This window comes from Solea senegalensis, linkage group LG3 (genome assembly GCF_019176455.1).
Source record: "Solea senegalensis isolate Sse05_10M linkage group LG3, IFAPA_SoseM_1, whole genome shotgun sequence".
NCBI classification, from domain to species: domain Eukaryota; kingdom Metazoa; phylum Chordata; class Actinopteri; order Pleuronectiformes; family Soleidae; genus Solea; species Solea senegalensis.
Window position 1 is genome coordinate 5,460,346 of NC_058023.1, and position 143,253 is coordinate 5,603,598.

The window sequence follows — 143,253 nt, forward strand, 5'->3', positions numbered from 1 at the left end:
TCTCGGGAGGACAAAATGTTTTCACCAACAGAGGAACTCGCTGAAGTGAGTCACTTTTTATTGTTTCTGTTTCTTATTGCGATGGAAAATGTGTGTGTGTGTGTGTGTGTGAAGTGGATTGTGTAACGCCGTGGAAGCTTTTTTACCCAACGTTCTTTCACATGTTTTCAATAAAACTGTGAGTAGCAGGAAAGGGGAGAATGTCTCAGTTTCCAGAAAACTGAACATCATAACTCAGAGATGTGGATATTCAGGAAATGATGGGAACTGTGGGTATTTAAAACAGATGTGGACAACTGGTTTAAATTGAATTAACTAAAAAACCCAACATGTAATAGGATAATAAGCACTTACAGCGCATTAAGATGAGTCATGGTGGATTTACATAATCTGGATAATCTTGAATGGTGCAATTTGTTAATATTTCGTGTGAAATTACTGGAAATAAAATTAAAATATCCCCCAACACAGTCAGTGATTTATTTTGAAGTGCCACAAGGGGGAGCCCTAAATTTACACCCTGAAAATGGTTGGCAAACTTCAGTTAAGTTAATTCAAACTAAATTTACAGAGTCAAACAGAGACAACTTAGTTTGAATGAACTTAATTCATTCAGGTTTAAGATTGTCTGTTTTCATTCCAGGGCCTTGTGAGTTACAATGATCATATTTAAAGGTAGAGTGTGTCAAATTACATCTTACAGCTCAGTATCCCTCACGTAATTTCAATAAAAATGTACATATCTTATCTGCAGAGGAAAAAACTGTGTTTTGGAGACATTTTAAGAGTTTAAAGGCAGATGTTAACAAAACTATGGCAACAATATTGCAATGTGTGAGTGAGTTTACGTGTAAGTGTGTGTGTGTGTGTGTGTTAACAGGAGAACATTTGTGTGTCAGAAACATTGGTTTTCCACTGCAGCCATCAATAACATCATTGACACTGAGGCGACAGCACTTTTACGTCGCTGCCACAGCATCATGGAAGTGAAACCACAGTGTGACCTCGACCTCTGACCTCTGAGCAAACAAACACTCACTCTCATTTATAGACACATAAAAACATCTGTAGCCCAAAACAGAAAATGCTAAACTACAAATAAATCAACCTTTTTAGCGAGTCAAACAATTGTTGGTAAAAACAAACAAAATGGTAAAAACTATCATGAAAATAGCGGGTTTTAGAGTCAGCGGAGAGGCACTAATAAAAAGAAAACATAGACAGTGTTCCAAAATGAGTGTGTGCGCTATAAAAGTACAGTTAATCAGTGTAAAATGCAATAAAAGTGATGCAGCATTTGTACGTAATTATAATAAAAACTTAATGGGGCTCATTTGACCAAATCTTTGTGTTAAAAATGACTAATGAATGACTAAATGAATAATATAAAGTAACTGCTCAAAAAATAAATAAAGGTATGAAGGTAAAACTGATGCTTGTTAAACATTAATAAATCGTACATAATTAATGTGGGTTGAATGTGTTTTTCTCTTTTTCTACAAATGTTTACTGATAATATAAGCTGTGTAATTCTTTGACAATGAAATAATGTAAAACCTCCACCAACTCTTTGAGGACAAGACTTTTTTAAACGCATATATATATATATATACATGTATATATATATTACATGTGCAGATTTAGTGTTAATAAAAAATGCATTTCTTACCTTGTGGTTGGTTGTTTTTGTAGAAGGTCTGTGATGTTTGATGTTTGAGCTTCACTCTCTCTTTTCTGCTGCTGTTAAAGTCTGAAAGAGTGAATGAAAGTGTTGCCTTATTATAGTGTGAGGAGTCCCGCCCCCTCCTACTCACACACACACACACAATTACAGACAGTGATGTCATCTGACACTGTCTGGGCAAACTTCCTTTTTCACAAAACACACACACACTCTCTTCTCTCTCTCACTCTGTCTCTTTTATCCAAAGCATGACACAGCACATGGAAAGTCACTTAACTGTTTTCCTGTCTCCACACACACACACATCTCTGTGGCATGTGTCCTCAGAGGACAGGGAGCCGTCTCCCTGTGGGTTCATTTATCATCTGTGTGATAAATGAAGCAGGTTGTCAGGAGTTTGCCTGCTGCTGCGCCGTCATCCCCCGGTCCGTGTTTCCCCACAGGAGGAAACATCGACCAGTCAAGATACGTCTCTCCTTTTGTTGATTTAACGATGTCGAACCTCCTTGTTGTGAAGTCACAGTGACAAAATAAATAAACACTCGATAGTGTCAGTGAAATCACGGGTGACAGGAATCCTGTTTTCCAGTCACTTTTCGTGACCACACTTGACAAGAATGCCACATTCCACTTAATTAAACAAAACTTTGGATGAAGGATTTCCTTGTATAGATTCACCAGGTCTGTGGCGAGGTGTATAATCACACTAGACAGTGTAGCGATAAGAAAGAGAGAGAGAGAGAGGAAACAGGACTCACACTTAATAATTGTTGTGTTTTGTACACAACTTAAATTGTTTATTACATCTCAAAATTGACCTTTTTTTCTATTAAGTGCTAATGTGAGACTTTTTTGAAATGTTTCTAAAAATGTACAGTAAAAAAACTGTATGGATTTGTTGTATGATAGTAGTTATAGATGTCCTGAACACAACTTAATTAGTCCTGTCCAGAATTTATGGAAAATTTTGCTTCGACTGCATCTCAAAATTTATATTTTTTTCTAATAGAAAGTGTTAATGTGGGGCTTTTAGTTTGAAATTTCTCTAAAACTGTGCAGTACAAATGTATGATTTACAGTATGCTAGTAGCCATAGATGCATAGAAACTAATTAGTCCTGTCCAGAACTTATGCAAAGTTTTTTATTACATCTCAAAGTTGAGAATTTTTTCAGTTTAAAAAGTGATAATGGGAGACTTTAAATTTGAAATTTCTGAATGCCTGTTACAGTATGACAGTAGTCATAGATGTCCTGAACACAACCTAGTCATTACTGAAAATTTTGTTTTTATTTAATCTCAAATTAAAACATTTTAAAAGCACCAAGGTGTGAAATTGAAATTTCTCTAAAACGGTATAGTAAACATTTACAGTATGGTAGCAGTGATAGATGTCGTGAACACAACTTTTTTTAGTCTTGTCCAGAATGTATAGAGAACTCTCAGACAGAGCTACAGTGCTCTCTGGGTTTTATTTTGAAAACCAGATTATTGAAACCCTCATTACATACTGTGCTTTTAAATTCACACTACTGTGTTAGTTAAACACAAAATTAGGTCATCACAGAGGGATTAAAATTCTCAATTTGACAGTGTAAACAAAGAGCGCCATCAGCTGTTAAAACACCTGTTTCTTATGAAACAAATATTTGAATCAATTTGTGTAACTGAACTGAACATCTAAAAAGAATAGGTCATATTCATAAATGTGAGCTCACAGTTCTCTTATTTGAAAACAAACACAACATGGCAGCTGTTATTGTAGTTATTAATAACTGTGTGTTTTACGACTGTTTCTGTCACTTTGGATTATATTTCAAAGCTACATTTTATTTGGATTAAACCTCCTCCGTCCTCACATGTCTCAGTATTCGTCTGCCCTCAGCACCATCTCCAGATATTAGTTTTTGCCTTTTGTTTCACTGAAAACCCAAAACGATCAAACACACCACAGAACTACAAAGAATTCCTGTGGCTTTGTCCACGCAGCCTTTATCCAGATAGATCTGGAAAAAAATTCTCCTCTGCGTCTACCAGATGCTCGGTGAGTCGCAGGATAAGGAATGTTATGCTGCGAGACACGACCAAATTTGGCGTCTGCATGTGTCACTGCTGAAAACGCGGAGTGACTGTATCAAAGGCCGGTGAATCTTAACAGTGTCAGAGTAAAGCTGATGACCTGCTGCCCTGGCGGTGAAAGTGATAAGGGTGAAAACGCACAGATGAAACTATTGATTGTGTAAAAGTGGACAATATGAGCCGGAGGTGTTGATTCACTTGTGAAGTGTTTGCGTGATGGTTAGATGGAGGTTTGAATGGAAAGTGAATGAGGTCACCGTGTGGAGATTCACCGCTGTGTCCACAGCAAATGGACGAGCGACGATTATAGCGGAGGTTTTTTTACACTTTGAACAGCTAATGACGCTCTTTATTTACATTGTCAAGGTTTCGCCTTCTTACTCTTACTCTTCTTACTTCTGTGGTGAACCAGACTGTGAACTAACTCCCGATAATCACTTTAAATCTGTATATATTAATATGTATATACATTCCAAGTATATCATTTTGAAAATTCTGTGAAAATTTGACACCATTTTTTGTTATAAATATAGAAGCCATGTTCTATCTGTCAGTCTACTTGTCTTTCTAGCTAGATATATAAGCTAGCTAAAATCTATCTATCTATCACAAAATCTAACATTGTACGATCACATTTTTATCAAAAACAAACAGAAATTAACAATTTGTCTGATGAATCGTGACAAATTAGCCAAAGGGAAATATTCATTTAAATTCACAGTATGTCATTTCTGTGTTTCTTACGTTTTGTGCTGTATCTTCCCAATTTATGCATATACTTTACAATGTTTTCTTGTCATATGCTGACTTATTTCAATCCGCACTTGTCTGACTGGGCGTTTTCATGCCTGCTTTATCGTGGAAATGAAACTGTGACCAAAAGAGTCCTTTCTGTTCTGTTGACGAAGACAAAATGAAGGCAAGACACGTGGGCTGTACAAGAAAAACAAAACTTAAACGCTTACTTAAATGAAAACAAGATGAAAAATTCACCTGTTGTTCAATTAAAACGAAACTAGGCCGCAAACTGCAACAGTGTTTAAGCAGCAGACGCTCTGTCACTGTCTTCATGTCTGTTTACGGGCCAATTAACACCGTCTGTCACGCGCGCTGCACTTTCATGCTTTGTCTCCACAAAAATCTAACACTCTCAGTTTGTGTTTTACAGTCTCTGTTTGAGTGATGTTGCATTTTAACAGCGTTATTAAATCGCATTAAAACAGCTACTTAACAGTCAAGACACTTCATTCCTCACTAATAACCTGACTTAATGTGACAGAGCGTAATGACACGGCCACACCAGCGATGAGTCCATGAGCTCATCGGATACTTGTTCCCTGGAACTTGTGTTTCACTGTTTTTATTTTCAATGTCGTGTTTGTTTGGACAATGCTGCCAAAAATATACACATGTATCTTGCCCCCCAAATCCCTGAGGATTTGGTACATTCCATATATGGCGGCTAAAGGAAAAGTTGGCTTGTACCACCCACTCAGTTCTCTGAGTAGGCTTGAGAAACATGGGACAAGTGTTGCCAAGACAACACATAATATTATTCACATTAAAAGTACAGTCAACTAACGTAAACAAAATGTTTGCTTTTGGAAATCTTATCTTTCACTCCTATGACAACCTGTCAAAAGGAAGAGTCATGAGCGTGACATCCGACACAATTTAAAAAACGTAAAAATCCTTTAGCGATAGCACTGCTGAAGGCCGGCGATCGTGAGCCAAATCACAACCCAGTCCAGTGACCGTGTCAGACAGAGGAAGTACTGAACTAGTCTTTTTAATTAACTGATTGTAATGATACAGTACTCCAAAAAAATAACTTATACAGTAAAACGTACAATAAACGGCACTTCTGTAGTATTTGTTTCACAGTGAATCAGACGTACACATGTCACTGTTGTTGGTGTGAGCAAAATACCACATAGAGTGTTATCGAGTTGATGTCACTCCCAGTTCAGACTAAGTTATTGACCTTCATAAACTGGCTTTAATAATTCATATTCACACGGTATAAATACTTAAATCCACCTTTTCTACAAGTGTTAAACCATAATACAACTAAAATGAATGAAATATGGCTAAAATGTTAAAAATACAACACTATATCAAGTGGTTTCTTAAGCCTTCAATTTGAGACATTAAAATGGTTGGTTCACCTCATTATGGTATGTAATTGGTGATTGTGCTGACCATACCTGCCATTTTCATCACTCAGCCGGAAACCAGGGTCATCTTTCAGGATGATGGATCTACAGGATCCTGAGAGGGACCAAAAAAGGTTTATTAATTAATAGTTAACTCAATTAACAAAGTACTTAATAAGCACAAAAAATTGGTAACTGCCTTAAATTCAAAGTTCAGATAAAATTAGGAAAACCTAAAATCAGAATCAAATCTCAAATACTTCTAAATATAGAGTGTATGTGGAATAAAATGAGCAACAGTGTAAAAGGAGACACGTAAATATTATGACAACAATAAAATCCCACTGAAACTGACTAATCTTTCCTATAATATCCAAGATAACCTTTGTCAGTATCTGCTACAGGGGTCAGGAAGTGTGACTCCATCCACCCGTTGATTCACTTCCTGTTTTCAAACCCTTGTTTGACGAGACCTGACATGGTGTCTTTCGGTTTGTTGTTCATCATTACACACAAGCATCTGCAGATGCCATGGAGACACGAACACGAGATACGTTTCATTAGCGCCTCGCAAAGACTCACTAAAAAATGACAACATTCATTCATTTTGATACGATACAAAATGTTACAATATGATACCATTTACCATTAGGGGTGGATACAGTGAAATATCGTGATAATTTGCATGGTAATATTATATTGTATTTGGGTTTTTTTTTAACTAATCTTACAAATAAACATTAAACATTTTGTGGATTAGCATTGATGTTTCAGGCCACTAGATGGTGCCAAGAGCTCACTCAGACATGAGTTCGCAAATACTCTATTGTATCTTGACTTAAATATTGTGATAATATCGCATCGTGGCGTCTGTATACTATACAATACACTGTAAAAAAATGCCTTGTTTAATGTAGACCTTCATAATCAACAAATTAGCGTAAGCCAAATGAATCACTGCTTATCTTTAAAGGAACATTTCATAAAAGTCTAAAGAATTAAATGATGACTGTGTCACAAAATCATATTTCACAACAGGAATCATTTGAAATCTACTTAATGCGTTTACTTTGGCACAGATACTGACACACAAAAAAAACAAACTGAGTCCAAATTAAATATGGTAAATATAAAATGAAGACTGTCTGGAACACTGGTGTTGTAGTGTAACAAAGTGCAAATACTTTGTGACTGTACTTAAGTACAAAATTCACATATGTGTACTTTACTTTTGTATTTCTAGCAAATTTTTCTTTTACTCCACTAAATTTCCTCTAACTATCTTTGTTACTCTTTACTGCCAAATAAAATCAGAAGAAGAAGAGTTGGTAATGGTCTGTATTTGTATTTATATAGAGCTTTCCTAGTCTTGACGAGCTGCTTTACACTACAGTTTTCACCCGTTCACACCTCTTTCATACCCATTCACACGCTGCAACATGGGATATAGTGTCTTACTCAAGGACACATAGACCAGCAGAGGCAGGATATGACTTCAACTTCTACCAAAGTCATTTTCTGGTAACATACTCTGACTTTTACTCAGTATCCCTTTATGGTACTTTACACTCACGCGGCAAATAAAAAAGTTTTTTCGAACACCAATTTCTCATTTCGTAATGTCTTAAGTGCTTGAATCATTTGAACTTGATAAATAAAGTGACACTAGTAAGCGATTTGTGAAGCTCAGTGACTCCTGTGAGTCTTGCCTTCGTGTATCACTGCTGGTTCCACTTGAGACTGATTTTTCACTACAACTGCTTCCAAATGAACAGATACACCCTGAGTTTAAAAAAAAAAAACGCCTGATTATTAACATCACAGTGATTATATTGTTACATAATCTTTGTTCCACTCCTCTGAGCAGAATCATGCTGAAACAGTTTAGTGTGTGTGTGTATGTGTGTGTACATAATAGAACATGATGAGGACAAGCAGTGGAAAAGTCTTTAGCCTCGTGGTTACCAGTGTGTGGTGAGTGTGAGTAAGTGGGTGAGGTTATGGTGAACCAGACCAAAAGTACAGACAAAAGTGCAGTCAAGTCAAGAACACACTTGTTTTAATCAAATCAAGCCTCAACTTAAACTGTTACATAACCTCACCAGTCAAACACACACACACACATACACACGCTGTACCTGCTCTCCAGATAGAATCTGTATTTGAGCACGTATCTGGAATTTGGCAGAAATTAAGCCTGGATCCACCCTGTGTTTTCTTCACGGAAATGAGTTGAGGAGAATCTGCTTTGTTGTTGTTCTTTATCGTATCAGCTTTTTATCTACACGGTATCAGCGTTTTTGGGAAGCCCAGAGTGATAAAGTCTCAAAAGGGTTGAGATTGTTGCTGTTAATTATAGCATAACAACAATAACAATAATGACCGTAATACGACTGCTAAAGATAATAACAGTAGCCTTGAAACTGGATCTAGATACTGGAGTCTGTAAGATGAGGACAGGATATGAGGATATATATTTTATGTGTTTTTGTTATGATGTTCAAAATAAATATTCATAAATTTATAATATATTAACGTTCTAAGCTAGGATGGCAATAAAGGCTAATTATTTTTCATTATTAAGACACTACAGTGCAGTTATATTTAGTTAAACAGAGTGAAGACCAAAATGAATGACAAGCAAACGTGACCTGTGTGTGGGTATTGGCCAAAACAACAAACAAAATAATAAATAATAACTTTATAATTTTCCTTCCAGTCAGTACGTCCTCATAATGTTCTCTAGTGCACATGTGTGGACTGTGCCTGCATGTGCGCATTCCTCAGGTTGTGGAGGATATTTATACAGTACGTGTGTGTGCCTGTCTGCTGTTTATGTGTAATAACTCTGCAGCAGTCCTCGTCATTTCTGAAGCACGATCAAGATTTACTGTTACTGCAAACTCACACATGCGTGTCCGCGTTAATGCCCAACGGTGGACAGGCCTGAGTCTCAGGTCTTGACTGCAGCGCAAATCGGATTTGTAACCATATCCAGATTGTACCTAGCTATTGTCTTCCACTGTGTCATTTATTTAAAGCGGCTCCAGTTAACTTATGTCTCTCGGGAGCTACGTCGTTGTTGTTGTTGTTCGAGTGATGCAGAAGACATTTTGAAATCCTATCTGAGTGACCGAGATGTTCAGATTGAAACAGATCTGTAAAAATCCATCCAGAATCGCATTCAAAACCACCTCCAGGTGACAGACAGAAGTTAACTGGAGTTAACAATTTCTATCGTCCATTTTGTTTATTTTGCTAAGACTTTTGCTTTTCCAGGGTGTGGCCAGTAACTATAAAAATCCACAAGGACACTAGACTAGACTAGACTGCTGCCATACTAAAGAAGATCAGATCAGATTCTGATTGGATAAGCTTACAAATCCAAAAATTGGGCTGCAGTCTAAACAAGGCCTTAGTGCTGGAGGTAGCTAGCAGACAGTGTTGCCAACTTATTTATCAGTATTCAGGCCCCTCTAGCAACTCTTTTTCAAAAAAGCAACAAATCTAGTGACTTGTTCTGGTGTTATTAGAGACTCTGACGTGAAAACATGTAACATTTTACTTTTTTTTTTAACTTTTTGACTCAAAAAACAACTGGTGCTGTGTTGTTTGCTCCCCCATTCAGAAACACTCATGTGACATTAAAAAAACAAAACAAGAATCAACAAAGAAAAGTTTATTTGTAGTTCTAAACATATATAGGGTGTTTATTACTTACTTTTTTGTTTCTCCCATGACATTATTCCTCATTTAGCATCTTTTAGCATGGCCAGTTGCTAATTTCCTTACTGAGGAGTTGGCAACACTGTTAGCAAGGGTTAGCAATGGTGTGGCCATTTTTGGGCCACTTTATCTGACAAAAAAACAATCATGATTTGATTTGCTAGCACCTGTGGTGGAATAATTGCATCTATTTTGTTTCTTAGCCATGAAACTAAGCAATGCTAACATATTTGTGAGGCTGTGTTACAGCACAGCTGTGCTTTGAGATAAATGCTAACGTGTACGTGCTAACAGTGTTGTGCTAAAGGTATTTTTCCACATTATTTGTAGTGACTTACGCAACTCCACCCTGCCCCCACTCACCTGCAGATACGTCTGCTGAGTCACTGTCTCCTTTCACCTCCCATGAGTCAGCACTTTGAGAAATCTTCATCTCCCTGAAACGTTGATAATTATTTTATGAATCCTGTCGGGGACACGCCAGTCTGTGTCTGGACAAGAAGACAAAACAGATTCAGGAAAACAAAGTGAAGTCTGGTGTAGGACTCACATCAGGACAAACACAAAGCTGTAGTACGTAACTCACTGAGGGAGTGTTTGTGTGTATACAGCAGCAGTGCAGGGGCGGGCGGAGACAAAACACACCATTAATCAAACTGTGGAGCAGCAGATTTCACATCTGAAACTTTTCGCGGACGCTTCTTTTGGGTTTTCAGTCACTTCACAGTGTTGCTCAAAGCATTTCCTGTATGCAGTGTGGGAATGTTGCCGGGGCAACACAAGATGTAAACACAGCTATATGTATATGTAAAATAGTGACATAACAAAATAGTAAAATGGTAAAAACTACATAGAAGAAAGAGTCATGTGAACTAATTTGACAGTAGTTTGAATATAAAAATTTGTTCACACAAAAATTATGTACTACAGTCAAATAGTAACAGTTTATCAACTTTACATGTGAGGCTTTTATTTTACCAAACATCCACAGCCAAAGCATTACACACACACAGACACACACACACAGTGATTCACTTCTTCACTGTACTATGACAAACATGCCCCTTTAACCTCAATCACCTTTCCTCTGCTGCTGCCGTTTCCCATCAGCCCCTGAAAAATGAAGGCTCTGTCAAGAGCTTGACCTTGAGCACAGCTGGAGATCTCTTCTGGTAACGTGCAAGCCTTAAAATAGTAATAAGGGTGGAGAGAGAGAGAATGAGAGAAAGACGGGGTTTATTTCAAATAAGAGGTGCACAGATCCTGTTTATCTATGCTCCTGGTTGTAGGGTATGTGTTAACACAGCACTGGCCATAACCCACCAACCTTTGTTCAGATGTGCAGAGTGTCGTGGAAAATCTGTGTAGGCTGAAGTTCAGAAAGAACCATTTGTTTTGTTTTTTTAAAAAGGTCTTAGTCATTTTCCCCCATGTAGCACTTAACTGAGGAGCAACCCTCTGTGGGTGGGTTTCCATCAAGTCCTAAATGAAAACGCTAGAGCTTTTACTTAAATGGACATATTGTTCCTGTGAAGCCATGGAAGAAGGATGGAAGTAGCAATTAGCCACCAGGGGGCGACGGGAAATGAGTCCACTTCACATTATTATATCAGCACAGGCAGTTCTTCAGTAGAACATGATGTCCATTTTAATAATTATGTTCCCATTTGGAGGGAAAATGGACGAGTGGACTCCAGTGTGATTGACACCTGGTATCGTCCAACAAGTGCCTGCCCTAACTGCCCAGCCTGGTTCCTGGAGGAAAAAAACGATTTAACATTTCTGCCAGCCATGATACCGCATCAGTACATGTAAAAAAAACATTGTTTTATAAGTGTTTTTTAAAACATTTGAAAAATCTTATGCAAGAGATGGATGAAACCACCATCCAAGGCCAAATGATGTCCTCACCCTGGTGTATTTATAAAGATCTTGCTGTGTTATGAGGACTTGGCTGTGACACAGTGTGTATTTACTGATTTAGCTTTGTCTCACTTTTTTGTTTGACTGGAAACTGAAGGTTACCACTTTGTAATCCGCTCACTCCCCGCACCAAACCCCATAGAGAAAATCAATGATTTAACATCACAGCACACAGGAGTTGTTAATCCACCGCTGTCTCCATCAGCACCTTCAAATGTGCTATATTGTAACTAGCGTGTTTGAAATCTTTAATTCTGATTCACATAAGCGACACAAACTTACCATACGAGGCAGCAGAAGGTCGGAAGCTGCTGTGTGTCTGTGAGCTACAATTGTTGATTTTATCAGCGGACTTTGGTGTAATGGAAAAAAAAGATAATCTAATGGTGAGATGAAGCCTCAAACATATCACCTCAAATATCTTAGACATAAAAAAGGTCTATATTTTATTTGGTGAGCCGATCGTTAAGTGCCTAAAAATCAATTTCTGTCTGTTTCTCATACAACTACACATAGAAAAAACCCCTGAACTCTCTCTTTAACGTAGCTCATTTATTTCCCCATGATGTCATGAAGAAAAACATATGTTCTGAATTGAGTATGTATGTTGGGTTTCTGACTCATGCTGGCGTTTTTTTTCTGGCTCTGTTTCACGCCCGTTCAGGGTCTCTGCGCTATAAATAGAAAGTGGACATTTCCAAACAGTGAGTGTTCCATCAGTCCAGAAACCTCGTGTGGTTAGAGCCGAGGAAGCTGATGTGGGCCTGGGGTTTGGGATGATTAGTAACAGGAAGTAACTCATGGAAAATGAAAGTTACACACGGCAGGAAAAAATGTGATCGTGAGTGTGTTTTCTATTTTGACATCAATTAGAAATGTCCTATAGATGACATATTGCAACACTGTAGGGTCACTGGGGTGACTACGGCACGCGAAAGCATTTGCATCTCAGTCACCAGCGCTGACGATAACGGTACAGAGGTAACCTAATAGAATGTGTGGTTCTCTGCTGCTCGAGCTCTTCATTTACAGCTTAACATTCTTTTGTAACTTCACATATGTGCCAACATGATGAGATTGTGTATAAACATTGCGATCTGCGGTGGGAGTTTCCAAGTATTCCCTAGTCAGAGTTTTTCGATTTAACTGGAACACAGCATAATTAACACATACACAAATGGAAACTCAACAGTACACCGTGTACCACGGACTTACTGTGGAACAATAGAGACAAAAATGCAACACTACACAAAAAGTAGGAGAGTCAGACATTCCATGTTGGAAATTCTGACTTGGAAGAGGCAATTCCAGTTGACATTTCCGCCTAGCAATTCAGAAATTACGGCTTCCGACAACTGGGATGCACCACAAACGCCTGTCATCACCGATGAGCTAACACACTTAGCATTGGCCTTTTTTCCTAATGACCAATCAGATTCAGCCTTTTAGTGTCTGGATTTGCTTGGGGTTTTTTTTATACTACAGCTTCAACTAATGACGGTTTTATCCACTAATTGTTTGGTTGTTTGGGCCATAAACTGTCAGAAAACAGAGTGTTTTTTTTCCAACCAACCAAATATCCTCAGTTTTGCTGGTTTATATATTGTAGAAGAAAGAAATGAGAAAATATTCTTATTTAGGCACTTTCTCTAGTTTCAGTGCTCTAAAACGCTGGGAGTCGAATGGACCACAGGACAATCTGCAGCAGAATTTATGTAATTTATAGACAAAAAGGAGGAACTGTTATAAAACAGAATCTGTACAAAGTTCAACCATCATAACAAAAGACCACGATGTCGGTCTCTAAAGCGGCAGATGTAGAGAGTAATGAGAACACGCCCAGCGGCGTACAGGTTTGCCCACCCTGCCGATCACAGGCAGTTTGTGGGCGTAGGCACGGGGTGGGATGGCCGGTAAGGGCGGAGTCGGGGCAAAGGTGGTCTGGAATGGGCGTCGGCCTTGGCAACGGCGGCCCATTTGGCGACCGCCGATGAGGAAGGTGAACGCCGTCGGTCCGGTCTGAGGAGCGGTGAAGCGAGGTTTGGGGAAGACGTCGCGGGACAGACCTGCCGAGCGCTGGCCGGCACGGGACGAGGAGGATCTGGAGCGCTGGACCGAGGAGGAGGTGGAGGAGCGAGTCAGCGACCTGAGGAGAGAGAAGACGAGAAGACGGGGTCAACCAGGAGAAACGTGTACGAAACCTGGAATGATGATGTTCTCAAACAGTTTTGTTTTGACCACAAACCAAAATTATTCAGTTTAAGAAGTTGAAAAAGCAATTATTTCAGCTGAAACCTCCTCCCTGAGCGAGGTTCGTTTTACCTCGCTGATCCAGTAACCGCCAGACTGGGCGGCGCCGGATCAGTGCGTGGACTCCCATCATGCCTGGGGCTGATGTTGAGGTTGGCCGTCAGCTGAGGCATCTTTCGGGTGGTGTCAGAGTTGGAAGACGAGCCGGGGGGCTCCTTCCTGGAGTGACTGAGCTGGGACGGCGTGCAGGGGGAGTAGCCGCCGAGCCCCGGTCCTGTGCTGAACCGGACGGCCAGGCTGTCTCCAAAGAACGAGTAGAGCTCCTTGTACATGGCGGGGAGGGGGACGGGCGTCCACTCCTCCCAGGGACAGCCCGCCCCGCCCGCCTGCAGGTGGCTGGCGATTCCGAGCGTGGCCTCCGACAGAGGCTCTGGAGGGGGGCTGAGTCCAGGAGAACTCACTCTGTAACCCATAGCACCCACCACAGAGCCTGGGTGAGCGCTGGAGGCGCCCTCTGCAGGCTGGGACAGGGACAACGCCTTCATCTTCAGCAGGCGCTCCACTGCCACCTACAGGACAGACAGGAGAAACAAATGAGGATCGGAGTTTTAGTGATTTCAGTTTCTTAAATGTGTATTTAAATGTGTAAAAAAAGGATTTTACAGATCAAACTATTGTCCTAAAATTGCGGTTTGAGGCTGGGGATAGACATGACCCTTGTGATACAGAGTTATTTTGAATTATCCTTCATTTAATTTAAACAACAAGGGCAATGGTCACATTTGAGAGACTGTATGAGCTGCATCACGTTAACTGGCCTCTGCTGCCGCCCACTGGCCCTATTTTGCACTGCACCTTAGGTGATATTAACATCTTAACACAAAGTCAGAGCAATTTATGGACATTTAACCATTACTGTGACCCATTCTTCTGTGAGTATATGAGTAAGAGCCTGTCAGTGAATGGGAGCTTTCAGACGTGCCGATCATTTGCTTCCTTTAATTATTGAGAAGATTTTAGATTCAGCACGCTTCTTGATATTTTTACTGGATGAACGGATTATTTTCCTTTTCTCCACTTATGTCTCAAGACGACCGTCATACAATTGACCGTCTGAGCCACACAGCCCCATTTTAGGCCCATAAAAGTTTGCAAAACTTGGACTTAAAAAGTAATAGAGCAGCACTGTGATTGGTCAAAGTCTCCTGACGCAGAGTATGGAGAGGTCCAGTTCGGATCACTTGATTTACTTTACAATAAAAGGTTATTGTGGAATTATTGATCAACAACGGCATGAATACGCTGCCTACTACAGCTTTAAAACCTGCTTTGAAGACTTATAGTTCCCCAGAGAGTTTCTTTAGTGCCACTTCGAGTGAAAATCAATAAAAAATACAATCGTTTTTCAACTGACCAGAATGGCTCCGTAGACCTTGTGTCCGTCAGCTTTGACCTGAGCGTTGGAGACAGAATAATCGTCCAGCACGGCCTGGAGGTTCGCCCAGTAGGCAGGAAGGTGTGGGAAGAGAACTCTCTCTACAGCCTGCCGATAAAAAACACACAGATTACTTATATTGTATTGAGGAAATCAGATTTTTTTGGCCTGATTTATACAAAAGAAATGGGACAGAAAAAAAGTGCTGCTTGATAGTTTCCTCTCATGTCGTCCAACTGTTTATTCTAAATTCAATATTACCTAGAACATTGGGCGTAAAGCTTACGTACAAGCTGTAATAACATGCTCGAAAATAGACCATTAACCCAAAGAGTGACCAAAGAAATCCACTGCAGCAGAAACACCAGAGTCAGGGCGAGTGTGACTGAAGCTGTAGACGTACTTTCCATCCCAAAGCATGAAGCCCCACCACGGCTCCATAGTGGGAGCAGAGTGGTCTCACTGGATCAGACAGAACCTTCTGCAGCGACAGCAGGATCTGATGGTAGAGTCCGCTCACCAGGTCACCGTGAGTCCTGCAGGGGGGGAAAATACACGTTAGTCACCAGGAGCAGACGTGGGAGTAGAAAATGCATCTGTCTGTGACGTTCTCACCAGAAGATGTGGCTGAGGAGCAGCGCGGCGTAGTCTCTGAGGGTCCAGTGGTCGTTGAGCGGGTTGATGGACGCGGCGAGCGGCTCCAGGATGCAGTACATGACGCTGGACACCAGGCTGCGGACGTACGAGCCCAGGTACAGGTAGGGGTTCTGCACCAGGCTCTTCACCATGTGGAGGAGCCGGTTCAGCTGCTCCAAGTCATGACTCACTGACTTCACCTGGACAGAAACACACACGGGAGAAACAGAGAAAAACGTAGATGATGGTAGTGATTTAGATTAAAAGGTTCAAGGAAGTTTGCTTTTACTACTACTGTTACAGCTGCTGCTTCTACTACTACTACTGCTGCTGCTACTGCTGCAACTCTACCACTACTACTGCTGCTGTTACTGCTGCTAATCCTTCACCACCTGCTGCTGCTGCTACTCTACTACTACCGTTACAGCTGCTGCTGCTCTACTGTTACTGCTGCTGTTTACTGCTGCTACTTTGCTGCTGCTGCCTTCTACTACTGTTACTGCTGCCTTCTCCCACTGCTGCAACCGCTACTACGGTAACTGCTGCTGCTGCTGTTACTGCTGCTAATCCTACTGCTGTTACAGCTGCTGCTACTTCTACCGCTGCTCTTCCACTACTACCGCTGCCACTCTACTACTGCTGCTGCTGCTCTACTACTACTGTTACTGCTGCTGCTTCTCCTACTGCTGCAACTGCTACTACGGTTACTGCTGCTGCTGCTGTTACTGCTGCTAATCCTTCCACTACTGTTGCTGCTGCTACTTCTACTACTACTGTTACAGCTGCTGCTACTTCTACTACTGTTACTGCTACTCCACCACTACTACTGCTTCTTCTACTACTACTGCTGCTGCTTCTAATACTGCTACTGCTGCTCTACTGCTACTGTTACTGCTGCTACTCATTCCACTACCACTACTACTGCTGCTACTTCTACTACCACTACTACTGTTACAGCTGCTGCTACTTCTACTACTGTTACTGCTGCTACTCCTTCCACTACTACTGCTGCTGCTTCTTCTACTACTACTGCTGCTACTTCTACTACTACTGTTGCTGCTACTCCTTCCACTACCACTACTGCTACTACTACTACTACTACTACTACTACTGTTACAGCTGCTGCTACTTCTACTACTGTTACTGCTGCTACTCCTTCCACTACCACTACTACTGCTGCTACAACTACTGCGGCTGTTGCTGCTGCTACTACTGCTGCTACTACTACTGCTGCTGCTACTATCACTACTATTGCTACAACTGCAACTACTAGGAGCAGGTGTGAAGAACGCAGATTAATCAACACGACTGATAATAACGGCACAGGGTCAAGTACCAGGCATCATCAGTAGAGGCATTTGATGGTAAAGAGGGAACCAGTGCATGTGGAGTACGTACCCCACTGATGACATAAACAAAGTACGGCAGTAAGGCGGCGATCTTGGAGTTGGACTGAAGGTCCAGCAGAGCCACCTGAAACAAAACATGCAAGAGAAACATGTTAAAGAAAAGATCACATTGTTAAGTTGTAAGTCAGTGTGTGTTCAGCAGCAGTTTACCTTCATGAGGTGAGGATCTTCACCCAGGATGGCGCGTGTGATCTGCTGGTAGTACTTTAAGAGGTCGTCTGACAGAGACTGCACCGCAGTGGGAACTGAGAGACAGTAAGGTCAAAACGGTCAGAGGAATTGATTTATGGAATGAATAAAGCATTAGTAGGGGGACCATCTGTTAACATAAAATTGTCAAATTCTTTAAGCTGAGAGAGCATTAAAATAAATTTTATCCAGTTTTTTCAAAGAATAGAGACTCACCAGTTCCCTGAGGCTCCAGGTTGCCCTTCCCATCCAGGTACGACACATTCACTGACATGAAAAGAGAAGAAAATGGGAGAAATTATCTTTAAGACATATACACCATGGATTTTCAGCAGCATATATTATTGTATTGGTTTGTAGTTAGTCCAGCTGGGTGGGTTCTTACCTCGTACCATGGTCTCAGCGCAGCCTTTGGGAATGTTAGTAGCAAGCGCCAACTCTACTAGGTTGACGTCGCGATCCTCGACAAAGAAAAGTTCTCCTTCTTTCACTGAACGGAAAGGCAGAGCGTCCTGGGCTCCGTAGCCACAAACGGCCTGGTCAACACAAACACACAGTATTTATAAAATTAACTTTAAGGCAAAGACACCGACAGCACAGACACAAATCAGATTTTAGGAAACATCACGGTGATTTTTAGAGCTTCAGACGCTGACCTCCACGTTGCTCCAGTGCAGGGCTCTGTTGAAGTCCTCCACTGTCAGCTTCCTCCTCTTGGCATGTCTCATGAACTGTGAACTGCTCTGTGTGACACAAAGACAACAGGCCGTCAACTATGTAGTAGGTCAACATTATAGACCACGTAAAGCAACTAAAGCTGGAGTAAAGAATTATGGAGTGAAGGCTTCTTTCCAACTTCTTTTCAGGATTTGTTTAATCCCCGTCTTCATTTTCTGCACCAGAAAGTTTCCTCGGCAATATTCCTGGTTCTAGTTTTACACTCAATGAAGCAGCACTGACCTGTGTCGCCTCCCTCAGGCGATAGCACACGTCCTCGGCGAGTAGAGCGGCCACATCGTCACCCAGCTCCACGCCTGAACTCTCTGCCATGAATTTAACAGACTCTCTGGAAATCTCGGCAAAACGGCGCTCTTCACGGTCCGCCATGTTCACAGCGAGCACTTACACACTGGCGGCGTGTAATAAAAAATTACGCATGTTAACATTCACATTAATCCTCAAAAACCCAGTCATTTCACATTTTCTTGATCTAGAAAAACACACTTTGTATATATGACACCTATACCACTCGGAGAATGATACTCCATATCAGAATTGTTTAAATAATGACTAAAATGGAATGTATTGAACATCAGAAAAAGAAAAAAATTTAATTGGAAGACATGTAAACTCTACATATGATGTAAATGCTTCACTAAAAATGGAAAACATGTTGATAAAAAAATGGTGTCTGCCACCACTGTCATGTGACCATTTGAAACGGCTGGTTATGACTCAAATGCAAATGCAGCAGCACAAAAGTTGCACAACAATTCAGTTGTTTGAAAGGGTTTGAAGACAATGGTAGACTCAAGTATTCTGGGATTGTCCAGTGATTAGATCATTATGGACAGAGACTCATAAAGTAGTAAAAAGCATGTTTGACTCCGAGTTGCCTCTTCTGTTGATGATCTGTTGAATACACGTTTGGTATTTTGATATTTGCTTGTAAAAAAACATTTATATTTAATAATATGTATGTTATGGAGGGGATTACATTTTCTCCCCACCACAAGAAAACAGTATTTATCAAGTTATAGACAAATATGTAGCCTCTGTGGCCAGGTTTTGTAGAGGCGTCAAACAAATGATAATGTCATGCCTTGTCCTACTGCTTTTTTATTGATTTCAAAAAATACGTGATGATATTATCGGCAGACACTAAGGTTTATGATATCGGTATCGCGTTACTCTTTTTTTCTAAGCAGTATCAACCATTCCTACACCATTTAACTGCTATTCTCAAGTTTCAGCAAAGATATCATCAAAACCGAATCGTATAAGTTAATCACCTCCATGCCGAATTTACCCCAACACTCAACGTGTTCACTGAACACATCAACTTCTAGTGTGCACATAATATTTTAGCGATAGAAAACCGATAAATCTTCAATTACATTTTCCCATAGACATCTGGGGACGTTGGGTCACCTCCAAGCATGCCAATTAAATTAAATATGGGCTCTTACTGTGAGTGAAATACACATTTAACACAATAATTAATCATAATTAACTTAACTGTTCGATGTAGTGTGTATGTATATAGCGTCATTGTTTATAATGAAGATAAAGTAGGAGCTAACTCGCTAGCTACAGCCTACAAACGAGAATCAAAGCCAACAACGCTGTCTACAACCCTCAGAGATGACGCAATTTAATATATGGTATATTTTCCTATTATCCGTTGTTTTTTACCTTGTCAAAGTGAACGGCTGGCGGTTGAATCTCACTCAAGTCAAAGGGAAAGTTTCCATGAGCGTCGCTGCTCTCGACACCAGGTGCACCACAACAGTGTCACGCTAGCAAACGAGACACTCGCTAAACAGGCAAAGCTAATTTAGCGTAATTTTTAAAAACGTGTATCCATTACGAAAGTAAGCCAGTAACGCGTATCTGCAGAACACTGAAACCGTGATTCAAAAAAGTGAAATTTGATTGATTAAACCCAGTCAAGAGCTGTGTGATCATCCTGCTACAGCTCCCACTTTGTGTTATCACACCAGTTCGTCGGTACATTACTGCCACCTGCTGGGCTGGAGTGTAAAGCACTAGATCGGTATAGCAAAAACAGCAATAAAGATCCCTTTCTAGTTCAGTGAAGCATTTACAATGTATGTTTTTATGAAGCTTCCAAAAACTCAGGTAAACTTTAATTATGTAGTGCATTTTATTCAGAAAACCCTAAAACCATGACACATTTATAGTAACTTCATTTGTATCCAAACCAGTTTTTGAAAGATACAGCTGATTTCTCTTCAAGTACACAAACTAAAGCAAATCACTACATTAAAAGCAAATGGTAAAGCTATTAATACTAATCATCTCAAACACCAACTGAAAAAGAAATAATCAGGATTAGTTCCCTATATAATCCATAGCTGACCCCCCCATATTTGAAAGTGCTTTCCTGCCTCATTTAAGTTTATATTACAGGTTATATGATCAAGACACCACTATATTTCATGCAGACCATTTTAATTTCCCTCTGTTGTTTGTCAAAAGTCCAACTCAAGTATGAAGTTTGGTAACAGGAATGACCAAGTACTAGAAAAGGATATTAAATAAAATGTTAACGTTCCAATTAAAATACTGAAATTGAGGAAAAGGGAAAACAGAACAAAGCACAATTAGATTAAAATAGTTTTATTCACACAGCTGAGGTCAGACATTTGATTTAATAGGTTCATTTATAAAGTATGTACAATAGTTAAAAAAATATTACTCATAGTTGAACCTGTTGACCAGGAGGTCCAGAACTATTCCATACAACAGAACAGTTCAAGGCCTGCTTGACCTGATAAACATACACTCCAGTCGACTGCTATTTTAAAAACTGCGGAGGGTTAAAAAAATTCAAGTAAGAAGAAAAAAAATTTAAAGTCTGGTGTTCAGTGCTTGATGTTCCATCTATAACATCCTCCAGTTAGACGGCCCTGTTGTCCCAGATCTCCTGGGCCTTGCTGGTCTCCAGCTGCTGCAGGTGAAGGGCCAGAGGCAGCAGCAGGTCACTCAGGTGCTGGCTGGAGAAGGTGAAGGCGTTGTGGGCAGTAGCTTCTGCGGGCGGTGTGGTGAGGGGAGGCGTTGATGGTGGAGAGGAGGAGGTTGAAGAGGTAGAGCCTAAAATGGATGAAGGAGAAGGTAAACCTGAACTGCCCAGAGATTGCGGAGTGTAAAGGGAGCCTCCCAGACCTAGGTCTGAGGTCTTCATCTTGCTGGGGAGGCCATGCTGGAAGCGGCAGCGTGTGCCGTACAGGCAGAAGCCGAAGGCACTGAAGGTGCGGCACAGAGCTCCACGAGGCTTCCACTCCTTGGTGTGTGGTTGGAGTTGAGGGGTTACAGGTGAGGCGGTCTTCTCAACAACGTCAGGAGACTTTGCGCCGCTGCTGCCGTCATCGTCACCTTCACTACCTTCAATGTGCAGGAAGTTGCAACGAGTGCCAAAGGGACAAACACCAAATGAGCGGAAGGTGCGGCAAGGAACGTTCCTGCGGCGGCGGAGGGTGGGCCGCTGCTCGGTGGCGTTGTGCACAAACAGACAGCGGCTGCCATAGTAGCAGTAGCCGGTAGAGTGGTAGCTGCGACACAGCTCGGTCTTGTACTTGGGGTGGCGGAAGGGAACGTGGAGCTCTTGAAGGCCGTGGGCAAACTGGCAGCGCTCGGCATACTTGCAGAAGCCGGTAGACGAATAGCTGGTGCAGAGCTCGGTCTTGTAGCGGGTGGAGCAGACCCAGGGGATGAGGGGAGGCGAGGAGCACTCTACCAGGGGAAGCAGGGCCTTGGCTAGGGAGAGGCCTGCTCCATCAGTCTCTCCATCGAGTTCCTCGCTGGACAGCAGGTTGTCCACCAGCTCCTCGTCATGGCAGGAAGGCAGGAACAGGTCATCACTGTTGGTCTGGAAGAAGAGTTCGTGTTTCAGTTTGAGCTGAAAGTGCACCAATAAAACCCTTAAAGATGGATGTTCTCAGACTTCTCTCCATGCTAAGCTCAATGGGTGTTCCTTTATATACACAGTCAAATTCAACGTTCCATGGTCCATATTCGGGCTGTAGAAGTAAAAGGTCCACTATGAAAATAAATGGAATATCTGGCTTATGGACAAAAAAAAACATTTTGTGGATGAAAACCTAACAGTTAATGAAATACTGATGGATAGTTAAATTATGCATGTCAAGTATGACCGAGTTTTACGTTGTTTCAGGTTTGAGACACTGGAAATTACTAACTCTGGGATAATGTTGGAAAGACAGTCAGGCGTGTGACCTTCCACAGTCAATAACTCACAATTAAAAAAGTAGTCAAACCAAAGACACCGCACAGGAACCAGAAAACTCTAACCATTCGTAATATTTTTTACTACCAAAAAAAAAAAATCATGCGGTTCATCAACATTTAAAGTGAAGGGGGGAAACGAGGCAAAAATAATTACAATCTGACATGATTTAAGGGTAGGGTCCAATTTTGGGCCACGTCATGTCCCTTTCCACCAGGAACCCAAAAATGCCTCAAACTGACTATTACTAAACAGTTTTAAAGCGTTTCTAGACGACTCACCTCAAACATGGCTGCAAACTGATGAGGAGTAGCTGATGAAAAGTGGCTGGCGGTGGTTCCTGACGTGAGAACAGGCTTCAAGACCGGTCCAAAGCACAGAGAGGAGTCGCTCACTTTCAGTCTTAAACCCGGTGTTCAGAGTACTGGAGAAACGCCACGGACCCGAACACTGCTGCTGTGCTCTGGAATCACAAGCGAAGGAGACTTTTATCCGCGTTTCAGTTTCAAAACTCCACAGCTTTTAAAGAGGATCAGGTGCGCGCGAGCTTTACGTCACACGGGGAGGGGGGGCGTGTCCATAATCACGCCCAGGTGCGGCAAACGAGCTAATAACACAACGGGATTTTTGATTTGTGGTTTTTGTAGTTTTATTCTAATAATGTTCTCCACAAAGAATATTTGTTAATTTAATGTTAATGTGTAATCTGCTGTTTTATGTTTGTATTTTTTATTGCTCCAGTTAGTATGATACTTATATATGTACGTGCGTTTCAGTTGTAGTTGGGAGATTAGTGGTAGTTCAGTGGTAAGGCGAGTTGTCTTTCAAATCGAAGGTTCCTGGCTCTGCTGGTCTATGTGTCCTTTGAGCAAGACACTTAACCCCATGTTGAAGTGTGTAAATGGGTGAAAATTGTAATGTAAAGCAGCTCATCAAGACTAGAAAAGGTAATATAGATCATTACCAACTTTTCTTCTGATTTTATTTGGTAGTAATTATGTAACAAAGATAGTTAAAGGAAATGCAGTAGAGTAAAAGTTGCTAGAAATATAAATAACAAAGTAAAGTACACATACATGAATTTTGTACTTAAGTACAGTAATGAAGTCTTTGGACTTGTAGGCCTACTACTAAAATGGCTGCCACTCACATAATTTCCACTACATTTACTGTTTATCGCATTTATGTGTTATTTGTATCACACATGAAATCAGTGGTTCACATCACACTATTCAATTTGTGAATCTGTGAACATGTTGCATACAGGTATTACTGAACAGTGGCTGGGTTATGTTTGTCCATGGTTTTCTAGACACCCAGTCATCTCAGAGATAAACTCCCAGTTCCGACTAAACAGAGGCATTACCACTGCATAATTTTACAAGTCTAGTGTGTAGGAATTTGCCGATTGTAATTAACGAGAGACTCCTCTGCTCATTCCCGTGTTTCCCAGTTGTCACAGAACTACGGTGGCCTTCTTACTCCAGAAGACATGTCATCAAAACATGGAATGCACCAATGCTGTCGTAGAAACATGGTGGCTGAAAATGGTGCAAAGTTACTAACACATACACACTGGACCTGTGGATTAAAAAAAAACGACTAAAACATCTGGATCACCCCCTTGTATCTGTCGCGGTATAAACAAAAATGCACAAGACTAATGGAGCTCAAACTACAAAGTTTATCATAAATGTATGATTTCTGTCGTTCCACACAGCTCTCGTTCAAGAGTTCATGGTTCAGGTAAACAAGTCAGATGACCAGTCCATAAAATGGGTGTTTTTAAGAGGTTAGTTTTGCTGCTATATGTACTGTATCTTTGGGTCCACATTAGGCTACCTGGTTGTTTTTTTTAATGGCAGTGAAACATTGTAAATTTGCAGTCTGGTTAACACACAATAGTCAAGAAGCCGTTATCTGACCACAAAGAAAAAAAAAACTTTATTTCTTTTCTTATCAAGATACATTAAAGGATACAGAGACATTGGAATAAAAAACACTTGAGAAAAAACTTTCAATTGTAGCATGTTTGTCTCTCCATACAAAAATCACAAACCCCCCGTCCCTTTTCAACACTGTCCCTAGTTCAAATGACACCCACCCTCCCCACCCAACCCCACCCTATGAAGGAGAGCAATGTTTCACATGTACAGTAGCCTATTAGAGCCATCTCCACAATAATGGAGAAGAATTACACATTTTTGATGTAAAAAAAAGTTTCCAATTACGCCACTTTTCTTTACACAGATTAGTATTTGCTACAAAGTCAACACTTCAGTTTCATTTCTTTTCTTTCTTTTCTTTTTTCATTTGAGGAAATATTACAAAGCCCACATTGGGACCAGACTTGCTTATAAAACCAGTGTAACCTGACACAGCTGTAGGGGCCGAGGGACACAAAGGAATTATAATTATCCAATTAAGAACTTACTTTTTAGTCCTTTCATAATAATACAGACATAATGGGGGGGGGACCAAAATAAACAATGCAAAAAGTCGAGACAGCCAGATTCCGTTTGTGTCGTCGCGATCAAAACCCAATCCCAATCTGACACATACATGACCTCTGCCCCACATCATCAAACATCTACAGAAATTGATTTAGGCCATCTCAGATGATTAAGGAATTTATTATGCTATTTTAAAAAATTATGGTTTTTGAGGTGTGGTTGTATGAGGTTGACAACAACAGGGACAAAATGCTAATCTACACCAGCTCGAGTCTACAATATCCGAAGAACCCGTTTGACCATGTAATCTCACTGTAAACATAAGTTTGTGTCACTTTTTAAACCGCTCACTGCCCTGCACCAAACTCCATGGAGAAAACTCTCACAGCACACAGGAGTGGTTGCTCCACCGGTCACCTCCATCGCTAAATTCACACGTGATATTTTGTGACTGCAGTGTTTGAAGTCCTTTGTGAAGATGTATCCAAGTGGCAAAAAACTTACCAAATGAACAGCAGCAGACCAGCGCTGCCTATGTCTCTGCAAGCTAAAAACGATGATTTTCTCTATGAGCTTTGGTGCAAGAAAAGGGAGAAGCTTGCAAACTTAATTTTCCAGTCAGATAAGTCTGTCAAATAGTGAAATAAAGTGGTGAACACATTCTTATGACATGTTAGGAGAGTCCCTGTTTGCAGCCATGTTTCAGAGAGATTGAGTGTCTATGCATCAGGCTCGTTAAAGTGGGTGCCAACTGTGTCAGAACCTCATATAACCACACTGAAAATATTAACCATCTCTTTACTTTTTTATGCATTTTGGCCCTCATTGTCTTTTGTACACTTACATATTGCTACTTTTTCCTTTCTTCTTTTTTTAAAAACACAATCGTCAAGTGACCAGTAACACAATTGCGACAGTTTCATTCAAACCAACCGAGCGGTGCACTTTTCAGAAACGCTCCAGGTTAGCAGTGACCACTCACAGTGGACATCGACCTTGTTTCCACACGCTATATGGCTTTACTCAGCAGATTCATACACAGTACCTTAAAGCCACACGCGTTCTCTCAACATGGCAAGTCACACAGTAACTCAAATCCACACTGACCACAATCGTTTGAATGTCATTTAACACAATAAGATCCTCCCTGCAGACTGTGTGATTAATCCAAGTTTGGGTGAGATGAACAGAGCAGGAATCACAGACTATTCTTGTCTACAGAAGCCTTGAACAGGAGGAGGTCACGCAGCTTCACTGCATCGTTATTGATCAATTATTCAATAAAAAAGAAAAACCTTTCAAAAAATAATGTAAAAGAGAACAATCTGAGAGATAGAACAACCTCCTCTGGGCTCTCGACATACTTGGAAAAAAAAAAAAAAAGAAATCTGTCCTGTCACAGGAGGTTCTCACCAATCACAGGACAATTCAGAGAGAGATTGGCGCCTCAATAATTGGCTGTTTTCTACTACAACTACTCTGCGTACAAGTTCTTTCAGAGGAAAGATTGCTGCTCCAGCAGCGGCAACAACTCTCCAATCTCAAAGAAACCTACAAAAATAACTGATTCTAAATGAGAGTTGGACAATAAATGCAACTATTGACTTTCACACAGAGAGAAATCGCCACAACACTGAAGCTGCGGCTGAAGAGCAGAACTGAACCTGCTCCTAAGAGCAGGCTTGTGTTTTTTGCTCCTGACTAGGGCTGTCACTTTTTAATCCAAAAATTCTAAAAAACAAAAAAACATTTGAGTTCAAAATATACAGCCTAGAAGTGCATACACCACCTTAAGTCGTTACTGCAGGGTCCAGAAGAGGGCGCCACGAGTACAGCTTGGGATAAGATCCATTTCCAACGCCCTCTTTGCTCATAAGACGATGATTATCTGTTTTTTTTTTACTGCAAAAAAAAAACCTACTTCTACTGAGCAGACCAGTTAGCTTAGCTGTTAGCTCCACGTGAGTGAGGCGTCACAGGCGAGCCGCTCAATAATGACAATAAATAATGACAATGACGACGTTTGTTTACCTTCAAAGGAACAGTGTGTCACGTAATAAAAGATTGAACTTGATTTTTGGAAGAAAAAAAAAAGTGACAGCCCTAATCTGAGCGTTAGGAGTTACACTCCGAAGCATGGCTCCGTCTCAACCTCGACAGTGAAAATGGCCGACAGCCCGTCAGGATTAAAATCTACAACTCAACAAATCAACAGCCTTGCCCCCACACTCTCCCTCCTCACATACTTACGGACACCCACCCCCCCCTCCCCCTTTAACGATGCACATATTTACACAAACATAGCGACACGGAGGGAAAAAACAGTGTGCTTCATCACCATTGTTTCAGAATGAGAAAATGTTTTGATTTTTAAATTACATTTTAAAATTTACTACAAAGCCCAACGTGAGTTTCAAAAATAAGTGCTACTGTGTGTGGAGTGTGTGTGTGTGTGTGTGTGTGTGTGTGTGTGTGTGAAAAACAACTTTGGGAATTAACAAAGGACTAAAGAAAAATGACACTGAGAAGAACGAGAGTTAAAACTACTGGTATGGCGCACTGTGCTGCCTGTCGCTGACAGCCTGAGCACAGACCCTCCCCAAACTCCCCCCCCCACCCACCCCTCTGTCCTTTTAAAAGACTCCCCTGACGTTCTTCGTCCTCCTCTTCAGTCCTCCAGGACGATGGGTTCACTGGTGCTGGAGGGGAGCAGGGGCATGGCCAGGGAGCGAGGGGGAGGCGGCAGCTTGATCCGGACCAGGAGGTGAGGTTTCCTCGCTGCCCTACGCATCTCCGACTGGGTCAGGTGTTTCCTCAGAGCCCTGGGTGAAAATAAAACCCAAATCAGATCGACAGACCTAAGCAAAGCTCGCGGTTGCACGACAATCACATTCCGATTGCGGGACAGTCGGCCTCTTGAGATGATAAAATGTACCTGGTGTCCTTAGTAGCCACAAACACCACAGGGTTTGGAGCTTCGCCCTGGCTGACCTTCTGCCGCTTAATGACCGACTGGGAGGTGGTCCTCATTCCTGAACTGTACGGCCTCCCATTGGCTGGGAAAGGCATCCCTGAAGCCTGTGAACCAATGAAACGCCGCGACAATTAGTCACTCATGTTTCATTTCAGAAAACTAACTCACAAAAGATCGTCCAGGGCCGTTTTTAACGTCAAATGGAGTGTGATGCAGCCTCAAGAATCAAAGACTTGAGGCTTTTTTTTGTTTTGATATGACATCAGCTGTACACTGACATCATAATGATGGTAATGGTAATGAAATAACCAGGTTTACAATGTAAACACACATTGTAACACATGGAAAAGATGGCTGTGGCACAGAGTGGTTCTTCTAAAAGTTCCAGAGGTCCACTTTGCCGATGCTAGGATCAATTTTGACGTTGTCGTCTTGAGACCTCAACATCAGCTAAGTTGCAGTGCAAATGAAAGCCAGTGGGTGGCAGCAGAGGTCAAGTCCATAGCCTGAGCTGTTTAAGGTTAATAAAGCAACTGTTTTAGTAAATTCTGTGGAGGATATATATGTATATTCATTATTCAAAACAAGAATGATAGTATTATGACTTTAATATCCAGCCTCATCTTGCAGGCTCCTCCAAATGTATTAGCCCAATTCACTGTGTTCCAGAGAACGTTTGGAACAGGAATATGGACAAAATGGCTGAAAAACACCCATTTAAATATTAATACCACGCTTCAACTCAGTTGATTGACAAACAAATCTTTTTGACTAATATTTACGTATTGAGTTACATGCGATAAATTATTTTTAATTTGTCGAATTCTAGCCATTTTTCTAGCGATAGTGTCAGAAACCACTGACCCAGGGTTCCCACACCAAATTCAAGGACTTTCCAGGACCAATTTCTTCAAAATTCAGCTTAAGATGGGAGGGTAAGAGCCACTTCGCCCATGGCGTCCACTTTTATTGATTTGCAGCGCGCTCTGCATCTGGACAAATGATTGACGACTCACCATTTTTCTTTGGTGAGACAACATTTCCCAGACATCACATCATTTGCTCTCTCTTGCTTAATGTTACTCGCTCATTTTTTAATTTTATTTAACCTTTATTTATACAGGTTATCCCACGAGAGACCTGTCGAGGACAATCATCGTTCTGTACAGAATCTCACGTCAACGGCAGGGGGACACCTGCTAGTACTTACGACTCGACGATTGTTCTGCGTAGGCCTAGTCTACGTACATCAAGCACCGCAGGGCATGAAAGACTAGGTGGCGTCGTAACAAACAAGGGAGACATTTACCTCAATATCAACTTCTTTCCTGCACAAAATTCACTTTCAATTCAAAAACAGGCCTTGAAATTTCCTTTTCAAATTATACCCGTGGGAACCCTGTTGACCATTACCCACTGACCAGACTGTCTCACATTGTTTCAGCCCCCACATCCACCCCTTAACTGAAACACAGCTCTTATATGAAAAGCTGTAAATCCCGGTGTGTATAATGTTTAGGAGTGTGAGTGTGTGTATAAAAATGGAATACTGACGCTGTCAAACCCTCTCTTTCCCAGAAGGCTTTGTCCCACTCGAGGCTGACTGGCCTGGTTCCTGTTGATGGGGGTCGGGGGTCCTCTGGAGGCCTTCAGTTTCAGAGGAGCGGACACGGCTACACAGACACAACATCGACACTCGTCAGAGCAGATGAAACCAGGTTAAATAACAAGATGGCTGTAGAATCGAGCAGTGCGTTCTTACCTAAATCCTTCACTATGTTGGCCAGTGACTGTCGTGGCACCACTTTGCTCTTTGCGGGAGTTTTCGGGGCTTTTGGAAGCCTGATCATACCTAAACACACACAAACACCAATGTTTATTACCTTAACCTGTTAATAATACACTTAATCCAACATCTGATACTGTTAAGCACAAATTCCACACAAACTAAATATTCTACATGTGTGTAAATACTTAAATAAAGTAAAATATGCTTATTAGTTGAGATTTGGACCACTGTATCAAATGAAAATTGACAATGAAATGGCCAATCTCCTGCCTTTTAATGCTAGGAATCAGTTTTCTAACAATTATTATAAAATAGAGTTAAGTACAAGACCTTCATCAGGCCTGATCGTCTGTTTGCTGTTTTGAGACCTGTCTCTAGAAATAGACATGCAAAGCATTCATGAAACGGCTGAATGAAGCTGCTGCTACTACCTCGTATCGCTTCAAATCGTGAAAAAGACTCTCACAGGATTCAATGTTTAATCTGCATTTTACTAGTAATTTACTTCTCCAGTTGAAATTATGTGGCTGGAGCTTTTACAAAATGAGAACATGGACGTCTATGAAATGCTGTTTTACTTCATCGTTATGGTTATATGAGTGTGTCAGACAGACTTTATCTTATATTTACAATGTAAACGTTTTTTAAAGCCTCAAGGTTTTTGTCTACTTACATGTGGGGTCGATTGGAAATAACCAAGTTCTCAAAATGAAAGAAATTATTGGATTATCTTGTCTTTTATAAAACGTACATTTGTGGGTGGGATTTATCTTATTCTAATTTGTTATTGAAAACTTCGAGTCCCATGTTGGAGAGATGGACACGCCTAATTCTGAAACATTGACTGTTCCTGGTCAGTTTTATTAACGCGTGTGTTCTTACACTCAGCCTTGACGGCGTTGGCGTTGATGGACGCGTAGGGCCGTCGCGCAGCGCGGCGTGGCTGCAGGATGTCCTCGCAGACCCGCCGGGCGACACGTGTCAGCTTGGTGGTCCGCAGGATGAACGTCTGGCGGTTCTTGGCCAGCAGCTTCGCTCGGCCCTCATTGCGGGTGAACGGCGACAGGCCCTGCACCTCCTGGCGCGTCATGTGACCACGGGGGCCGGACTCCTGGACAAGAGGAGAAGGAAGGAGTAGTTTATTTCTACACTGAAATTCCCAATACAAAACACATATTAAACAGATTAAAACTCTTTATATGAAAGGAGACTTACAGAGCCACTCCTAGCGGCGCCCTCTAGCTGTGTGGGGGTCTTCAGGCCTCCATACTTTTTCCAGTAGATCCAGCAGGAGGCGCACAGTCTGCACTGCATGTTGGGAGGACCCCAGGCATACCACTGAGGAGACTGGGCCGCTGTATTAGGCACAGGACAATTTTTGTTAGTGGGTGTTTCTGCAGGTGAACATTAAAGAAACAACTAGTTTTAGACTAAAAACAATTATTATTTTCACCTACTGCCCAAATTATAGCATTTTGGAGGCTTGAAAATGTGTGCAACTTGCTGCAAATAACGATTATTTTCATAATCGATGAATGATATTTAGAAATTCTAGAGATTTCTTTGTCATATGAAGCAAATAAAATATAAAATGTTCATATTTAAGCTGAAAAATCTGAGAACTTTAATAGTTGCAGCCCTGAACACAACACGTACAGTTGGTTTTCTATGTATGTTGCTGCTTTAGAGCCATCATGTGACCAAATGGCCAAGTGGAAGGGAACTGGGTGAATTAGTGGTGCGTGCACATATAAAACTAATTCTAAGATTTTGGCAACTGCCGCTGAAATGAATTTGAACTCAACGTTATTGTTTTCATCCACACGACTCAAGAATCATGTGAAACAGTGCTGAGAGTCGACACATTAATTTACTGGTTAATTAGCGGCGACTCGTGTCACACGTCTTTGCTCCTGCCTCTGTTGTACAACATGTACTTACTGTGGCAGCTCTCGCAGCTGAGTCCTTTCTGAAAGCCCGCTGCTCCGTTCATACCGGGCTTGCTGCCCGGCACCATGATCTGATTAGGGTTTGGTTTGGTGCTGGTTAAAAAAGGAGGGGAGGAGAGGGAGGGAGGGAGTTTTATTTTTGACAACAATTCTAACTCAAAGCAGGTGCTCACAGTAGCAGTTGCCAGTGATACTCACTAGGTGGGGATGTACACCTGCTTCAGCTTACTGTCTGCCTCGGCTGCTTTTAGTCGTTTCTGGGGATTCAAAAGAGCAACGTTACAGTCGGACTATAAATCAAACCAAGCTCTGTGGACATTTGTGTTGTGTTAGGGTCCCACCTGTTGGATGTAGCGGTCTGTAGTTTTCCACATGTAGTAGAACTGGACCACACTGGCTAGAGACTTCCAGGGCAACTGAGGAAGAAGAGATTCCTCAGTAAATTGACGCTGACACAAAACTGGGGAGCAGTACAAACAACTGTGCACATGAATGGAAAAAACATGAGTGGAAGAGGTGTTTTAACCAATATGGTGGTGGGGGGGGTGTTGTGCTCCTGTCACATCTGTCTTTACTATGCAAACAGACCCTGGGAGCTGCTGACACGACTGAAGTTGTTATGAATTCATTAACACAATTCAACAAAGACGAGTGATAACCCTCACAGTTTCCCCTAACAGCAGCTTTACCGCTCAATGCATGTGTGTGTGTGTGTGTGTGTTTTCATACACAAAATGGGAGAACTGATTCAGGAGCTTCTTCTGGACGACGAGAGGTTCAAAGACCTTAGAACCTCTCATCATTTCTTTGGCCGAAAGTATTAAAAGATGGAGCCTCTGTTGTGAAACCATCAATACTTGCTGCATTTGCTTGCATACATAGTTTGTGCTTCTAAGCAGTGATTGCTGAGAGGTGGGTGAACTTACGAAGTCCTGGCGAATGTCGTTGAAGTCTTTGCCGTATTTCTCCAGAGCCTCCTCGAACAGCATGGCCTCTGAGGCGCTCCACTCCTCCATCTCGTCACGGCAGAGCACGGGGCCTCCCTGGGGGACGAGGTTGGACATGGCTTTGGCCAGGTCGTAGCTGTTCTTCTGCAACGTGTCCATGGCATGGAACTGACGGCAGAGACAAAAGGTGCAGGGCAGCGTTATGGGATTGTTACTATTGAAAACAACAATTTAAACATTGATGAAACCCTTTGGTGGGCAAATGAACACAATAATGTGATTATGGTCTCACCAGTGTGATGTCTCTGGAGGCTGCGGCCGCGCTCATGTGGAGGCTCGGCTGGCGGATGGAGCTGCTGCAGTCCAGGGCCCGAGCAAACGTCCCGACAGCTCTGAAGAAAAAAAATGGGTGATGTGGATGAAACAGCAGCTCATGGAAACAGATGTTCAGGCACTAAAATTTGCATTGTGAGTCAGTTGGTGCCGAGTTCTGTTTTAGAGCTCCTGCTTTGTCTTTAAAAAAATAAAATAAAATAACATAATTTTCTTATAGTCATCTAAATCCTAGGACTCTTTATCTGCAAGTCCTGCAGGTATTTCACAATAAAAGACTTGCTGAGAAAAAAAAAGGAACAAATGTTGATGTATTTTCTCCAGACAACATGCCCTGCTGATGTGCTGATGGGGGAGTCAGACATTGTCATGGCAACAGGATCTGGAGAGGATGGTGTAACTGGTTGACAGATGGCAGCAGAGCATTACCTTGCCACCACCAGGAACTGGTCAATCTGAGGGTCTTTGAGCTGGTTGTTAGGGTCCCACACTTTGGTCTCCAGCTTCTCCTGGACCCGAGTATCTGATTCAACTGAGACAGGAGAGAAACTGCTGTCAGAACGGAGGCTCAGGAAGGTCAGCTGTTCAGATGGGTGGAAGTCGTGACTGACTCATAAACATGTTTGTTCAGTGCTCACCCTCAGCGAGCTTGTCAGGAATCTCTGCCTGGTACTTTGAGCCCACACGGATCTCGCCCTGGTCTGCCAGCAGAGTCTTCTGGACAGGGTCGAACACCAGCGAGTAGAAGAAACAGTCCTGCACACAATAAACAACATCACGTTACAGCCGCTTCACAAAAGGGTTCGTGTCACCACATTAATTCAAGTGTCCTTTTTCCTTTTTATGCTGCGACACAATGAGTAGGGAGAAGAGGACGCTGTGAGTGGCAGATGGTGTCGTACCTCCTTGTCCAGGTAGCCGGCCAAAACGTCTGTTTCATTGAGGAGGGTGACGTTACATTTTCCCCTGTGGAGAGAGTGAGGAGTGTTCACAGACCAGGAGGCACAAAAACAAGGTCTGGTAATTGAAGGTAAAGGTAATTGATGCAAAACAGTGTTTTGCCCTTAATTATATTAACTGTCACATCCTGCAATAGTCTGATTTGTCCTGCCACATTTTCACAATCCGCCCAACAATGTTTTTGTACTGCCGAAAATATCTTTTGACACTCTAATAGCCATCGTGATACTCAGGCCGCTTGTATTTATTTTAATTTCATGGCTGTGAGTGCTTCTGCTCCTTTTTCACCAAGATAACTTTCACTTTTCAATATCTGGCAGTTATTCAACCGTTTAGGAATTACGGTATTGAGAAGATGATGTCACAAACGTGTGATGCGCTGGTGAATCTTGTCTGTGATTGGACAGTCTGACAACTGGTTTGCTGTGTTGAAGAACCCTGTACAATGTTTTTCAACACTGTTAGGATGGGATGGCCTTACTAGCTGCAGTTTAATTTTAAATAGGCACAGCAGGGGTCAGCAGAGGTAGACCGATTCATTTCTGACATTTGCCTTTTTTTTTTTTAAATCAGCATTGTCCGATTATCATTTTCTAATCCAAATAATTACAGTCAAATTATGCATATTTGTTCTTAAAATTTTTGCTAAGCCATTAAAACATTAATTTTTACCCTTCAAAAAATGCCTTTTTTTTTCTTTTTTCATGTTTGGAGTATTGGGAGTTGTTCACTGACTGGTTACTGAGGATTGAGGACTTACCGTATGTGAGTCGCGGGTAGAGATTCAAACTGTCGAGACAGGAAAAGCTCTCTGTGTTTGAGCTGGTGCTTCTGTTGTTCACCCAGGACGGGCTGCTTGGACTCCTCTTCAAACTCTCCTACAAACACAAACAGGACAGCATGACATTATTATACACATACAGTACATAAACACACTGATAAGCCGGAAATGAAGTTTTATGTACACACACACGGTTGCGGTTTGTGTCATACATGGGTGTCAGGTTAACCCCTTTATTTGCTTGTTTGGCAACTTTCAGCTACAGAACATGAAGCAACTGTATAGTTCATGTACAGTTTTATGAGATCATCACCATCCAGAGAACAGCAGAATAACACCGTTCATGTTACACAGTGTCCTAATGTTCTGAGGAAGTGTGTTTGACAAGTCAGTGCTGTGTTTGATTACATAATGCTGCAAAAGTTAAAGTGTTCATTAGCCAATGGTAAGAAAATCCTTAGAAAGACCATAACAACATGTAGGTAACAATAGAATCATAGCAACAAGAGCTGTGTTTTTATTAACCACAGAGCTCCAGCTTGTTTAGAAATCAGGTCTGGCTTTTCAAATGTAAAATTCAGGGGAGTTTTAGTTCGCATAACATTTTTCATTTTTTCAGTATCTGTTTATCGGACTGATACAGATACCAAGTGTCATCGGCTCATCCCAGAAAGAAAAAGCTGCACAGACTAATAACAAAGATAAAATAAAGAGATATTCTTTTCTAGCCTTCCCTTTTAGAATTAATATTTTCTTAACACAACTACTGCATTTTGTATGTTTACATGACATTGGTAAAAATAACTGTTAGCTTAGTCCAACTAAAACTGGACTTTTAAAATACATGTTAGCCTGACTGAAATTGTGCTACATCAAATTTCTCAAAATCCAACAGCAGACCCAGGTTTTGTGACTGGGTCACAACTCAAGATTACCTGGGTGCTCTGCACACGGAACACAGTTCCCACCCCCCGACTTAAACCCTTACATAAAAGAAGACAACAGCGACCAAAACATGGCAAAATTCAGGCTGGTAAATTTTTTGGACTGACGACAAAACCAATTTTATGCTCTTTGACCTTAAAGAGTTGGATGTTTTTAAGTTAATGCACGGTGCTTGACATGCCAACAACTAGCTGCAAGCTAAACTTGAACTCACTTTATACTAAAAAGCTGAAAGGGAGTGTGGTGCCTCCTGGAGTAGCGGAGGTGGGCACTCTCCTGTCAATTCCTACTCATGCTCATATACTGGGAAGAGGACAGTAGTCCAATTAAGTAGACAGACAGACAGACAGACACTTTACTAATCCCAAAGGATATTCAAGTTATCCAGTAGTTTATCAAAGAATACACACTCATATCACCCACATACGTACAGCTGATACACAACCCACATTACACCCTCATATGACAAAGACAATTACCCACATATAAATATCTAATTTTAAATTAAGGCAAGGGTAAGGGTGTGCAATGGGCTTAATGTAGCTCGTTTATTTAGGTAATGTTAAGGAAAGTAAAAAAGGGTAAAAAGTGGTAGTGCAAAACAGTTGTATGTAAGACGGTAAGACGAGCTACAACCATAGCTCGACTTTACTGTGCATGGAAACAGACATTTCCTCCGTGTAATTATCTCATACAGCTTTAATCCAAGTATGGCTCAATTCTTTGTTCAGTCTAGTTATTTTATTAATCCTCTGCCACCATTTACAACAGTTTGAAGGTCATGCATTGATTGGTTCAAAGGGAGCAGTGGACTTGTGCGCTACCGACTGCGTACTTGAAATTTCCCATGCACCAAGATACAAAAGGCACCAAGAATTATTAATGGACTTGAGTGACACAAAGGGACCGTCTCACATTATCCAACCCATGAAGAAATGCGAAATAAATAATAAGAATAAATTAAATAAGATACATCCATCTATGTGTGTGTGTGTATGTTTATGTGTTTGGCCATAAGACTGCATTCCTAATTTCAGGCGGGTGAGTAATTTGTTGAAAGCTGGAGGGGGAGGGACTATCACTCCATCTGCGCGGACTCCACCCCTGCACTCAGCCACAGGAAACCCTGTCAGTGAGGGCACGGGGAGGGAGGGGGGAAGACAGAGGGAGCGAGAGATAGCAAGCAAGAGGGACGGTACCTTTAGCCACACCCCTTTTCTGTTAACCTCTCAACTCCCCTCCCTCCCTCCTCCTCCTCCTCCTCCTGTCCGGTTAGTCCCTGCCAGACAAAGTAGGAAACCCTGTGTACCAAACCTGAGGCGCCCATCCCCACCAACATGTATCCCCAACTCCACACACACACACACACACACACAGAAACCACATACACACAGAGGGAGCGACACACACAGTTAAAACGCACACAGCATTAACTGTACCACACACAAACACACACACACACACACACACACACACACACACACGCACACACGCACACTTTATTTGCTCTGACAAAGACGCAATGCAAGTCAGTATTAACCCGTTGTGTGCTGTGGCCCTCGGGGACAGATCAAGGGCCTTTTGTTCTGCACAAAGAATTGATGTGTGAGTGCAGACGCAGGAGGAAGAGGAGGGGAGCAGAGACGAAGAAGAAAAAAGAAGAAGAGGCAGATAAAGTGAGGTTTAACACAAGTGAGCAGCACAAGCAGGGAGAAGGCACTTCTTCACCTCCTCACTGCTACAAGATCGTAACGATCACAGCCAGATCTGAAGGCGATCACATGGAACATGACTGCCATTTAGGCCACGTCCACGTTTTTATTTTAAAAAACGCATAAATTCTGCCTCAGATTCATCTGCTGTCCACACTTTCCCGCCGTTTTTGAGTCACAGCAACCTGTTCTAATTTGGAAACGCTCAGTATGTTTGACCAAAACCAAAGTTTTTAAGCATGTGAACATGTTGGTCGAACTGAAGTATAGTATATTCACAGAAGTAGTAGTAGTTCACAGAAGTATAAGACAACAGTGACAAAAACATGGTGTATTTTTAGGACTGATGAGACCGATTTTATGCTCGCCAGCTTCAAAAATGTAATATTTTAAGTTCAAAGTTGGTAGGAGGTCAACCGACATCACAACAGTCACAAAAGCCAAGTCAAATTAAATATGACTGTTTAATGATAACAAATATTAACCAGTAATCAGTTATTCAGCAACAGTAAAAATATAATTTTAGATTAATTATTGTCTAGACCTATGTGACACATCTTATTCTACAAACTGAAGAGAACATCTTTCTTTCTCACAGATCTGCACAGATATCGCACAGTGATCTTTTTTAAATATTTTAAAATGAGAATAATGATGTAAAACTACCATTCCCACAATCACAATTCCTGTCAAACATAATCACAATTAGATATTTATTCAAAATCGTTCTGCCCTAAATTACATGCAGTATTTCTTTTAATAAAATGGGTCCATAAACTACATGTTTAATACACAAAAAGTCAAGATGACACAAAAAAAAATCAAAGATGAAAAAAAAAAAAGTTACAAATATTCGGCCAATTAATTGTCTGATAATTGCCGAAGGCCGTATTGCGATTTTGATGAAATTTCGAGTAATTGTTCAGTCCTAATTTACCTCTAACACTAACAAACTGAAAGCGGGTCTATTGCCACCTAGCAATGCAGAGGCAGACACACGTCATTCAGTAAATCCAGAACCCACATCTGCTTGTGTGGGACATGGCATGACATGGACAGTGGTCCAACTCAATGGAAATGTACTGAATGATGCCATTATCACCATTCACTTCCTGATTAGTTCACACCAGCTACAACACTCGACTGTCAAAGGGTTAAGACTAAGTTTTAGTTTCGCTTTTACGCAGTCATCGCTCTAATAAAAAGACACCACTGCTCGCTCTGATCTTCCTCCACTGTTGTTTCTCGTTAGTCATATTTTCTAAAACCGAGCAAACAACTGTCGAGGTGAGAAGTAGCTTCCTGTTTACGCCTGCACATGCAATTCTCACATGATTAGGCGTGTTATTATAGATCTTACTTCTGATCCAGAGTTGAAAGGCTTGTCTGTGCTATGGATGTAGCTTTAAACCAGGCTTACGTCAACTAATCATATTTTTTTTGTGGGATAAAAAGGGTTAATGAATATAAATAAAGTCTGTCTTAAGTTAGCATGAAAATGTATCCCTGCAGACTAGCCCGGTCCATCTTAGCATCAGCTCATGTTACAGTGAATTATCCCAGCAGGTCCAACACAGTCTGCAACTGGAATAGATACGACAGGGATTCAATCCCGGGTCAAATGACTCTACAGGAGACTCTTTTTTTTTTTAACCGCTCCAGCTCTAATTGGCAGTGATGGAAACATGACACCACAGAGAACACGCTAATCTAAATATTATCATTATTTATTCTGGCAGTCTAGACGCTGACGCTGCACCTTTACCGGTGCGACACAGTAGTTTTTTCTGTGGAGTGTTGGATTTCTCTCTCGAGAGGAAAGAAAAACAGAAAAACAGAAACTCCTCTGTTGGTTATGGGTCTCCCTCTTTCTCACTATTTTACAGGGGATGATAAAACCTGCTGATTTTGGTGTATAAGAGGTATTGTGAATAGAGCTGCAACCATTATTCGTTTATGTATCGATTACTAAATAAATCTTTTAAGTTGTCTGATTTTTCAGCTTCTTAAATGTAGATATTGTCAGGTTTCTTTGCTCCAAAAAGCAAAGAAATCGTCCAAACTGAATCCTTTTGGTTTGCGCCAAGACATTTGAGAGCGTCATCATTTCCAGGTTCGGGAAACACGGATCAACATTTTCAGACATTTTCCGGACCAAATACTGGAATAAACAAGAAAATAAATGACAGATTATGAAGACACATCTGTAGAATTACTGTGTGGTGGAAATAAACTAATCTGTGCAAATGGAAAATAGCGGTGTTTGTAAAATTAATCAATATTTTAATCATTATTAATTGGACATTTCTTGAATACAGCTGTTGAAGTACATTCTATATGTGATTGTTATTTTAATTATTGCCCAGCCATATGTTGCAAAATACTGTTAATGTCCACATACGAAATCAAAAAGGGTGGATCTGATATCGGATGGATTCAATACAATCCAAAAATCCTATATATCGCATGGTGAAATGGCACAATTGTGTTGTTAAGAGCTTTTTAACTTTAAATAGACTGTACCAGACTGATATTGGTATCAGTAAATACTCCAGCGGTTTAGTTGGAGAGTCTTTTCTTGAAAAATGGACAAAAAGAAAATGATAAAACTGTAACCACTTTCTCCTGTGGCTAAAAAACTCCTCTACTGACCAAGGAAAAGTAATTGATTACCTTTTTTCAGCAGGTTTACCCATGTCTTTCAAAGAATAAACCCAATACTACCCACCAACGTTGGTGTAAAAGAGGCATTAGGCTCCTGCAGGCCTTAATTGGCTAATCTTAAAGAAGCTATGCTCAATTAAAAGACTAAGCAACTCTGAAATTCAAATTTAGACAAATGGATCTTCAGTCGGTGGACACACTAAAAGAAGGGGAGAGACTCTAAAGAAGCAGCTTTGTAAAAGAGAAGAATAGAAGATACATCAAGGCTGCGGATAGAGGCAAAGATATCATGATGAAACCACCATCACGTTATTAAGTCTGATCTCCAACGTGGAGAAAAGCAGCATGAAACCAAAAAGAACAAAAACATCCATTTTAATACAGAGATGCATTGAATTCACCTGAAAAATACCTGCTGTTTTTCCCAAATTAAAGAGCTGATGATTCATTCATGAAAAATACATTCATATTATGTTTTTTCAGAATTAAATACAGTACCTAAAAGTGTATTTAACTTAACGGGACACATCTGCTTCCATTAAATCAACGCCTAAGTATCATTTGTTTATTCATTTATTATTAATTCAGTAAAACAGAACAGACACATTTTTTCTTTTTTTTAAATTTATTTAATTATTTCAGAAAAGCTAAGCCAAAATGGTGTGCGTGTTGAAAATTACTTTAAATAATTAAAAACAAGCTCTAAATTGTGAATATTTTCTGGTTTCTTTGCTCCATAGAACAAAGAAATCGTTAAAACTGAATAATTTTGGTTTTTAGACAAAACACGACATTTGAGAACATTGTCATTTCTGAGATTTGGGGAACATCGATCAACATTTACTAGTCCATTAATCAAGAAAATAGTAGTTAGCCCTCTTATGACCATCATGATAATCAGGTCGTCTGGATTTATTTTGATTTTATGGCTGTAGCATTGTCACAAAAATCTTCAAAAACTGAGTGCTTCTGCCTTTATTTTCCAAGACTCCAAGATTACCTTAGGGGGCCCTATAGAGCCCTGGCACAACACAGTGGTCTGAGCATCATGCCAGTATCTCATTTTCACCACACCCGATCTCCATGCCAAGTTCCCAGAATTTTCATGCATGTTAACCCCCTCAAAAAAGCCACGGATATAATAATAATCTGAAGGAAAACAATAGGCACCAGGTGTGGATTTATTTTGATTTTACAGCTGTAGAATTGTCATAAAATGTTCAATGAGTGAGTGCTTCTGCCTCGATAACGTTCACTTCCAATATATGGCAGTTATTCAACCGTTTAGGAATTACTGTACTGAGAAGCTGACGTCACTGGTGAATCTCATCTATGATTGGACGTTGGTCGTTCTGTGGAAGTGCAGAGTTCTACCGTAATGACACATATACGGACACAAAGCTCTATTTCTCTGCTTTCCTGTATTCGTTTTTTTCTCCCGGGAGAATTTTCTAGATATCGCAAACAGTCTAGGAGTTATGGTAATGAGAAGTACACATGCCAAATGCTGTTGGCGACAGACAGGATGGTAACAGAAGGGTTAATAGTAATTCTCAGGTGTTCTCTAACATCACTGTTATTTGTCCGCAGCAGAAAAAATGGGTGAATTTAACTAATAAATTCACTGATGTAGAATGCAAACTGTTAATGCTTGTGACCGTGATGTTTCGCCACCACCCGACACTTGCTGATGCTTCAGTGGTGGCAGACAGCAGCCCCCACCTCCTCCTCCAGTACCCTGATGAAATACTGCCAGATTATTATTTTGTTTGAAAATAAAGATTTATTCCAGGCCGCTGCGTGGAGTTTGTGCAGGTTGAGAAGGCCGTTAGCCACTAACACTAACCCGTATGAAGTCATTACCCTTACTGATGCTGCTTATTTTTAGCATAGTCAATTACTCTAAATGTACATTTCGACTTCATCGACGGGGGGAAATAAGTCGTTAGGAACATCCCTGTTGTGTATGTGTGTGTGTGCAGATGTCTTTGTCTGAAGCACTGCAGCCCAGGGGGAGGGAGGGAGGGAGGGAGGTTGGGGGGTTTGGTTATGGTGCTGGGGTGTGTGGGTAATAATGAGTGAGTGTGATCAGGCTTCAGTAGTCTGCATGCCATTAGCACCACCCCACTACCTCCACCCTCCCACCTCCTTGGCTCAGACACAAGACACAGTCTGGGCTAGAGAAGGACAGGAACCACATACTGAGGCGTTAGGAGACAATATCACCAATTAAAATGGTTAGAAATAACCAGAATATTAATTTAGTCAGCGCTTATTCTTATCATTATCGCTACTGTAATTACTATTTGGGCTGTGGGTGAAACAGGAAGGTGAGTTTTGAGCACCCCTAGTCTACATGGGTATGCGTGTGTCTGGGTAAAACACAATGTGTAAAATCTACTGAAACGGGTATTGGTAACGTTGCATTTTGCAGATCAATGTACCTTTACCCAAAAGATGTTTAGTTTGTTAATAATGAAGCGCAAACAAATTCATGATGACCAGTAAATAATCCATAAATTTTTTTGTGAAATTCGGTGCAACTTAGTTTTAGCTTGCTCCATCCGCGATTCACCTAAGGGGGTGCTATAGAGCCCTGGCTCTATAGCATCATGTCAATATCGCATTTTTGCCACACCTGACCTCCATGCCAAGTTTCCAGAGTTTTCATGCATGTTAACCGCCTCAAAAACCACCGGATAATAATAATGTGAAGGAAAACAAGGTTTCCCGCACTGTGTGCCAGGTATGGATTATTTTCTATTTTATGGCCGCAGAACTGAATTTTCAAAGAGTGAGTGCTGCTGCCCTTATTTAAAAGTTCACTGGCAGTTATTCAACCATTTAGGAATTATGGTACTGAGAAGCTGACGTCACAATCGCGTGACACGCTGGTGAATCTTGTCTGTGATTGGAAGTAATGTCAGTAACAATTTCTCTGCTTTCCGGTCCCCATCCATTCATCTTCTACTGCTTTATCCTCCACATGAGGGTCACGGGGTGTGCCGTGCCAATCTCAAAGGTGACGTCAAACCGTGTACAGATCGCCAGTCCATAGTTTTTGAATTTTCTACATATCAATAACGCTCTATGAGTTACGGTAATGAGAAATTCGCACACCAAATCCTGTTGGTGACGAGATGGTAACAGAAGGGTTAAACGTGTATGACAATGTTCCTAGAAACAAGGCTTTGTTAACGGAAAACTTTTTTAGGAACAACAAGGAAAAATATCCTATGGGGAAAGTTCTTTTCCCATGTGGTCTGCCTGGACTCCGCCGTAAGAGTCCAGACAGAGGATATGTGTGTGGATTCCGGAGTTAAAAACGACCATCTTGAAATAACCCTGAAGCAGACCTTGGTACAATTCCATCATAAAAGCCGTGGAGGTACTCTGGGGCTTTTATGTGAAACACAATGAGGAACAGGTTCATAAAAGGCAGCGAGCCATGTCATACGTGCTCCAACACAGGAGAAAACAAGTGCAGGGGAGATGACGGGAGGCTTGGAAACTGTGGTCGCTACTCACTTGCATTGCTGTCAGCCAGAGTGTTGAGGTTGCCAGAAATGTCTCTCCTCCTGAACAGACACACCACCTTTGCCTCCACATTCCCGTTGGCTGTCTGTAAAGGGAGAGTCAGCGGTTAGAATACAGCAACATAATGAAGCGCTGGTTTAACCACCTGAGATTCGCGCTGCCAAAAGTCTGAGAAATTGCAGCTACTTCTCATTTCTCTGTCTGGTAATGGTTTATTCAGAGGCATTAAAGAGTTTCCAAGTGTGTTTCACTATCATTTACATTCTCACACAATCTCACTTTAGCTTCAATCAGTTCTGAGCCCGCCCATGTTCATTAATCCCTTAAAATACAACATATTTACATACATTTTCTGCTCATATCCACACCAACCACTCACCGAGTTGCAGAATGTTGCATTTTAATACCACAATTTTTCTACATTTAGCCAACATACACATACAGATGTGGTGAGTCCAATAAAACTAACCTTTAAACTGCCAGACATGCAAATGTTGCATAAATCAGTTGCACTTGCTTCTGTTTGGTCAAGGTTCATTTGACCGAACCATCATGGGTGTACAGAAACAGAAGATCATGCTACTTTAATTTAATAAAACATTTTTAATGTTTGATTATAGGGCTGTAACGATTATTCGATTACTAAATTGATCATCAATAATTTTGATAATCGATTCATCAGTTTAAGTGTTTTTTTTCCACTAACAATAATTAAAAGACGTTTGCCGATTTCTCGGCTTCTTAAACGTGGATATTTTCTGGTTCATTTGCTCCATATCACAAACAAATCATTAAAACTGCATCATCTTGGTTTGTGGACTAAACAAGACATGTGAGAACATCATCATTTCCAGGTTTGGGAAACATTTATCAACATATTCTGACATTTTCTGGACCAAAAACTGGATTACTCGATTAAATAAGCGACAGATCTGTCTCTCCATTTATTATCACTCAGCATGGTGATGATGATGATACAGTCCTCCTGGTGCACGAGCCGTTCCACGTAAGAGTGTTACATAAAGGAGCTTAATCCTTTGACTGGGAAACAAGCCTGTGTCATATGCTACTGTTGTTATGTAAGTGGATGCAGCGCTCCATCAACTTGTGTCAGGAAAGACAGGAACCACATTTAGCTCATGCTAACATACATTTTTAGTGTGAACATTGTGGTTGCAAATTGGGCAGAAAATGACATAAAGAAGATGACAACCAACCTTGTTGAGCTCTTCTATTCTGCGGATCAGGTAAGGGTTGCTGGAGGAGTTCTCGAAGTACACGTAGTCTGGAAAACAGAAGAGTAAATTAGGATTTAACACATGTCAATGTGCCCAACAATCTTTAAATACACATGTGCTCCTGACAGACACCCTCATGTTTTTGCAGCTGTGTACATGTTCTGAGGGTGCAATGGCAAAAGTGAGAAGATTTTTGGCTAACCTGATGGACAGGGGTCCATTTACACTGACACACAACTCTCTTATTGGACGCCTGCCCGCACAACAATGAGTAGCTGCTGGGAGAGCCGTCAGACACTGTTACTTGAGCTCCAGGAAAGCTCTCTGTCCAAACACAATTAATTTAAGTGATATTATCCACTGATGTGATGTGTGAGGTATGGTCGGAGGTTGTGAACCAAAGGGGTATCAGTGCCATTGCTCTATTTGCAATACTATGTTATAACATACCTCCCCGTAACTGACACGTTTCTTTTTTTAATTATTGCTGAACAATAAACTGCCAATTTTTCATTTCATGGAGTGTCTAAAGTCAATTATTTAACGTGCACCTGAAACAATACAAGGAAAAGCAGCAGTCGACCAATTATTGGCCTGATAAATCAAAGATTGGTCAACACCTAGGAAAAAATAGAATAAAATTGGTACTAAAGATAGCATTTGTATGCCTCCTGATGTTTTTAGCCAATTAATTGGCTCCACTAGAGGACATCTTACAACCAATCCATACTGGTAGACACTAGTTACGATTAGGGGTGGGAATCACAGGTACAGTACATGGTCCACGATACCAAGAATATCGCGATGCAACCATTCTGTGATGGTCAATATATTGCACAGCAATTGTATAGCGATACATCACAATAAGAGTCTTTTTCTCTATTTATTCACAACAGAGAATTGTGAAAACATGCTTCAAACTCTTGTTAAACATCAGGGATGGGAATCAGTATCAGTCAGTATCGGTTTGATACTGGTCAAAATCACTGGATCGGCTATCGAACAGACAAAAATGTAAAATCCGATATAATCCAAAAACTCCTATTTCATGCTTCACTAGGCACAGACTGTAGAAATGTCAAATTAAAAATCTGCAAAAGCATTTTTAGCGTAGTCGTTTATTTTTTCTTTTTGGGAAAGCAATATTTGTCACACAACTGGAGAATTATGTCTTTGAAATGATTTAATATTTCATAAATGGTCTAAAATGACTGCATCTGGCTAATATCTGTATCAACCTTGGAACTGCAGGTTATGTGGGGCTTCACTCTAAACAAAATCAATCTGTCCAGGTGAGTGTTTTAGCTCATTTTCAGAAATAATATTTCTGTACCAAGCCAAGTGAAGGCAGTTATCACATGTCTATATTATGCACGTGTCATGTCATGTGTCATGTCTGTGTGAACAGGAAGCAGGTCATCTACTCAACAGCTGGTTGCTTGGTTGCAGAACACGCTACAAAAGGAGGAAGAGCAACAGTGAAAAGTAAGAGCAGGAAATTATTTGTCGAGGACAGAGGAGGTGGAAACATTACCAACAGCAGCAGGTGTTAACTTTACGCTTCTCCTTTGACTTACATTATAAATTCATTAAGTCTTTGGTCAAGAGGAAATGTAAAACCAATTGGGCTGCAGGCAGATTAATAACATTATGTCTCTAATACAAGGAAACAATTTGATCAATTTGTTTAATCATCTGAAACACAATCACAAATTGGCTTATGACCTAACAGTACAGAAGCAAACAAAAAAATTAAAGCCTTTGCAACTTGTTTTTCTTTAATAGAGCCACACTAGTGTGAGTGCACAAAAACCTCATCATCTAATTTGGTTTGTTTTTTTATTTTGTTTCCAAAGCCAGCGAGTAATTGTGTTAAATAATTGTGCTTATGATTTTTTTTTTTTCTCCCAAATTAGCAACCGGCCATTGTTAACCAGTGTTAGCTAATTAGTAGAGAAGAAATAAAGGCTACATAATGTTCCCTTTTCCTGTTATTTATGTTTTTAAAAAAAGCTGCAGACAGTCTCTTCCTCTTTAGAGGAAAAAATAAGACAAGGTCACCGCAACATTCTTCTTGCAGTTTCAAGTCCGCAAGCTCCAGCCAGTAGATTTTCACATTTAGAAACCACCACGATAAAAGACAGACACCACATAATACGAAGAAAGTATTAATGTCCAGTGTAAACATCACAAGAAGTCCTGTCATCACATGTCATTAGTTTAGATTGGACTGTGTGACGGTATAACACCAAACCAAATCAAGACAAACACGTGACAGATCATTCACGTGTGCTCGACAGCTGAGCAGGAAAAACCAAATAATGACGCAACAGTGTCTCAGAGACACTGTATCTGTTTACACAACACTGACAACAGGCAGAACAGTTAAATTAACATAAAATAGACACAGTCACGTGAGTGAACACTGCAAAGTCACTTTCAGGTTATTAAAAAATATCTACATTTTTAGTTAACCCGAGTTTGCACTAGGCCTGTTCCCGACAACAGACTCAAAAGTAATATAGACACAATTTTGGTGCCAAACAATGACCACGATCCATCAATTCAACCATATTGCCAAATTGTATCAATGTAGTGTAAATGTATGCATTACGTATGTATAGACGTTAATACAGGCTGTTTTGTGATTTAAAGAAATTAAATAAAGTGCATTCTTTAACATAGTTGACATTTCTGGTGCACTTAAAATCACTCGTGCATCGGTTTAGGCTAGGGTTGCGAGTCATCACTGTTGTTGACAAAAAAAATCGAGGACACATATGTTGCAGATAAAATTGATTGTCAATAACTGTAGGTTATACATCCTTTTCCTGTAGAAGTGACTCATCTCGCTTTCTAGACATCTCTGCAGAGAATGACTATCTAACAACAGATTGTTGTGTGTGACGTCTCTTCCGACTCTCCAGCTAACAGCCGAGTCCTCAGACTTGTTTGCAACTTTGCCATCTATGGTAAAACAAGAATTACTTTAGTGCCATGACTGTCCGCTAATGAGGACATTAAGCTTCTTTGTGTCCTCTAATGTCTATATATTGGTTCCAAAAATCTGTTATCAGCCTCATTATTTAGTAATAATCGCTATCAATATGGAATGGGTTGGTTATCCAATTATTCGATTATTTTTTTGGTAATCTATGATGACGCAGATATTCACAACAGCAGTAATGTTGACTTTAATTTGGCAATTTTATCTTGTTTGGTGCACACTAATCAGTGTTGATTATTTAGATTTAGCTTTTTTTGGATTTGCAGATAAATAGAAACATCAACTGCAGTTTGCCTGAACTTGGGAGTCATCAGCTTTTTAAACATTGTGTGGATCAAATGCCACAGGGATTCATCGCTCATCACACCACGGCTGCACACACCGTGCTGCTGTGTAGCTTTTGATGCTGTGTGGATTCACGTCAAGCTCCATCTGGTCCTCCCACAAGCAAGGACAGAGTGGCTCAGGAGGAAACCAGTGGGTTTCTGATGCATCGCACACCACGAGCGAAGAAGGAGAAGGAAGGATTCAGACACCTGAGAGGATTTCTTGCACTACTTAACACACTGATGGGGACTCCTTCGAGAGAAGCACTGCCTCCTCGATCCCAGCGAAGGAGCACAACCTCTGTCACCTCATTACATAACACAGACACAGACACCAAAAGTGGATTCATACACTAGACATGATGGATTCTCTCTTAACGTTATTCTATATTCAGGGAATCCATCTCTTCTTCTCTCCCAGTGTGACGAGTCCATCAATACAATGGGTCGAAATAAATAACACCATCGAGACAGCTTATCTTAATGATGTCAGTGGTGAAAAAGGCATCAGCTGCTTTCATGTTAAAGTGGGAACAGAGGTATGGGCAGCATGGACACAAAGATCTGACAAGAGCCGTGTGGATGATGTGCACATGTGGCTGGAGTGGTGCAGTGAACAGGGTGCTAGAGGGTGAATGAAGAGGAGGAAGCCCTTTGACTAATCTCTAGGGAAGATAATGATCTTACATGCAGCCTCAACACTCAACACTGCGCCTCTGAAGGACTGGTAATGTAGGCGCTCACTTAAATAGAACTGCCTGTACCAACCAGCTGCAACAAAGAAATCCCCGTTGAGACACTTGCTTTATAAATCTTGCAAATGTATAATGTCTAACATTAGAAGTAGGGCCTATACCAAGAAGTGCATTAGCTTTTCTTATTTCTGTATCTGCATTGTACAACCAACCTAGTTAACTGGGTTACTGTATGTGCTGTAAGGATTATTTTACAGTACTAGGAAATCATTACATAACCATACACATGTTGCTACAATAGTCTATGGGCTAGACATAGAATCACAGAGAAGGGACAGTGGCATCATCATCAAACACCGAGTGGCAACCAGTCATGACATCACCTATCAGAATCTGAACTCTTATTTTGAAGCCTCCAGAAATGCGATTTGGCCAGCGCCATGTTGACACAGCAAACACAACTTGAGAGGCGTCACCTGCAACAAGGCTCCTATTGCATGATACCAGCTGTCAATTACACTGGTGTCCACTCATTTATTTTGCCTGTTTTCTTTCAAAATATGAACATAACTTTAATGTAAACATCAGCCATTGAATGCCCTGATTTCTAAAAATCGGCATATAGAAATATGCCTCCATATTAAATGAAGAGACTTGAAGAGTGCTGAGCCTCTGTGTACATCATCAATACCTGTTGTATCATAACCATCATCTTAGTCTGGCAGTTTACCACCAACACAAACATGACCTGTGCAAAGACTCATGCAAAGATCTATCAGTATCAGATATGTAATAGCAGCAAGCTATATTTACAACATGTGGTATTACCAGTGTATTAATAGACAAAACCCAGCTGTTGAGACATTAATGTAGTGTTTAATCAGGATGACCCAAATAGACTCCAGACTCCTATGTGACCTTATACATAGCCCGTCACACGGTCCCACTGCCGATTCAGCCATTTCTGCTGCCACAGAACCAGACTCAAAGAAGGTACACAGCGTCCTGACAGCGTTATTGATGTTTACAGACGCTACAAAGATCCACACCCAAGGCTACAAAACCCATGTGCACATGTTCACATCAGTGGTGGCGTGCACGGGCACTTAGAAGGCAGGGGGCGAAAAATTAAAAGGGCCCCTACTTTCCCACACATCTGTGTATACAGGGACATCCTTTAGAGCGCAGCATCACTTTCTATCAGAAAGATGGGCAATTTTTTATACCGGACATGAAATAATTTCCTCTAAGGACAGCCTTTAGGACATTGTCATGTAGAGTCAGTAGGGAAATTCATAATGGCACCCGTTTAGACTGGAAGGGCACCCACAGGAAACAAAGTTGCACGGGTATCTTATAGGGCACTGCATCACTTCTCTCCACTAGAAAGGCACTCCTTTAGAAACCATCAATCTTACATATTTATACAAGCACTTCCTTATGTTTTTACGACACTAGAGGGTATTTTAAGTTTCCATCATGGTACAGTTCAGTTTGGTACAGTACGGTATGGTTTGGAACAGACAGCAAGACAAGAGTGTCTAGTGTTTTGTTTTTTCCTGCTTAGTTTGTGGCTGTTTGTCTCAAGAATACGTCAAGCTTTGTATGAGAATAGACTGCAAGCGTTAATGAAACGCCGGTCATGGGAGAGTGATGCTTTTCTATTGCGAACCAGCTCTCTGTCATGGGTGCAGCCAGTCTAGCTTCACTCATACCACACCATTACTGTTATCCCAAGGGAAGAGTACAGAAAAATTGAATGGTTGGAGCTGTTTATTTCGGTACTACTCCTAACTAATAAACTAATACATACCAAACCGGTCCAACAACAAACACAGCTTTACTATGCATCTTGTTACTCAATGGGACACTTCAGCATGCAGTGTTTTGTCCATTAGGGCACCATATTGTTGCAAACCCAATGTCAGAAAAAAGAAGTATAGAAATATCTGATCTTTGTAGGGCAGCTTTGACAACACAGGACATTACACTGTGGTGTGTTTATTTATGTTTTGCTGAGATTCTTCAGTTCCCAAAACAGGTGTTCTGATAAATCATGCTATCCATCGACATCCACATGTTCTCAGTGCCAGTGAAATGAGTAGCGTTGTCATACGAAGTGATTTTATACTGGGAGCAATCAGGGTCAGGGATATAGCGATCAGGGATATTGTTTTCTCTAGATATTCTAGCCTTGAAATCATTATTCAAGATTTTATAATACAGTATCAAAACAAACTCCCCATACTCTCACTGAGCCCATGTGGTGAGTAGTGGTGTAATGCAAAGTGATTCTGTACTGGGAGCACTATCTGACAGGGGATATTGGCCTGTAGAGAAGGGAAAATAGTAGAGTATCAAAACATGCTATTCTTACACTACATTTATTTCTCACTTGTAACCCAGCGCTGCGAGTTATACATTAAGTGGAAAACCGTAGAAGAAGGTAGCAGAACACCGGCGCAGCATTTCATAGAGGAAGTCTCTCTTACAGTAACGGTTACCCCGGCTAACTCTTTTTAGAGGTTCAAATTAAATTACGATTAAAATGTATTTATATACTCGTACATGCTTGTGTGTGCGCTATGGAGAGCAGTAAATGTTCTCAGTAAACACGTATCTGATTGGCGTCTCAACGGGGAATAGAACCGGCTACGCTAACTACACAGCTAACACAACTTAGCAATGAAAGTTAGCTCGCGCGGCTAACGCCACCCGATGCAAATGGAGTGATATGGCGGAGGCGATAATGAAATTAACCCACCCCCGCTGACAAAGCCAGCCGAGCCGACCACAACTCTAGCTAGCTACCAGAGGCGCCGCTACTCGGATGCTGACCCTCCATCGGCAGCTAATGCTAACTAGCGCTGCGTTTACTTCCAGGACGTTACCATATGTACCGACTCCACGTCAGAAAATGTGACAATTTACGGTCGCCTCGCCGACTTGAAAACTACATATCGGCGAAACTCCCGCTGCCCACCACCACGCTGCGTTTATTTTTAAATTACACCACCAACTTTTATGACAAGTTCGCGCGGCTCGGTTGGGCAGCCAGCCGCCACCGTACGGAATTTAGCCTTAAGATATTAGTCTTGATTTCACATTTTAAAAAGTTGATATTTTGCAGGAATAAACACAGCTTGCCGTATTATACCCAAGCCGAATGCACGAGCGGCTCCCAATCGTGGAAACTGAGCAGAAACAACACAAATATATAGTGTTTATTTACATTTTTTTTCTGATTGGTTTAATTCACACTACGTTGTCGGATGTTTTAGTAAATTTGACGCTCTTGCACGTACACACATGCTAGTAAAGAGTTAGCATTAGTTAGCGGCTAACGGGACAGACGGCTAGCTAGCTGCTAGCCACCGTGTGTCGAAACGAACAATCACGTTGAGTGTGTATGTGTGTGTGGGGGGGTGTCTTAAAAATGTAAAACATTCCTTACCTCCCACTCGGTACATGTTAGCCGCCATTCTCTCGTATCCTCAGCCAAAAACTGCCCCCCGGTTTTCCCCGCTTGGGTAGAAAATGGTCGATTGGGGATCTATTTTATTCCTTCATTTATCGCAGACACCCCCGCCGTGAAACAAAGCCGGCTCCGGGCACAGCGAGCCGAGCAGTGGCGGGTAAAAAGTTGAAAGTTTCCGTTCGTAATGCTCCAAAGGTTAAATCCCCCCCACAAAAATATATACGTCTTTGTTTTCGGTCCCTCACGCGACCTTCCTCTCCTCTTCCTCACTCACACATACACACACATTCACACACTGCTAGCCTGTCTCTTACTCCACTCTTCCTCCCATCCTCCGCTCCCAGCTTCATCCTCCTCTTCTTCACCTCCGCTCAGTTCAGCACACACACACCGCACAGAAACACACATACACACTCACTGGCCCCCGTCGTTCGTGCGCTAATCGTCATCTTCGGAGATTACCGACAATCTCCGGCATCACACAATTAACTTTTTTTTCTTTTTCTTTTTTTCAACCCACTGGCCGAGGTTTCAATAAACACAACTTTATATACAGTATGGAAAACGCGCACGGGTGGCACACGACCTCGTGTGTAACTTTTTAAACATTTTAAAAGTAAGTGAAAATAATGCACTGTCACGTCATGTCATGTCTACATACAAACACACACGTTATACACAGAGAGAGGGAAGTTCAATTACTGAAAACACGGTGGCTAGGCAGGGAAATTGCGCACGCGCCTGCACCCGCACGCGTGCACAATTACGAACAGTGGCGTGCACAGACAACCCTGGGCTGGGAGCCCGCCACCACCACTACCACATATGAAGGACAATAAATGACATAATAATAATAAATAAAAGAAAGAAAATATAAATGAATAAAAAAAAATACAGAAATAAATAAATGAATAAAATAAGGAATGAATTAGGATAAAGGATAAGGATACATTAATTAATAAATGAATAAATAAATGAATGAATGAATGAATAAATGAATGAATAGATAAATGAAAGAATACATAAATGCAGAAATAACGAAATAAATAAATGTATGAATAAATAAAATAATAAATGACTAAATAAATACAAAAATACATTTAGTAAATGTAATATTTTTATTTACTTATTCATTCATTCATTCTCTCTTTTATTTATTATTATGTCATTTATCGTCCTCCATAACCACCACCATAATTACTTTAACTAATGAATGAATGAATGAATTTATTTATTTATTAAATAAATAAATGTTTATATTATGATGGCTAATCTTGCACTTAGGAACATTTTTGATTTATTTCAAGAAACAGTACAGTTTAATCGGCCAACTCAAAGAGTTTCTACACAATAAAGGCAAATGAAATTTTTTGGGGGGCAATTATTACACATTTTTAATTGAGAACTGAAGAATTAAAATGATTTGTCACTCAAATAGGGGCCCTTACCTGTTGAAAAGGGCAGACTCAAACACCTGCCCACTTCAACAGGTAAGGGCCCCTATTTGAGCCACCTGGAGTATTTCTCTCTTAGTGCGTGTGGAGTTGTTTGAATAAAGTTTGGAGGTTTGTAATACTGTAATTTACAGTAAGTATGTATATTTAAGGAAAAGTAAATAACTGATATGAATAACTGATTTTATAAACTAAATACCAAAAAAAGTTGTCATTGCCTAATTTTGATGTTATTCAATGTAGTTGACCAAAAAATAGAATAATTACATGGACAATATCATCAAAAATAACACTGTGACCAGTGTCACTTGTATAGTGTCAGCCTGTGACGACATTACAGGATTATGTTGGGAGAAAAGGTGCAAGGTTCACTTTCAGATTGGATTTTCATGATTTCAATTTAATATGTTTATTTAATATCACAATTTTTATTTATTGTCACTATTTCATAATTTCTTATCCATTTATTCTTCTGGCAGGTAAAGGATTCCACATTGAACATATACAACTATGACACATTAAAAATTAAAGCATATATACAGTATATAAAAAGCAATTTAGTGTTCTCTGACCTCTTGACTCAACTCTCACCCTTCGAAAAAAAGTTTTTCCACTTAAACCTGTTTTTGAGTATATTTTTTACTTAACCCAACACTTTTTAAAGAGGAAATATTACACCTTCAAACTACCTTACATCACCTTAATGCACTTCTTGACTACATATAAAACATACTGTAAATACCCCGGTATACACGAGAACAGTATTTCTAATTTTCCTACCACTGGCGGTACATGTACCAGTTTGAGAACCATGGCTAAATCATTGGAAAACATCCTTTATCAATCCAGTATGATGTCGTCACTGCTTAAAAACAAACAAATACAGTTTTCTAAACACAAATATGAATGGATTTTTCAAAATACATTTTTTATAAATGGATCATTTATAATTTTTTTAATTGATATTCCTATTTATATGACATTTAATTGGATATATAGGAAAATAATGATGTTAATGTTCTTTTCTTATATAAAGCATCATTTGTATGTAGGGATAACGTTCATTTTTGTGACGTATAAAGTACACTTTGTGTCTTTTTGTTTCATATTTATCTTACATATCTTCATCTATATGCATTTTATTCAACATGTTTAAAATAATTGGTCATTTATGATTTGAAAACTTATGTATTGATACTCTCTTACCTGTGTTTGTCTTTGCTGACAGGGTCATGACCCCTGTGAAGCAGCGTCAAGAGACAAGACCTAGTTCCTGGAGCAGCACTGCCCACTAGTGACACGTCACACACATTACACTTTACAGTCTCGTGTTAATTTATTGGGAGCTTGGCAGACACAACATCACAGTATTCCCAATGTTATTTTCTTTAAATATCTATAAAACTGTAATAAAGCAAAATTCACTTTCAAACTACGAGATGCATGAATGAATGAATGAATCAGATTGATTTTCATGATATAACAGGTTTGTCACAGTCTGTCTAATGTAAAGCTGAGATTTCAACCAAACAGTTGAAAATACTTAAATCATGTAAAATAAACATTAAGCAAATGTATTTAAAAGGTACAGTAGGTAGGATTTTTTTGCTTTATTGATCAATATTTTCACCATAACCTTTTAAGATAAATGTAAATTAAGAGTTTTGAGAGAGACAAAAACAACAATACGGCGACCAAACAACCTCCGACTTAATCTGTGGAGACACAGGAGGCTTTTGACCAATCAAAGGACACGTCTGAGAGACGTGTCTCCTATTGGCTGTTCAAGGTCCCTTCAGTGGGATCAAAAAAAAGTTGAATGTAATGTTAACATAGTTATACATTTCTGAATTTTGGGGCCATTTCATTTGAATAAATTCACTAAATTCATTTCAATAAATTTTACCCACATTTTGAAAAAAACTGGGTCAAAAGTAAATGTGTATGTATGTGTGTTGTATTATGGGACTTCGTTCACTGAGATAAGCAGCAGGGCATTCATTTCAAACTTGTTTTATGCACATATCAAAAAATGCAAACAAAATCTCCAATTTTAGTCGGACTAAGACAATAATTTGTTTTGCTTTTCTTAATGTCATGTAAACACATTAGTCCGACTAAACCCTTGCTAGTCAGACTAACATACCTGTATAATGCAATTTATAGTCCGATTATGCCTGCATGTAAACGCTTAGTCGGACTGGAGTAGGACTTCCAGGTCTTTGACCCGGAAGTAGAAGGAGACAACTCGTATAAACTGCGCTAACTGTTGCTAGAAATCATACGGCAGCGAAGGCGTCTTTCTTCGGACATACAAGGACATTTTAACATAAAAACAGAAAAAAGTTGAATGCAATGTTAACATTTTTCTATTTTTCTGAATTATTTTCATGAGATTCGCGTACAAGCACCAAAAAATACAATCATCTAAACTGTCACGCAGCAAAAACAAACAGAGATCTTCAGAGACAGATATTGTTTCTGGTCATGTGACACGTCTGAAACAAGTGTCTCCGACCGTGCTCCATTGAAGAGAGGAGCTTGGGGGGGAGGGGGTGGAGGAGGATGAGAGCGGCGATCCTGAAATGACAACATTTTCACAAAATGGAGCTAAAACTCGACAATCAGCTATTCTTCTTGGCAACCTGCCTACTGCAGCTTTAAAAGGAGACGTCGGCGTTTGCCACAGACTGTCCTAAAATGTCCGCTGATGCGAGACTGACGGAAAACACGCAGAAATGTCCCAAAGTCAAGTCATGTTTTGTACCTGCAAACACACACGTGACCACGTCTACTGCTCCTCACCTCCGTCTTCACCTGAGCGACGACGCACTGTCCAGTTTCACAAGTGCTTACATGAATATGGAGGTAAGTGTAAGTGTAATGTAATGTAATGTAATGACGGGTGACCTCCTCCTGGAGGAGACCCCCTCTTTAAATGAAACGGACCCAGCAGGGGGCAGCATAGAGGCGGAGCTGGGCCTCAGCGACTGTGGCTGCTCTGCACCGACGACGAACACGTCTCCGAGTGTAAACGGCGTCCCTCTCCGTCGCGTCCTTCCTAGCCGACGGTGGGTTCCGGGGAGCTGGTGGAGGTAGACGACGCAGAGGTCAGCCGCTCCCTGCCGTTGGACGCTCCGCCTCCGACCACCTTCCACTGCAGGATGCACATGTCCTTCCCGCCCATGGAGAGCAGGTGGGAGTCGCAGTGGGTGAAGCAGACGTTGGTGACGTGGCTGCCGTGGCCATCGTACTTGTGGCTCGGCGCCTGGAGAGAAAACCAATGAACGGGAAGACTTTTGTTTCAATGATTGTTTTCCTGTTTTCCGATCAGTTGAGATCAAAGGCAGATGAGGTTTCCATTCATTTTCAATGGGGGAAAAAAAGACAGGAAACAATATGAAGGTTCCTGAACATGACGAATGTTTTGTGGTATGAACTTGTGAAAGTGGGTGCGTTGTAATGTAGCAAAGTACAAATACTTAAGGACAAAATTCACGTATCTGTACTTTACTTTTTATTTATATCGCCAGCAACTTTTACTTTTACTCCACTACATTTCCTCTTATACTGTCTTTGTTACTTGTTACTACCAAATTGAACCCACAACCTTCCAGTTGAAAGACCACTCTCCATACCACTGAGCTACCATGGCTCAATCAACTCCTCACTTTTTTAATACTTTTACTTCTAAAACTTAAGTATGTTTTATTTCATAAAATTCCTTTTGATACTTAAGTACAGTAAATGTCATATACTTTAAGACTTTTACTTAAGTAATATTATAAAAAATGTGACTTCAAAGTCAGTTTCTCGTTAAGATACTTTTTTTTTTTAAAGGTATTTTTACTCAAGTATCAATTTTAGGTACTTCGAACAAGACTGTGTAGGAGGAGATAGAGACCAACACATAATGGTGGAAATAAGAAAACAACAGTAAATATTGCTGCTGACTCTGGTTGTTAGCTGCTCTCTTTGGTATCCCTTTGGTTTTTCAGGGCAGGACTTTAGGGGGCGCTGTCCAGCCACTTTGGGCCAAGTCTCATCTCAACTTGACAGTTCAGAGGAAGAAAGAGTTCACATATTTCCACAATAACAACTTCCTATTTCACAATAAATAAATTCCTCTATCCACCCCCGTAAAGGGATAGTTCACTTTTTTTGAGGTGTGGTCACTGTCACATACGCCAGTATTTAACCACATTTTCCATAAAAATTGGGCGAAAAGTAAATGTCAGTGTGTTACATTATGGGACTTAGTTCACTAAGGTAAGTAGCAGGGCATTGGTCTCAAGCAAAATCTCCATGACATTCAGTGCGTTTACGTGCATATTAAAAGTCCAGTTTTAGTTGGACTAAGACAATATTTTGTTTTTCTTCATGTCACGTAAACACGTTAGTCCGACTAAAATCCAGTTAGTCTAACCCCTAAAATACACTGGTTGTGATACACCACTCTGATCTGCACAGCTCCTCCTGCTAACACAGCTTACATCTCCGTCATGTGGCCGCTAGGTATTCCGGGGATTAGTCGGACTAACATATCTGTATAATGTGATTCATAGTCCGATTATGCCTGCATGTATACGCTTAGTCAGACTGGAGTCAGACTTGTCGTTCTGTGCATGCACCAAAATGTTTGACCCGGAAGTAGAAAAAGACGACATATAAGCTGCTGTGGGAACACGGCGACCACAAGAACCACATGCTCGATCGACGGTTAACGTACAGCATGTGCGAAACCTACAGAACCACAACACCATCCGCTGTTTGTTTTTCTGTGATGTTAAGCTCAACAGGAAACAAATTCAATACGCGCTAGCTTATAGAGAGATACAGTGCCACCTACAGAGGCGGAGTCATACGTACACAGCCAATAAATCGATTTTCTCAGACGCGGCAAGTTGTCCAATTGCCTGTCATAGTCAGACTAAGGCCTGATCTCTCTAAACTGTGCATGTAAACGTACGGCTGTGAAAAATACTCTGTGACATTTTATTTATCTATTTCTATTTGTTCACTGTAACCTGCTTGTCATGTGACTGACATGTGCCTGCTGATCTGTTGCCAACCATCAGGTGAGATGAAACGTGAAAAGAGAAGCGAGGAACTGTTGAACCGCGACGTTTTTGTACAAACAGAAAAATGTAAAGCAGGAAGAAAACGTCTCTATGTGACAGAATGTCAAACAATCCACATGATGAATATTTCACACATGCTGGAGCCCAAAAACCTGTTCTTCCTCTTTGTGTAAGAGGGGGATCGATGTGCTGCTGGCACATCCACAGAGTTTTACCTTGGGTTTAGGACACGGGTACTGGAAGAGGTGGACTTTACAGAAGTCGTCGGCCACCGCCACCATCCTCTCACTGTGAGAGCGACACAGTGCGTTGATGTCCGTGCCGTCGGAGCCCTCCAGCCACACGCCTGCGACACAGGAAAATCATCATAATCATTTCACGTGAAGAGAAATGACTGCACATGGGGGGGGATAAAAGGACAAAGACGCCAAAGACACTTGGCGTTTCTCACCCATGACGTGGAAGCCCAGCACACACGTGTACGAGGCCCACTCTCTGTCTTTGCTCTCAAAGCGGTTCCTCAGCAGTTTACAGCCTCCTGCGATGTCCCCTGTGAAAACACCAGAGAGGCTCTTTCACAATAAAATAAGCCGGTGTGCTCGAAATTGTGCTAGGTTCTGAAATATTCTACTCAAGTAAAAGTACCACTGTTCTGATAACATGTGTACTCAAGTAAAAAAAGCAGTTTGTTTAAAATTTAAACTAACTTTAGTCAAAGTTCCTTTGGGGTTGGGTTTTTTTTTCTTGTGCCATGCACTGTTTTAAAGTGAATGTTAATGAGTTCATTTACCCAAAAATGAGCAGTAGGTTCATGTAAATATTAATAAGACACTCACAGTAAAGGATCTCGTAGTCCCCAGAGTTAGACATAATGTACTTCCCGTCCTTGGACCAGTCCAAGTGAGTAATGAAGCTGGAGTGACCCTGAGGACAGAGACCAACACATGCAGCGATCAGCATTTGGTGGCCCGTGGGCCAAAACTGGCCCGCCAGCATCAGTATCCGGCCCCTAAAAGTAAACCAAAACGACAAAATAACGACTGTGCTTGTTTTACTCACGTTACACTTCCCAAAGCGCGTGTAGCGCCGCCCACTGTCCGTCACGGTGTAGATGTAGATGAAGTTGTCGTGAGATCCGACGGCTAAAAAGCTGCCATCTGAAAAACACACAAGGCCATTTAACACAGTTTAAGACGACGGCCATGAAGTTATTAAATGTTTATTACTGCTTAAGCATGATAACAAACTGTTACAACACGTTAATAATGTGTTCAATAACGGCTTTTTCATGATTATCACGGTCGAGTGTGAGATAAACAGTCCACACATTACATGTTTAACACACTATATTAACGTGTTAAGTTATTAAATGTTTATTAATATTGACTAGAAATTAAATAAAAAATGGAAATTAACCTTTTAATTATCTAACTGCATTTTCAAAATGCCTCAATTTATTTAATGATTAATAAGGGGGAGGAGTCACTGACCCGGTGAGTATCTCATGACGGACAGCTGCTCGTTCCCATCTGTGGATTCAGAGACCACGTCCCTGGTCAGCAGGTCCAGGACCATCCACCTGTGAGAACACAGAGGATTTCTGTGACTTATGTTCACATTAACATCCTTTCCATAAAGTTTTTCTTTATGTAACTTTTTCTTTTGCGCTTTTTTTGCGTTTCCTTACTTTCCTGTGCTGAGTCCGACTGAAACCACTGATCCGTTCGGGCAGAAATCAGCGCAGAGTCCATACTCCTGTCAGAGACACGAGTGTCAACGAGTGCTGCTTACAAAAAGCTGTTTTTTTATTATTCATGGTAAATGAAGTGAGCACATGAAGTGGAAAACGGCCGACCCACCTCCAGGCTGATGCACCAGTCCAGCTTGTGCTCCTCTGTGTTCCACAAACACACCTGTCGGTCGTGGCCACAGGTGATGAAGATGTTGTGGGAGGGGTGAGTGGCCAGTCCCCACATCTCGTCCACATGACCCTGACACACACACACGGAAGAACGTCCAATATAAGTTGTTGAAACTCATATAGTTATGATTATTCTGCCTGTGTTTGGTCTCTGTGATCAGAAACGATGTAACTTTGCTTGTGTTGTTTTATCTGAAAACAGGCTCTGTCAAGCAAAACTATCAGACCTGACTGAGGGAGCATTTGTGTGTATACAACAGCAGTGCAGAGGGCGGGTGGAGACAAGAAGCCTTTAACCTGTTGATTTTTTTTTGAGCAGTAGAATTCACTTCACTTAACCCTACGTAACAGGTGTGAATGGGCGAATGGCAAACATCTGTAGTGTAAAGCAGCTTTGAGTGACTAGAAAAGTGCTACGTGAACGCAGACCATTCACCGTTCATGTGACGGAGTCAGTAGTTGACTAGGGGTGGGAATCACAGGGTAGCTCACGATACGATACGATACATGGTCCACGATACCAATAATATCGCGATGCAACGAGTCTGTGATAATAATTGTACGGCAACACAATCATGCAGCAACACGATATTGGTCTATAATAAAGTGAGTGTATAAAGTCTATGCATTGAATGTGGATGGAGCATCTCTTAACGTAGCTTTCTCCACCCCCAGGATAATGGTGGTGGAGAAAGCTACGCCGTAAACTCCCTCTTCTTCCACCAGGTTTAATTTCATTCATTTCAGCCAGTCAGTGCCACCATGAGCACACATGAAGTAGGATTTACAGCCCTATTATAGAACTATGTACCTGCACGATGGCCACAAATGCTCCAGAGAAGGTTCCTCTGAGGATCGCATTGCGCGTCGTACCAACCAAGAATTCCTCCCCATCCACGTCAGCGATGGTACGGACTGCCCCAAACTTTTCTGGAATCTGCCCAAATCACCAACATGAATCAATAATCCTGTACTGTGAGTGTGATTACGCCGAACTTCCCACCAGCAGTGTCTCTCTCTCTCTCTCTCCCTCTCTCACACACACACACACATACAGCTGTGGTTCACCTCACACTCTCTCTCAGGTGCCAGGTCGGCGCTCCAGCGGATGATCTTGCGGTCTTTCCCTCCCCCGCTGAGCAGACCGCCGCCCTGCAGGGTACAGAGGGTGAACACGCTGCCTTCGTGGGCTCTGGTCTGACGCATTATCTGGAAGGTTTCTGTGGGAAGGTGACAAAGGAGGGTCAAAAAGTAAGGAAAACAAAAAAGTGATTGAAACAATAAAAAAATGATGACAACCGTTCTAACTAGGGAATCAAGAAATGGGACTAAATTGTGAGAACTGAAGTATCTGGACCAACATTGCTGCTATTAATATTTATGTCACATCTAGTTTTGCTGACATTTTACGATTTATAACAGTCCCCTCAAGACGACTAAGCTGCCGAGGTCAGGCTCTGTAATATTTACTTCATTAAACACGGTGGACAAGCCCATGAACGTTTGGGCTCACTTTACTACATTTTGGAAAAATTGCAGTGACTTGTATCGTATGTAAAACGGTAAAGTAAAAGTGAAAAGTAAAATAGGCAGCACGAGCAACCATACAAAACTATTTCTGATTTACCAGCCTATAAAGGTAAACTGGAGAGACAGTTAAAAAAAACCTTCATTTTAACTTTATTCAACAGGAATAAAATATTCTTTAAATTTTTCATGATGCATCTAAATTTTCTATACATTTTGGAAAGCCTCATAGAATAGCACCCATAATAACACTGATGATAAATATCAGTATTGATAATTATAAGCAGCACTTTTAGTATCGGTATCAGTATCAGTGTAGGCATCAATATCAGTATCAGTATCGGAGTCATTACAAGTATCAGTGTTAGTACAGGTGTCACTTTCAGTGTCACTGTCAATATCGTTATCAGTAACAAAATCACTGTCAGTATGAGTATAAGTATCATTATCTGTGTCAGTATTAGTATCAGTGTCTACTGTCAGTATGAGTATTAATATCATTATCATGTCAGTATTAGTGTCAGAATCAATGTCAGTATTGGTGTCAGTATCAATATTAATATCATTATCGGTGTCAGAATCAATTTCAATGTCAGTGTCCGTGTCAGTATCAGTATCAATTTCCGTGTCAGTATCAGTACTTGTACTTTAGGCTTATATCAGACATAATTGCCACACTGACCTTTGGCTCCTTTGCCCAGAGTCTTGATATCTGCAGCTGATTTCCCCCACGTCAAGATGTTGCCCTCAGAGTCTCCGGTCAGAACATCTCCAGTCAGACTGAACACGAAGCACTGGATGAACTTGGGCTTCTTGTATTTCTGAAACAGAGAGAATAAAACAAAGATACCTTTTATACATAATGCTATCACATTATAGATTGTTTTACAACAATGTTTTCAGGATAAAGAGATGAAATAAACTCCAGTGAGTCTTACTCCAAAGATGCCTTGTTTCTTGGTGAACAGTCCCGCATTGAGCGTCCAGAAGTAAACGTGGGATTTCCCACAGGTGATGATGTTGGAGCTGTCGCCTGGATTAAACTCTACTGCAAACACAGCCTCGTTGGTGCTCTGACAACACACACACAGAATAATGTACAGTACAGTACAGTAAAATAAAAAAGAATGAATAAATAAAGTCGTTTTTGTACAAAAAGTTTGCAGAAACAGTAGCATTAAGCATTTTAATGTACTTTTTCCCAGCTTTTCCCCCCAAAAACCAAATCTATTCAAACGTTTCCCGACTTTTTTGTCTTAGTATATTCAATACAGTATGTACACAAACTATTTGGAGTGTCATTTTTTTTTTTTGAACACAAAAAGCTCTATTCATGGCTGCACCATAAAGTGGCATACGGACTCTGGGCTGTGAGGAGGGGGTGGGGGGTATAATTATCTTGTTCCTGCTCGATGAACTTGTATGTTTGTACAGTGTGGGTCAGCGATGGCCTGTCCAGTTCAGAGTTTCCTCCACACACACACACACACACACACACATACATACAGGACTGGATGCTACCTGCTCTAAGATATAATCTCCTGCAAGAGTCCATTAAAATGATGATTTACAAGTTCAAACAGCCACCTATGTATTTCAACGGCAGCATTACAGAACACAGGCATATATACATACATCTATATATACATATATATATATATATATACACACACATATATATATATATACACATATATATATACACAGCTGGACAAATTCCCTGTGTAAAATATTTACCCTGTTGCCATGACAGCCACAGTTAAATTGCTCTCAGGGAAGTTGTGGCGATTTGGGATAAAAGCCCATAAAAGCACAGGAGAAACACACACGCACACACACACACACAGCCCCCACCAAATCTCTCCAAACAGACGTCCTTTGTAGAAAGCATCTCGACAAAGTCTCAGCGCTGAGCAGACCATTCAAAAAACTTCCATCCGTTTCCTCTGTGAGAGAACGGTGACATTTTGTGAAACCCCGCGGCGACCGATCGTGTCACACACTTCACCAGCTCAGCCCGAACACTGCACAAGAACATCTTAATGGTTTTAATCAATAATTACACAAGAACCTCTCGACATCATGTGAAATCATCAATCATCATCAGTGATCCACATGCAGACGAGTTGTCCTATTTACTGAGGATTTGAAATAAATGTAGCACATCTCTAAACCCAACTGAAACACCTGAATTCAAAACTTAACTTACTTAGGTGTGGCCAAATGCCTTTGTCCATACAGTGCATGTTAATTTAAAATCTTATTTCATGTAACAGCAGCGCGAGTAGTGCTTTGACTCCCCCGGATACTAAAGGCAGGGGAAGCCAGATCCGATCGCATGCAGGCGACTAGATCACAGAGAATGGATGTTAATACCAGACCTGAACCCCAATTTGATGATTTTTGTGTTTACCTTCACTTCCGCGTGCTTGACGCCCTTGTTGCAGTCCCACACTGACAACATGTGCTCGTTCGAGTCGTCGATGACACACAGGAACACTCCCGAGTCCTGGAAGAACAGTGAGGGTCAGTTTTAAAACGTGGCCATTTTCAGTTTAATGTATATATTTCAACAACTTTCTAACACAAGCACAGTGCTTTGGAGCTGGGACAAGACACGGTTTTATCCGGCATCACATTAAAAAGCATTCACATGAAGTTAATTGTGGTGAATTTCTGAAATCAGGACAATCGTGAAGGGGGAAAATCAATAATATTTCACCTCTCCAACATACAGTTCTAGGCATTTATTTTAAAGTGCCACAACGGGAAGCCTGCACTTTCACTCCTCATGATTTATAATGATCTTTTTTTTACAAATATTGCAATAACATTGTCAATTAATCTTTATTTTTATTCTGCTTGAGAAAGCCTCAGATGGGGAGTTCTTCATGTGTCAAACACCTGCACAGGAAGAGTTCGGTTCCATTGTTGGCAGTCTAAGGAAGACCTGTTTCAAATAAAGGCTCGTTTCTCAAAACAAGTTATACGTCTATATATACTGTATATATATCTATATACTGTATAGACATGGGACTTTAAGGGTGTGTATGTTTTATTTTAAACGACTCACAGCAAAGGAAAATGCAACCGATCCCACTCCCCTCTGGAAGCATCCCAGGCCGATCTGCTGCAGCGTGACCAGAGAGGTGGAGTCCCAGATATGAACACAGGGCTGCAGAGGCTGAAACACACACACACTTTGCTTACATCTTCCTTCAGCATATGGTGACTGTTACCATTTCCAGTTCCTTGAGCCAAAATTCAACAGCTTTTTCTCCATACCTCTACAGTCTGAATGAGACTTAAAGCTGCAGTGTGTATCTCTTACTAATTGCAGTTGCTGTTATTCTTCTGCCTCTGTGTGACATTCATGCAGAGAAGTTACGTAATACTACTTATATGCTGCGTCTTTCAAATTACAGGCCACTGTCGTAATAATTTCAATTTCAAAAGCCCTCATTTAAGTTATAATGTCATGGTTGATGAATGTAAACCTGGATGCTGTTATTTAAACATCATAATGGTTAGTTTGTGCCAAATAAAAGTGTCTATTCCGGGCTTCAACTCCTCACACATGCACTGCAACAGAAATAGAGTATCTGGCATCGAAAGACGTTTCCAGAGGCCTGAAGAGGATGAGTGAGTTCACAGCAGCAGTCGTCACCTTGCCATCTTTGTCCACCCCTGCTGTCTGTCCAGATGCTACTCGCACTTTGTCGGGATGGAGGGTTAGACTGCAGGGACGGAAAACAATAAGTAACTGGAGTAAATTCAAAAAATAAACGGCAGTTTTTTTTATGGAATATGGCAGAAAAATAACAAAAGTGCTCTTTTCTTCCTCCGAAACCAAAATATACTGCTCCACATTTCCTCCTGTGTTCATATGCATGAATGTGTGCGGTGGGCGTGCTCGCAGACTGACCAGCGCACGCAGTCCGTGTGTTTGCGATAGTGCCGCTGCGTTCTGTTGTTGATGTGGTACAGCACGATGACGCAGGCGATGAAGTAGATGGCCTCGCCCGTGGGAAGGAAGTACATGTTGGCGCGGCAGTCCCGGCCCCGGTAGCCATAACTGACGTGACTGAGTCAAGGTGACATTTCGCCCCAATAATAGAAAACTGTAGGGACTGGCACATGTAGTACACTAGATGTGACCCCCCTGTATCTGGGGTCAATTTAACCGAGTGGAACCAAAATAACTGGCCCTTGGGGCACCAGAGTAATGGTACGGTACGGGTGGAGGTAGTCCCGCGACAGTCTGATGACGCTTTTATTTTTGTCCAATCAGCTTGTCTCTTCTTCAGCCTATTCTCATACCAAACTTGACGTCTTGTTGTCTGTTGTGTCGCAATCCATGTTGTTCTTCGATCACATCTTTGTGGTCGGCCATTGGGCACCAGCGCACACCCCACCATACCGTAGCAAACTGAACTGTGCCTTGATGGAAACACGGCGGCTTAATTTGGAGTATCCAATGAACAAGAGCAACGGGTACCTTGCTCAGGCCCTTGAACCTAGCAGGGACTTAAAATGGCAACCCTTGGGTCACAAGCCAAGTTCTTGTTCCGCTATTCCAGTATTCAGAATCTTTATTGGTTCATATTCATGTGACTATATACTGTGTCGTGCAGGCGCGTAGTCCCATATACAGTCAGTACAATCGGCCATCTTACATCACATGACTGTTCCTACTCGTGTTGTCCTGCTAACGTCTTAAACTCTAGTTCCGTAAAAAAACACCTTGTGCCTTATCGATTCATAAAAGACGAATGCGTGATTGATGACTCTCACAGATCTGTGACCCGTCCCTTCGCCTGTGGCTGCCACTTCTCTCACACACCAAACAGTGACCGCAACGGTGAAGTCAGCAGTCAGCGAACGTAGCCTCAATAAATATAAATAAACACGTGGCAGAACGCCCGTGTGACATTCTGGTAAAAGGATACACCCAGTCCAGCTCGAGTCTCTCTGTGGGCGGCTCCATCTTCAGGTCTTCATAGTTCTGGATGTTAGAGGGGACGTACATGGTGATGGGTCGACCGCGGATGAACATTTTGATCGACTGTCCTGGGAGACAAACACGGGAGAGAAAGTAGCGAGAGGCTGAAATTCAGGGATCAGATACGATACGTAGTAGTGGTCAAAAAATCACTAGATCAGATAAGAGAATGAGAAAATAGTAAAAATCCAACATGACTTTGATGTTGCATCAGCATGAAATGTGTAGTTAACAGCCTTGTATTTAAAAAGGTGTAACATGACTGATATCGGTATCAGTAAATCCAGGTTGTGATATCAGCATCAGACATTAAAAATGAAGCAATCCCTACTGCAAATAAAAAGCACTAGTTACTCCACAGAAGGGCCTGAAACTCGTCTATTCTCATGTAGCCATCGGGTGGCGACTCGGCTGGTTTTAAATGCTATGAGAAAATTAGCCTCTCACTTGCTTGATTACTTTTTCCTGGTGTCTATCACGAGGTCCAGCTTCTCCAATACATCATACATGACGTGCATTTTTAAGAAAATGAGACAATAGATAGAGAAGGGCATGTATTTGGGCGTGGACACCGTGTGATTGACAGCTACTACCATCCAATAGGGCAGGGGGGTCAAACTCAAATGACCTGGGGGCCAATGAGCATCTAGTCTGGTCAAGTGGGGGCCGACAGAGGAAAAAAAGTGGAAAAAAAGAACTATTTAGTTGCCGGTGGGCAATATATGATATTCATTATATTAGACAGAATTGCAAAGTAAAAGTGCTTGTTTTGATATAAAATGATTCACAATAAAAACATATTTATTATGCACAAAAACGGAGACTTAAATTCTAAATTTAGCAAATAATGACGAGGATAACTGTGATTAAAACAGCTCAAATATATGTAACTTCATGTTGAGTGTAATACATTTAATAAAGCAATGATTACAACCGAATGTCTTATTACTACACTACTACCCTAACCCTAGGGGGACGTGTGGTGGACAAACTCTTAGTATGGCTATGGTTACTTCTGGTTTCCGAAAAATAAACATGACATTGATATAAATACTTAGGTTAAGGCCCTTAAACCAATGAGTGAGTTGCTACTTGAGCCAAAAAACCTAGGACCGCCCACCTCCTCCATTTCAGCAGTTTGTTTATTTTGTTGGTTACTTTACTTCTATAAAAATAGGGTGAAAAAGTCACGATTGACCGTTGTGATCATAATTTGATCGATTGTTCTTCTTCACAATCGACTCTGCAGACACGTTTGTCGCCATCACAGTACGGTGGTGCCCATGTCCGGAACATTTTAGCTTCATTTATTTCAACATCATCATCACGGCCGTCTGCAAGACGATTCAGCATGAGCTGTGGAGACGCTAGCGAGGAGTGCGGCCGACAAAGATGGTAGCAATGGTTCTTCTTCCAATGTGACTTTCCCCTGCATGAGAAGAGCCGGAGAAGCAAAGCGACATAACAGAGGAGAGAACTTACCTTGGCTGTAGGTTCCTCTTCTGGACCCCGGGGATCCTGTGTGGGAGAAAAAGACAAAAAACAACAAATAAACAGAGAGATTCTCTCAGAAAGATTTATGACATTTGGACTTAAATCTGGTTTCCAGTTCTTCCAAGTTTCTTCAACGTCTTTAACCCTTCTGTTACCGTCCTGTCGTTGCCGACAGGATTTGACACGCGTGTGTTTGTGATATCTAGACAATTCAAAAACTACCGGAAAGCAGGGAAACGGAGCTTTGCACCCATATACTTGTCATTACGGTAGCCCCTCAGGACTTCCGCGGAGCGACGCACATCACGCGTTTGTGATGTCAGCTTCTCAGTACCGTAATTCCTAAAAGGCTGAATAACTGCCAGATATCGAAAGCGAAAGTTATCTTGGAAAATGGGGCAGAAAGAAGCACTCACGTGGACATTCCTACAGCCATAAAATCTAAATAAATCCAGGCGACCGGAATATAATGATGGTCATAAGAGGGTTAACTGTATGACCCTTAAAAGGTGGCAAAACACCAGAGAGTGTGAGAGGAAGAGACACCTGTCTGATAAAAGAGCGGGTAGAAAACAAACAAATGTGATCTGGCAGACACGGTCAGCTTTGGTATTTCATCAAAAGCAGAAGAAGACGTGAATTTGGCCTTCTTCTTCTCCTCCTCCGCAGAGCTGGCCATCCATCATTCCGTCAGGAGAGCTTGGCTAACCACACTGCTGTGGATGGGATTCCAGGCAGCGCCCATGGCCCAAACAGGCTCTGCAGTGTTTGGTTTCACTTGAGCTCTCTCGGTTTCTTTCTTTTTTTGAATCACGAGTTTAAAAAATGAGGTCCAAATTTCCCGTTGACTGATATTTCTGGTACGTTAAGCCACAAATATCGCTGGATGTCAAGATGATGGAATGCAGTTGTTTGTGTCAGCCGGGATCTGGGCAGGTTTCTCTGAGGGGAACGGTTGAACCGCTCCCATGCGTCGCTGTCAACACTTATTAGTTACCACTTCACTTATGTTATCACCGTATTTTGAACCAGTGACTTTATATAAAGATGGATGACACGTCGTCTCCTCCTCCTCCTCCTCCTCCTGTCAATGCTCAAAAATGAAGCCACTGTAGGAGCTGGTGAAGTCATTTGGAGACAGAGCCTACGTAGAAGTTCCACTGACATGAAACAAGTCACTTATAACTTAATAATTACAGAAATATGAACACACATCAGCCTTGCTGCGTTCCATATCTCTGGTAAAACCAGAACTGGAAGCGATGTCACTGTTCCAGCTGAAAAGTTGGAAATGCAAAGGGTTTTTGTCAGACCTGACCTTCAAGAGTTTTTATGCACGTTAACCCCCTCACCGACGCCACCCTGCCGCTTGTGCTCGGGCTATACTGAAAAAGGGGACAAAAACATCGTTGTACGATGAACACATTAAAACGTGTCAATGTGGGCGGAGCCTCTCAGAGACAGCGAAATTGCTCCAGGTCATCGGTTGGGTATGAAGCACTTTTGCAACAGCACGTCCATACCAAAATGTTAGTATTTAACCACGTAGTAGAAGAAGACGCAGCAAGAGCTGTTGTTTTTTTAAAATCGAATAATAAAACCCTGTTGTTACAGCTCTATGAATGTAGATACAATAAAAGGAATACATACAAGTAAACAAGTAAAGTAGTTTCAAATTTTAAATCCATTTCACTGCTTCTATGTTAAAACCTTTCTGACACTGAACTAAAGTCAGAATTTTTTAGCAAGAATTTAACAGTAAAATCACAAAATTAGATATTTGTCCACAACTTTTCAGCCTCTCTGTCGCAACATTTTCATTATTGTAAAACAGGCTGAAATAAACCATATATTAGGGGGTAATGTGAGAGCCGAATGGTCAGAGTTTGTCATTCCACTACTTGCTTTCCTCACGTAAATTGCCTTGTGGCTAAAGTATATTGAGTTTTGTGGCTCTGCAAGGAAACTGTAACAGAACCGTTAAATAAAGTCATACATTGTTTAAAAAAAAAAAGAAAAACCTCTGCGAGTTGTGTCATGACAGGTTTTCAACCCTCACGCTCCAATTACTTGACAACTCCGACTATTTTGAGCAGGTTTTCCACTCGCTGTGACTGGCAGAGGCGCTCACAGCGCTGTGCGACTCGGTTCTAAACAAAAAAAAAAAAAGCTGGCCTTACTATAATCAGAGCGAAGGCCAACAATCATGAAGCTACGCTAACCACAACTGTGGTCGGGGCTGGGAAATACACCCACTTCTGCACAAACGACTACATGTGCGAAACAGAGAGAGAGAAAAGCTCTGCCTGGGCACACGGACAGAAATGTAGTTCAAGTCAGGCCTCGGGAGAACTCGAGTCAGGAGGACGCAAGGAAAAACGTGGGAAAAATTCCCAAATGTAAACACACGACATGTGACGATGATCAGCGATGGCTTCGCAAATCACTGGAGGCCATTTTTTAACTAAATAGACGGCTGTGACTGTTCCAGGTCACTCAATCTGACCTCTGACCTCCAATAGCGTTATCGTACGCGATAGGAAAACACCTTTGCAGTGAGATGTGACCTGTTTGCCATTATTAGCATGGTTCCAGTACATTGATTTAATGTTTAAATGCAGGGTTTTTCCACCACTGAATAAGGTCACACGTTTACACTTATAGGGCTAGTTATCGCAAAATCGGTCGTTAGCGGGAGGCGGTAACGTCACATTGGGGGCGTGGTTAAATCTGGTTAAACCTGCTTAGGAAGGTTAAGTTTGTGATGTCGTTTTTATCGATATTCGATTTACAATCAAGATCGTGATCATGATTTTAAAGTCTTTATTCAAGGGTCTTGCTTTAATTCTTTTCCAAGTAGAGAGGCTCCGTTCCACATCGTGTGGAAAGTCTTTATCGAATTTGAGTCTTAATCCATCAGAATTTAAGACTGAAAACAGATTTTCACACTTTCTCCCGAGTCATCGGTCTTGTCAGCATTTCTTTGGCAGTTTGCTCGTGTTTCTACAAACCTGGATGGATGCATTTTGACAATTTTGACATCTCACACTACATCTTATATTCTATGTCTGTGTGTGTGTGTGTGTGTGTGTGTTACATGTTCTCCTGCCCAAGGACAACAGATGGAAACAGGATCACTCGGAGAGCGCGGACCTCCGCCAAGACGTAAACACTTTGTCAACTGTGTTTTACAGAACTTTTTTACATTTTGATCCACAGGATCCAGAATATATAACTTCACCTGCTTATAGCTGCTACAACATTCATCCTGATCTGTTAAGATGTTGCTAAAATGCACACATCGAAACATGTTCAAAGGGATGGAACCATGTTGCATTTAAGTGTCTAATCCTAATCCTGCATACGCACATGCCAAATTTCCTTTAAATTTCATCGTTTTTAAAGACGTTGTAAGTGGGTAGATTCTTCACGGGGTATATAATAGGGTGATCAGCGACCCGTCACAAAAAAATTCTAATTGATCCGTCAATAAACGGCAAAAACAAGAAAAACTCACCTAAAAACACAACTAAACCAACACCTGTGAATGTTAATATCGCGATACAGCGCTACAATATTATCACGATATTTAAGTCACACTATAGCAAAATACTGAGTATTTGCGAAATATGTTCGCATATGATCACACGACAGCTGGAGTGAGCGTGAGCACTTGGCACTATTTAGTGGACTGAAACGTATTTATGTATACATATATATATATATATATATATATATCGATAATTGGTGTCACAAAATATTGAAACTCATTCATTCAGTTCACTTAGTCTATTTTGTTATTATGTCACTTGGCAACAGACTGAAAAGAAAAGCAGATTTTTTTTCACTCCTGCGTGGCTTAGACTTGGCTACAATGCAATGTAAAAATGATAATTGTGACAATTGGAAAATGGAATGATTATAAAACAGTGCAAAAAAAAAAAAAAGCTCTGAAGGGACCATTGACCCCACATTAAAAGGTCTGGACAGCCCTGTTCTAAAGTGATGAACAGAGCGTTCAGTTTCAAGTGAGACGGAAAAGACAGATATATTCATACCTGCGTTGGCGATCAGATCCTTCGCTCGGCTGTGGAGACAGAAAACAACCACGTGAGACAGACGCGTGACACAAATCACTCTCCACCAGAGTCTGACTTCACATTCAGATGTCGTATGTGTCTGCGCGTTTTTCCGTGGGAATGGAATCTTATTATTATTATTATTATTATTATGAGTATTATTTATTATCATAATTATAATTCAGGCAGGGCCCATCATTCATTGTGTTCCACCAAAGTGTCCCTTTGATGGGATGAGATACGTGTGGCTGCGGCTGCAGCAGCAGCAGCAGCAGCAGATGTAGGAAAAAGTGAGCAAGTGTGACGGTGTGACTGTTGTGGCGGTGACAGCTGTGAGTGATGGAGGGAGCGTGGCTCACTTCTCCAGGCTCGGGGAGCGGGTGAGGAGGTTGGCCGAGGACGCCGCCTTCTTATCCAGGCGCTTCCTCTGCCTCTCCGGGTTCCCCAGTTTCTCGCTGTTCCTGCGAACCCTGCAGCACCACAGGAGGGGGAAAAAAACAACAACAACTGGATTTAGCTTTAAGGAGTTAACAAAAAAATTAATCCAGGCAGTTAATCCAGAAACACATGGACACAGTTATTAATGCATGCAAAGTATTCCGTGAAATACCAGCGTCACACATGCAGGGACCCATGCTTGTTGTTTTTAAATCGTATTTTTTCCATTCAACACCCAAAACCATATTTTTTTGCGTGTACTAGTAAAAGTATTCTTTTTTTAATGTGTAAACCAACCATTTCCAAGAGGATTCTGTTTGATATGATATGTCATTTCATAAATCTTAGGTAAGAAAGTTGGAAAAAAGTTTGGCAAAAGCATTTGGCAACTCCCAGAAAATATCTGTTGGATCATATTGGGCCTTAATTTACAATACGGAAAACATGACGGACGAAAGACGATCTAGTGATCGAGACCATAAACTGCTCAGAAACAAGGTTCACTAATGGTATAAATCAGGTTATTACAGTGCAAGTAGGCTCATTCTCTCATAGACAAACCAGAGAAGTCGCCCCTAACGGCAGGTTTTTTGGATTTACTGTCTAATTACGTCCATTATTTTTGACTGAAAATGTGATTGCAATATGATTATTTTTTCCCACATAATTACTCTCATTTTCATCTGAATCACATATTTAAATTAGATTTTTTTGCAGATCCATGATTAAGGGATGTTTTCTTCCATCTGTCGGGACAATATTTAATCTGAAATGATCATTTCACACACATTTGGGCTTTAAGAATTAAGAAATTTGAAAATTGCAGAAGTTCTGAGTAACTGTTCCGCCCTACTTTCAAATATACAGTCAGTGATCATATAATGCCGTGACTATGTTCCTCCATCTGGGCGACAAGCCTTATGAGGATATGTTTAAGAAGTAATAACAACCCTGTGTTTTCATGGACTGACATTACGGGGATTAGCATCTAAATCCCTTTCTTAAAAACTAATCCCTCGTTCATGACGATCCCGCGTTACCAAAAAAAGGACGGTAACACGCGGAGAATGTAACCTCATCTACCGTGTTCATGTCAGCGCGGTGAATAAACGTCCGCCTGTAATCGAAGAGTCCCCATGATAATCCACGCGTTTCCTGTGTCACGGCAGTGAATCAACACATCCAGGAAGTTACATTGCTATGCCTATTGTTAAATAAAATGGCAAAAATAATCGCTCTACCTCTACTTTAAAGCCACGACAGAAGAAGAAAGCCCCCGAAAAAACACCGGCGTGCACATGCGAACACACACGAGACACTGTGCTTCCCAATCACTGTCAGAGAGAGGAGGAGGTTAGAGGAATAAATCACTCAGTTTAAGAGATCCTTGAAAGAATTCAGGTAGATTATTAAGGTATAAAGTTTGTAAAAAAAAAGAAAGAAATAAACAGTAGATTTTTCTGTTTGTGCAAAAACCCAGTTGAATTGCAGATTGCAGACTGATGTTGTGATGAAACAAAAGAAAACGGCTGTTAAAATGCCATTTATTACTAAATTCATGAAGACAAATATTAAATGTGGCTTAAAAATGTGGTTTAAAACTCTCTTGGATCTTTCAGGGCTGACGCTTAACGTCGTCAAGTCTACACCGATCACAGATCATGAGATTTTACTTTTATACTCAAATATAAAGGCCACGTTATTGACGTGATTGAGACCAACTGCTGAATAAGTTTTTAGTGACGTTTAATATCTCCAAGGCCTTGATTTTGACACCGTCACACTTTTAAGTTCCCTGTGACAATTATCAAAGGTGATAAATATAAGTAATAAATAAGGCCTCCCTCACGACTGCCATTTTCTAGCATATTCCACAGGGATGCTCACACTTTAATGCGTTGTGACCGCAGCAAAGTTGTCCCGTAGAAGCCCCCCCCCTTATTCTCCCTAACCCTAATCCAACCCCATTTCATACGTGACGTGTTCAATTACCCCGACATCACATTTTCCACTGGCCTCCAACCTCTGTTTGCCTTGCAGCTAATCTGGGAAATGTCACTCAGCGTGGACGAGTGCCACCATTATGTTTCCTCGGAGGGCCCCCTCCTCAAACACACGGAATAGAAAGCACATGGTAGGACGGAGTGAACAAGATGACAGAACATGTCATCTGCCTCTGGTGTCCCCCCCCCCCTCCACCATAACGCGGCGTAATCACACCCTGGAGACCTGACCGTGACAGATTCATGCGAGGGTTTGCAGCTCAACTGGGTTTTATAGTCACACAAGTCAGAATCAGGAGGATCAGAGAGAGAGAGAGAGACAGAGATTTGATTCGTCAGACAAAGCCATGCCGTCAATCACAAGAAAGAAGTTGATTATGGAGGCGGCACTGGTGGTGAGGCGAGCTCACGCACAGAGGCGTCTTTAGTCCTTCCTGGATGGGGGACAGTGGTCCGCAGCGGGAGTTCAGGTTCTGGTCTGAAGCTCTGAGCGAGGCTGAGGAAGAGCCCACCACCTCCTCTGGAGAGCAGTTTCCGTCGTGGGACTCCTCTCTCTGGAGGCCTCTGATCGTGGTGGGCTGGATGGGCTCCTCCACTGATGACGTCCAACTCAGCTCCTTCTCCTGCTCCCCTCCCACTTCGTCATCTTCCTCCTCGTCCTCTTCTTCCATACCGGGGACGCGGTGCAGCTTGGCGCGTGTCGCTTCGACAGGATGCCCCGGGGGGAGTGCGTCCTCCAGGTTCAGGCTCTGGACGCGACAGTGGAGAGGAACCTTGTCCTGACCAGCATCCCCTCCTTGGAGGACGGACTCTGTCTGTGTTGACCTGTCCACGGATACTGGTCTGGGCTTTGTGGACGCCGGGCTTCCTATGTGGCCATTGGTATTGGTCACAATGCTGCCTGACAGTTGGCTAGAGATGGTTAAGATGTTGAGATCGACACAGAACAGTCACATAGACAACATACTATGAACACAGGTGGATTTGTACAGAACAACATGCCTCGAAACAAAGCTATTGAGCTCGATCCAGTACCTGGAAGTAGAAGAATGATGGATCCCATCGATAGCTGAGCTGGAGGACAACTTTCTGCTGCTGGTGCATCCATCTGGGCAGCACACTTGATTGAGGACACGTGCAGCTCCAGGGTTTACTGTGGAGAGATGACAGTCATTATGTCAACACTACAGTGCATCATCGAAAGCAGGAACTCTGGATGTTCTTTGGTGCCGGGACCAACAATATTGGGTTCCTGACTAACAAAACCTGGAACTGACCATGAATATAGAGCGAAATATGTTATGTTATATGTAATATTTATTTATTTATTTATTTATTTATTTAAGACACAGCCATTTCCAACTGGAGACTGAAGATTGCGTCGCTTTGTAAACCACTTACTCCCCCGAAACCAAAGCCCATAGAGAAAATAAGAGATTTTAAATCATGGCAAACAGGAGCTGTTGATCCACTGCTGCCTCCATTGCTACGTTTACATGCCGGGTTTTAGACCCTTCGTTCGGATTTACCTAAGTGACAGAAACAAACCAAACATGGCGCTCCCATGAGCACAAAAAGTGAGTATTTTAATTTTTAGTCTAACAGTAACGCATTCTTAAGATATCACTAACTTAAATCGGTGTAATCTCTGCTGGCAGCCAAGTTCTTGGACAAGCCTCCATTCAATGCATCTATCCATTTAATCTTAACAGTGTGAAGTTGAAATTACAATTTACTGTGAATACTGAGTGCAAGTCATATGTATAAAGACTCCAAAACTCTGAGAATACTTTGTTATTTGGCCGGTTATAGAACTGGCAACTAAAAACACAAGGTACCACCATTACAGAGCAATTAGCAACACACCTGCAATGAGCTGCTGTTTCAGTAAAGGCAGGAGTTGGTCGTGGAGGCGGATCCTGCGTAAGGCGTCGGCCAATGAGGACTTCAGCAGCGTGATCTCATCTTCCTGCGCCTGCAGACGCACCTCCATCATGGACGCTCTGTCTGGGAACTCAGCGCTGCTGTCGGCGGAAACATCATCTACAAAGAAAGCACAGGGAGCGCGTCACCAAACATGAAGCGGCAGAGACGCAGGGTATTAAGCCTGACTTTATGAAGCCGGACTAAGTCTGTCCGCACGATCTCCAGTGGTACGGCTCATTCTTCCTCCAACGAGGCCTTTGTCGGTCACAGTGAATCATCGTAAGTGAAGAAAGCCTGTCGACAATTTAGCGGGGACAATCACAGATGTTTCGAGCATTTCGCTCACACAGAGGAACTGTCCGCAGCTCCTCAAAGGCTCTTTTGTGAGCCGAGAAGAGAAACAGTTTCGGAGTGTGTAGAACAAAGCTGGTTCTGGTCCAAAAAGTGTTTGTGTGTGTGTGTGTAGATGTGCATGAAATACTTCCCTCTGTTCTCGTGACTTGTGTCGAGAGCTGTGAACATCATCGGCGCTGTAGGAGGGAATGTTAGCTCTCCGGCTCCCATGATTACTCGCCTGCTCAATTGTCATTCAGCCATTTCAAGAGCTCTTCTCTAAGAGCAGTGCAGCAAAGCACAGCTGCTAATTGAGCGAGGAGTTCTGGGGAAATGGTTTGGTTTACACAGTAATAAGTAGGTAAGAGGTCCTTCGACACCACTTATCTTTGCCCGAATCCCTGAAAGCCTCATGGAGTCCATTATAGCGAAGACAAACACCACAACCTGGAATTACACTGTGCCGGTAATTGTAGTCCAAATCTTCATTTCCTCATAGATCTGCATTTTCTGGCAATTTACAAACCGGTTTTCACGCGCAGGACCAACATTGTTAAAATGTAATTGTGGCCCTAAAGGGAACAAGAGTAGAAAGATTACCAGGTAATGCATGGATTACTCAGAGTAAAGTGAACCTGTAAATCCTAAAATAGTGGCCTTCAAATTCCTCATCATCAGATTGTGCCAGGTCTTAAAGGGATAGTTCGAGTTTGGTCGTATGAGCCCCGTTCACATTAAAATAAGCGAGTATAAGTGGTTTTTTTTGGGTAGAATTGACAACAATATCATGGTACTCGGACAAGGTTATACTCTTTTGTATTTTCACCATATCTTCAAAATGCCTTTCCAAACAAAAAACTGAAGTCCCCCGCACCAAAGTCCACCTATTCCTGCGACAGTACACATTGTCTACCTAGCTAAAGCTAACTAGTAAAGAAAAAAAAAGCCACAAAAGGTTCTTTCATTTCGAATTCACACAAAGATTGTGCCGTAGCACAATCCCTGGCTTGGAAATATCCATTACACTCTCGCAGCTTAATTTATTATTTTAGTCTAATCTCTGCATTGCACTGCAGCTTCGCATGACAATGAATGAATGTTTCCACTGCACAAGTGAATGACATCATCACCTGTGCTGCTTCAACGCTACCCTGATTACAACCCGCGCTACCATCTAAGACATCTCAGCCACACGTTTGTCCGCCTGCTGTGTAGATATATATCACCACAAATAAAGCGATTCATACTGTCAACCACACAATTAGTTCAGCGAAAGTGGACTAACCTGCTGTAAGAGGAACAATGGTTAGATTCTCCTGAGAGCAACAGTTAAACCGTGCAAACGCGCACATGTAAGCGCACCACAGGTGTGCGTGCATACTTTTCACACTTCCTCCTTTTACGGGAAGGTTGGATGATTCCGACGTGTTGTTTACAGACGATACGTGAAGGTGTTTTGTTGCTTCGTGGCAACACCTGCAGTGTGAATGTGCCGTACAACAAACAAACAAAAAAAGAGAGAAAAGAGAGCTTCCATTCATAAAGAAAGACAAACACTGCAGCTGGTACCTGGCAGCTGCTAACACTACAACATGTCAGTGCCACTTGCCAAGCCAGTGATATGAAAGAAAGCAGAGGCCTAGTGCATGTTTCAGCACGTCACCAGCGCGATGATTCACCACGACCTCTCGCTCCGTTAGTGCAACCGCTTCGCTGAAACGGGAGGTTTCATCATCAGCGCTGTTGCGGAACGAGTGGAGCAGATCCATCTGGGAAGAGGTGGGAAAACGTTTCCCTCCACTGTGACGTGGATCTGCCTGGAAGTCGCGCCTGCTGATAATCCTTCACCACAGTGATCCGTGGCCGAGTGAAAACCCAGCAAGGATCACGCTCTGTTGGCTCAAAGTTTCCTGCGATACGGAGCCATGAATGTGGCATTCACTGCTGATCTGCAGCCAAATGTGACGATAAGCCACGTGTATGATCCGAGCAGAGACAAGAATATGCTGGAGTGTGGCGCTGTTGTTTAGACCTTTTTACAAATCTACACATTTAAGACAGGGATACATATGCTTTTTATTTAATTTGTGAGTGATTCCTTCTTCAGGAGCGTTTATATTAATATATATATATAACAGTGTAATGTGTTTATAATGTGGAAAATTAAAAATAAGGACTCAACAACAAGAAAACTGCCAAAGCGGAATAGATGACATGGGTTGATGTCTTTTGCCTTGTTCACACGCAGCCGTGGTTTCGCCTTCTTTCCACGTGCAAACTGAATTATTTTAATCACAGAAAACAGAGACCTGGAAACTGGAGATTTCTTAAAACTGTAAATTGGGCTACTAGACATGGGATGGGATGAAAATGTCATGTCAAGACTGGTTAAATTCATTCATTGTTCTATAATTGAACGAAAATATGCTTTAACAAAGTTTTTCTTCAAGATTCTTAAACATAAAAGGAAGGAGCCTTCGGCCCATAATCCATTTCAGTCAGTATCTACTGTATAAGCGTTTGTATCTTGTGCCCATTGCTTTCAGTGAACATTTTAAAAGTGAAAAATAAGAATAAAGTAGTTATAAATCATGGAATGACTGGAACGATGCAGACTATGCCTTGTGGCACGTCAAAATAAAACATTATGTTGACAGGTCGGACAACATTTTCAAGCCAGTCACATAAACTACTAATGATCCAGATTCAGATGTATTGTGATAATATCGTATACTGTCCCGTATCTACAGAACAGTATTAAGTACTTCCACCCACAGCTACAAAGAACAGAGAAGTGTCACCTTCACTAACGTTATTCTGTTAAAGCCTCTAATTACAGTAATCGACATACTGCGCCTCCTAAACTGTGAGTCACACACACACGCTCACTTCCTGTGATCATGACATTACATGACACACATCACCGTCCTCCATGTACCGTATAGACCGGCGTTGCCCAAACTTTCCACAGGAGGACCCACTTTTTAAAAGATGGAAGACTACAGTAGTGACAAAGCATGTTTGCACATCATTTAGTGACTAACTCATTTTGGCAAAAGAAATCAATTTCTAGGAGATGATTGGGGACCCAAAACAAATCTCCTCTGACCCATGTGTGGGTCCCGACCCAGACTTTGGGAATCGCTTACATAAAGTGTATTCGTGTCTCTCTATCTCATACCATCATGCAACATGGTTGTGTATGTGAACAAAGATAAGGTTGGTGTGAGGACTCTTCTCTACATGCGAGCAGCCTGCACAGGAAGAAGGAAGTGTCTGATGAAGTGATATGCTGTAAGTAACATGTTGGAAATTTCCACTGAGTATCAGTGTTTTATTTTACATAAAGTCCACTCCCTGTGTCTTGATGCTTATTAGAATCTGTTACAGAAGGGAAAAAAGAATAAAAGACTGTGTTGTTATTTCTTGAAGTTTATGTACCGTACAATTTACGCAAAAATGTATTTACTGAATTATTATTTTACGTTTTTTAAGTTTGAGAAATTTACAATTTAATTTTTTTCCTTAAATGAATATTGGTTCCAAATATTGTTATCTGCCTCGTTAATTAGTAATAATCGCCATCAATATCAGCCCAGAAAAACCAACATCAGTCAACTTGTTTGTTTTTTCAATAATTAAAAAAAGCTTCTTAATTTTTCAGCTTCTTAAATGTGAATATTTTCTGGTTTCTTTGCTCCACATAAAAAAGAAATCATTAAAACTGAATCATTTTGGTTTGTGAACAAAACAAAGATATTCGAGAACCATTTTACAGCAAACTAGTAGTTGGTTAATCGAGAAAATAATCTACAGCGTAATCGATAATGAAAATAATTAATAATAATAAAGGGAGAAGTTGCAGCCCTCTTTACAACAAAACCATTTATAATTATTTTATGATAAATCACTTTGAGCGGAAAAATGTTGAGCGGTGTTCCTCAAACCTCAGACTGACACATGTTCAAATGTCTTGTTTTTGTCCACAAACCAAAAATGATTCCACTTTAACGATTACTTTTGTTTCGTGGAGCAAAGAAGCCTACTGTATAATGGAGCTCCAATTAGAAAAACCTAAACATCCTGGGCTCTCTGCTGATTATCGCAGAACTTCATGGCGATAATACGACTCCAGGAAATTACTCTGACCAGACGAGAAGTAGTTTGACCCCTAACCCTCGATCTCTCTCCAGCCAAACCCATAATATGTTGATTTACAATCTCACACTTTCACATATGTGTGCCGACTTCACGACACAAGACATTGGGAAATGGTGTATTTTGTTAGCTTTGGACAGAACTGGCTCCCTTTTTCCCCATCTAGTATCATAATATCTGTCATCTGCAAATAAGAGGACTAATTCTCCCGGGTCTTCTTTGTTGATAGGAATGCAGTTCTGCAGGCTGGACTATGGGAAATATATGAACACACTCGACACATTTAAGTTTCCTTGTGATTGTCTTGGAATATCGTCAAATCCTTGCGTACACACACAATCAATTTTAGGCAATAATTTTGCACATCTTGTTGAAAGGGAAGGTCTACAAGACGCTAGTGAGACCTGCTATGAAGCATGAGAGAAGGCCAAAGATGCTGAGATTTTTTTTGTGCGCATGCCGAAGCAGATTTTCTCCTCTGTCGTCTCGTCTTTGCCTAGTTTCAAAATAAACACTACGGACTAGAAACACGGACTAGTGACAAAAAAAAGAGCGTCTTTACACGAGGTGAAACTGAAAGTGCGAGTACACGTTGATGGCACTTTCATTCAAAGTTCATACCATACCGAAAAGTCTTCGTCTCCTGAAGCGGTAGGACTGTCCTTCACTGGACATAAGGGGCCGTGAGTCCAAACACTTGATTCAAACACCGGAAAGTCAACACTTACTGTAACAAAATACTTCTGTCCATACACCTACGACGCAGGTTCACTGTTTATCTTCAACACAACTGGCACATTCATCACAATCAGACTCAGTTGCTGTACATCAACATCTGGTCACTTCTCTGGAGGAAAGAGCTCCAGACAGGAAGCTGGTGTTTCCTCTAAAGACAATGTTTATTGGTGAATTTGCCCTGAGGGGAAAAAAACAACAACACCCAATACAGTTAACCATCTACAAACAGCCTGGGTCAGTCTGCTGCCACATAAAAATTCTTAAAAGACAATAAAAGCCGGCCTTTGAGACGGGTAAGGTGTGAGGCCCTTTGATATTTACGTCAGAACACAGGGCATGAGGACAGTGTGGAGATGGGTCTGTGTTATAGTAGAGTCGATACTGAATGAATGAAGAGGCAGGACCACAACTACGCGGTACTTTCTGTTTCTGAAACCAGAAACCAGAAGCTGTCTCCAACAGCTTCTTATGTTTATCAGTGGGTATCATCGTGTTCTTCAGATGGACCAAGGTCAGAAGAATGTCTGGTTTTACTGGGAGTCAATAAACCTTATTGAACAAAATCTATGGCTGCAACTAATTCATATTTCCATAAATGATGTATCTGTCGATTACTTTCTGGATTAATCGATTGGTTGTTTGGTCCAAAAAATATCCTAAACCTGGAAATGATGATGTTCTCAGGTGTCTTATTTTGTCCACAATAATTACACATAATTCTCCGTTATATAGAACAAAGAAACCAACAAATATTCACATTTTAGAAAACTTGTTTCAGTTATGAAGTAAGTTATGAGTAATTGTTTTATCCCTAGATGACATTGTCCTTATTGACGACATTGGTGACAAACATTGTCCAAAATAAAATGTTGATACGATACAAGCACAGAGGACAGAAAATATTCACACATAAGAAGCTGAAAAATCAGACAACTTGTTTTAATTATTCATTAATCAACGAATCAAGTAATTGTTTCAGCCCTAAATAAGAGATAACTTTAGCATTTGTTGATATAAGAGCACTTCTACATGCACAGTGTGAAGAGAACTCAAGGAATTGGGATCAAATTTGCTTCGGGGCATTAAGATTAGACTCTGGGGTAAAGGAAAAAGGTCTAGTTCCAGCTCATGTGAGTGAGAGGCAGGGTACTGAAAGCCTGGACAGGTCACCACCAGTCTATTAATGACCCTTAAATGAGTCAGCGTCACCCTTAAATGGGAGTAAAAATATGTTTCAGAACAGGGAAAGGGTGTGTCATCACTTCTCCTTTGTGATTGGACAGAACCCAAGTCACTGGCAACTGTTCAATATCACTTCCTCTTTCTGTTCTTTCAAAAAAAGTGTTTTCCCCTCCCCAATTATTCATCAATATCACAATGGCGAAACGTTATGTTTTGACCACCACAATATCAGACTTCTATTAAAATGATCTTTTTATTTTATTAAGATAATAACAGTACATTTGCAAACCATAATAAATATCAAGCTACAACACAAACACCTATTAACAGACGCTTTAGAAATGCCACTTCAAACAGTGGAAACAACCACAGAGAGAGCGAGAGAGAGAGAACTGCAAGCATGATTGCTTTCCCACTCTGTTTTGAGCGCCTGGTTTTCTTGTTTTATCTTTATTTTTGTGTCAGTTACAAGCCAGGACTGTAGCTGAGTCATAGCTGTTTGGCACCGACTCAGGAGCAGCAGGAATTTGATCTACATAACATTCACAGTGACCGCAGCAGCAAAATTCTGCTCTTTATTCAGACTTCCTCACATCACAGAGCCACCGCGTGAACACGAACACGGCGAGTTTTCTAAATAACCATGAAAAAAGCACAGAGCACGTCATGCTTTTTGGCATTCTGCGACTGGCGATAGAATCATTTGTCATGTCCTGTGAATGCTCCTCTGTGTGTGAGTTTCCACTGAAGGCGTGTGGCATCTTCTACATTCCTGCCACGAAAAAAAGAAGAAGTGTGCAGAACGGCTGACAGGAAACGATGCGTTCGTGCAAATCGAACATGGCTATGGACTATGGACAATAAAATGGTTAAATACTGTTACGCAGTTTCACCCACAAAAGCAAAACATATTTCCAAGTGGTGGTAAGACGAGCAATAAATACGGGAGAAGGTTTCAGGTTCACCGTCCGTGGTGGTATAATAAAGTAATATTTGAAATGGAAGGTGTACCTCATAAAAATTCTGCCGTTAATACGGTTAGAACCACTTAATATGGCTGTCGGAGCCATGTCTCATTTTTACTGGTGCAAGTTTCTCCCCAAACACTAGGGGGTTGTATATTATTAGAGTGCCTGCTTAGCAATGCAAAGCAATGCCACACATCCCCACACATCCTATATGAAAACGTGCGGTTTGATCGGGAATGGTGTGCTATGACTTTTCTAAGCGTTTCGAGTAACCATGGTGACAAAAATCGCAAAAAACTGCGCAGAATTTCCACATACACATGAATAGGAAATTATCATCACCCAGCCCATTTTGGAGCCTCACAGTATCGTCATACTTTACCAAAGAGACGTGGTTGAAACTTTAAATGGGTCACAAAACTTGGCACAAAACTTTTTTTGGGGCGTTTTGAGATTTTATGAGTGTGTATCGCGCCTCTAGAGTGGCACACTCAGCGGAGGTCCATGAAAATAATGACAAAAATCTCGAAACAAACACTTCTCGTGCCCACAATTTCCAACCTACAACCTAGAAACTCTATCATGAACTGTTCTTGAAATATGACAACTTTAAAACATGTTGCTTTCTCTGTTTTTTCCTCTGTTTTGGAAAGTTAGAAACAGGGAGGGGGAGGGGCTTGCACAACTAGCTGCAAGAGTCTCGCTCTCTCGAAGTTTTAAAGGTTGATTCCACAAAATTTGCCTAAATACTTCCACCCAAATTAGCAGGCACAAACAAAATTTCACAACAGAATTTTCTTGTTTCTTATATTCTGCCTGAGGCTGACACCCGGACCCAGGGATCATGCTGGGTTATTTGGGGGGACCGGTCATTTGACTACATCGGTGTTGCTGATTGAAAGGGCAAACAGTTTACTACTGTGCTTAAGTTTCGTTTTGATTTGTTTCATGGAAATGGAAAAATAAGCGGACATTGGAAGAAAATAAATGGCTGATATCATTTCAGACACAAAGGAAGAATATGGTCGTGATTTATACATGAGTGAGTGTAAAAACAAATACGTATTGTGATTCATAAAGGGTATGACATACAGAAATAGAACAAAAAATTTCATATGGGCCGATTATTGAAAATAATGCACAATATTCATACAATTCATATTCAACAACTAATTACTGAAGTTTTTTGTATTATTCAACATCATTAAACAGTTATATTTTATCAGATGGAGGGGGGGAAAAAAGGGAAAGAAATCTGCTAAACATTTGTGTCAAAAAACCTGGCGTCACTTAGTGGCCATCTGCTGCCCTGATTTCTAAAGAATTGGCATCAGCGTAAGCCACAGAAAAACCCATTTTATTGCTCGACCTCGAACAACAGATCTTTTTCTTGCTAAAAAAGTAGACTGAAATCATAAGAGATGTGACTTTTTTGTCACATTTTCCTCGTCTGAAAAGCAAGATTCCTGCTGAATTTCATCACATTGTCACACATTTTATCCTCAATAGTTGCTGATTACATTTATTCTGAGCCGCCTTAAATACTGTACCACCTTAGCTTATTACACAATATACAAACAAGGTTGTTCAAGCAGCAGTTGTGTAATTATCTAAATTCCATTATCGGTATGTCAACAGTAGGAGATTTGTTACCTTATGTCACCGGAGAATCCAACCAAAATGTAAAGCTACACTAGGCTGTTTTTATTTGCCCTCTTAGCAGGTTTAACGGTGTCAGCTTATAATCTTGAGCAGAACAGGCGTGAGAACAGCGTAGACCACAGTTTGAGACTGAATATCTGAAGATTTATTGTGGATTGTTGCCGTGTTACGAGTGTGTTTTCACTGTAAAGGTTATTAAAGGTATGAGGAAAAGCCGCAATCTTCTCTCAGCGCTGATCACATTCATAACCCGAAAGATGACTGTCGCCCTCATTTTTATTATCTTTTCACGGCTCAAAGAATCACGAGCAGGTTCGCAGAAACGTACAAGTGCAGCACAAATCAGATAAAAGTCACAGATTATGGAGGGGTGGAGAAAAAAAAGGCAAAAACATGCCTCCTATGAGTGAGTGAGTGAATGTGAGAGATTAACGGCATTCACATGAGAAGCCACAAGAATTTAACGATCCTTCAAAGAAAAAGTAGGGGAATTTGATTCTGAGGCTGAGCAAACAAAACTTCCATTTGATTTTCACTTTACTGAGAGACTCAGGGTCATTCCAGGTCTTGTGGGAGGTTGGCTGGCTGACAGCTGCACTGATACACACACACACACACACTTGGACTGATCTGATCCTTTTGTTGAGTCTCCGTACACCATCTGCACATGCACAGTCTTTCTTGTCCAACTGGTTGATGTACGAGTTTACAAAAACTTTCCTTTTGATCCAACCTAATTGCAGCCAGGAGGGGGAATTAGCACATATGATTAAACTAACATGACTCCCTATTTTACTTAACATCTACAGGGTATTAGTTTGTAATCTGACTTACTCGGAATATTTATTAAAGCCACCAAAAAACCCAGAGGCTAACTGAAGGCTAATTACTATACGTGTGCTAAACTGCTGATGTAAATGCATCTCCAGCATCAGCAGCATTTTCGATGACAATCACACGCCGCATATTCTGCGTTCACCCACTCACTCTGTGCAGCTCTCACCCAAGCGTTCTGCACAATGACCTCAACCACCTACAGAGGCAGTTTGGTCCCAAAGCACGCCCCGCTCGCTGCTTTTAGTTCTCCTCTTTGATTCTGACGTCCCGCAACCACTCAACATCCTGTACGCCCCTGCACCAGTGTCTCAGTTCCCATCTGAGAAGTGATAGAGAGGCCAGATCGTCTCTGAGAAACTCCCTCTCTCTTGCCAACGCTGCATGCCTAGTATGTAACATTACACTGTAATGCAAGGTAGCGGCAAACATTTAGTATCACATGAGGACAACTGATCCAGTGGCGTGTTGTGTAAAGATGTTAAACAAGCAGACAAACTAAGGCTATATCACAATTTGGCGATATATTGTTGTCCTTCCTCGTGCCAGGGCAAATATCGCTCTAAAGTAAACAGTCCCTGCCAGTGAATGAATGAGTGAAACTTGGGTGGAAGTTACCTGGCTGAAGAAGAGGGGAGTTTACAGCGGGATTATGGTGGAGAAAGCTACATTAAGAGATGCTCCATAGACTTTATCATTACAGAAGCCCTCAGGACAAGATTCACCAGCTTCTCAGTACCATAATTCCGAAAATGGTTGCATAACTGCCAGATATTGAAAGAAAAGTTAACTTGGAAAACGGGGCTTTAGCAATGCTACAGCCATAAAATCAATATAAATCCAGGCCTGATTATTATGATGGTCATAAAGAGGGTTAACAAAAGTGACGTCACGTTCCAATGAAGAATACCTCAAACTAGAGATTGAAATTCCCAGGGTTGTCACTTTTTCCCCGCAAAACATCAAGTTTGAACAAATATTATATGACATGCTAGCCTGGCTGGTCATACTGCATCTCAATCACATTTGAGATTGAGTATGAGTCTGGAAACATCACATCACCGTCTTAATTCTCTGTAGGGTTCAATGTGCACGTGATGCACTTCTACAGGTGTCCTAAGTTTGGGCTCTGGACCTGGATCTGGCAATGGACCAACTACCACAATTTTCCAAATTAAACACAAGACAATTATGTCATCATTAAGTTCACCTTTTTCAGAGGGATGAAATCTTTCAAGTGAGGAATCTGTGCAAGACGATAGAAAGACCTCTGACAGGGGGGGAAAAAATGCAATAACTGTCAATTTTAAAAAATAACCTTTTGTTTTTAAGTCTCTCTTGCAAGTTATATTTCTTATTTCAGACGTCGGAAATCTGGCACTCAAGGAAACCTGCGTTTAATCAAGTCCAATGTGGTGGAACTCGGTGTGATAGAGTGTCCCAACAACAGCACCATTTTTGCACAAAGTAAAACACGTTTGGTTTCCATCAAGGATGAATTCACATTTCTTGTCATGACACATGACAGCAGCCAGAGCGACTTAATTTCCAACCTTCAGGCAACGTCAGCCCATAAAGTATGCTCACTAAACACACAATTGTTACAGGGAGATAAAAGAGGGTCCATGCGAGTTAATGCTGCTGGCAGCAGGTCAACAAACTGTCAGCACAATCTGAGGTGATTCAAGAGAAGAACTCCTCTTGACTCTTCATCTCTGCTGATAGCACACGGATATCTTTTACCTTTGGGGCAGATGCTTGGTTTTGTTCTCACGGACGATTTGTTTGTCTGGCGAAGGTAGACAAGACAACACAAGCCGATTAAAGTGAATTTATTGCCACTTGTTCTGATCTCGAGATCGGATAAAGTCACACATGTGCAAGTCCCAACGTGATTGAGTCTGAAGTCTTAAAGAGGGAGACTAGTGTCATGTGTTGTTGATCAGTAATTCTGCAATAAATATTCAACTTGACAGGTACAATGTCCCAGTGTTCTTTTAAATATTGTTAAATTGAATTAAAGTAATCATGTTCACGATTGACTATGTTGATTTCATGAGAGAACAGCTTTATCACAGTCTGTCTTTTGCAGTGGTTCCCAAAGACTGCGTCGGGACCCCGCAGATGGGTCGCAGGAGATTTTTGTTGGGTCCCCAAACAAATTTGCAAAATTTCTACATTATTTTAGATAAGAGCTGGGATTCTAAGTTTTTTATTCAGTTACAAAATCGCTGTTGTCACGATTGATATTGTGACTCGGGTACAAACGGACTCATGCGTACCGTGCTTTAGCATCCATTTTCCTCTAAGTGGGAACATCATTTACAAAATCGACATCATGTTATATTGAAGAATGTCTGACCCCCTAGTGGCAGTTTAATATATTCTTACTTCCTGATTAGCTTTAGCGGCATAACCAGAACACTATTTTTATATGGTAAAAACTTAATACCAGCTACCTTAAAAGTACCTAAAAGGCATTACTTGAGTAAAAGTGCAAGTACCAGAAAATGACTGTAGAAGTTGAAATCACCTTTTTATAATATTGCTTAAGTAAAAGTCTTAAAGTCTATGACATTTTACTGTACTTAAGTATCAGGAGTTAGGATTGAGCCCTGGTGGCTCAATGGTAGGGCGAGTTGTCCTTGAGCAAGACACTTAACCCCCATGTTGCAGCATGTGAATGGGTGAAAACTGTAGTTAAAAGCTCTATAAGTACAGACCATTAGAGGAAATGTAGTGGAGTAAAAGTTGCTAGAAATACAGACAACAAAGTGAAGTACAGATTTGTGAATTTTGTACTTAGGTACAAGTTACATTACAACACTGGTTCTACTACCCCGAAAGAAGGTAAGAGTCTAAAAGGGAGGATAAAAACAAATGCAATAAAACTTGGATTTTAGTTTTAGAAATTGTCTTGATACGTATGAAACAAGTGCATCTATCCGTGTTCATCGGATGAGAGTAACTCGGGACACGGAGCTCTGATCCCAAAATGTGAGGGTTTTAACTACCTGCAGATGAAATGCCAGATCAGACTCAGTACCACTAAAGTATTCAGGCTGAACATTCGGCCAGAATATTCAGACAGTCTGAGTCTACTTCCAGACGAGAAAAACAGCATCCCATGCTCTGCAGAAAAGAAGCAGTATTTCAGCATTCTGGGAAAAACACTGAAATAGCTGCCATGATGCAACTTCCTGATGATCTCTGCACAGGCTGCACTGTGTCCCAAATCAACAGTACCCTAGTTGTAAACTGTATGTTTGTGTTTTCCACACTGAAACCAGAAAACAGCTGAAGAGATTTCCAGTTTATGAGAGAGTTTGGTTCTTATTTTTCTAGTTCCCAGCTTTTTCAGACTGGTAACTGACATTTATAAACAGCGCACTCTCCCATAAAATCGCTGATTTTCTCTATGGGGTTTGGTGTGGGGAGAGAGCAGATTACAAACTTCAATTTCCAGTCATTAAATACGGCAAAATAAAGCAGCAAACATTTCCTTATGATATTAAAACTTAAGCTGATGCGTTAGGAGAGCCTTTTGTGAAGTGGCCACATTTGTCCTTGTGTCAAGTTAAGTATAGCCTGCTATCGCTAGGGTTTCCACACTCATAGACGCCAACTTTAATGTTGAGTTACATTTTTCTGTGTAAATAGTTTACATCCCTTTACAAGATTTAAAGGGTAAATAAACCCCGTCTTCTGAGGTTAACTCCAACCAATGCCTGATTTTGAACCAAATGCCACAACAGTGGGCTGTGAGCTGAGTGATGTAGGGAAGGGAGAGTGGGGCACAGTGCAGGGGGTGTGGTCTGACAGTGAAATCTGACACAGAGTTAGAGCTGTGTGAGGTAATCAGTGAGACCAGCCTGTCAATTGGTCACATCATGATACGTAGCAACAAGAGGACAAGAGGATGACAAAAGAGTGTAGCAGTGACACAAAATTTTCAACACTTGGGACAGGATTTGTGTTGCAAAGACCAATAAGCATTGAGATTGACCATTTCTGTGTGGGCACAAACATAGAAAGGAGGGGGCGTGGCAAATGGTCAGCGGAAAAGATGCTCAACCTCGGGCCAGTCAGCTATTGAAGCCAATGACCACGGCGGTTCGGGCTTAGGCTGACCAGTCGGGATTTTTATCACACGTATAATTTTTCATACTTATTAAACAGTGTTAAAAACTGAACAAATAACATAAGATACACATGTACACCTGAAATAAGTGGTTCAGGGGTTTAGTTTCACTTTAACAGTCAAACGTACAGCACTAGTATACATAACTTGGGTATTATATGTACTATAATGTACTGTTGTTGAAACATACTCTCATCCAGTCCGGACCGCTGTGTTTTCTTTTCTTAAAGCATTCCATTACTTCATCACATCCACATCGTATTTTGGCCACTATGGGTGGAGACAGATATGTAGATCTGTGTGGGTGAGTTAAGTATGATGTGACAATGATGCGGTAAACAGCAGTCATAAACAGGCCGCAGCAGATTCACAACAAAACTCTAAAGTAGCAGCACTACCAGACCAAACATTTACAAAAGCAATTAAAAAAAAACAAAAAAAACTGACATATTTATGAACCATGAGCAGCTTCTGCTGCACCATCACCTACAGCCACAGCACCACTGGCCGCAGATGTTGGTGGGTGTCCCCGTGTGATGTTTGCTGCTCCCCATGCCGCTGCCTTGCGGCCCCACCATTTTACGAGTAAACACAACATCAGCACAAGAGGTGTGACAGCAGGGAGCACAGATGTGCAACAGAAGCAGCATTGTGCAACAAAGGTTACAGCTCACGTTCAACACTCAGCACTTTGGAGGAGTTGTTTTTGCCGTTACAGTAATTGTTTTCTGCTTGGACTAAACAAGAAAGTCGCATTGATCATGCTCAGTCCTGCTCCGTCCTAAATGATTGGATTACAAAGTTCTGCTGTGATAACGACAAGTGTGTCCTCTATGCCTTTGTTTTTTCCAATTCCTTATCCACACGGAAACAGAAATGTCCCTATATGATCCATTTCTTTTTCATTCTCAGTTTTCCATAAACACATCATTGTTTCAGGAAATGTCTCCTACACTCCTATATCACAATTCACATATCTTTACTTTGTTATTTACATTTCTAGCTAATTTTACTTATACTCCACTACATTTCCTCTAACTATCTTTGTTACTACCAAATAAAATCAGAAGAAGAAGAGTCAGTAATGGTCTGTATTTATATGGTGTTTTTCTAGTCTAGTTGCCCTTCACTACAGTTTTTGCCATTTACCAATCAACATGCGTTTAAGTGCCTTGCTCATGGACACTTTGCATTTGTCAATAAAAACAACCAAAACCAGGAACGCTTCTAAGATAAACTGAAGTTTCTTCAGCTTTGCTGAATTAATGCATTAAACTAGGACAAAGGAAACTCTAAACAAAGCTAATGAGCAGCACATTTTGACATTTCTGCCATTGCCATGTCCAAGGTTTTGAACCTGCAACCTTTAGGTACAAGAGAAAAAATAATATCCCAGGACTGACATTTGGCAGGCGAGAATTCTACCATTGAACCACCTATGGACAAAACTAGTTCCCTACCCGGGAATCGAACTCGGGCCGCGGCGGTGAGAGCGCCAAATCCTAACCACTAGACCACCAGGGAGTGACAACAACAGTACTCAAACTGGTAGGATTGATCATATCCACATCTTTAACAGTGATGTTAATGAAAAACATAAATTCTTCCACTGTTTGTTTACAGTGTCTATCAATGTTAATATTTCACTTGGTGGTGTTGCGATTTTTTATTGTATTGCAATTATTTATACTGCCATAATATAGGACCCACCCCACACACACACACACACAATCCCTTTTAGCCTGGGGCCCCCAAACTCCTTTGAAACGCCTTTGCACACATGCAAACACTGTTATATTTTGACAAAAGCCAGCGTATTATAATAATAAAAAAATAAAAAAATCTGCGGCCACTTTCGCGTGGTAGGAAGACAAATACAGAGACAAAAAAGTTGGAGACACGCCTCGGCTCTTGTGCCAAAATAAAGACGAGGCTGTACCATCACACGCAAAAACCAACAGCGGGTGTTTGAGCAGGAGCTTCGCGACACTGTTACACAAGAGACTTTTTGAAACACATCCACCAGCAATAAATGACATTCCACTCCATCACAATTTTACATTACAGCGCCACACTCTGCTAAATGAGCCATTATGCAATTGATGATCTTCTACCAGAACAACTTCTATATATAAATATATATTTATTTATTTTTACATTAGAAGCTGCTTTGGCTTTGACAGATGCAGCCGAACGAAGCCGAACAACTCAACGTTTGATAAAACGCCACAATTCACGTTGTGTGCTTAGCTTACGTTCACCAAACAGCAAAAACAACATGAATTCATTATTTAACGTACTTTGGCAAAGTTAGTCCCAGCATCAGGATGTTGGCGGCATATCTGAACACAGACAGTCCACAGCTCGTTGCTGTCAGTAAAACCCACTAAACAAAGCAGACAAGTGGCGTTTTAGCGCGTCTCTTTACTCACCCAAACTGTTTGTTGACGAGTTCATAATCCCAGTTTAGTTTAAGGACGTTTCTCAGATGTGAAGTCCGGACTGAGGTGTGTTTTCCATGCTGTGAGAGGAGTGTCACAAATCACGCATCAGCCACTTGTGTCAAGCTAGCACCTTTAGCAACGAAAACCCGGAAAAGAGGACAGTTTATTTTTAAAAAACCAAACCAAACCAAAACACTCGTATTAATCAAAAATTACGATTTTTATCTTTTTTTAAATGTACCTCTTAGTTACACTCAAACCACAAGTGGGTGTGGAATGGATTTAAATGAAGCGATAAACTGTTCACAAGTGACTCACCTGAATGACTTCCGGAAGTCATTGCGTCTAACTTGACACTTCGCACGCGGTTTTCAGAATTGCATGCAGAGATTCACTTTGAGTGTCAAAATAAGCATCTGTGAAGTGACTTCAGCAGCTTGTGACTCAGTAGGACGTTTAGGAGAAGAATGTATGTAACGACGCCATTCGTAAACTTTTTTCCCCCCAGCAGTGATAGTTTTCAGGCGACACCACAGCTCAGCAGCTCCTGGTAAATTAAATTAGCTTTTCAGCAATCCAAAGGATTTTGTCACCACCATGCGGCAGGCTCGTGTACTGCACCCACATCTGATAGGAGAAATCAAATGTACAACAATATTAATTGAATTTGACTTCCACCTCCTGGCAAGCACGTCTAGGGTGCATTTAATCTTATGAAATAGTACATCCATGTTTGAAGTCAGTCTTTGCTGATTATTTTTGATTCAAACCTTGTGTAAACTTTGCATAGAGTAGAAAATAATCTCCACGTTTAAACGTTTTAGGTTTGATTGCGCTAATGACATTTATACCAACTCACTACAATAATGTACAAAGAATTGGGGGTGCACGGAACTGTTTATTATTGCTGATGTGTGTTGTTTGGGGGAGGAAGCGGGTGTGTGCAGGACCAGGATGTTCTTAGGGTTATTCAACATGGCGGCGTCCGTAGACAGCGTTCTCTGAAGGAGACTATTTTTTTTTCTTTGTACATTCGTCGTCATTAATGTTCGGTTGTGGGTAAGTGATATATAGATATATACGGTATAACTCATCTATTACACAATATCGGTCAGTAGTAATAATCTGCCGGGAGACTTGTCTTGATAACTCCCTTTTCTACATGGTCAATGCGGAATCCCATTCAAAATTTTGCCATTTTAATGTTTCTCCACCTCTTGAGAAATAATTCCTGGAGACAATGGTTGACTGAGTGAGGATTATTATGATTTAAGAGCCTGTCTTTACATCGGCTTGCATATAGTCATGATGTAAAATAGCTGGCATCTTCAGCATGGACAAATTAAAAAAAGAGCATTAGAAAAAGATACACATAAGAAACAGAAAGACATAGAAATAAAGCAATAAATAGATACAAAAAATATAGTACTGTTTCAAACCATATCAAATAATAAAGTTAAGTCAGCCAAACTACAAAAAGGCAGAATGAGGGGATTACAGTGTCTCTTACTTAAAAAGCAGAGAATATGGGATAATTAATGATTTTTCCTTGCGTTGTTCTGAAGGTCAGTGTGACGGTCTGACCATGAAGTCTGTCCGCTGCCTGCTCCACCTGCAATGTCTCAGACTATTGGACCAGTCAGCCAGGTCTGCAGCCCAGTGTGCTCCTCTGCTCCAGTCATCCTCCTCCAGTCAGCCCAGTGTGCTACACAAGACCCAACATCAGGTACAGCACGGTCTCCACATATACTACTATCAACTCGCCAGTTTAACCTTACAAATAATTACACAAACAGAAGTCTTGCTTTTTTGTGGGCCTTGCTGGTGCAAAATTATGATTTAACATCAGTCAAATTCTGTTCTCTTTGTCATTTTGAACAAAATAAGGTGTTTGAAACCTAGTGTTTTAGTCATTTTGATAAAAAATAAAAGGACAAACACAGGTGTGGTACAAGAAGGCGCAATGTGCTGTTTATGTTTGATGTACATTATAACATGGGATTAAAACTACCTTGTGCCCTGTAGTTGTTGAGGCAGTTCCACAGCAGCCCAGCATGGAGCAAGAGTCAGCCCACACCTGCCGACGACCACAAGAAGGACAAGTCTCTGGTCACGAATGACGACCTGTTCGAGCAAGTGGCCAAAGACGTCAAAGTCAAAGCCACGTTCAACAAGGTGGTGGACGTCTTCCTCAACAGGGATGTGAGGCGGCGGGGCCACGTGGAGTTTATCTACGCCGCACTGAAGAAGATGCCCGAGTTCGGCGTGGAGAGAGACCTCGCAGTCTACAACAAGCTCCTGGATGTTTTCCCCAAAGAGGTGTTTGTGCCCAGGAACGCTGTCCAGCGAATGTTCAACCACTATCCTCGACAGCAGGAGTGTGGGGTGCAGTTACTGGAGCAGATGGAGGAATATGGTAGGTGTCTGTTACCTGGGAATATCCCTGGAATTCAACCCAGATGGGATGAATTCCGTATTGGGGAAATTTAGCAGTGACATCTTCTTTGCTTCATTTTAAATGGTTGTGTTTCAGGTGTCATGCCCAACGTGGAGACAAAAGTCCTGCTAGTCCAGATCTTTGGAAAGAAGGCTCACCCCATAAGGAAGTACCAGAGAATGATGTACTGGATGCCCAAGTTCAAGCACGTGAACCCCTTCCCCGTCCCCCTGCAGCTGCCGGAAGACCCGGTGGATGTGGCTCGATTCGGCCTGGCTCGCATAGCCAACGACCTAGACGCGAAAGTTACCGTTTATCAGGTACAACTGTCGTGTTTGACTGATGTTTGTAATTGACCACAATCAGAGGTTGGTTGGATCTGAAATACGCAAAAACATGTTAATATAAGGTGTGTTTCCCCTGGTGGGAGTGGTCTAAACAAGGCAAGGAGTAGTATGTATGAGTGTAATAGCGTCATTGTCATCAATCAAATCATGTAATAATAATAATGATGATATCTCTTCCTTTGCTCCTCACACCAGCTGCCGTGTACAGATATAACAGAGACAGGAGAAGAGATAACAATTCCACATGTCGTAGGTATGGAACTGTTTTGTACGCTGATTCAAACATTCTTGGAGGCATTATATTTAGGTTCTTAAGTCTATGATGTCTTAAGATTATGTTCACCACTGCATCTCACTGTTTTTTTATAGCTTTGTAACACAGTTACTCTCCCACACCAAAGTCCATAGAGAAAATCCAACAATTTAACGTCAAGGCACACGGGAGTTGTTGATACATAAGTTATTTTGTCACGTTGGTGTTTGAATTTCTTTCCCTAGATTTACCAGCAACATTCTTGTGTCCCCGCAAGTTAAAAACGCTGATTTTCTCTATGGAGGTTTGGAAATTTTATATGGTTGGTCTTTTGTTAAATGGCTTAAATAAACACACAAGTTTAAAGCGGAAAGGAAACCACAGAACTAAGAATCAGGAAACTGCTTTTTTCCCCCTCTCCTTGTATCCATATATACTGTAAACCAGAACTCTACCTCATTGTCTTTTGTTGCTTTTCTTCCTGTGCTGACACCAGGGATCCAGAGCCCCAGCCAGATGGAGCTGCTGGCCAAGCACAACCCGAACAAGCCGGTGTTTGTCGAGGGCCCCTTCCCTCTGTGGCTGAGGCAGACGTGTGTGCACTACTACGTCCTCAGAGCTGACCCGCCTGAGGAGAAGGTGGGTAAAAACCGTGTTATCCCCAATTTTAATGTGAAGAATAAGTTAGAATCCAAGAAGGAAAAACTGATTTCAGCTTCTTCATCTGAAGAAAATGCTCAAATCATACAAACCTTGAGTTTAATCAGAGAGGGTTTGACGTTTTCTTCCACAGAGGTTGTTTGACTCGTCATTTGACACCGTTTCCGTCTCCACACAGGTAGAAGAGCCCTATGATCCAGAGCGGTCTCTGTACTACCCTCTGCGGTTGGACGTGGATTTTGGGCGTGACCTCGGAGACGAAGAGAACTTTGACGTCGAAGACTGTAAGAAATTGAATCATTCTAATGTCTAATGGTTTATTTTGTTGAAAGCCCGCGACATTTTAATGCCAATGCCATATAAGATAAAAGATGGCCGACGTTTTTTTAACTCTCACGGTCAGAATTGTGTAAGAAAGCGTCTGTGTGTGTGTTGTACTACCAGTGGACGAGGGCCCAGTCTTTGCCATGTGTATGACTGGTCGGGGAGACCAGGCCACGCTGAACCAGTGGATCTCCGGCCTCCAGGAGAACAACCCCATGCTGGGTCAAGTCCCCACTCTGTTTCGTGTGAACGCGGGGCCTCAGGAGCTGTCGGCGTCAGCTGATGCAGAGTCGGGCCACGCCCACCGGCCTGACACAGAGACCCGGAGCGAGGAGAAGTTGCAGCGTGATGGAGAACCTGGGGTTATAGTGGAAGAGGAGCCACAGAGGAGGCAGGGCAGGAACCAGTGAATGGCGATTAAAGTCACATAAATCATGACATATACGTTAGAAGTTTTGCTGGTTAGGAACTGAACTACTGGGTCATTTAACAAAGTAACACACCAAGCAGAACCTGAGGACTCTTCGTTTTGGTAAGGTCCAGGAGTCACGTAAATTATTCATTTTACTTCAGGTTTCTACGTGCTACATGTGTTTCCAAAATCACAAGGGTCACACATTATTTTCAAGTGATTACAACACAATCAACATGTTGGGAAATGAAAACGTTTTTTTTGCTGAGCATCCTGATGTGTACTTCCTGCTGGAGGACATATGTATACCCTTGATATTTCACTGATTAAAGCTGCTCTAAGTGTCACTTAACATATTTGTTCAAAACGTGGGCGCGTTACAAACTAAAAAAATACAGTCTAATGGCGAGATAAAGTGGCAAACAAATTGTCTGCAGGCATAACTTTTAAGTACTAATCAGGTGCAGAGTAAATTTACTAAAATGTGAATAATGGCAACAAAAAGGCTGCTGCTGTTCCACTGACTGATACAGAAAATTAGCCAATAAAACGATTTTGAAGAACAAACCCAAAGGTAGAAAAGGTTTATTACTTAAAAGGCATTTTAAACATTCCCTTTAAACTGGTAAACAAGTGAGTCAATTACATTCTCAGAAGGTAAATTAGCTTGGTCACCTCCACCTATTTACAGAGTTGTGGCTGTGCAGGCAGTTGAACCTCCACAGTCTTTGTGCTCAAACAAAAACATTTTCTTTTTTCTCCTACTATTCATAATCATTCCTCTTTATGACAAAAAAATACAACCATTGGAATGACTTCCAGAACTCTCTGATGCACAACAGTTCATCCATATTCTATTCATGCAGGAAATTCTGTTTTTTTTATCCCCAAAACTCACAAATGAGACATATCTCTAACATAGAACTACCTATGGATATGAATAATGCGTCATCAATAATCACGTTATACAAGAAGAGAATCAATAAATAATAAATAAAAGATGCACCAAGTCAAATAAAAGTCTTATCACCACTTTAGTATTTTGTGTATTTACAGTGCAGAGGACGGTGACTCTGACGTGAACAGCACAAGCCGAGGAAGTCGCTGTAAAAAACAAAAGAATTATATCTACGTACATGTTGTGTGTGAAGTGTCAGGTTTGAACAGCACTGTACTGAAGGCTTTCACATGGAGAAACACGTGGAACAGTCCCAGATAACACACATGACCGTTAGTGACTACCAAGATAGTAGAACATACTCTGACCTGAATGAACATGGAAAAACTTAACAAAAATCAGTTTTCTACTGTATTGAGTGTTTGATTATGTACAGGAGCTGTTCAAGGGGGTCTAAAACTGTTGAAACCCTGAAGCGTGAGTGCACTTCATGGTTCGTGCTAAAACATGCGGCAGCTGGATTACGGCAAGGGCCCTGAATACGGGGTAAATTGTGATAGTACGTTCCATTTACATCCAAAGTCACAAATGGGAGTAACGTCACCTCTGTGGACATGGACGCTAACATGTCTTGGGCTAGCCATTGTTAGCAACACCAGTCTTCAACAACACAGCACAGCAAAATGTCCATGGACTAAAGACGTGTGGCAGTCAATCATAGAATCCTACACAGAGGACTGCGAGGTTGCTAAAACTTTCCGAGTTGGAACCCGGAAATTCCGACTTCGGACTACAACTAGAACACACTCACAGTTCGGGTCCTTTGAAGTGTGCTTGTTCGCTAACACAATATGGCTGCCAGTGGGAAAGCGATGACAAGCCGTTTGAACATTCAATCGCTAGACAGGACATTAACTACCGATATCTGCGACTTCATTCTTACTAATCAATACTACAGTTACAGATACCCGTAAGTTCAGTTGTCAGGAGTAGGATTAAAACTACGGAACATCTCCAATTCCAGTCCAATTTTGACTCGTCACAATTCATGTTCGAGATAACTGTAATTATCCTCAATTTATCAATTTAAGATATCTACATTGTCCTTTTAAAAGATCTTAAATGAAGTTTAAGATGGTCAGAATGAAGTTGTAGCCATCTCGAAATTACAAAAAGTCAAAATGACATCACCGATATCAGTAAATGTAATTCCTGTCAGGCAAACTTGGCAATTAAATGTGATAATGGCTCGACATAGAACACAGGGGGAAAACAGATTTCAGGTACTTCAAAATAACCTCACCTAATATAGATTTTTTTAATATACTTTTCATCTTGTTGTTAGACAGCCTTTTTCACCTGGTTTACAGACATCATGCAGTCTGGAAACATCCAAGTACTTAGAGATAAACATTTTTAGCCCACAAGGAGGTGCTTTGTTTCGTAAATTTGTGTCACTGACGTAAATCTGAACAAATTAATTCAGAAAAAACACACTCGAACTAACAGATGAACACACACTTTAGTTTTCCGTGTCAGACGTCAATAAAACCACATGACGAAATTAGCTGCGCTGAATCACTTTAAGGGGTTGCCACAAAACTTGTGAAATAATTTGATCAGCTGTTCTTGGGGGTTTAAAATCTATTTACTGTACTTTTTATATAATTAATATCCATAACTATTGATAACTGATGATTCTGACTACAGCTATTAAAACACTCCTCAAATCCTGACACTGCATTTCTATAAAAAAAAAATCCATTTGAAAGTTTTATGTACAACGACTGTACCCCTGTTTGCTAATATGTGCTAAACCCCACACTGGGCTCAGTTTAATTCCAATATTAGGCCTGAAAACAATTCCACTTTTATGCAGAAAACTAATAATTTGGATAAAAGCATCTGCTAAATGCTTAAATGTTAAATGTACTAAATTAAACTATTTGTGTTCTAGTTTATCTGCTCTTCTGACAGTTACCTAAATATTTTTGGTTTGTGTGCAAATGTCATAATCTTTGTTATCGTTCTGACATTTTATGCACCCAACTACTTAATTAAAAGAGAAAATGATTACCAGATGAATCAATAAGAACAATTGTTATTGGTCGCAGCCTTAATTTGAAAAACAAACAAAAAAGCATTGAAGATACAACTCACTGCTCTAACATTTAAGGTTTGCACAGAACAAAAGATAACCAAATTGGAAAGTTATGCACACTCATGTTTATAGAGTCTAACAGACTGCACTTCAAATCAGTGCAAAACATTGAAATAATGGAGCACATACATGGACCAAGAACTGAAGATAATAAGAATCAACAACTTAAGAGTTTTCTCCACTAAAAATGCATCTAGTCCTGCTTAACACAGCTGTTTTCCATAATGTTAGACTCCTAATTAAATATTTTAACTCTCGTTACAAAATCTCATCTGTGGCAGCTTCAGTAGCCGAATGTCCAAACTGATTTTAAATAAACAATAAGCACAATCTTGTAAGGAAAATGAGGTAAAGCTGCGTTATATTACAAGGTGAGTTTCTACACAAGTGAACACGTGTATGATGATAAAAAAAAAGAACAATAAATAAAAGAGGACAGATTCAGTGTGGGGGTTCTCTCCTGGTTCTTCAGTCGACTTCTGCAGTGACAGTCTCTGCTCATCTGTTCTCTTGTGTTTCTGCAAAACAAGTCAGACAGTTAAAGCAAATTTAAAACTTTGGACTGGGACTCACGCAAATCTAAAGCTTGTGACATTCAAGTTTTATGTAATTCTTCTAGTAGAATGTCCGTGTTATTGTAAACAGATCTTCTCGCTGTATGTATCTGTTGGTCCCGCACGCGTCACATGTGAAAAATAGGCAACACGTCGAAACTAAGAAATAGAATTTTACACACCGTACGCATCATGAAATCATAAAATACAATGAATTCTAAAAAGTAATCAGAAACAATATACAAAACACTATGAAAGGCTATGATAATGTACCTGTGAGGGAGCCGCTGTGCTGCTGGAGTTGGCTGGTGAAGAAACGTTCCCGCTGGGAAACCTGCTCGTCCCACGCCTCCAGTATTCCCTGTCTGTCCCTGGCCTCCAGCGCCAGCGTGTCTGGGTGAGCGTCCTCAATGTGAGCCCTCACGCCCTCCAGGCTGTGAGAGTACTGCAGCTCCCCACACACCATGCACACCAGCAGCTGGTTGAGCGGGTCGTAGTCCATGAGGAAGCGGTTCCTCCACACGTCGTCGGAGACGGAGCCGTCATCGCCGTCGTTGTGCTCGTAGTCGGGGAACAGAATCTCCGACTCATCTGTGAAGGAAGAGCCCGTTTTATACTTTGTTAAGTGAATCATTCGTAAAAAGTGAAGTCACGGAGCATTACCTTCGATAGACGTGTAATTTGGGAATGGAAATGATCCCGTGTTCGCTGGAGAGCTGTGGAGGAAGGAGAACACTTAGATTCATCATTGTCCTTCATAAAGCTTGAAGCAGAGGAGTCGATCAATGCACATCACTCACCTCATTAGAGGTTCCGACTCAGAGGAGTTCACCCACTGACTGCAGTCCTACGGGGATCATTCACCAGAGAACATTTTACTCACATGTGTGTCCACATTATTATTAGAAATAATCTAATCTGATCTAATGACAGCTGAATTAAAAAAAAAAAAGCTGAATTACAACTATATTAGTAGCATCTTTTCATTACCTGGGACTTGTCATAATCTGGTTCACGGTTCACCATCACTTCCTAAAAAAAAAACAACACATTGAACTGACTTCAGCCACGAATGAAAAAGGCCCCCTAATAAAATATACACTTGCTCAAGGGTATATTGTCCTAAGAATATGTTTAGCTCACTGTTAGACAGCCTTATCTAACAGGAAACTGGAGTTTTTTTAATACTTCCTAACAGTTTTCTCTCCCACACCAAAGTCCATAGAAAGAAATATGCGTCTTAAGCTGGCAGGGACACGGTAGCTGCTCGTCTACTGCTGCCTTGTTTGGTTAGTTTGTGTCACTTGATTTCAGACAGCAAAGTCATTTTCGAACACATTTTAACGTGCTAATAAAGGAGGCAGTGATTCATGGGGGCTATTGTGTAAAAACAATATTCCTCTCTAAGGAATTTGGTGTACGGGAGAGCGCGGTTTATTAAGCGTAACAAACGTCAGTTTGCAGTCAAAAAAGGCTGTCAAATGACAAAATAACGTTAGCTTTAAGCAGGCATCGATTATATGAGCTCTTGTTCCCTCTGGCAGCTATATTTTACTGTGAGTATCTCACACAACCACATCATCCCTTTGAGGCTCATTTCTGTGTTGTGAAACACAACAGAACGACCAAAACTACATTCCCACGCGGGGATGAACTGTGTCATACTGTAATCTTCCAGTTTTCAGTGAGAATGTGACCTGTGAGGCGTTTTTAATCCACAGAACCAGTTTTGTTGTTTTCTTTTTAAATACCTCTGACACTAGCTCCTGTGACTGGATGATGGGCCTCCAGTTGTTGGCAGCTCTCCGTGGTGAGGCTCCCTTGACCTGAACGGCCTTCCGGGCTCTCTGCTCCTTCTTTTTGACCCTCCAGTACTCCCGCTTCCTCCTCAGAAAGTCCTCCTCAGGCTCCCCCGGGATGCGTTTTGGTGGAGCCATAGCGCTTACAGATGCCAGTGTACAGGGAGATTGTATCATACGTGAGGGGCTCGGAAGTTGAGGACAGGGGATTTTTAACGGACTGAGGGTGGGACCTTGAGGTTCAATGGGCTGCAGGTTGATGCTGGAGAGTGGGTTGTCTGGAGGCTTAAGAGTGGGGAGCGAGGGGGCCGTGTCTTCATCAGTGCTCGTAGACAACCACTCTTGAGAACATAACGAGGCTTGCTGCTTAGTTTCAGGAGCTCCCAAAGAGTCAGACATGATCTGCGAAGGACCAAAATCTTTGTTGTTCTGTTTACTTCTGAGTGAACAGGAAACACTAGTGAGTGGGTCAGGGGACTGACATGTTGTAGAGGTAGCGACCGGGACAGGAGCGACATGGGTATTTGCACCCAGAGAAGAAACGTGTTGAGCTCGTTTTGATGGAGGATTTAAACCTCTAACAGAGTTGCTGGTAAAAGCACCTGGAACCTGAAAGACAATAACAGAGCAGAGGTTACAGTCTGCAATATTTCTTGAAAAAATAAAACCATCTCAGTCAAATGTCCCTAATTTTTTAAGTTCTTGGCTCCTTTCAGACCTGGAACAAACGTCTATCTGCCCTGAGGGAACTGGTCCAATGTGCTTCTCGTTTTAGCTTCTCGTTGTGATTGGATCTCACTTTCCCCGTGCTCATTTTTGTTTTGCAAAATGATGTTTTTAACCAGACTGTACAGCGGTGTCTGTTGACAGCGTGTTTTCACGCATCCTCTAACCAAATCGACTCAATCAGCTCAAGTCCATCAAGTCCACACCAAAGTCCAGAGAGATAAGTCATTTTACACTACAGCAGACAGGAAGGCGCGTTTGACCCACTGCTGCCTCTATCACTAAGTTCAAATGCATTTTTTATGACTTCAGTTTTCAAAAAACTTAGTTTGGATTTTGGACTTTTCAAATGAAGCAGCAAAAAAACAAAAAAACAGCAGCTCCCATGTCCCATGAGGTTAAAAATGCAAATTTCTCTCTGTGCACATTGGTGTAGGAGAGTGAGTAGTTTACTAACAACACAGACTTCTCCCTCCTGTCAGGAAAATGCTGTCCAACAGAAAAACAGGTCTGTATGATCTGTTTTTCCTGGTGGTCATGTTTGCACACATACAGGTTTCTAAGCCAGTGGTTCTCAAACCTTTTATACTACCTGAGAAAATATTGAGCTCTTGAAGTAACACTATTATCGCCAACATTAAAATAGGGTGGTGTAAATAGACTTTTCACAGGAGGCAGATTTATTCCCAATAAGATAATGTGCTGTACACACTCGGGTCAACATTCCTCAGCTTCACTCCAATCACATACCCTGGCATAAACAGTAGAACAGTATTTCTGATTTAGTACCACCAGAGGATTCTCATACCACAGTTTGAAAAACTTGATCAAACTGTTTTTAGAATCAAACAGAAATAATAAAGGGATCTTAACTGTGCCTCACACTTTATCAAACCCCTAACAAAACACGTCCCTATACCTGGATGTCTGTGTGGAAGGTCCGTCTGCTGAATTCTCCATGCCCATGCCTGTCCTTCTGCCGGGCCTTTGACCGCGCCCTCTGCTGCCGCTTCATCAGCTTCCAGTACTCCCTCTTCCTCTGTAGGCTGGTCAAGCCGGTCAAACCGCCGTGCTCCGCCCCGAGACTGCTACACTTTTGTGCTGACGACCTGTTGCTCTTTTGACACCGCTCTTTAGCGTGCCGTTCGACGTGTTGCGCCTGCGGGTGTAGCTGAGACGCGGCTATGTGGTGTAGCTTTGGCGGTTCTGGCGAGCAGCTCACCTTTTTGGAGCAAATCCTCTGGGTTCTGCGTAGTGGAGCTGGAACACCAGATGCTTCCATGGAGGGGGTTACTATGAAGTTTGAAGGGGTCTGGGAGGAGTGTTCACAGGTGGGAGGCAGGATTTCCTCACTGGAGGCAGGAATAGGTGATGGTGTCTCACTAAATGGTGGCGACTCTTTGAAATGAGGACTTGGTGAATCTGCCTGTACCAAGGCGTCATTGTCTGGCTGCCAGCTTTTTATCTGCAATGTCAGGTCAGCAGCCAGAGGAGCCACTTCATCCTTTTCAAAAAACAGCTGAGGTAAAATTGGCTTCATCTCTTGCTCTGAAGGCTCTTCCTCCGTCTCGGTTTTTATATCCGTCGGCTCACATTCACTTTCCCTCACCGTGCTGAGCGATTCTTCCAGGAGTTTCTTCATGGAGGCCACAGCTAGCAGAGTGGTAGCCTGGCTTTCTGCACTCAAAGCTGGGTCAGAGTCTGGCTGGAGTGGTGGAGGTGGAGGTGGGGGTGGGGAGGTCGGGCACTTGATGTCTGCACAGATGGTTTGTTCTGGTTGAGAATGTAGGTGAACTTCTGGTACAGTCTCTTGTTTAATCTCATTTGCATTTGGTGTAACAGGCACGCTGCTGACGGACAGAGGTCGTGCACTTCCTGGTGGGTTCGTAAGACGTCTGTTCAGATGCACAGTTGATGCTGCGAACTGCTTCTGCGCCCTCCTCCTCTGTAAGGCCGCGTTGACCCTCGCCTGTAAGACTCCCTGCTTCAGCCGCACCGCGCGTGCCGCTCGCTGCTCGCGCTTCTTTATCCTCCAGTACTCCCTCTTCTTTGCCATCCTCTCCTCCTCGGTTAGACTTGGATCCAGAGAGAGCGCCGACGGTGACACCGCCGTGCCACTGGAAATGGCCATTTTCATGACACAGCCATCGAGGTTGGACCCTGCAGCTAATCCTCCAGAAATTGCATTTTGAGAGGTTGTGGGACGAGTGAGTGTGAGCTGACCTACAGCTTGGTTTGGTAATGCTTGTGAATTAGGAGGCGTTGTGCTTCTGAGTGAAGTCCTTGGTCTGACTGACAATAATTTTGGAGGCTTATTGATCGACTGTCCAGGAAGAGAGACTTTCACCTGAGGGGGCTGCTTAGTTCTGATGGGAACAATACCCCTTCTTTTAGTATTAGGGTGATATTGACGTTGTGCAAATGGACTATTATTGGAACTCACATGAAGTTCTTTATTACTTGTATGTGCTGCTGTGTTGTGGTCCATCGGAGACTGGGGAATTTTAATGGTCACTGTCCCGTCCTCTTCGATGAACCCTCCGATGGTCTCAGAGGCATCTGTGAGTGTGCTTCCTGCCGACTGTGCCAGCGCCCTGGCCCTCCTCATCTCCTCCAGAATACTCTGGTAGCGTTTCACTCTTCGCATCAGAGAGTCCTTCTCCTTCAAGCGAGATTTCATCTCCATCGACAGCTTAGCTCGCTGCTCTCGTTTTTTAATCCGCCAGTACTCGCGCCGCTTGGCTATTATCTGCTCAGGTGTGTCATTGGGGTCAATCCTGGGAATATTTCGTGACGCAAAAACCGAGGTAAAGAATGGCGATTTACATCTCATGTTTCTTAGATTAAAGAAATTACGCTGGGCATCAATGAACCTCTGTCTAGGTGTTTTACATCGCACCATCCCTCGGCTGATATTAGACAGATGAGTGTAACTTGGATACTTTCTCAGCAATTCCCCTGGCTTTTTCACAGAAGTACCATCAGATGTAATTGTCCTGTTCTCATTTGGATTCTGGACATTAACCTGCAAATTTACAGTCGCTAACCTCCCTGCCCCTGTTTGCAGTTTATAATTTTCTCTTTTTCCAGGCGTAAATGTAGCTTTGCCTCGAGTGGGACACTGTCTCTGACCTGCCGCTTTCAAAAACGACTGAGATGAAAGATTTCGAAGTGGCACAGCACCTGGGAGTCCTGTCTTTTGTGCCGTTTGTCTTAGCATCTCTGCTCCCAGCATCCTCTCTCTGGCTTTACCGAGCTGCGCTGCCAGCTTTGCTCTCTGTTCTCGCTTTTTGATCCGCCACTGCTCTCTGCGCTTGGCTGCCTTCTCCTCCTCAGTCTCTTTGGAGTTGCAAACGCCTTCTGCTCTCTGTGAGGTGACCAAGGCACTCTGTGTTCCACTTTGAGGTGTTGCGTTTGCGTCTTCCGCTTTAACAAAGATGGGCTGGGTGTGTAGTGCATCTTCTTTTTTATGTTGCATGTTGGGAACTGATGTGCCCTGCATAGACACAAGTGGCTGAGGTGTTGTTTGGGCACAGCTACCATTGGTAATTCGGGTCGTTCTGACTGGAGGCACTGAAGAGTTTGTGTTCAGCTGGGTTTTAGTGGGAGTGGGTGAGGTAATGGCTTTGTTCACAGCCCGTCGCGTTGCTCTGCATTTCGCTGTGGCTGTGGCTGTGTCAGAACATGATGCTGGCATCTGAGTCAAGACTGTGTTGAGTGTCACTGGGTGCTGGATCCACTTTTTCTTTTGGATTTCAGCGGAATCACAGAGATTCTGAGATGCAGGAGTAGCACTGGCTGACGTATATAACTCTGCATTATTCCACACAGGAGGAGAGGGAGCAGCGAAGGATCCAGATAAACTGGAATTCACCACTGCAGGAGTATTTAGATGTCGCCGCTGTTCCCCTCGACTGCTTTGCGTTGACCTCCCTCTCCGGTCGGAGCGTCGAGCCCTCTGCTCTCGCTTCTTGGTTCTCCAGTATTCTCTCTTTTGGGCAAGTGTGGCGTCATCATATCGTGAGGCAGGCCGGTAGTGGTGGGGCGCTGCACCACCTTTGTCTTTTGCAGTTGGCATGCTATGGCCAGCTTGGTCTGCTCCTCAGTTATTATCCAACAGCAATCAGTTCATCCCTTTAGTCCAGTCTCCTTTGCTGCCATTGATAAATCACATGGTGTCCTCTTTTTATGATGTCGCTCGGGGTGTTTCCGCGTTGCTGAGCAGCTGCCAAGTCTGTCATACATCACATCGGTGAGCAGGTGTCCTGTGGAACAGAATAGAACAATGGTAAGCAGAAGGTTTGGTATTTCATCAGCTGACCACTGACCACTCCACTCAAGAGGTAACTACTGGGTGGTGGAGGCCAGGAAGTCAACAAACAATAATTTGACATCAAAGGTTATAAAGTGCAGTTTTGTCGAGCCGGAAAGGATTTAATTCAACTATATATTGATTGTTGCGTGAGCGTAAACAATGTGATTTTCTCCCCTGCCTCAATAAAGCCTTATTCACACAGAAATTAGCAGGTATAACCAGGAGTTTGGAACACAGGTAAACCAGCTAATATGAACCAAGGGCTAGTGGTTGTTTGGTTCCGTTTCATGTGGGGTCCATAACAACACACTTGGTTAAATTCACACCACAAAGAAACCAACTACTGATATTTCACCTTCACCATGAAAACACCTCATGTCAATAACATTTCATGTTTGATTACTTGCTGTCTTCACTACTTTCACTATGATCACATTTAACAAACATCGTAGTCAAAACAGCAGTGTCCCGAGTCCCACTGTCTGTGTAAGATACGCCAGATGCAGACGAGGACAATGGACAAACACTGAAACGCCCTGTGCTCGACCACAACACTTGCAAACAGCGTTTTACCTCCACGTGAGGCAGACCACACTTTAAACGTGTAAATGCAGCGTCCATTTGTAGGAATGTGAGATATTTTTATGTCCACAGCATCTGCGGTGACACAGACACGTCGCGCGTGCAGAATAGGAGGAACAGGAAGCAGGAAGGAAGCGGAGTGGCACTGTCCCTTTAAATATGTCCCTTTTCTGTCTGTCGAGAGCCATTTTTCATCTTTTATTCAGGCTCCATTTCGTCGCAAACGCCGCAAATCGACTCGATAATACCGCATTTATGATTCGGCGCAGGAAAAAAGGTCACATGTAAGCGCAAGTGGCGCATTCAGCGATGTCTCTGTTAGCTGCACAATGGACATATACCTTCCCACTGTTGTCCACACGGACTGTACCGCTGCCGCCTGTCGAAAAAGACGCGACAAAACCCGCGCTTTACTGCCGCAAAGCAGGACGCCCGGTGACGCGTAGATGAAAAACATGCATTTATTTTTACCTTTTAGTTAGCATTAAGTTCCCGGGACAGTTTAGTGAGCAGCTGTGGACAGAAATGTTGGTGCCAGGACACTGCAGCTACTTTCCTCCTGTCTGCCGTGCTGAGGCTGACAAGGCTCACAAAGTACCAGGATGTGGGACCTGGATGCTCTGTGTGTGTGCGTGCGCGTGCGTGCGCGTGCGTGTGTGTTTGTTCCTGTATGTGTATGTTTGTGAGGACCAAAAAAAAAACGTATAAACCATAGGGAGTGAGGACATTTTGGAGAAAGTGAGGACATTTTGTCTCGTCCTTACATCTATAGTGGGCTTTTTGGGGGGTTTAAACCTGGTTTTAGGGATAGGGTTAGGCATTTAGTTGTGATGAATGTGTAAGGGACTAGAGCAGTGGTCTCAAACATGTGGCCAGAGGCCCCCCAATCGATTTAATACGGCCCACCACCAGTTTATAGACTAACTTTGATAAATATATTTTTTATATCTTTCCATACCAAAACAAACACTTTTATTTTGAAATTTGTAATATCGTAATTTCGATAAGATGCAATATTGTAGTATTATTATTTATCACTTGACCCACCCCCTACTGACCAGACTAGACTTAGTGGCTCCCAGGTCATTTGAGTTTGAGACCCCTGGGCTAGGGAATGCAGTCCAATGTGGTAAAATGTCTGGACCAGTAGTCCTCATGGACCATGGACCAAAACCTGGTCCTACTGAGTATAGGTTGGGGGAAAATCAAAACAGTAAAATATCGCGATATCTTGTGTGGCAATATTATAGCACTGTTTTATCAAACATTTTTAGCATTTAACAGTTTCAGTCCACTACATGGCGCCAAGTGCACATTCTCACTAGAATTGTTGTGTGAGTTTATCACAATATATGATTTCACTAATACTAATATCATGATGATATCATACCGTGACTTAAATATTGCGACTTAGATATTGTGATAATATTGCATTGTGACTTAAATATCGTGATATTATCATATCGTGACTTAAAAAGTGACTTAAATATTGTGATACTATAGTATTGTGACTTTAATAGCATGACTTAAATATTGTGATAATATCGTATTGTGACTTAAATATCATGATAATATCGTATTGTGACTTAAATATTGTATAGTGACTTAAATATAGTGATAGTATCATATCGTGGTTTAAATATTGTGATAATATCATATATTGTGACTTAAATATCGTGATAGTATCATATTGTGACTATAATGTTGTGACTTAAATATCGTGATAGTATCATATTGTGACTTAAATATTGTGATAATATCATATTATGACTTAAATATCGTGATAATATCGTATTGTGACTTAAATATCGGGATAATATTGTATTGTGGTGTCTCTGGTGATTCTCACCCCCTAGTAATGAGACAGAACCTAAATTCTGAGGATCTGGTAAAGATGAGATATGGGTTAGGATTAGGTAAGGGTTTTGCATTAACTGGTTATGGTTAAGGTTAGGGAAAAGACAGCCCTAATGAATGAAAATCAATATAGGGGAGTCCTTAAAACTCCCTCATTATCCTCTGTTTAAAGCCACAGAAATATTAATATGATCTCACCACATCCACAATAATGAGCTGATAAGTCATGATTCTGACTAATGGTGCTGCTGTTTTGTCCTCTCTGCTTTGACGGAGCCTGATTGTGGGAGAATAAATTTCAAACGCACAGAGATCACATGAAGCTTTCGGACTTACGTCTCCAGCTTGGAACATTTGGACAAAGGTCCATTGATTTATTGGCTTTTTCTACAAATGACCTCCATTGATGTGGATTTTTTTTCCTCTACTGTGTGCAGAAGTGTCTTAGTGTGAGAGATATTCCAGTTAATTTATGGTCTAAATAACATGGTCCTCTTTGTCCTTGGAGGGACACGTAAGGCCTTGACAGTGTCCCTCCACCTTTAAAGCACCACAGTCACAATTCATTTCCATGTTGATTTGGACTGTCCTTGTTTTTTGTCTTTGATATTTGGTTCTCAACCTTTCTAAGGACATGCCCAAGCTATTTTTTATTTGCATTTGAACTTTAGCTTTATACAGTGAACTACTAGTACTACTAATGTGTGATCAACTATAAAATTACATGAAATAAACAATTCTCTGTATGGTATATAAAAAATATGATCTAAAAAACACACACACATACATGAGTGTTTCCAATATATCTACATAAATCATCATTATAATGATATTCATGTAAAAGTGTTTGTTTTTATGATGAAATTTCATAATAACATATGGACAACTGTAATAAAAAAACATATACATATACATATATAACTTTTACATTGAAAACATTTAAAAGTGTGATTTATATGCTAATCATATTTAGTATATTATATTCTGTCTATAATCTAGCTACAAGTGGAGGTGGTTATTATGTGTATAGTATATGATTTATATATCTTCATTTAAATGACATGTAAGGCAATATCACCATTGCAGATCCAGAATATTGCTATACCAACTTGTGGACATTTAATCAGATTAAGCAGATCTCTCTTCTATATTTATATACCTTTCAGACACTGTTTTAATCTGCACATATATATATATGTGCTTTTTGGATTCTTTTCGGTTTTCTGTTTAGTCATTTGTGTGATGTTACTTGTTATTTATATACATTAGACTCCATGTGGGAGTCTGAGCTCGTGGGGCCCTGATTTGCCGAAGCCCCGCCCAGCGTGTTTTAACCGATGCAGGGCCGTAACAAACCGCTTGTTATCGCATGATTTTGCGAGAACAACAGTATTAGTATTAACAGCTTATCTGTGTTAGTGCCTGCCCCCCACCCACCACACACACACACACACACACATAGAGACAGACAGGGTGGGTGTGTATAGTCGAAACCGCTGCTACTGTCTCTTTAAATTTACCCAGGAGCCCCTTAAGGAGCCCCAGGGGCCCCTAGTCCGGCTCCCCACCCTGAAGACAAGCAGGAGCCTTAAAATCCACGAGAGTCGGCCTTCCTAGCTGAGCAGCACCGAGTGTCCACGGGCGGATATACTGTACACGCGTGCGTGATTGTATTAAAAAGTTAACTTGGCGGCTCCCGTGCGGGGCGCGTGCGGGGGGGGAGAAGGCAGGCAGAGCCCGGCTCCTCTCCTCCTCTCCTCGGCCATGAGCACCGGCCAAATGCGTGTGTCGAGCGGCCGCCGAGCGAACACGTTAGTGGCGTTAACATGTTGTTGAGGTGGTGCTTGTGTGCGTGACTAGACCCGCTTCGGCGCTACGGTAACCGAGACGGAAGGAGGAGGAGGAGGACGAGGAGGCGGTGTGTGAGGAGTAGCCGGGGCCGGTGATGGAAGAGCCAGAGCCCGGGGAGCTCCGGAGCTCCGAGCAGCCGGAGCTGCTCTCATTAATAATAAGCGGCGGAGAAGAAGAGGAAGCGACGCCGGAGCGGAGTGACTGTAGAGGTAAAGGTATGGAGAGAAAACTGGCGAAACAAGTGTTGTTGTTGTGCGTGTTCACGCCGCGTGGCTGTCACAGTCACGGCCATTGTCACGGCAGACAGTGGGTCCGTGGATTCAGGGACAATGATAGAGCAGCATGGCCCCTCTGTCTCTGTGGCTCCTATAAACAAAGGCTCAACAGTACACAGGCAGGCGGACCCGCGCACACTGCTGCCCCCTAGTGGCCGCTCCGAAACCTAATCATTATAATCAACATTGTAAATACTATGGCCTGAAGGATGGAAATGACCTGCAAATGATTATTAACAATATTATAAATGTTTATTTTTTTTAAACAGGATCAGAAGACAAATTTAAACATGTAGGCTACATTAAATTAAAATATGTTATTGATGGGTATTTCATCATTATTGACTGATTAATATTGAATTCATTGTTGATAATAGGTCATTTATATAGCACATGTAGACCAAATATTTGGTCAATAAGTGCCATTTTTCAGGCTGTTGTTACAGGACATTACATTATTACATTATTGTTACATTATTATTATTATTATTATTATTATAACTGGATTTCTAAAAATCAGCATCAGCATTGGTTATAGGAAAAATCTGTATCGGTCGACCGATAGTTTGTTCATATTCAATACATATTTACATGTGTCTGTAAAGCTTTAGGTGATTTTTGTCGTTGTTGATGTTATTCTTCTACCTGTGTTTTGGTCACTGTGAACAGTAATTGTGTTGTTTTGCTGCATCCTTCATCTGAAAATTAGAAAAGCTATTAGACCTGACTGAGGGAGGCTTTGTGTGTATACAGCAGCAGTGCATGGACGGGTGCATGCTTATTTTTACTTTTATTCTATTGATTTTTTATTGAATTCCTCAAACAAAGCAAATACAAAAAAGAAAAGCAGAGTAATATTGTTTTGTTTGCCCCTATTAAGCAGGACGTTAAACAAAACAATCAAGTTAATTTAAGATAAGAGACGCATATTATTCCACACAATAATACAACAAAATCATCATATTTTCTCAACATTTTGGCTTTAATTATCTTTTTGAATACAATATTTGATTTAGATTCTTTGGCTTCTCTGTCAGGATTCTTATTTGTGCTATGTTGTGCTTTCAGTCAAACTGCCTTGATGGAAAACAAATCACTTCCTGTGTGAAGTGCAGAAATGTTGCCAGGCAACACAGGCTCTAAACGCTGCCATAACAAGAAACATTATATTTAGAAGTCGGATACTTTACAGGATTTTATGAGATACAACTTCTCTTTTCTTTTCTGTCTTTTTCCTGTCAGAAGAGGAGGCTCTTGCTAACGGCCATGTTGTGGAGGAATCAGGTGCTAACCCCGCGCTCACACCGGTCAAATCTCCAGGAACCAGCTACTGGAGCATCACCGAGGGCCCCGACCACCCGCTCCTCCTCTCCCCGGCCCCGGGGCCCTCTGCACAGAAGCCCAAAGTCCAGAAGGCGTCGCGTCCCGGCCTCAGCCGCATCCCAGGTCGCGACCACCGCCGCTACTACCACGAGTACTGGCGCAGCGAGTACCTGATGGACTTTGACCCCCAGAGGCACGGCATGATATGCATGGTGTGCGGCAGCTCGCTGGCCACGCTGAAGCTCAGCACCATCAAGAGGCACATCAAGCAGAAGCATCCGGACTCGCTGCTGTGGAGCGCCGCCGACAAGGAGGTGATCCGCTCGGGCTGGGAGAGTCACCTGAACCTGGCGGGGAGTCAGATGTCGTACAGCTCTGATGCTGCTGGACCTCCAGCTCAGGAAGACGAGGAGGAGGAGGAGCAGCTGGACTCAGGCGGCCACACTGCTGGTGAGTACGACTCTTGCTCTGCTCTGCTCTGACTGAAAGTGGAAGTGTTGAGGAGCTCACACTTGGTGGCAGTGTGAGCTCAGGGTTTCGTGTGTGTGTGTGTGTGTGTGTGTGAGGAGGAAAGAGAGAGAGTGATGTAATGTTTGACTGAGGCAGAGAAGCAGGTAGAAGCTCACTTATAACTAGGGCTGAACAATTTTGAATTAATGTCTTTATTGCGAAATTGCGATTGCGCTGTGATTTGCGGTATCACAGGGAATGGTCATTTTTGCATCATTAATTATCATTTTATATAAGTGATTTTTAAGCTCCTTAAATGTGAATATTGTCTGGTTTCTCTGCTCCACGTAACAAAGAAACCATTAAAAATGTTCCATTTTGGTTTTTGGACCAAACCCGCCTGTTGAGAATGTCATTATTTGGAGGTTTGGGAAACACCAATCAACATTTTATGGACCAAAAAACTCATTTCGCTAGTCCACAAGATTAGGGGAGGGGCTGCACTTTTCCTGGACTAATAACCTGTGTGAAATGGATGATTAATCAATTATTTTATTCAATAAAATTTTTCTGCTTCTTAAATGTGAACATTTACTGGTTTCTTTGCTCCTAATAACAAAGAAATCATTTAAACGGAATATTTCGAGAACAACACTTTACAGGCCAAACAACCAATCATGTGACTGTGTGTTAAACCACGGGATGAGGAGGAGCAGCTACACTTTTCCAAAACATAGCAATAAATGTGTGTTGTTGAATTTTTCACAGCTACCTGTTTACCTTTGCCTGCAGCGTGTCTCTGCCGCCCTCTTCACCTCTGTGTTTTGCATATTCTCGGTGGATATACATGTGTTTCCTTTGGGCCCTTTTTTTTACCGTCTACCACACACACACACACATACATCCTGCTCTCGTAAACACCTTTGATCTTTTTTAATTCAAATGATCTCAAAACGTAACAGACACCTGAGATGTGACTTGGTAGATCTATGAAAAGTGTTTGACTACAAACATCATTAGGCGTGTCACAGCAGAGTAAATCTAATGCCATTGTTCTTGTATTAAATAATGCCAAAAAGCCTGAAGGTGCCTCTTCTAATGAAAAACATGACTTTTTTTTTAAAGTGAAACCATGGCTACAAGAATGGTTTAAGCCTAAGACTAACCCAATAAAATGAATGTCAGCTCAAGTCAGCAGAGTTTTTCTCCCTGAAAATACAAGTTTGAGTTAAACTCACTCCCCCACACCAAACTCCATAGAGAAAATCAGGGTTTTTAGCTTGTGGGGACACTGGAGTTTCCGGTCTACTGCTGCCTCGTTTGATAAGTGTGTGTCACTTAAGTTAATCCGATTGAAGGACTATAATTGCCCTAGTCACAAAACGAACGCATTTAAACACACGGATGGAGGCAACAGTGGATCATCAACTGCTGTGAGCCGTGGTGTAAAATTGTTGATTTTCTCAATGGACTTTGGTGCAGGAAATTGAAGGCTGTTTAACAGTGAGATAAAGTTTTTGTTTTCAGATGGATTATGTGTCAGAACCTCATACGAAAACCCCTGAATTATCCCTTTATGGTGGTAATCTCTGTATGTTTTTCCCTTCTTTTTTTGGACTCTCAGCAGAACCTCAGGACCTTGTGGCTCCACAGGAGCAGCCACAACAAACCCTCAGTCTGTCTCCAAAGTCTGAGGAGGTTGAGGTCCCGCAGCCACAGGATGAGCAGCAGGATGAGGAGCAGGATGAGGAGCAGGAGCCGCAGGATGAGGAGCAGGAGCAGGAGCAGGAGCAGGACCTTGCTGGACCATCAGCTCAGACTCTGGAGCGCTACCTGAACGACTCGCTGCACGCCTGGTTCCGCCAGGAGTTCCTGATGGAGTACGAGTCGGACGCCAACCGGCTGCTGTGCATGGTGTGTGGAGGAGAGCTGCCCTCGCTGCACCTCAACCACATCAAGAGCCACGTGTTGGACACCCACCCAAACTCCCTGGTGTACAGCGCCGAGGAGAAGCACTGCATCCTGCAGGCGTGGGCTCAGGCTCATGGTGAGAACAGATGTTTTACTTAGTTAGGAAGTCGTTTTCCACCTCAGCCCTGGTTGCGTTCGTATCGCATCAAACATGCATTATCTTAAAAATGGTGGGCGGAGCCATCTGTCTCATCTGGTTGGTGTAAAAGAAAAAAAAAATTGAAATATGATGACTCAACAAAACGTAGAGTGCGTGAAAGGTGTGATGGAGGAAAGTAATAGTCTTTTCCTCAGACAATTTAAACAAGTCCGTGGAGTAAATCGACTAAAATAACAATCATTTCACTTACAAATCAATACAAAATTAACTTTTCCACCAATTCTTTGGACACGAGACCATGACGTTGGTCGCCTGTCTTTGAATCGCCGTAACGACAGGGTACAACAAGTAGGTGACTGAGAGGACTTATCATTTACCGTTATCTGTCTGACCTTTGAAATGTATTGCATGAGTGTACTCGTCCCAACACCCACTGACACCACTTATCTGGAACAGTGTTACCATGGTAACACGTTAAGATGAGGACCCTGGACTCAGCACTGTCACCCTCTTGTGTCCTACAACCTCTGAGCAGCAGCAGCAGCTCTGCGTTCTTTGACACACACGCGGCCCCAAAAGCACATGGGAACTGAGTTACATGCGGCCCCAAAGGCTCATGGGAACTGTAGTTGTTGACGTTTTCAGTCACATACATGATGCATGTTTTCTTGTTGCTTTACAGAAGAGTCCGAAAACTCAATCAAATCAGAGCCCAGCACCAAAGACGGCGGCGTGGATCTATTAGCTCAGGACGCGGAGGACGCTCAAATGGACATGGACTCGTACCCGCAAAGCGACGGCGCCTCAACTCAGGACACGTGTCTCATCGGCGAGGACGGCGGCGTCGGAGCGCCGCTCCGCCAGAGCAGGAGGAAGCGGCTGCGCGGCGGCGACCCGTGGCAGCTCCGCCTCGACTACATGGTGGCCTACGGGCCGCAGGGCCAGGACACGTACTGCATGGTGTGCTCTCAGGTCCTGCACGAGACCAAGGTCAGCAGCTTCCGACGCCACATCCAGGAGAGTCACCCCGAGACACTCGCGCTGAGTCAGCAGGACAGAGAAGCCATGGCTGCTGCCTGGACCAAAGATTACTCCAGTGAAGGCGTGCAGAGCCAAGATGGTGAGACTCTCCCATTTCTTCATCTGATCCCGTTTCGTCATTAATAGTACTTCCTCTACAGATGTTTCAAATTAAAGCGCCAGGATTCTTCGACCTGGTTTCCTATGTTTATAGATGTGGGTGTGTCCGTGAATAGTACTTTTTCCATTATTGATCGAGTTGATTGACAGGCAGCAGTCTGAGTTATATCCATAAAAAAGTACTCATATTTGCCAATAAAGGAGTCTTTACGTCTTTACTTTTTTTTTACACGTCAAAGAAAAAAAACAGACGGTTTCCGTGTGGGCGTGGCCTCACACTCTTCTCGTTCTCAGCAGAAATCAACTCTGCGGCCGCAGGCGAGACGAACGACGACTCCTGTTCCGACGTCACAACGCCCACTAAGACGGTAAAGAGGGAGAGGGGTCGAGGGGGGACGCCGTCGCGCCACAGCCATTACCCCGGCAAAGACCAGCGGAGGAACTACCAGGTCCGCTGGAGGATGGAGTACCTGATGGACTACGACTCGGGCAGACACGGGCTGATCTGCATCGTGTGCGGCGCCACCCTGGCCACGCTGAAGGTCAGCACCATCAAGCGGCACATCCAGCAGGTCCACCCGTACTCGCTGCAGTTCAGCCCCGAGAAGAAGCAGCAGGCCCTGCTCAGCTACAACCAGAGCGGCGTGCACGTCCTCCACTTTGACGACTGCTTCTCCTCGCAGGACTTCGGACACACCGAGCTGGCCCCGAGTCCGACGCAAGTCGACGCGTAAAACAAAAGAACGAAAAAAAGTTGTCCGTCGCTCTTCGCGAGGCCCGCGCTCAGAAACAGCCCCTGCGTTTTCTTCTGTCAAAGGGAAATTCAGGTCAAATATGGTCCGACTCTCCCGTCCCTCTGTGACTTAGATCCCAAAACATCCACGCAATCACGTGCTGAAGAAATATCACCAAATTCAGACAAAAATGGTTTGTTTTTTTGGGTAAAACTACTTTGCGGTGGTCGCCAAATACTTACTGACCTACGAAACAGGAAGACGTAACATTTTTGGTCTGCGGAGACCACCGTAGTTTTATGAAACGCTTTGGGAAAGGGAGTGGTTAAAGGAGGAGGAGTCTGTGCCATCTGCTGCCTCACCACTAGGTGTCACTAATTCTTACATACTGAAAGCTTTAAAACTCCGGTTCTATATATTTTTTTGTAATATTATGATAATACCGTCATATTTATACAAGTATTGTATATCACACCGATGCTGGCCTCATTACCTGCATCTTACTCAGTAAATAACAGGGTATTATTGTGATTTCATCTCCTTTAAGCCATTGTTATTACAAAGATGGGAACTTAATTAAGAATTAGATGGTACTGGACACAAAGTTTGAGTGTTTGTGTAGCGTACAAAACGATGTCGCCCAACCAAACTGATACCAAACAGAGTCGAGCTTAATCGTGGAAAGGCTCCATAAGTGCACTGTAACGTAAAAGTGTCACCTCTTGTTCCTTCAGCACCTGATCCTGACAAATTCGCAGTTTGTCGCCGTTTGTCGGGGATTCAGGGATGGTCATGACCTTCACACGTACACGGGGCTTGTTTCTGGTGTCGGGCCTCAGTGTCTCACGCTCTCAGGAACTTCATAAGCGAGTGTTTTTTTTTTGTTTGTTTTTTTCTCCCGCCCCCTGCCCCGATTCAGCGAGGGGCACGAGCTGAACTAAATGTATGATATGAAGACAACGTAGCACTTTGCCCTGAAAATGTACTAAAAAAAAAACAAAAAACAGAACACAACACTCCCGGCGTTTGCTCGTGTGCAGCGAACACAACGAGACTGTGTGATGTTATTGCTGAAGACAATGAACGGCAGCGTGCAGTCAGTCAGCGGCGTATTTAACTCTTTGTTTACAGCGGAGGAGAAGGACGTCCTCCTCTTCCTCAGCCATTCTACTGAGATACGTTATCTCTGACCCCAGCTGCGTCCTCTCCATCGTCCACACCCACGTTAGCCAAAAACTGCACAAAACAAAACAAAAAAACAACAACCTGAAAGAATATGTAAATACCTATATGACAAATAATTATTTTTCCTTTATACAAGCACTTTTATGCTCCCTGGTTTCTACAGAACATGTTTGTAATTATGTCCACTTTTTCTACTTCACTTCACTCATTCATTCACTGCTTTTCCCTCACTTTTCCGTTCACTGTACAGAAAACAAACGAAACAAAACGTCAGAGCGAGTGAAAGAAAAGTAAAAAAAAACTAAACTGTTTCGTCTCCACCTGGAAAAAGTAACTCAGGGATTCTGTCGTCATGGAGAAAAAAAAACAACAACAAACATTTCATCGGCAATATTTCAGGAAAAACGTCGGCTTCGGTCCGTGTGTCCATGTGAACGTGACGCGGCAAGTATTAGGGCCAAAAGTCTGAATGTGTACGAGTCAGTGTTACGGAGAGAATAATAATATATATGTTTGGTGATTTAAAACAACAAAAGAATTAGTCATTTGGAGGAAAAACCTTGATTTTTGTGTCGAAAGTTAACGATTGTGGTGATTATTTCCATCATATTCGTATGTATCTTGTTTTTTTTAGTTAGTTAAGTTATTTTGTCATTTCTGACTCTAAAATTCCAAATAATCCCAAATAATTTTTTTTGTCAGATTATGACTTCATGTTCATATTGCAATACCTAATCTTTTTCAAAAACATAACTTAAAATTATTATTTTGAAGAAATGTTTTTTTTACATTCAAATAAGGAAAACTAAATATGGAATTTAACCCAAAATAGTCTCCTTATATATTTTGAATTCATTTAAAGCTTAATTAACTTATTCTGCCTCGCGTGACGCTTAAATTCAGAACAAACTTTTTTTTTTTATTAAATTATCAATTTACACGACCTAGTTCTTTGAAATGGTTTAAAATATGCTCACAAAATCACACTCTCAGTCAATTATTTCAGAGAAAAGTTTAATTTTCTTCATTTTTTTAATGTCATTATTTATTATTTCCACAAAATGAATTGGACTGTGAGGAAAACTCAAACGTGGTTGAGCTTTAATTTAAGAAATATTGTTTTTTTATTGCGAAACAAAAGTTTTTTTTTAAGACATTTCTGCCATTTTCATAATAATACAAACTTTTTCCCCCTCAAAATATGAATTGGTTCATTTAAAAACACATATTTCTCCCGTGAACCTTTAAATTTATTCATAGTATGTGTTGTTTTCCCCCCTCAGCAATGGCCCTGTTACATTTATGGACGACACACGTTTGAAATTTGAAATGTCGGACACTTCACTGACCCTCACGTCTGTCCGGGAGAAACTCTGACGTAGCACTTAAATAATTAAGTCAAGAAAATGAAGTCAAATTGAAATGAAGCGTCGAACATTTGATCATGTGACACGCTTACTTTGCTTGTGTGTGTGTGTGTGTGTGTGTGCGCGTGTTGATACTGTGAATGATCAGCTTCTCGTTTTTTTCCCCTCACTCTCTCACTCTCTCTCTCCATCCTGTGACTTCCTTCCATTTTCCTCCTGCTTTGATCTTTGAATAAAAGACTCAACACTGTGACGCTCTGTCTGCTTCTTTATTTACACTTTACATATAATGATGTTTTTCAGCGTGGAATTTGATGGACGGGAACTGATGGGATTATTTTAAAGCAGCAGTACGCGGGATCCGTTGGAAGAAAAACCCAACAGTAATGGTAACTTAAAAGAATGATAGAATTAATCATAACATCAAAGATCATGAAAGACAACACGTTAAACTAGGACATGAAAGGGCCCTTACGTCCCCCATTCAAGTCGGGGAGTGTTCTGTGGCTAAATTCAAAATGGCCGACTTCTTGTTTGTGTCCATAGCCGTGTTCGCGGTCCATATCTTGTGTCGTGTACGAAGTTTCGTAGCGATCGGTCAATGCATGGCGAAGGTATAGGGCACTTCCTGTTTCGCAGCAAATTGCGTAATTTCGCCAAACATCCGATGGCCGCCGTGGCCACACCCCTTTTTAAATCTGTGAAACCTATCGATAATGTTTTGCTTTTGGTGTGATTATGACAAACTAAGTTTATTTATGTTGGTACAATAAACACACTCAGAGGAGTTTGTCTATTTACGAAGCGCGCAAATCGTCAAAATGGACGCCAACATTTAAAATGGCCGACTTCCTGTTGAGTTGAGGCCATGGTTCGGATTGACTTTTTTGTTCCTCTTGGGCTATAATGTGTTCCCACCAAGTTTTGTGTAATTCGGTGCAACTTAATTTTGGCTTGTTTTTCACCATAAGAGGGCGCTGTAGAGCCCTCAATAATCATAATAAGATTTGGGTGCCTCAGCTTTGCTTTTAATCTTTACGTACTAAAATGGCTGCCAGAGGGAAGGAGAGTGTGTGGCGTTCCATTTACGTTGGAACGTCCGATTCACGTCCAAGTTGTAAATAAAGAGAGAAAATTATTAATCAATAAGAACAAAAAAAACAACCTTAATTGTCTTTAACCCACTGACAAACAAATAGAGCGATTAAACCACAATCCTTTGACGTGTTTTTATTAATTTCACTTTGACATCAGTACAGAGACCACATACTGTTTATTTGATTTTTTATTTGAATTTTTTTTATCCGTTTTCTTTCTTTCTTTCTTCCCCATTTTCTTTTTAACTTCCAACTTTTTCCTCAAAGCTTCAAAAAAAAAAGGAAAAACAAACAACCCCAAAAACCCCGTCAAATCTATTACAAAACAAAGCAGATGTTAGTGAAACAACGTCGAGATAATCAGGAAGTTAGACATGGGACGAGGGAAGTCACACACACACAGGGGGACAGAGAGGACAAACTAAAGCAGCAATGTGTTAAAGTTACAGTAAAATGACTCCGTGTCAGTGTCAAACATTAAAGGGCCAGTTCAACCAAATACAACCTCTGCGTCGTCATTTGAGTTTTCATCGCAGTAGAGCTACGTTAACTTCTGTCTCAGTTTCCAGATTAAAGTCAGGCGTTCTACGGTCTTTTTTTTAAGCAATGAAAGAGCATGTCACGCGCTCACCTTCTCTGAGTTATTTTTGAGTTTGCGTACGAATATCTACGCCTCCTTTCGTTCTTGACCGTATTTTAAATTAATATATGACTTAAGGTGGGGTTTAAAGCACCGAATTGTCCATTTTTAAAGGACGAAATCAACTTGAAGCTGCAAAAGGACCGAGGGCGTTGCTCAGGTGAGCAGCCGCTGGGCACGTTTACGCAAGTAAATAAAGAGATCTTTAAATTTTGTTGACTTGAGCTTCGGAAAAACCAGAAAGCAAAAGCAATTTGATTGAACTGCTCCTTTAAGAAGAACAAGTTCATGTCAAACCTTTCCATGTAAATGAGGACGCAGCTTTTTAAAGCTACTATATGCAACTCCTCCACAGTGACATAAAGCGTGATTGGCCATTTAGCTCCAGCCAATCAGACGACGGGAAAAATGACGACGCAAGAAGATAAGCTCCTTTTATTTCAACATCCTTCTCAAAAGCTTCTCATTTCACTTGGACGCACAAACAACTGCGACACAAAGTCTAACGCGAGTTCGTCCGTCTGTCGCGACCACACTGCTGAATAGGCTCCGCCCACCACAGGACGATTGCGACAAAACCTGAAAATGTATATAAAAATGGACGAAGTCTGCTTTGAAAAGTGAAAACAAGCTTCTACATCTCACGTGATTTGTTCGAGTAAAGGTTAGGCTTCGAGAGTGGAAGTCTAGAAAGTGATGGAAGTAGTATTTAGCCACTAGGAGGCGAAAAAAAGGCTTCTACTTCTTGATTTGTAACGTCAGTAAACATTTTTCGGGATTTAAACGCGAGAATCTCCAACGGATATTTTTTGCGAATGAAGACACGATGCATGAGGAGTTGGGAGTGAAACATGTGTGACAGTGAAGTGTGTATGTGTGTGTGACATCCCATAATCGTCCTCCACTGTCACTGTTAACACAGAGCATCACTAACAAACCTGCGACTTCACTTCCCTCCATACACTCGTCCCTTAAAACAACATGGAGATGGAACTGCTGTGCTAACGTAGGGTTTCTTTTTTTGTTTGTTTTTTTTGTTTTATTTTAACCGAGTTCAAAAACACCACTGAAACAATCACAATCATAATAATAATAATAAGAATAATTATATTAAAACAAGGGTCAGGGTCAAAAATATGGTACAGCTGATGTAAAGGGTGAGTTTTTTTTCCAGCTTAAACGACTACGACGTGCTCTTCATGAGAGGCGGAGACAAAACCGAAGAGAAGTGACGACAAGCAGAGCTGGAGAAGAAAAAAAAACACTTCAATACACGTTTCCCAGCGACGCGATGCCCGTCTGTGTCGTCACGGCGACCCGTAACTCCCGTAAAGTGAGCCAAAACAATTTAAATCATTTTTTGTAGTTCATGGCAAATTCATCATTCAAAAAGCCTTTATCTGAATTTTAAAGACACATTAATAATCACCAAATTAACTATGACGGTAAATCTTTAACCAATCAGTTGCCACAAAAAGAGGCGGTGCTCTTAACGCCCCGCCCACTCACCAAGCACCTTCATGAGGTTGCGTAAGGGCGCAGGAGAGGAATGCTAATGATTCATAGTCTAAAAAGAAAATCCCCAAACAAAGACCCCGCCCCATGGCAGCAACAGGCGCTGTGATTGGCCCCTGATAAACATTGCAAATTTGTCATTCCAAAATAACACATTATCAAGTTCTTTTTAATACGACAGATTAACTAGAACAACTTTTATCCAATCAGATGCCACAAAAAGAGGTGGTCTTCGTTGTGCCCCGCCCACTCCAACACCTACATGAGGTGATTGCTAACCAACCATACATTTTGACCAAAAATAGAGCTTTTCTATAGTCTTAAAACATAAAAAATGAGTTGAGAGTTTTGGCCCACTTGGGACTCCGTACACGAGTAGAGCTGGGAAAGATTTTACGATTCACGGGTGCGATAAAAACACGTCGGACTGCGTTACCGTGACTACCAAACCTACAGGAGTTCACTCTTTACGCTGCTGCCGTCACCGAAGCTAGCGGGGAGTCAAAGCAGCCATTCTAGTCAATACCAATAATAATAATAATAATATCAATAATAATACAAGCAGAGTCAAAATGTACATGTGAACGAGAGAAGTCAACACTTCGTGACGAGCAGGCGTTTGGGAGGACTGCCGAGAGGGAACTGTCCTTTCGTATAAAAAGCGAGGCTACCGTGTTTTTCCGCACAGCAGCAGAGAGGCTGCAGCGGTCTTCACAATCAGGAGTAAATATAGAATGTATAGAATATGAATATACACACACAGAAAACTGAGCGAGACAGTGAACTAGACCAAATTATCACAGCTGGCTCCGTCTTCCAAACCTTTTTATTTCACCCTGCTGATGGGTTTCCAAAAACAAAAACAACAAACTTAAAGTTCAGTGCAGTGCAGAGACGTACAAACACAAGTGCCTGTGAGGTGAACGCAGGAGAAAACTCATTAAACAGGCCTGTCGTTTTTACACAAAACCAACTTCCTAAAAGATTAACTCATATTTATCCACACAACAGGTCGACGACTATCCACAGTAAGTCCCAAAAGGTTGCTTTTATTTCATTTCGTTCCTTTTTTTAATTTTTTTTAATACATTTCAGTTTTTCTAAGTGTTTTTCGCAGCTGGGAGAGGAAAAATGTGTTTGTTTTTTTTGTTTTTTTTTTTAAATCGTACAGACATTTTTGCATTTTGGCGTCGTATACAGCCACGCACAGACACGCAAAACAAGCGCCCGCCTGCATCGCTGTACACGCGGAGAAACCAGGTCATAGATTCAGTCTAGTTCACTCGACCCTGCCTCCGTTTTCTCCCGCCCACAGAGAGAGGGGGTGGGGTCCGCTTGCGTCACTTCCTCGCTAGTGTTTTGCGCTTCCTGTCTGAACAGGCACAGTTCTTCTCTAAATGCTTTTGCAAGTTAAGCTGCGCAGTAGTTGTACATTAAATATTGAGTAGCTCAGAGGTTTTTCTACCTAGCAAGGTTCAGTGTTGTAGGGGTGATGGTGGATGGAGGTGGGAGGAGCAGTTAGACTGGCGGGGGCGGGGTTAACTGGAGAAAGGAGGGGGGTGCGGTTTTAGGTGGTGATGGAGATGAGGATGATGGTGGTGATGGTGATGTGAAGGTTTTTTTTTCTTATGGAGGGCGATCATTCAGTTTTGCTGCGCTTCACCGCTCCGGGAAGTTTCTCTTGCAACCTGGAGACGAAAGGAAAAAAAACACAGAAGAACATGAAGAACCACAGAGGAAGAAGAGCACCACCCTCATCATCGCCGCCCACTCGCTGATGACGACAGTCACTCACTTGGCCATCGTGGTGTTGACTTGAGTACGTGCCACGTCGATGTAATGATCGATCTGAGTCTGGAGGATAAAGAAAGAGATGAGCAACAATAGAAAAACATCAATTTAAATCACATTTAAAACTAAAATCACTCACTCATCAATAGGTTTAGTCTACACCCTTGTTTTCAGACTCTTGTAACGTACAAAATAATCACTTTAAACGAGTTTTCCAAATGAAAATGAGAATAATGATGTAAAAAGGACCATTCGCTCCGATTCCACGAATCATATCGCTGTCACAATTTGACATTTATTCTAAAAATCGTTGGGCCGTGAAGAACCAAAACACAAGCTAGGGTGAAACGCTGCGGCGCTGGCGGCCATTTAGTTTGATCTCACAGTTGCAGTGAGGTCATTCTCTCAGCAGCTGGAGGAGACGGAGAGACGCAGAAAGACTTCAGTGTGTGACCCACACTGAAGTCACTCTGTGAGCTCGCCATGTTCTCATACAACACTGGGGTTGTGTGGGGGGGGCGGGGTGAGTGGATGATGAGCGACACTCAGTTTGTGATATACTGATCAGGACCTGGGAGGGAGGGGCCAGTCTCACCTTGTTCTTCTCATAGACTGGTGGCACCGCGAAGAGCAGGATGTCAGCTGAAGAAAACACAGAGACATGTTAGACTCACGTCAAGTTTAAAATGACTAAAACTGGACATTTTCAATGCATGTTAACACAATAGTCCGACTAAAATAGTACTTTGGGTTTGGCCATGAAATAACGCGAATAAATCCCGAGCGTTCTTTGGAGAATTTATGCTTCGTTAGCTAAAAGAAGTAAATAAATGGCGACAGGAGCTCAACAAGCTACCAATTATCCATGAAATGCCCGATACAAACCAGCTGAAACAGGGGATATCGCCACCTAGTGTAGCGGAGTTGTACACACATTTATAATCTTAATGTTTTTATCATCAATCTTAGTGGATATATTAGTTCTTTATTTGTATTTGTATTGTCTGTACAGCAAATTTGGTCAACGGAGGTTGTTTTGAAACATGCTAAAGAAACTAACTTTTCATATTTTTTTGTGTGTGAAGATGAGAAAATCAGAAAATACACTCTTGTCTGTGTTGAACTCATCGTTTATGTGTTTGGTTGGGGTGAGCAGACCTTTGGACACCGCTCATTAGAGATGATCAATTAAAACACTACACATGACACAGCGTGTGTGTGTGTGTGTGTTTATCAGTTATTATGTATATGAGTGTTTTAGTGGCCGTAAGCTCCACTCTCTGCGCAGCACGAGGAATGTGGTATGTTCCGCCGTTGGTTCCCATGGTGCTCACCCAGGATGAGAATGGTGATTCCATTGAAAACAGCTCCTACGTAGGTCAACAGCCACATGACCACAGCCAGCTGAGGAGGGAACAGCAAACAATGAGAGGGAGGAGAAGAAGGAGAAGAAGAAGGAGAAGAAGACAAGGACAACACCCAACTTATATATGAAGTAACAGAAGCAGAGGACAGACCGACGCGGCCTTTTCATGGCGGACATTTTGACAGGTCACAGTAGAAAATACATGGGTGTAAATAACAGAATGAAAGATGGACCAGTTCAATTTAGCTCACTCAGTTTTAGGGTCTATTTCATTTTATTTGTGGTAACATTTTAATCTGTCAAACTGATTTATCTTGAGAGTCAGATGACCAGATTGAACGTTGAGTCAGTCCGATTTCTGAAATCGAGCTAGTCTTAGTCGGACTAAGATACCTGGATAATGAGATTCATAGTCCGATTACCCATGTAATGGGTATTAACTGTGCATGTAAATGTACTAAATGTTTCATGGCAGCTGCTTTTTAACCGTGTAATTTGACTCTAATTTATAATGCAGTTGTTTTGTTCTATTATAATCAGGACTACTGGGGTTTCTGCTAATGATGCAGCTCTGATAGCAACTCCCTCTTCTCTAAAACCGCAGTTAAAACGGAGGCGGGGGATGATGCTCCCAGGAGAGGAAGCCTGTCGAGGCAGAGTGAAAAATAGTTTTCCATTAGAATTTCAACTAAATGGTCATACTGGAGGCCCGAGGACGACCGTGGTCAGTGGGCGAAAAGCTGCAGATGCTCACCTTTAGGGAGTCCACGAGGTCCTCGACCAGAAAGAGGCGGCTCATCTGCTTTAGGGCTCGGTTGATGTAGGTCAGACTGGTGTCCACGTGCTTGCGGAAAGTCTCGGGGGGGATGCTGACATCCTTATCTATCAGCGTTCTGCAGAGAGGAGGAGGAGAGTTAGCACAAAATGAGGCTAAGTGTCCGTAGCAAAACTAAAAAAAACAAACACTGCAGGGAAACGTACATAAGCAGCGTGTGGTGACAAGGATTCATGGTCATTTTCTTAGCAGATCATACAATCGGAATTATCTACTTGCGTCACTTATCAAGAGACCACAGGCCTTTATTTTGAAAGACTCCCGTTGTCTCGATAGTGGTCAATAATTGATTGATTTTCCTGAGAAAATGTTTTTCATTTGCCGCTCAGCTCTACGAAACTCAAAATTCTGCAACAAAACACTGAATTAGAGGAAGCAACTGTGATTTAATGATTTAAAACTAAACTGTAGAGACTGAGAATATATTGTGAATATTTTGATGGACTGAATCTTATCATTTTATAATCAATTCATTGGTCTGTTAATGTCTTGAATTATCAATTGTTTGGACCATAAAATGTCAGAAAATTAAGACCATTTTTTTTCTCCCAAACCTAAAAATGTCACAACAGAAACCAGAAAATGTTCACAATTTCAAAAGCTGAAAAACCATAAAACTTAAATGTATCATTAATTATTTACTGCACAGAGAGCTAAAAAATGAGACAAACTGAAGGGTTATTTGTTTTAGTTGATGATAAAGTAAATATTCTGTGCAGGACACAACATCACGCATGCCTTCTTTATCGATCAGTTATCTTTGTGACGTGATCAGATTCTGTTGTTTGACAACGTAAGAAGAAAATGTAGCTTACATTTGAGAAACTTCATTTGCTCTGCGAGCGTTCTGTACCATTTTCAGATTTGTATTTGTTTCTTTTTCTTTTGGTTCAGAGGGTCACATGGCCTGTGTTATTGTTCATGGTCCTTCGTCCCTTTTTTAATGAATTTAATTAAAGTTCTGTGTTGCCATATCAACATTTCAAGTCCCCAAACAAGAACATCATTAGGTTTTTCTTCCCTGAGTCTTATAAAGCTAAATACTTGTGAGACACAGCGGCGGCAGAGGCTCTCTCTCGGGTCTTACTTGAAGGGGTGTCCATCGCTAGACTTCTGCACGGCCTGGACCACAGACTTGTAGATGCGGAAGGTGATGGTGACGCAGAGCAGGGCGAGCAGCAGGTAGGAGACCACGCTGATGACGCTGAAGGCTGCCAGCGACAGCAGCATCAGCATGGACAGACCGAACACCACGCCCGACTTCTTGGGGTCTCGCCAGTGGATCAGGTCCTTCACTGCAGAGGTAGAGAGGCGAAGAAGAAAAGGTCAGTCTTACTTCATCCAGACATAACGCGTTTCTTACGGGTACCATTTCACTTACAACACACATTTCATTCACGTATGTTTCAGGTTAAAATGACTATAGGTAGAGAACACGTCCTTAGACTGTTGTAGCTGCCAAATTCCACTGACAGTCACGTTGTTGGATGCCCTTCTCTCCTAAATTAGTTTCAACTGTGTACCTCATTTCAAAAAACTTAGATGGTAGTAACACGTGAGTGCATACTGCCTAAAACCAGCCTTTTCAAAAGCATAATGATTGCCACAGGTCACATCGGACTATACTTTTAACAATATTCAATCCAGCGATTTTAACTAGCATTGGCCCGATACCAATATTGAGTAAAATGCCTCATCCGTACAGCTTGCATCTGGAATGGGGCAGCCAAGTCATGACAATAGACCGTGTAAAAAAAGGACATAGTTTTCTGTTTTCCTTCCTGGAGCCAACCCGAAAGTAACAATATCGTAAATAGTCTGTGGTAAAATGAGCTTCTACTTCTTTATGAGGAGTTAATGGTCTAAATCACTCAGAAAAATCAATATTGTAACTTATATTCCAGATTTGGGGAACAAAGATGATAAAAATATGTCCAAATGACATTCCTAAAATAATAAATCTTTAGGTTTCAAAGCACAACTTCAGATTCTTATGGGGGTGACGTCAGGACTGTTGACCACTCCGTCCGGACGCAATCTGCCTTCACATGTAGCCTCTGAAGGAGGCGGGGCCTGAGCTGAGGCGCATCACTGAGCAGCAGAGGTCAGAGTGTGACGCCTCTGATGCATTAAAGGAATAAGTGACAAGAAAAGCACTTAACTGTAATGCAGTTTGTTAAGGAGATTTAAAAACATGGGGATAAACACGGATTTTAATGGAAAAATTGAACAGGAGCGCATTAAAGTAAAAATATTGACCTAAAAAAGTTGCCTCGGGAGTAAACAGAGCTGCTAGTCTGCAGCTCTGGCCTAGTAAAACATGAATATGCACCATAAATCTCCTCGGGTGTCAGTGGCTAAGAATAACAGCTAGAGAGAGATGTGTGTGTGTGTCGATGCCCGCTTCATGTTTGCATGCATGTCCTGTGAGGAGTTCTGCATGCAGAAGTAATAGCCTCTACACACCAGGCGGTTATGTAACGCTGGTGCTGGCAACTCCTTCCCCCCACGTGTTGAGGAAAATGGGGGTATTTAAAAAAAGGCCTTGTGTAAATTAAAAAAAAAAAAAGTGGTTGAGAAAACCACGTGGGCTGATGCCCCAGGGACGATTCAGGCCTCGGTGCTCGAGCTACACTTTAATGGGAACAGACGTTATATAGGACCCATATAATTGCAATTTTTCTTGACTTTGATAATGCAAAAAAAATAAAAAATAAAAAAGTATAGATTTATCCTGAATTTTATTTCCTTGAATAAACCAGTTTCACAAAAAACTTATGTGGGAACAGTAATACGACTTCAAAAGTCTGAAGTGCACAATGAGCTTACTGTGAAGGATGAAGTAAAAACTCGGGAAAGAAAGAACAGCTTTCTTTTTACAGGGTCATGGTCCCAGCAGTGGAAATTAAAATCACTTTTTTTTTTTGACACAAGTGCCCTGACTGCACATGTACTTTACTGGGGAAATGTAATACTTTAACATGTACTGTAATCTACGGTTTCTGCAAGTGAGCTGGGTTTTACAGTCTTTACATTGGCGCTACTTCATAGATACGGCCGTAAAAATTAACCACACAGAAGATACATAGAGAGGAATCATCCTAAGCTTCATAAATCTAGGTTTTACACTTCATTTGTAATGAATGAACTGGTGATGGCGTAGACACAGCGAGTCCCTATGGCTTTATTATTATTGTTATTATAATACTGTTGCTGCATATGCATGCAACCATGACAACTTTTATCTTAAGTGCATCTTCAATTATTCAAACTAACAATAAAGCTCTAACTCTCTCACACACACACAGAAGTACATAACAAAACAGCTCATCTCTTAAAGTACACTCCTATTCTTCACAGTTAGGTTTTTAAATTAATAATTCATTCCTATAGCACTCATTTACCGAAGTGCAATATTGTTGTATTTATATTGAGGTGTGTCTAACTTGCTTGCTTGTTTAATGGCAAATCGCTGTTGCTGTTGTGTTATAGAAGTAAATAAAAGAATAGAATAACTACATTACTGTGGGGATTTTGAAGCGCGATGCAGCAAGATCGTGTGTCATGCTTTGAAGCAGTGACTCGGCTATAAATGAGGTCTGACTCCAAGAGAGGGGGCGGAACAATTAATTATTGAAAAATTGCAATTTGAAACAGTGCCACTGGCAAATCGTAAAAGCTGCAACTACATTTTTCTGCTTCACAGATACTGATACGCAAATATTAAAAAAATGAAACATGTACATGGTGGAAACAGATGTTTAGAGTCAAGTATAATTCATGTTTTGATGGTGTTGTCTGGTACAGAGTTAACACTGAACTGAAAGTTGACTTTAAATCCAGTCACAAACAATGACAACGATGTAGGATTGTCTCTCATTACTGCAAATTAAGATTATATACATATATATATTTGATCTACATACAGTGGTTGTGTTTCCGGTGGTTCAGAAGGCCTACTTTGTCAGTTCAGTGCCACCTGCTTCCTGTTGTTGTGTGTGTGTAGCTTTAAGAGCAACATAACACAGTGAAAACAGGCCACTGCGCCACACTCCAGCTTCTGCTCCTCCCTGTGGGTGCCAGCAGCAAAGCATGCTGGGAGGACATGCACACGCCCCTGCCATGTGAGGTGAGGAAACCCTGCTGATTGTTGCCATCTGATTAAAACATTACATGTCGACACTGTTGACTTTTGTTTGCAGCTCGGCCACTGGCACCACACACCCACATCTCCTTCTTGGAGTTTGTGATTTGCTTACTCTCCTGCACCAAAGTCCAAAATTTTTAACTTGTAGAAACACAGGAGCTGGTGGTCTACTGCTGCATTGTTTGGTAAGTTTGTGACACTCAAATAAATCCAAATGAAATATTTCAAACTCCAAAGTAACAAAAAGAACACATTGCAGCTTCCTGAAAGAGGCAGCAGGGGAACAACAACTCCTGTGTGATGTGATGGAAAATCATTGATTTTCTCTGTGGACTTCTGGGATAGGAATAAAGTGGTTTAAAAAACAACATAAACTTCAATTAACAGCTGTAAAAATCCGTCTTACGGCGAGATAAAGTGGCAAACCTACAGAGAAGACTTCAGTTGGCAAAGGTTTTCTTAGGGTAAACCTTTTAAAGGTTCCGTCTGTAGGTTTATAGATTGAAATGTAGGAGGTTTATAGATTGAAAGGCTGCCATTTTGTGCTGCCATGTCTGTACAGCAGCTAGAATGGACAAACAAGCCAGCATTTCTTAAGGGGAAGCTTATTATGAAAACAAAGACTGGCTCGAGCCTCCATCCACACACAAACCCAACACAAAAACCAACTGACGAAGAGGAAATGGCAGAGAGTTGGGTAGAGGGAACCTATGGGATCCTCATCAGCTGACTGAGTGTCAACACGCTTGTTGAGAACAGAAAATTTTGTCTGGTGTGCAGAGGCCACCGTAGTTCACAGCATGCTTGAGAAAGGAGGGGGGCATTTTCTGCGTGTCTGACACCAAACTTTCCCTTCCAGCAACAAGCAAGGGTGCATTTTTTTTCTAAACTCTGCTGCATTTTTCCATTTAACCCCATCGCTACAAGCAAGAAATTACAGGCTCATGTGAGACATATTACTGCCAAGCACTGACAGGCTCAGTCTGATTCAAATATGCACATGTGCCTTAACCAATCTTTACACGGAGGATTAAACAATGTGAACACAAGTGGCCTGTCTGAATGAAACTAATCTTTGACAACAAGTCTGGCATTAGTCACGTACACAAAGAAACCTACAGACAACCATTAGATTATTACTAACAAGTACACTTCACCTCTGAAAGGTTGTAGTGGATTACTTTGGTGAAACATTGGTTAGGTGACACCGTTCATGTGCAACGCGACGAGAACAGCTCACCTTCGTGTGAGTGTACCCCGCCTAATAACCTAGTGAGGAGCAGCACTGCAGTGAAGTATTAAAATAGAACGAGCTCATGGCTGGAGGGGGAGGAATCTATAACACACGCTCCTCTAAAGAACACAACACAAAACAGGGCTCCCTCTTCAAGGCCAAAGGCATGAATATTCAGTTTTGGATCGTATATGTTTCGTTAACATGCTTAACTCGCGGATTGAGCAGTGTCATTTTATGACTTTGCTCAGCACTTTCCCTTACTTTCTGATTGCGACAGCACCAACACTCCCTTGTTTTGCCAACTGCAAGATTGAGAGCATTCAACACAGATCTACAATGAATGTCAGGATTAATGACTGCATGCCAACCTCTGGGCCTGTGAATGTACGGAATGTTTGCAGAAAAGGGAGGGTACTGCCGAAGTGGCATTTGTAACTCCTGAAATATGACACCTTTAGGGTGATTAGTGTACAAATTTTAAACTGACGCTTTAAGTCCTTCTCCAGTGCTTATCACAGAGTTTTGCTCTCCTTTAATTTCCTTGTGTGCAGAGTAAAATCTATTAAATGCACGTTACTTTTCTTCAGGGTTTTCAAACTCAACAAGGACTAAATAAAAAGTTTGAGCAGTAGTCAAATGGAAACAGATGGCGTTTGTTGTCAGGCAGCCGCCCAACCTGGTATTAACATGTGTCTGGATCTGATCAGACATGAACAGCTTTACTGTTTGCACCTGACGTTACGGTGTTGCCTCCATACAGTTATCACATGTAAATGGATCTCTTTTAGTGACTCTTTATGCAAATAAGCAGTAGGTAAAAAAAAATGGTTTTAACGGTCTGACACAGAGACACGATGAGTGAAACTGTAGTAGGTCAGAGGTCACCCAACACTGGAGTATGTGGACTAGGAAGTATCGGAGTTCACTTTTGTTAAAGAATGCAGCAACGCAAGTTCCATAGATTAAATATGAAAGTGGTCTGTTTGATCAGAAGTAGTTGGATCATCAGAGACAGGAGTTATTAGGTCTGAACAGAGTTATAGTGAAATAAATTTCACACGGAGGAAACAAGCCTTCATTGCTTCCATTTTTTGCAGTTATTTAACGTAGTAATGAAGCCTGTTGTCCTCTTTCCCACTGAAGACAAAGGCAGCATGTTTGTGTATTGGTGGATTTTCTTTTTGTCCAATGTGAAAGAAGCTAAATACATTCTGGTACGTTGACCTTGCACCAGTCGATTTCAAATAAAGACTGTACAAATATTGCCTACACATAATCTGGTTTAAAACAGCTTTCATGTTCATAACCAAAAGCTGGGCCTCTATGAAGAGAGAAGAAATGAACAAGTGAACTAACTTTTCCCATGAGAGCATGTACGACTACACCGAAGTAATTTGCTTAAATTGTCTTCAGATCATTTAAAAAGATAATTAACCCGGGAGTCAATTGAGATTAAAATCTTTTTTGAGAGAAGTGAACAAGATGGTAGATCATTTCAGGTCGACAAAAACCATACAATTTTACAATTATGTTTTACATAACATGGTTTTTGAGCCATGTCTTATCACCATGTCATGGTTTTCATTAAGTGGACTGTGGAAACTTGCACAAAAGCAGAAACCCAACACTGGGGATTGACTGTACCGCGTGACTTCCAAAGTACTTGCAAGCAAACACTTGGCCACCATGTATATCCCCCCCACCCACTGTCTGTGGATCACTGCCGAGCTGTGAAGGACAGAGGGCAGAAGAGGGTCATATGCTCAAAGTGAGTCAAAATCGCTAGACCATATGCAGCTTTGATGTCTCTAAAGCACTCTATACTGTCTTTGGCTGCTATAATTTCTGTAACAACTGCCCTGTGTGGACCTTTATGTTTCCCAATGAGCATCTATAACTTTTAAGTGAAAGATTTTTTTTTACTAAAAGGTCGCCCACTAACCAAGTTACTAAAATATCCTGCATAGTGCAAACAAGTAACTAAAATTGGTAAATATATACCGTGATATCCTTTTAATAGTCTCGTATGTTTAAAAACTATCCCTTTGGGATGAGCAGTCTCTAATATTGCTGGGTGCATCAGACATTCTGACACACAAACACCTGCTCCAGTTACCTAACTTTTGATATGGCATTTGATACTGCACATGTGCCATCATGCCGTCATTATTTGCACGACTAACTATGGGTTGTGTTAGTGCATGCCATATCATAACGAAACATGCTCATGATAAACTGAAGCTTCCAAAGAACCGAGATGTAAATGTTTTCCTCTGCAGGAAGTTGGAGATTTTGTCATTTTAGGGGAGCTGTGACACAAACTTTCCGTTTAAAAAAGTCTGTCCTGTTAAGGTGATTGCATGTGCAAAGAAGGCCCACTGCCCTAAAAGAAAGGATATTACCTGATAAGTGGGTTAGTATTGCTGTCAAGACATGCTCAGCAAGATGATAGGCTTCAGCTACCCATACATCAATGGCTTCCATCTCTTTGGAATACATGCTGTCGGATGCACGGTCACTTTGGGGACATGGAGGGGTAGAAACTGATGTGAAGGTAGACCGCTCTATTGATGTAGCACTGGGGTTAGCATCGTTCTGGTCAGGAATCTTAGATTGGAGAGATGGTACCTCGTCATCCTCTTGACTGCTGCCAAGCTCTTTGAGAGCACTGATAGTGAGTTGTTCTTGTTCAAAATCCATAAACATGGTTGGAGGGGACTGGTGAATTGGCTGACCAATTTCACAAAGCTTGGACTCCGAGAAAACACCTTGGTGCTGGCTGTCTGGTTCTTCATCCTGTCTAGATTTCAGGCACTCTCGCATGAATTCTACAAAGCTGTCTGCAGCCTCAATATCTGCCATTTCGGGGTTAGTGCTCTCTGGGTCCTTTGTTTTGTCAAGTGCAAGGACAGCTGCTTTTGTTTCCTCCTGGATCTTGGAATCAATTTTCTGTGCCCCATCTGCAATGTTGTCCGAAACGTCAGTGGTCATCCACATTTTGAAATCTTGTTCAATCATGCTGCTTAGTCCTTGACAATCATTTAGTGATGTGAATTTGTCCAGATTTTCACCATCTTGATTGTCCTCTGGAACATCATTTTTTAAAGAGCTTGAATTCAGTGTTTCACTTTGGATTTCAAAGGAATCAGAAACAAACTGCTCATCCAGCGGAGAAGATGCATCATAATCATAATCAAATGACTGTCTGTCATATATATCATCTTGAATAAAGCTGGTTTTGGAAAGAGAAACTGACTCCACATAAGTCTCTTTCACAGCTATGTCACTACTCCAATCCATTTTGGACTCGGTGCAAGGAACTGGTTTGTTGGGCACACTGTCAGTCCTGTAAGAGGTTACCAGCATACATTGTGCTTCATCTGACCATTCGTCATCATCGTCTGGGAAGTCCACTTCTTCATTTGGGAGTTTGATAGTCGAAGGTTCATCATTAACATTGTTGGAAGTCATTTCTGACTTCTTGGATTGATCGTGAGAAATTTCAAATGCTGATTCCTTTGGAACAGTTGGCTGTGGTGAGGCCTCAAGCTCAGGCATAGATTCCTCGTGGTACATTTCTGGAGGAGATTTGACTATGTTGCGCTTGGGAGAGTATTCAACATCAGAGTCTACAGGTGAGGATGGGGGAGAGTAGCCTTCCATGAATTCAGTTTCTAAGGGACGTGTCTTGGGTTGTTCATGTCCACCATCCTCTGGTTCTGGGGTTTTGGTTGCCTCTCTGGCAGAGTCTGTCACAACTTCATAATCCTCATCTATCTCTGCTTCAAGCTCCATTTCCTCTTCACTGTAATTTGGCTCATCTGTCTCAATAACATTGATGGTTGGAACTTGCATTAGCTTCCTCTCCGACTTTGGTGGAGGTACCACCTTTTCTTCATTGGGGAAATCAGGAGCTGCAACAGCAGGGGCAGGGGTAGGATCATTTGAAAATGCTATATCAGAAGACGAAAGGGGTTCTGATGCCGGAGCAATGACACCATCTTCAATTACAGTGTCTTCTGACTCTCCTGAGCTGTCTGCTTCACTTGCCTCTGGTGGCTCTATATCACCAGTCCAAATAGTCGTCTTGTCATCTGATATTTTCTCTTTAACACTCATGTCACTTTTCGGGGAGACAGGAAGTGGGGACGACCCAGAGTTTGCAGGAGGTGCAGTTGAAGTTGAAACTTCTGAATCAACATTTGTTCGAGCCTGGACACCTGTTTTTTCTTGCTGATCCCACACATACGCTGTTGGCAAAAAATCAAGGTCAAACTCAGACTCCTCCTCAAAACTTGGCTGTTTCTGTCCATCACTCAAGCCATCCTTCACTTCCAAAGATTTGATAGGAGAATCCATGAAGGCATCAGGGACACCAGCAAAGGCAGCAGGAGCAGCAGGTATTACCACATGAATCACCTTTTCCTCCTTTGTTGTAACACTTTCTGTAACCAGAGTGCCTTTCATTAAATCTACGGCATCAAAGTCTGGCATGGGCGGTAAATGAGCCTTCATCCACTCCTCTGTCTCTTCAAATTCATTCACTTGTCTTAAATCTCCAAGTACTTCAAAGGGGGATTCAGGTGACTCCTGATCAGCAGTGCCTTCTTTTTTTGAGATACCTGACAAAGTCTTTTCAATGGGAGATTTTGGAGTCTCAGTGGTATATTTGTGAGCCTCAGTCTGTGACTTTTGTGTCTCAGTCGGTGACATTTGGAACTCAATGAGTGATTTGGGGGTCTCAATGGGTGATCTTGAGGTCTCAATGGGAGTTTTTTTGGTCTCAATGGGGGATTTGTCATAATGGCGATCTCTGAAGTGAGAGTAACCTCCATCGCTTCTAAATTCAGGTTCCTTCTTTTTGGCTGCAAGAGCTTCCAGTGCTTTTATTCGCTCTGAAACAGGAGAGGTCTTTATCGGTGAATCAGGCTGTCCATCTGGTGACCCTGCTTCACTCCCGTAATGAGCAGGTGTGAATGTGCCAGGTTGAGAGGGAAAGCGAAGGGATGTTGCAACACCTTCACAGGGCTTTTCGGAGCCCAGGACGACTCTTTTGTCTGCATCACCATGCATGAAGAATGACAGCGAAGAGGAAAAAGGAGGGGAGGTCATACAACTCACAGACACTAAACTCCCATGCACTTCTATCAATCAGTGAGAGCTTACATGTCGCAGCCCAAGCAGTCATGCATCATGAATATGTAATGCAGATTTATGTAATAAATTGGAGCATCACTTTTTGCATGCTAACTACTCAACAAAGTTACCATCAAAAATAGTAGGTGAGCCAACTTAAATAATCGCAATGATCAAATGAAGCAGCAAAAAATAAAATCCCACCAACTTTAATTCTTGAAAATCACCATGTGTGGTATGGTGACTACATATAAGTTGCAGTCAGTATAGCAGTTGTAAATAACTTGCTATACACTTGCAGGCTGAGAAGCAGTTTCTTTTTGATTGTGATTATTCCATTAACATACTTTAACAAGTACATCTGAAAAGGTTTTTATTTGGCAACTATTCTGTTCCAGAAAATCTTACAAATACACTTTTTGATACTTTTGCTAAATAAAAGGCATACATGTTAATGTTAAGGCTGACAAATGCAAACCTGGACATTCATGGATATTTCTCAGAAGTATCGCATGACCACTGGCTAAAAAATGCCTGTAAAGTTGAGTTTGAGCTTCACGTACATCCAGGAATCACACCCTCCATTGCCATGAAAGGACAGGTTGGGCAAACCTTCACCAACAAGCAGCAGTATGACTATCCATCACCAGCTTTCTAAAACCACAGACAGAGCATGAGTTCTCAGGAGAAAAGAAACGCAAACCTGGACAAAATACCATATCTATCATACATTAGTTTAAATGAAAATGGTTCAACCCAGTAATTGGATATCCAGTAAACGTGTCCACACCTGCCAATCATGTCTGTGCTGAGACAATGCGATTTTATTCCACTACTTGCAGATTGGCTTAAAAAGGCCCTGTGAGGCAAAATGACAACATGTACTATACAAATAAAGTAACTGTGACAAACAAGTCACAATAAATTAATTTACAATTGTTTTCTATGTCAAACATAAAAGGGAAAATTATGAATAATAATAATAAAAAGATTTCCACCACCACATTCATTATTGTGGTCACTTACTAGCTCAATAATTAGTGTTGGTTTACTGCCCATTATACAGTCAGCAAGATTACGTAATGATCCGACAGCAAAATGGGAAAGAATATATGCCAAGGGTTAGAGAGTTAGATAATATTGCTGCCATTGTGCACTTTAACAGGTCATATAAACACCTGCTAAGGGTAATATTTTCAGTCACTATGGTGTCAGAATGCCCCTGGCAGAATGTGACCTCTGGCTGTCCAGAAATCCAAAGATCTGCTCAACAACTGTTCCAATAATCACATGATCCCTTTCATTACACATCAAACAACAAGCACCTCCATCTACCAAATGACAGTGAATTACCTGACTATAGTACAGATAATTTGGGATATAGATATTCCTACATCAAGTGAATCCCACAATATTAGCTGAATTTTCAGCAGGATCCCATGACCCCAGCCCCTCCCCGCCCCCCCTGCCCATGTATAAACACAGACCTTTCTGCTAGAGCCCAACTTAACCCAACGGCCTCCTACCCTGTGCCACAATACAATGCCTTGTTCAAACCAGGCCACATGAATGGATTTTCCATCTCAACAGAGTTGCAGTCTTTTGGCTCTGCACTTGTAAACAAATTCCAAAATGACTAGTGCTTTGAGAATACATGTAGGGATGATATGCAGAGCCAAGTGACCAGACACTACTTTCAACAGAACTACAATATAGACAACACCTTCGCTTAGAGATGGGCCATTAGCCAGTTGGTCCTTAAGGTCTTTATGGCTTTTATGCAATCTGCTTTCTGCAGTCACTGGAATGTGGCTTAGGTATCAAAACCTTTACTTAAATTAGCAGAAACCTTCTTTACACTAAGCCTGGGTGTTCATTCTTCACCGGGGGATCAGCAGTCACACTATAGTCATACTACATGACTTTCACAACTCCTAGGGATACACCCCACACTACACAATGTACCCTCTTAGCAATGGTTAGTCTTTTAACAGTCGTAGAGCTCACACTATGCTATTAACTCGGGACAGGACACACACTACTTGATGTTGTATTTCCCCCTTTGCTTCTTCTGCTTCTTGTCTGATGAACCAGTGTATTTCTGTTTGGGTTACACCAACTGTCACCAGGTCTGGTCTATGATTAGCTGGGGCAGCTTGAGTTGTAGCAGATTCGATCAAATTTGAAACATCCTTGAATTAGATTGGATCTTGAGACACATCAAAACTGTGTCTGTGAATCTCAGAGGTTTGCACCTTTGAATATTTCACATTTAGTGAGTGAAAATCACATTCTGATCGGGGGTAATTGGCTGCAAGTTGCAAAACTCATCGGCAACAGGATTATCCCATAGTGTGAGAGCTAGGCTTCAGCTACTAGACTGTCATTGTCAATCTTTTTTCACCATAATGGACTCTGCAGTTATGGTGACCACTAATGAGACTGTAAGTTGTAAGTGAAAGCTAAAAAAAAAAAGTAAATTGTGAGTTGAGCTTAATTTGCCAGAAATCCCTATCATGATACAACCAGTTTGGTTTGGCAACAATGCATTCTACAGGAAGTTTGATTAATCCTTGGAACAATTGGTGCCCATGAAATCAATTAAGACTGTAATCTTCAGAGAATAAGTATTGATAAAACACATGCACCCAGTCAGACATTTTTGCTGAAAAGCAGATGAGTCGGTAGCAGTTCAAAAATACTGGGTCCTGTTTCAATTGTCATTTAGCATTGATAGACTGTATGCTTGTGTCCTAGGTGAGGAATGCTAATGTGAGTTGCTCATGTTGTCGTCTACCCTAGCCTAATTTAACTTTTGAACAAGCTCTACTTTCATTGACTGGCATTTGTTCATACTTCTTCAGACTACTAAGAGACTCCCATGGATAAAAAACACAACTCAAAAAGAAAAAAGAGGCAAAACTTATCAAAGAAAACCTAATTTTTTAATGCTTAAAGCAAAGATGTAAAACATGCACGAAGCCTAACAAGCTATAAGCAGATAGTGGGGCGGAGGGCGAGTGGAGCAGCCACAGGAAATGGCAGGCTCATGCCACTGGGCAGTGGATGGTATCTCCAGTGCCACTCATCCTCTGGGACCTGGTTGCTACTGGGGCTGTGGGAGGGGGAGGCCGGGATACTAGGGCAGCAGGAAGGAAGGCAGGACCATCCCCACGAGACAACCTGTTCCATTTTTAGGTCCCTACTCTTGTGTGCACAGTGTGAACCTGAACGTCTCAGCTATCTTAAAATAAGGTGGCAATCTTGGGATTATCTTGAACGTACAGCGAGGGCTGCTGACCTAAATAATGCTTGTTAGCAGGCGGTGAAGGCTGAAAGGGATCCGACTGCTAACAGCTGCAGATGCTACATTTTAAAGGTCTAATTCCTGGCGTCTGTAAAGATTCTGCAAGAAAACACTGCTGTAACTTTTAATCAGAGTCCTATGGCTTTCAATTTGCACTTGTAAATAGATGTGTAAGCTCTGCTCTCTAAGTTTCTGGTGCAGCTCAGACGATGACTGTGCAGATGTTACTGCAAAGATGGCCATTTGTGGCAGGAGAAAGGTTTCAGCTCAAGTTGCAGCAGTGGTGGGGGGTTGTGAAGAAAATGACCAGTGCCACATGTCACTGAATATGCTGCCTGGCTAACTTACAATCCGACGTCCAAGGGTCAGCATTGTTGGACACAAATGGGAGGAACATGACAAGGTATTTTGAGAAAAGGGGCAGGTAAAGCACGGTTGAGCTAGGGAGGGAACTGGAATTAGGGGTATAAATCGTTATATTGCGGATTTCTTTGCAGGTGGCTATTTTCTCGACTGTTACAAGCAGGAGAGGGGCACTAGAGAGAGGGATGAAGTAGCAGCAAGCCAGCATGAGAGTACAGGACGGGGAGGGGAACAGGCGAGCAGCGTAAGAGAACCATACACTTGCCTTGAGGAGACTGAATGAGAGATACAGGCGAAGAGGAAAGAAAGGAATCTGAAAAAATAAAAAGGACAGAAGAATGATCATCCAAGAAGAAGAAAAATAAATATCTCTCCACTGAACCCATTCAAATAAAAAGGCATTCAAATCAGATGTCAACTTATCCAGCCTTAACAGCTCTATTTCATAC

At 41.7% G+C, this 143,253-nt stretch overlaps 9 protein-coding genes and 1 non-coding gene across 22 annotated transcripts in view; 2 read left to right on the forward strand and 8 right to left on the reverse strand.

The window, feature by feature from the left end:
• serpine1 (serpin peptidase inhibitor, clade E (nexin, plasminogen activator inhibitor type 1), member 1) overlaps nt 1–1,867 on the reverse strand; it is a 6,091-nt gene extending 4,224 nt beyond the window's left edge. Inside the window, exon 1 of the mRNA XM_044020487.1 lies at nt 1,670–1,867. The gene's annotated coding sequence lies outside the window, so the exon portion shown is untranslated. The remainder of the gene's footprint in view (nt 1–1,669) is intronic.
• Nucleotides 1,868–13,272: 11,405 nt separating this feature from the next.
• taf6l (TAF6-like RNA polymerase II, p300/CBP-associated factor (PCAF)-associated factor) lies at nt 13,273–20,207 on the reverse strand. The gene is made up of 12 exons (XM_044020116.1): nt 19,902–20,207; nt 18,447–18,615; nt 18,143–18,229; nt 17,872–18,022; nt 17,703–17,753; nt 17,448–17,542; nt 17,287–17,361; nt 15,868–16,088; nt 15,656–15,788; nt 15,232–15,360; nt 13,890–14,386; nt 13,273–13,713 (listed from the first exon to the last, which is right to left on the reverse strand). The coding sequence occupies exons 2-12, from the start codon at nt 18,591–18,593 to the stop codon at nt 13,371–13,373; spliced, it is 1,929 nt and encodes a 642-aa protein (XP_043876051.1). The 5' UTR covers nt 18,594–18,615; nt 19,902–20,207; the 3' UTR covers nt 13,273–13,370.
• A 626-nt stretch (nt 20,208–20,833) lies between these two features.
• On the reverse strand, nt 20,834–22,991 carry cth1 (cysteine three histidine 1). Its single transcript, XM_044022251.1, has 2 exons — nt 22,758–22,991; nt 20,834–22,098 (listed from the first exon to the last, which is right to left on the reverse strand). The coding sequence occupies exons 1-2, from the start codon at nt 22,764–22,766 to the stop codon at nt 21,130–21,132; spliced, it is 978 nt and encodes a 325-aa protein (XP_043878186.1). The 5' UTR covers nt 22,767–22,991; the 3' UTR covers nt 20,834–21,129.
• A 4,382-nt stretch (nt 22,992–27,373) lies between these two features.
• On the reverse strand, nt 27,374–52,737 carry mta2 (metastasis associated 1 family, member 2). The gene is made up of 18 exons (XM_044022566.1): nt 52,241–52,737; nt 44,738–44,805; nt 43,512–43,605; nt 34,642–34,759; nt 33,824–33,887; nt 33,560–33,677; nt 33,351–33,453; nt 32,881–32,980; nt 32,568–32,756; nt 31,983–32,057; nt 31,840–31,898; nt 31,634–31,734; nt 30,908–31,047; nt 30,575–30,803; nt 29,666–29,755; nt 29,458–29,576; nt 27,865–28,007; nt 27,374–27,751 (listed from the first exon to the last, which is right to left on the reverse strand). Exons 1-18 carry the CDS (start codon nt 52,266–52,268, stop codon nt 27,598–27,600), a joined length of 1,992 nt encoding a protein of 663 aa, XP_043878501.1. The 5' UTR covers nt 52,269–52,737; the 3' UTR covers nt 27,374–27,597.
• A 2,298-nt stretch (nt 52,738–55,035) lies between these two features.
• On the reverse strand, nt 55,036–93,778 carry eml3 (EMAP like 3). Of its 3 annotated transcripts, none has more exons than XM_044021530.1 (24): nt 93,638–93,778; nt 77,130–77,306; nt 76,299–76,416; nt 75,678–76,175; nt 73,182–73,292; nt 72,802–72,830; nt 68,732–68,767; nt 67,197–67,317; nt 66,173–66,322; nt 65,915–65,984; nt 65,321–65,431; nt 64,661–64,756; nt 63,186–63,320; nt 62,930–63,068; nt 61,789–61,940; nt 61,532–61,657; nt 60,659–60,790; nt 60,487–60,554; nt 60,290–60,378; nt 59,859–59,956; nt 59,636–59,723; nt 59,251–59,349; nt 59,015–59,145; nt 55,036–56,986 (listed from the first exon to the last, which is right to left on the reverse strand). In XM_044021530.1, exons 1-24 carry the CDS (start codon nt 93,660–93,662, stop codon nt 56,780–56,782), a joined length of 3,006 nt encoding a protein of 1,001 aa, XP_043877465.1. In that variant the 5' UTR covers nt 93,663–93,778; the 3' UTR covers nt 55,036–56,779. The 3 variants fall into 3 exon arrangements, with proteins under 3 accessions (XP_043877465.1, XP_043877466.1, XP_043877467.1); XM_044021531.1 differs by lacking the exon at nt 93,638–93,778 and adding an exon at nt 78,808–79,482 and having other exon boundaries at nt 77,130–78,094; XM_044021532.1 differs by lacking the exon at nt 75,678–76,175 and having other exon boundaries at nt 93,638–93,777.
• Nucleotides 92,658–92,729, reverse strand: trnae-cuc. The gene has a single exon. It is a non-coding gene; the product is annotated as a tRNA-Glu (tRNA).
• An 829-nt stretch (nt 93,779–94,607) lies between the features above and the next one.
• Nucleotides 94,608–98,429, forward strand: ecsit (ECSIT signaling integrator). 2 transcript variants are annotated; one of them, XM_044021266.1, is made up of 8 exons: nt 94,608–94,708; nt 95,202–95,375; nt 95,675–96,065; nt 96,183–96,406; nt 96,629–96,686; nt 97,183–97,325; nt 97,525–97,630; nt 97,791–98,429. In XM_044021266.1, the coding sequence occupies exons 2-8, from the start codon at nt 95,235–95,237 to the stop codon at nt 98,078–98,080; spliced, it is 1,353 nt and encodes a 450-aa protein (XP_043877201.1). In that variant the 5' UTR covers nt 94,608–94,708; nt 95,202–95,234; the 3' UTR covers nt 98,081–98,429. The 2 variants fall into 2 exon arrangements, with proteins under 2 accessions (XP_043877201.1, XP_043877200.1); XM_044021265.1 differs by having other exon boundaries at nt 95,215–95,375.
• Nucleotides 98,430–98,650: 221 nt separating this feature from the next.
• si:dkey-28a3.2 lies at nt 98,651–109,721 on the reverse strand. 3 transcript variants are annotated; one of them, XM_044021262.1, is made up of 8 exons: nt 109,589–109,721; nt 105,140–108,485; nt 103,447–104,103; nt 102,686–102,727; nt 102,496–102,542; nt 102,359–102,411; nt 101,969–102,286; nt 98,651–101,659 (listed from the first exon to the last, which is right to left on the reverse strand). In XM_044021262.1, the coding sequence occupies exons 2-8, from the start codon at nt 108,296–108,298 to the stop codon at nt 101,640–101,642; spliced, it is 4,296 nt and encodes a 1,431-aa protein (XP_043877197.1). In that variant the 5' UTR covers nt 108,299–108,485; nt 109,589–109,721; the 3' UTR covers nt 98,651–101,639. The 3 variants fall into 3 exon arrangements, with proteins under 3 accessions (XP_043877197.1, XP_043877199.1, XP_043877198.1); XM_044021264.1 differs by lacking the exon at nt 109,589–109,721 and adding an exon at nt 109,459–109,524; XM_044021263.1 differs by lacking the exon at nt 109,589–109,721 and adding an exon at nt 109,109–109,195.
• A 2,735-nt stretch (nt 109,722–112,456) lies between these two features.
• zfta (zinc finger translocation associated) lies at nt 112,457–118,820 on the forward strand. Of its 6 annotated transcripts, none has more exons than XM_044022794.1 (5): nt 112,457–113,040; nt 114,343–114,873; nt 116,501–116,920; nt 117,627–118,064; nt 118,382–118,820. In XM_044022794.1, exons 1-5 carry the CDS (start codon nt 112,920–112,922, stop codon nt 118,816–118,818), a joined length of 1,947 nt encoding a protein of 648 aa, XP_043878729.1. In that variant the 5' UTR covers nt 112,457–112,919; the 3' UTR covers nt 118,819–118,820. The 6 variants fall into 6 exon arrangements, with proteins under 6 accessions (XP_043878729.1, XP_043878724.1, XP_043878725.1 ...); XM_044022789.1 differs by having other exon boundaries at nt 112,458–113,040; nt 116,498–116,920; nt 118,379–118,820; XM_044022790.1 differs by having other exon boundaries at nt 112,458–113,040; nt 116,498–116,920.
• A 5,460-nt stretch (nt 118,821–124,280) lies between these two features.
• The window catches only part of rtn3 (reticulon 3), a 26,940-nt gene continuing 7,967 nt past the window's right edge, over nt 124,281–143,253 (reverse strand). The window contains exons 2-10 of one of the 3 annotated variants that reach the window (XM_044022797.1): nt 143,070–143,117; nt 138,789–139,055; nt 136,401–138,662; nt 129,702–129,909; nt 128,534–128,672; nt 127,748–127,817; nt 127,009–127,055; nt 126,418–126,476; nt 124,281–126,310 (exon numbers count right to left, since the gene is read on the reverse strand). In XM_044022797.1, coding sequence (XP_043878732.1) covers nt 126,262–126,310; nt 126,418–126,476; nt 127,009–127,055; nt 127,748–127,817; nt 128,534–128,672; nt 129,702–129,909; nt 136,401–138,662; nt 138,789–139,055; nt 143,070–143,117 — 3,149 coding nt within the window. In that variant the 3' untranslated portion in view covers nt 124,281–126,261. The remainder of the gene's footprint in view (nt 126,311–126,417; nt 126,477–127,008; nt 127,056–127,747; nt 127,818–128,533; nt 128,673–129,701; nt 129,910–136,400; nt 138,663–138,788; nt 139,056–143,069; nt 143,118–143,253) is intronic. The other 2 variants (XM_044022795.1, XM_044022796.1) reach the window with 2 other exon arrangements.

Excerpts from the sequence above, each read along its gene's own strand:
- taf6l (XM_044020116.1), bottom strand. The coding sequence starts at position 18,593 with ATGGCGGACCGTGAAGAGCGCCGTTTTGCCGAGATTTCCAGAGAGTCT. Across the intron at positions 14,387-15,231 it reads AGGTCTACGGAGCCATTCTG|GTGGCAGTGGAGCGCCTGCT; the intron begins GTCAGTTGAAAA and ends TCTGTCCTGTAG. Across the intron at positions 13,714-13,889 it reads GCGGTTACTGGATCAGCGAG|GTCGCTGACTCGCTCCTCCA; the intron begins GTAAAACGAACC and ends CTCTCTCCTCAG.
- mta2 (XM_044022566.1), bottom strand. The coding sequence starts at position 52,268 with ATGGCGGCTAACATGTACCGAGTGGGAG. Across the intron at positions 44,806-52,240 it reads TAACATGTACCGAGTGGGAG|ACTACGTGTACTTCGAGAAC; the intron begins GTAAGGAATGTT and ends TCTGTTTTCCAG. Across the intron at positions 32,757-32,880 it reads CCTCCAGAGACATCACACTG|TTCCATGCCATGGACACGTT; the intron begins GTGAGACCATAA and ends CTCTGCCGTCAG.
- eml3 (XM_044021530.1), bottom strand. The coding sequence starts at position 93,662 with ATGAACTCGTCAACAAACAGTTTGG. Across the intron at positions 73,293-75,677 it reads GAAGGACTAAAGACGCCTCT|GGTTCGCAGGAACAGCGAGA; the intron begins GTGCGTGAGCTC and ends GTGGTGCTGCAG. Across the intron at positions 65,985-66,172 it reads CACACGGACTGCGTGCGCTG|TCTAACCCTCCATCCCGACA; the intron begins GTCAGTCTGCGA and ends CCGTCCCTGCAG.
- ecsit (XM_044021266.1), top strand. The coding sequence starts at position 95,235 with ATGAAGTCTGTCCGCTGCCTGCTCCACCTGCAATGTCTCAGACTATTG. Across the intron at positions 95,376-95,674 it reads TACACAAGACCCAACATCAG|TTGTTGAGGCAGTTCCACAG; the intron begins GTACAGCACGGT and ends TGTGCCCTGTAG. Across the intron at positions 97,631-97,790 it reads GAACTTTGACGTCGAAGACT|TGGACGAGGGCCCAGTCTTT; the intron begins GTAAGAAATTGA and ends TTGTACTACCAG.
- si:dkey-28a3.2 (XM_044021262.1), bottom strand. The coding sequence starts at position 108,298 with ATGCCAACTGCAAAAGACAAAGGTGGTGCAGCGCCCCACCACTACCGG. Across the intron at positions 102,728-103,446 it reads CACAGGAGCTAGTGTCAGAG|GAAGTGATGGTGAACCGTGA; the intron begins GTATTTAAAAAG and ends TTTTTTTTTTAG. Across the intron at positions 102,287-102,358 it reads AAATTACACGTCTATCGAAG|ATGAGTCGGAGATTCTGTTC; the intron begins GTAATGCTCCGT and ends CTTCCTTCACAG.
- zfta (XM_044022789.1), top strand. The coding sequence starts at position 112,920 with ATGGAAGAGCCAGAGCCCGGGGAGCTCCGGAGCTCCGAGCAGCCGGAG. Across the intron at positions 116,921-117,626 it reads GGCGTGGGCTCAGGCTCATG|AAGAGTCCGAAAACTCAATC; the intron begins GTGAGAACAGAT and ends GTTGCTTTACAG. Across the intron at positions 118,065-118,378 it reads AGGCGTGCAGAGCCAAGATG|CAGAAATCAACTCTGCGGCC; the intron begins GTGAGACTCTCC and ends TCTCGTTCTCAG.